This window comes from Apodemus sylvaticus, chromosome 2 (assembly GCF_947179515.1).
Source record: "Apodemus sylvaticus chromosome 2, mApoSyl1.1, whole genome shotgun sequence".
Taxonomy (NCBI): Eukaryota; Metazoa; Chordata; class Mammalia; order Rodentia; family Muridae; genus Apodemus; species Apodemus sylvaticus.
The window spans coordinates 83,746,176-83,878,243 of record NC_067473.1 but is presented as its reverse complement, the minus strand read 5'-3'; the positions used below and the strand labels follow the sequence as shown (position 1 = coordinate 83,878,243).

General features: G+C 38.9%; 1 protein-coding gene across 3 annotated transcripts; it reads left to right on the top strand.

The window, feature by feature from the left end:
- Positions 1–45,578: 45,578 nt before the first annotated feature.
- Positions 45,579–120,805, top strand: Herc6 (HECT and RLD domain containing E3 ubiquitin protein ligase family member 6). Of its 3 annotated transcripts, XM_052173816.1 has the most exons (23): positions 45,580–45,838; positions 47,523–47,682; positions 48,860–48,936; positions 56,069–56,296; positions 59,556–59,650; positions 62,731–62,855; positions 65,467–65,603; positions 66,062–66,135; positions 70,817–70,935; positions 71,776–71,835; positions 77,100–77,193; positions 78,131–78,320; positions 80,787–80,941; positions 106,008–106,112; positions 107,509–107,616; positions 110,002–110,136; positions 112,462–112,605; positions 114,313–114,479; positions 115,980–116,043; positions 116,346–116,416; positions 118,827–119,010; positions 119,099–119,201; positions 119,446–120,805. In XM_052173816.1, exons 1-23 carry the CDS (start codon positions 45,649–45,651, stop codon positions 119,652–119,654), a joined length of 2,994 nt encoding a protein of 997 aa, XP_052029776.1. In that variant the 5' UTR covers positions 45,580–45,648; the 3' UTR covers positions 119,655–120,805. The 3 variants fall into 3 exon arrangements, with proteins under 3 accessions (XP_052029778.1, XP_052029776.1, XP_052029777.1); XM_052173817.1 differs by lacking the exon at positions 71,776–71,835; XM_052173818.1 differs by lacking the exons at positions 62,731–62,855; positions 65,467–65,603; positions 66,062–66,135 and having other exon boundaries at positions 45,579–45,838.
- Positions 120,806–132,068: the final 11,263 nt, after the last annotated feature.

Sequence of the window (132,068 nt, the reverse complement as noted above, 5' to 3'; positions counted from 1 at the left end):
GAACAGGACAGCCACACTTTGCTTGTGTATAGCACTTGTACTTCATCCAGTGCTCTTGCTCGTTCTTTGACAAATCACAAAGCTGTATTCTTCGGACTGCACTAACAGGCATCTTAGGATGGCTCGCAACTATCCTGCATGTCATAAAGATTTCCATCTTTTGAAAGAAGCATTGCCTAGGATCTGAGGGTCCAAACTGACACAAATAATCAGATAACTGCCTTTAGAATCTTCTGTCTAATAAGGAAAAAGAGGACGCAAACCAACAGATAAACAGTATAAGATAAATCACGTCAAGAGAGGGAACGGCTGAGGTGTGGATGGAGAACGCTGGACAGCAGATTTTACCCAGGGCGCTGAGTCCCATTGGAACTAATCAAGGAAGGATCTGTGCTGAAGGCAACAGATGTCTTTCAGGCTGTAAAAACACACTCCTGGTTAGGTTCCACGCACAGGAGTATTGGTCCTCACGAAATTGACTCCGTGTTTTTTGTGAGTGCCTGTTTTGGTTTTGTTTTGATACCTTTTAGTCTTAAGTGGGTTGTTTTTGTTTTGATTTTTTTTTTTTTTTTGGTTTTTGTTTGAGGCAGAGAGAGAACATGCATGAACTTGGGTGAGTAAGGAAGTGGGGAGAGTCTGAAAGGAATTGTGGGAGGGGAAAGAATTGCTCAAATTATACATATGGAATAAGTTTTAATTAAAAATATTCTTAAAATTAGTAAATAAGTTGTGTTGTCTAGTTGCACCTCCTGGTCTAAGAGCATCTGGAGATCCAGTGCATTTAATAATAATATAATTTAGACATCGATATTTGTGTTGATGACTCACTAACTCTAACAATGACTTACGTAGAGTAGAGAGTTAATTTTCATAAAGCTCCTGAAATTGTTATTGGATCTAGGATACAGAGAGAAAAGTGTGCATATTGAGTGTGGCTCAAGATCTTCACAACATGCAGGCTGACTTTATATCTAGCACCCGATCAAGTAACAATGTTTTTCACCCCCAGGCACCCTTCATCCTGCCAGCCCATCACTGCTTTCTTCCAGGGGCAGCCTCCACGCTGACTTTCCTCTTCTTTCTTTTGTTTAAGATTTATTTATTTTATGTATATGATACATTGTTTTATCTTCAGACACAACAGAAGAGGTCATCAGATCCCATTATGGAAGGTCGTGAGCCACCATGTGGTTGCTGAGAATTGAACTCAGGACCTCTGGAAGAGCAAGCAGTCAGTTCTCTTAACCACTGAGCCATCTCTCCAGCCCTCCATGCGACTTTTAACACAGTAGATTAATTTTGTCTTTACACTTGATATCTTGATATATATTAAACCATAACCTATGCACTCTTTTTGTTTGTTTGGCTTCTCTGGTTCAACAATGTATCTGCAAAGTTTTGTTTTGGTTTTGTTTTTTGTTTTGCTATACAGTTTTAGATCTTAATACTTTTCCATTTTGCAATTATATCCTAACATGCATTTATTTTTATGACAGACGCTGAAGTAGTTTCCAGTTTGAAGCTATTATAGTTGGTGCATAGCATGCTCAGTGCCTTGAGTTTTATCCCCAGTACCACAAAAACAGAAAGAGGGCTGAAGACGGCTCAGCACTGAAGAGCACATACTACTCTTCCAGAATACTGTAGTTTGATTCCCAGTGCACGTGTAGGGCAGCTTATAACCTATAACTCAGGAGGTTCAATGCATCTGGCTTCCAAGGGCACCAGCCCTCATAGGCACATACCTTCACACAGACCACACCCGTAGACATAATTAAAAATAATAAATCTTTTTTTAAAAAGAAAAATAATAGTTCCTATCATTTGTATTTGTAGCTAAGGAAACTTGGATGAAGAGGCTGAGGACGTGAGCAGAGGCACTTAGTTTGCAAGCGGTTGAACTGGGACGTAAGCAGGCTATGTCTCTCTTCACAGCCAGGCCCTCAACTTCTTTCTCATAAGAAGTATCAAGATACTGACCACATATCCACTGTGCACTGCTACCCAGCGCCTGCCTTTCTCTCTAAAGCGTCTTTGATGTCTTTCCTACTGAAAGGATAGAAAATAATACAGCCTAACTCTAATGACCCCAAGAAGTAAGAAGTTTAAAATGCTATCTTGCTTTGTTAGAAACAAGGTAAAAGATCACATTCCAGAGCACACACCCCCCCCTTTGTTTAGATCTAGCAGAAAGGCCTTGAATAGGTGATTCTGGCCCCACAAGGTAACTGGAAATGGGCTAAGCTTATCTTGCTTCTGTAAACTGCTTACGCCATTACCCCTATGCAGGAGTTCACACAGCTATAGATATTCAAGAAAATAGGAAACTAATTGGTCCACTGAGTGTGGGCTCCTATAATTTAAACTGATTGGCCTAAAAACTATGGAGTGGTACAAATTAATTGCCTCACATTTCTTGGGCTCTCCATGCTAAGAAATGATTGGTTTGTGATTCATGGGCTTTGTCGTAAACTTATAAAAGCTGTCGCCATTCGGCACTTGTGGTCCACAGTCCTCTAGCCCTGTGTGGTGTACGGCTGTGGAACCCAGAATTCTGGAGTAAAGAAACCCTCATGTTATTGCATGGAGACCGTTTCTCCGAGAGTGATTTGAGTGTCGCCTTCTGGGGCTTGGGGTGCTGGGGCACCCTCAGTTTTGGGGGGTCTTACACTACATGCACTGAAGAAACAGCACAATCTAATTCTGAAGCATTTACACAACCGTGGGGTTTCTTTTATAGAGTTTCTGGTGAGACTCTTTGCCTGTTCTGACTTTAGGACTGACGATTGTGTGCAGTGTGAATGTGATCTTTGTCAGTCTGTGATCTCAGCAAATCTCTTTCTCTCTTGCAGATTGCTTTGACATTTTTCAACAGGAAAAGGAGAGGGAGAGAGTTTCTGTGAACAAAGGCATACTCCGGCTCTGATTCTTCAGTCATAGTAACTTCTAGACAGAGACTTTACGCTTCTAACTTACAAATCTTATCAGAATTTAGGAGGAGGAAGTAAAAGCTAGGTCACTATGACCCTTATCTACAGTAACCTCCCTGTATGCTCTGCCTGCTCCTGGGCTCCATTGGGAAACAGCCTTCTGGCAAAAGGCTTTCTGCATCAGTTACTTCAAACAGGCTAAAGGTAACTTTACCTAATTCCATGTTACAAGCAGAATTGCAAAGCCACCCATTTCTGGTTTGTATCTCCTTTTCTAAGGAAATTTGCCAGAAGGCAAATCTGGTGGAACTCATCTCACAGGCATGGTTATATTCTACTCTAATGGAAGTAAATTGGTTCTTTTCCCCATTCAGAGCTTCGGGAAGAGTAGGGCTCCGTCTCCTTGCTTTCACTAAACACAGCAGAGCCAGTAATTCTCAATCTTCCTAATATTGTGAACCTTTCATACAGTTCTTCATGTTGTGAACCCCCCCAAAATTATTTTTGTTGCCACTTTATAACTTTATTGTGCTACTGTTATGAATCACAATGTAAATATCTGTGTTTTATGATGATTTTAGGTGAGCCCTGTGAAAGGGTCATCTGACTCCCAAAGGGGTCACAACCCAAAGGTTGAGACTGCTGCAATGTGCAGGTCCACCCTCACATCTACCCCTCCTCTTCTCCTGCTGAGTCCATCATGGCTTTGGTGGAGGTATAATGACTTAGCTCCCGGGACAGGGCTGACAGGGCCTCGGCCTCCACAAGTGTGGATGGCTGTGGAGCCTGTACAATAATGTGCATATTTTACATTCCTCCTTCAAGGAATGTCGTCCTTGTTAAAGCTAATGACTCCATGCTAATCAGAGATAGTCCAGGAGGAGAAGGTGTGGCTGATGTCTCAGCAAAATGTTCAGGACAGCTTGTAAGGCTACAGAAAAGAACTCTAAAAACATGGGTTCGAAAACAGAATTTCTCAAAAATGTAAGGACGCAATATGAATTAGATGAAGGGCTTCATGAATCTAAAGAAATAAAAGCAGCTGCACTGTAAGCCAACTTATCAGAAAGACACTAAGGAAGGAGATAAAGAGTTTTAGAGACTGTTGATCACTGGAGATTTTTTGGCTTGCAAAGATTCCAGAGTTCAAGATTAGCCTGGAATGGAGGGAGTTCAGGTCCAGACCCCGGAGTGGTAGAAATGGTAAATTCAGGGTGGGGACACACCCAACTAAGGTTATCATCTGTGTTTAACAGGAGCAGGCAGATCTCTAAATTTATTTGTAATGTTAAAAAAAAGTGCTTGCTGTGGAGGTTGTGCTGATTCACAGGATAATCAAAGGGTAACCTGGTATAAATGACTGGATTGATATGTAAAATAAAAGAGACTGGGCTTCAGAGAGAGAGAGAGAGAGAGAGAGAGAGAGAGAGAGAGAGAGAGAGAGAGAGAGAGAGATGCTGTCTGGAGATCTCCAGAGAAAGCAGAGCAGCAGAACAGAGAGATCTAGAGATCTGTCTTAACCAGCTTGGGCCCATGCTTTGACCAAGCCAAGCCTGGTCCTTGGCATTCTCCTCCATTCTTTACATTCTATATTTTTTCCCACAGGCATAAAGTGGCCAAAAACTTATGCTCTATATGATGTATCTTATGTAAGGGACACAACATAACAGAAAAACAACTTTGTCCAAACTACTTCAAGATCTATAAGACAAAATATTAGCAGGAATATCTTTACAGTATTGAGCATCAGTAACCATGAATAGAGAGGCAGAAGAAATGGGCTTTGTAGACTGGGCCGGGATTCAAATCCTCTGTTTCACAACAAGGCCTCAAACAAATCATTTACTTCTTACTCTATCAAAAGTCTCCTCATCTGGAAAATCAAGATAACACTGACTGTTCCAAGAGCTATTGTGCAAAGTGTAAAAGTTGACACAATATATAATAACAATAATATATGCATTATTGGGGCAAGGATGTTTATAAGAATAATTAAAACACAAAGTGCTAATGAGTTCAGTTTTCATCTTTTTGAAAAGGGAATAGTACAATATTTAAAAGTCGGTCTGAATGTTACGGTACTATCTATGAACAGTATGATCTCAAGCAAGGTGCTTAACCTTTCTGTGCCCTGTCTGTTAAAATGAGGTTGACAGTAATGAGACTACGTCATAGGCCTGTAGCTGCTGCATTTGATCACAGAGGGTAGTCTGGAGCAGTTGGTCCGTGAGGGAGAAGATACTTGTAAGGCAGGCTCCTGGGGCCAATCTCGAGGGCTGTGGTAAGATTCTGGCAGACAGTATATCCAAAGCTCCATCTTCAGGACCATTTTATGAGCAAAGAAGCTGAAGGAGTGTAGAGAGGAATGCTAGAGGACACTGCAGTTATCCCAGAGTAGAATGAACATTTCCAGAAAAGTCTCACAAAGGAGCAGTCCATTTGAGATTGGCCTGGATAGCCATGGGCCCAGGGTGTTGCGGGATATTTGATCATACTGTGAACCCTGAGATTGTGTTATTTACTGGGTAAACCTGTTTTTAGTTGTGTTGCAGCTCAGCCCTAACACACCCTTTTAATCCAAGAGCTTTCTGTTTATTGTAAATAAAGTCAAGTCAGAGCTAGCTAGCAACCAGTTGACAGGGAGTGAATGTAGGAAAAAAACATAAAGTTAGAAGAAGTCACGGGGACAGATAGAGATATGCAGAGGAAGTAGAAGGGGTTCAGTTTGAAGCTTTTTGTTTCATTTTGTTTTTTTGTTTTTGTTTTTCACACAATGTGGGGAAGGAGAGCTTCCTTTTGGGATGTTGGCTAATGAGGAAGGTCAGCTAGGTGCTTGCTCTGCCTCTCTGAGCTAGCAGGCTTTCACACTAGCGTGTGACCACTAAGTCTTCATTGATAAAACTGAACGATTGAGATTTTACTAAAAACCACGTTCAGGCACACTGACAGCTGTTGAAGTGGATAGACTCAGTGTGAGGCACTCCCAGATCCTTTCTACACAGAGGGGAAGAAGAAATTTAACCATCACTTGGTTTTTAGATTCAAACAACAGTGGGTCTATTGATCTCAGTGGCAGCTAAGCTCTATGATGTTCAATTGATCGAAGATCCTGACGTCTTATCATACCACACAGTCGGTGCCTTTCTGACCAAGAAGAAAATCATTAATGAGAGATGGCTATGTAAGATCTCCTATGGTTTTAAGCCTACTGTCCAGAGAGTGTGAACCATTAAAGAAAAACAGTAGTCATTTTATTCTTTAGTTATACTTTCCTCTGAGGTGTTTAAGGCCATGGTGGTAGCTGAAATTAGTCACTTTTATTTAATTTAACTTTTGTTCCTTTTTTTGCTGTCATAACCTTTAAAGATTTGTTCTCGGGGATCACTGAAAGGAACCTCTGGCTCCTCCCACCTTCCATTTGCCAGTTTCTCGTCTGTGTGAGAGTAATTCAGAGGTCTTTAATCAAAGTGGCTTCACTTGGAATCATGGAATTTTTCCTCTGTGTTGACCCTGTTTGTAGACTGGATACTGGTCAGAGCACACCAGGTAGTGTGTCCATAGATTCCCTGAAAAAGAGAAAAGATGAGTCCCCACAGTAACCATGTTTGAAGAGATGCCTCACAGTCCCCTGGAACCCTCTTGAACATGGCTAGTGAAGGGGAAATATTTTCTCTTTTAATCCTTCAGAGTATATTAACATAGCCTCCAAGTATAGATATCAAGCACACATAAGTAAGGTCAGTTTTACCATTCTGGTACTTTTACTTTTAACTACTGTGTAATATTTAGAAAAAACTTAAACAAAAACAAAGCATTTAAGTTTTGATCAGACAAACATTTTTGTTCTTTAATCTGGGCCTTATAGCTATTATGAAGAGTGGACCAAGAACTCTATTGATTTAAGCAGTGGTTTCATATCAGTGTACTGACCTTTTACCTTCTACATACCTTATATAACTTTCTCAGACCCTTATTACTTGTTTTATAGCTTTCTTGTTCATCTTGGAAAAATATCCATCAATCTTAGGAAACATGATAACATTAATGCCATCTTAATAAAAGAAAGTTGAATCCAACCGAATATAAGAAATTCATATTATCTGTGTATTCACTGTTAAACTGTAACTCTATGAAACTGAATCTAGTGAAGTTAACTGAATAGGAGACTCACCATTGTGTCTAGAACTGGCTGGACTCACAAAGCATCTATCCTCCTTATAAATATATGTAGTTGCCCAGATGAATTCTTATCTATTGCTCCAAGCATTGGAAACAAGATTTTTCAAGCTTGCCTTTAGACTCTAAACATTATAAATTCATGGGTACCTTGTGGCAGGGAGGACTCACCATCAAGGGGGATCACAGTATCTGTTACCGAGTGATACATGCCAAAGCAGTGCTCTTAGGATAGAACTAAAATAGAACCAAGTTCCCTCCTGTGTAATCCTCATAAGCAGGATTCAGAAAAATGCTTTTTTTGTCAGGGCAATGAAGTAAAGGAATGAATCATTATTTCTATGTAAACATAACAATAGAAAAGTACAAATAGTATTAAGAAAAACTTCTCTTGTTTTGAAATCTAGAGTGCTAGAAGCCTGTGGGTTTATAACTTACTGAGAATGACAACTAGTTTTTTAAACTCACTATTCTATTCTGGGTCTCTGTTCTGGGTCTCGTGCAAATTACCCTTTGTAATCTGAAGGTAACAGTATAAGAGATGATGAAAGGCATGTTTGTGGCTGGTTGTCAAGCAACCAAAGGCAGAAGTTACTGGCATGTACTCCTTTATTTTGTACATAGAGTGGGTGTAGGTGTTTAACTGTGTTTCTATTGGTTACATTCTCTTCCAATAGCAGAAAAGAAAGTGTTATTTTCCCCAGCTAATTAGCATACTCTGGGAAAGAAACCAACTATGTTTCATTCTCTGCTAGTGTCAAATATAGACATAAAAACAAGGTTTTTAAGGACTCTGGGTTCAAAAGGACACCAGGAAAAGAAGTTTTTAAAGTCTAAAAAATGCTTGAAGACAGCTACAGTATACTTACATATAATAAATAAATTTTTAAAAAAAGTTTAAATAAGTGAATGGCACCCAATGTTGTATATGTTCTACTATGAGAAGTATGCAAGTTCCCTCCCTCCCTCCCTCCTTCGCTCCCTCCCTCCTACCTCCCTCCTTCCCTCCCTCCCTCCCTCGCTGTGTTTATAGTAGCCTAGTCTGTCCTTAAAATTCAGACCTTGCCTCAAGCCCCTCTTTCTATCCACCTTCTGGAATTACAGGTGTATGCCATAAAGGTGGCAAGAGATCTATTTCCTGAAGATGCCTTAATGTAAAGAAAATTAGGATCCTCAGGCATACTTCTATAGTGAAACTAGACAACACTTAGCTAGATTCAAAGGACAATTGCATGGTTGCTCCGTGACTCTGCCTTCCTTGGAGTAGGCAATATAGGAAGACACAAGAAGCTGCAACCTGGTAGGAAGGCAGAGTTCTATGACAGTAGAAGGAAGGAGGCAACATGGTTATCAGCTTGCCATCATTGGGAACTTATCCTGAAATGTATTTCAGTGTAAATGGCAAAGAAATGTATTCCTTTTCTGGCAGTGAATGGCATATTCCCTCTTTCTCTGTCCTCTCTTTCCGTGGTTTCCCCCTCTGCTACCAACAATTAATTCTGAACTCACTGTCTTATTTTTTACCTCACAACATTACCTTACAAAACTTCCAAGTCTCCTTTGCCAAAAGGAAAAAATAATTCTCAACTACTAAGGCTGGTCTTGCTGCCAGGCCTAGGAGACTCCACTGTCCACTTCCCCTTAAACAAGAAGACAGAAATCCGCAGGAGAAGTGGGGCTTTTGTGTGTGCTGCTGTGGATCAAACCTGGGACCTTGTGCATGTGTCCGCTGAGTCATGTACACCCCTAGACGAAGCAGCAGATTTTTATTCAAGTCCCGTCCCAAGTAAGTCAGGAAGTTTTGAAATGTCTACTCCATTTTTTTTTCAAACCTTTCCATGGGCAGATCCTGGCCCTCACCAATCTTTGGTCTCACTACTTCTCTAAATGGATCCTTTCTCTATTCAAAATTTTTTATCTCCAAACCTGCCAGGAAGTTCTCGCCTCTTTGTTACCTTTCTAGGAAACAATCCGAATTTTCTGGTTAGGTTTTTTTTTTTTCCTATCATAAGACTTGAGAGGATTAAATTGAAGGTTACTGGCTCCTTGTGCTTTTAAAATAGAACCAGGATATTACTGTAGTATAATATGAACAACAGTTTGTAGTTGGCTGTTAGTAAGACTAACTATCTTACTTGAATTTCTCAAGAAAAATAAAAAGAGATTAAAGGATTAATAGAAGACACATCTATAAACTTAGCACCTGGGAGGCTGAATTAAGAAAATCTCAAACTTGAGACCAGCCTTGGCTACATGGCAAGACCTTATCTCAAATATGGGAGAGGGGTTAATGATTAACAGGGTTGGTAATTACAAACTCTATAGGGAAGAGCAGTATCCACCTGGGCATGTTCAACCTCCTAGTGGCTCCATCCTTAGGAAAAGTCTGGATTTCCCTCCTACAGAAGCTCTACTGTCCATAGTTCCTCAGTTAGGGGTGGGAGCTCATCTTCCTCCCCCCACCCCTACCTCCATTCCAGAATGTTGGCTGATCGGCTGATCTTGTGCAGAACTTTCCAGGCAGCCAAAGATGCTGTGAGTTCATGTGTGCAGTAGTCTTGTCATGTCTAGAAAACTGTTTCCCTCTAGTCTTCCCTGGCCTCCAAATCTTGTAATATCTATATGCTCTCTTTTGAGATAGTCCCTGATCCTTGGGTTGGAAGGCTATATAGGTATCCTATTTTGGGCAGAGCATCTAATGAATACCTTTTCTCTGCACTTTGATCAGTTATGAGTTTCTGCATTAACTCGTCTACTACACAAGAAGATTCTCTAATAAGATAACAAAAAAAAAGTTGTACTGATCTATGAAGTGTGAAGATATGAGTTTAGAGGAACACTTTTATACTATGTTATTTTAGCAAATTAGTGATAGTAGCTTTCACCCCTGGGATCTTGGACGATCCCCAGTTGTGGATTTTGGCCAAGTTTATAGTAATAGACATACGTTTCCTCCTAAGAAGTGGGCCTTAAGTCCACTTAAGAAAGTGATTGGTTACTTCCATAGTACTTGTGCCACTATTGCACTCATGGGCATGTATCTAGCCACAGTAATCATTATGAAGGGCCAGATGACCTTCATCAAAAAGGTCCAGAAAATATCCCTTTAAAACATTTCCCTGTAACACTCATTAGTTTTGAGATGAGAGCCATTTTTCATCTTTCTTTGATGATATGGACCAGATAAACTCGTGTGTTTGAATGCTTGGCCAATAGGGAGTGGCCTTATTGGAATATGTGTGGTCTTATGGGAGGAAGTGTGTCATTGTGGAGGTGGGCTTTGAAGTCCCATATGCTCATGCTAGGTCTAGTGTGGCAGTCAATTCCTTCTGCCTGCCAATCTGGTTGTAGAACTCTCAGGTTCTCTCTAGCACCATGCCTGCCTGCATGCCACCAGTGATGTTTCCAACCATAATGACAAGGACTACACCTCTGAATCAACCTCAGTTAAATGTTTTTCTTTATAAGAGTTGTAGTGGTACCAGGCAGTGGTGGTACATGCCTTAATCCCAGTACTTGGGAAGCAGAGACAGGCAGGTTTCTGAGTTTGAGGCCAGCCTGGTCTACAGAGTGAGTTCCAGGACAGCCAGGGCTATCCTGTCTCAAATAGAAACCCCGTCTCAAAAAACAAAAAAAAACCAAAACCACAAAAACAAAACAAAACAAAACAAAACATAAAAACTATGGACAGTTATAGTGATCACGGGATCTCCTCCGAGCAATAAAATCCTAACTAAAACAATCAGTATGGTTCTGGCCTTTGCAGAAGAAATCCTCTTTCTCCTCTACAATGATAGTCAGACCCAAGATCAGAGTAACACCATTCACTGCCTACAGAGAGGCATGAGGTTTCTGATTTTATGCTGAAATGATGGTATATTTTGAAGCCACCAGAAACTTGAAGTCTCATTAAAAGAATGATTACATGATTACACTGCCAATGAAAATCCCAACTGATCTATATGTAGATCAACAACCAAGTTTTCCAGCATATGACATATGAATGACATGGAGGTAGGATGGAATGAGGAACATGAAGCTAGAGTATGACATTCAGACACCCTGCAAGGCATGACAGCTTTCTGATCCAAACTGAATTTTAAAGGATGTTGGGAAAATCTTGATCCACCCGGTAGCTCCATTGTGTACCGAAGAAGTACTTCTTCCTGCTCGAAATTCATAAATACAAAAGGTTCCATTTACCATTTTCATTGTTGAACATTTTCTGTGTTATTACAGCATGGCCCAGAGAAACAGCTGAAGGAGCTCTGCCAGCACTTTCCTTTCCAGCTTGCCCAAAGTCTGCAGACCTTAGCAGGTTCTGCAGCTGTCCAAGCAGGCCTTCTCTCAACAATTCTGCCCTGCTTAGGCCCAAAACTCACGCCCCAGACCCTACAGTGAACTCTGATAATCCCCCAAATCCTCTGTCCATACTTAAACTTCCAACACCTTAAAGATGGGTAGATGGGCAAGACATGATGGCACTTACTCTTAAACCTCAGCACTTAGAGGGGAGAAGCAGGAGGCAAACTATAAAAGGAAGCATTTGATTAAGATCTTACAGTTTCAGAGGTCCAGAGTCCAAGACTCAGAGCAAAGGCATGGTTGCAGAAATAGCTGAGGGCTTATACCTTAATCTGCAAAAGGAGGCCAAGAGGGAGTGAGCCCAGGGAATGGTACAAGTGCTTGGAATACTCAAAGCTCGCTTCCCCTCCCTCCCCCTATAACTTGTTTCTTGGAATAAAATCATACCTCCCATCCAAACAGTTTTAACAAATAGGGACCAACTATTCTAACATGAACATAGGGGACCATTTCATTCAAACTACCATAATATATATGCATAATATATGAATAAAGCTTGTGATATATGATTTCAAGGATAATCAGTCTGCGTTGAATAACAACTTAGATGATTATCCCTGGGAGAGGCTAATCTTCCTTTCTCAGTAGTCATTAGTTGCTGGTGGTTGTTCTTTGTCTAGGCGTAGGTCCCCAAGACATTTTCCCTTTGCTCATTAGCATGTCTATTGATATTATCATTGTTCAGGTCTTGTTTAGGACAGCCTAAACAAACAAGAGATGCTATGGACATTACTTCCTTGTCATTTTTAGGACATATAATTTCACAGCAAACCTCTTAGTAGTCCGGCTCTTAGTAACTTTCCACTCTCTCTGCTGTGATGTTCTCTGAGCCATAGATTCAGGAGTTGTGACATTGATGTATCTATTTAGGCTAGATTCCACACAATTTGGTGACCTCTGCCTTATGGCCTATTGTTGTAGTGGTTTCAATGACAATGGCCCTCATAGGTTTATGTATTTAAATATTTTGTCCCTACGGGGTGGAACTGCTTTGGAGAGTATTAGAAGATGTAGTCTTGTTGGAGGAGGTATGGGAGCTTTGGTCCCATGGTAGGCCCAGTGTCTCTCTCTGCTTCCAACTTGTGGATTGGTGTGTTAGCTATTGTTCCAGAGTCATGTCTGTCTTCCTGCTGCTTGTGATGGTCATGGTTTCACACTCTGAAACTACAAGAAAGCTCCCAGTTAAATACTTTCTTTTACAGGTTGTCTTAGTTGTGGTGTCTCTTCAAAGCAATAAACAGTGTTTTTCATGGTCTTGTTTGCTATAAAGATAAACCTCTTTGATGAAGGGTGAGAGCCACACTCATCATTGGGTATAATGAAGTCCAGTCTTAGAGTGCAGCCAGGAATTATAGTAGTCTAGTGAAGTGATGGCAGTGAGTTCTCTTCTAACTCAGGACCTCACCAGCCTTAGGAAGTTGGCTAGGTTTTTCTTTTCTTTTTTCTTTTCTTTTTATTTATTCTTTTCTCATATATTACATCCCAGCCATAATTTCCCTCTCTCCTCCCCTTTCAGTGTCTTCCATCTTCTTTTTCTCCCCCTCTTCTCCACCTCTATTTTCTTTCAGAAAATGGAAGACCTCTCAGGGATATCAACTAAATGTGGCATATCAAGTTGCAGGAAGAAGAGGCACCTCCCTTCATATTAAAATTAGTCAAGGCAACCCAGGAGGAGTAAAACAGGACTCAAAAAGGTAGTCAAAAGAGTTAGAGATAGTTCCCATCCTCACTGTTAGGAGTTCCACAAAAAGACCAAGACATACAACTATAACATAAATGCAGAAGGCCTAGGTTAGACCTGCGCATGATCCCTGACTGTTGGTTCAGTCTCTGTGAGCACTTATGGGCCCAGATTTATTCTATGGGTTTTCTTGTGGTATTCTTGACCCTACTGGCTCCTGCAATCCTTCCCTCTTCTGCAGGATTTTCTAAGCTCTGAGTTGGCTGGATTTTAGTATTGTAATCATGATTTCCCTCCTATGGAGTGGGCTTTAGTTTAGTACTACTATTTCATATTAGAAATATATTTCTATGCAGGTAATCATTAATTCACTGGCATTACAGAAAGATTAGGCTGCTGATTGCTTCCCTCCTTGTCAGCCTACACAGTACTTTTTTAAAATCTATAAATGATAACCTTCAGTTGGGTATGGTGGCACATTTAATCTCAGCACTTGGGAGGAAAAGGCAAGTTGATCTCTGTGAGTTCAAGCCTTGACTGGTCTACAGACCAGGTCTACAGACCAAGTTTTTAGGACAGCCAGGATTATTACATAAAGAATATGCCTCAGAAGAGAAAAAGAAAAAAAAAAGACAAGCTAATCTTCACGAAACTTTCAGGTTAGATAAGATAAAATTTTATTGCTCCTGTGTCCAAAGTGTGTGATATCTTTAGCAATAGAGACTTACCTTCAATTTTTGTGAGGTAACCAAGGGTAAAAGCAACTACATTTATTGTTCTGGGAGTCACTTAGACTCAAAGGGCTCAAAGAGAAGTTTCTCATGTCTGGTACTGAGTTTTTCTTATATTATTTATAGCTCTTGTGAGGAGCATTGTCAGCCCAAGTCACATAACTTCACTTAAGATACACACACACACACACACACACACACACATACACACTCCTATACTGTCTGATCTGATTTCATACACATCCCCATTTTTCATCTCAACACTGCTCTTCTCAGTCTGTTTCCGTCTTGCCTTCTCTTTTTTCTCATTTGCCCCATTATTCTGTTCTTATTTAAATACAAAGACTGATTTTAATGTAATTAACAGATACTGTATTTTTGTGTTCCTTCTGTTTTCTCCTCACATGGTAAACTTCTTCACTCAGTTAACCTGAATAAATATTAGTAGAATCACTACTGTGCTAGATATTGACAAGGCCTTGGAAACACTGACACCTTAGGGACAGTTTCTCCTTCTGATATTTCATCACGCTACCAATATCTATCCACACATTTGTGTCATGATTGCAAACTTCTTAAAGCTTCCCTGTGGGCTAAAAGAGTTTGTATATTGTTCATTATATGAGTTTTACACTGGCCTGAAGAGTTTGTCTGGAGTCTTTGTTTTCTCTTCTGCCTTGTCTATATCCTGGGTTGTGGTTACACATGCTCCATTTTTGACATTTAATCTCTCTAAGAACAACATTATAATTAAGTAGATTTTAATTGGCATGAACTTCAATTTTTTAAATCAGGTAATGCTTTATTTAATAAAACAGAATGAATATTGAGTGAACCAAACTGAAGAGGTTGTTTTGTAGACAGATAAAGGCTGAAAAAAAAAGAAACAAAGAACAAAGAGCTAATTGATCAAAGTTACTTTCCTTGTGAAATGTGGAGCCAGAAAAGAGGAACAGAACAATAGACAAATAACTGAGGTTACTTCAGGTTGTTATATAAAGCCTAAGTTAGACTGAACTTCTTAATCATGCCAACTAAAACTGATTTCCTTGGGAAAATTGCTCATCTCTCTCCCGATTCTGATGACAACTTGATATCAATTTGACGACATGCTTCAATAGCCTAGGTGACTCCATTTTGACTTTTTGACTATTAGACTACAAACAATGGCATAATAACAAAGCCAAGTTAGGAGGAGTTTGCTCAACAAAACAGAGTTGGATTTTTTTTTGTTCTTCTCCATCTGTGGAGATTGAAAATATTGAGGAAAAAGGTGTATTTGTACTGAATATGTAAAGGTCTTTTTTTTTTAAAAAAAATCATCATTGCCAAACCAACATATTATAAAAATCAAATAGCATTTACAAGGTATTTGAATATTTAATTGAGGTGATTTAAGTACATGAAAAATACATAAATTTATAGGTAAGCACTGTGCTATTGTATATAAGGGATGTGAACATTCACAGATTTTGGTATCTCTTGGGGGATATTGTCTTTGTAAATCATGTTTCTGAAAAGGAACTTATATTCATCATATGAGTATATATATTCATATATACTCATATATATATATATATATATATATATATATATATATATATATATATGAATTTTACACTCATGAAGGCTCAATAAAGGTCCAGTGTGGGGAAATTGAGTGGGGATCGTGAGAGTGGGTTGGGTGGAGGGGCATATTCTTGGAGGCAGGGTGTGAGAGGATGTGTTGGGCGTTTTTGGGGAGTGGGGAAACCGGGAAGGTGTATGTATATATATATTCATCTCAGCAATTAAACTACAATTATCCAGTTTAGAAATGAGTAAAGGTTCTAAATAGGTCTTCAGATTGAGATAAAGAAGTTTCCAACAAGCATATAAAAGATACTCCACAGTATTCTCATTAGAGAAATTCAAATACAATTTATCTCCACTAATGCCTACTTGAATGGCTACAATAATAAAAACAGCAAAGTTGGCCTGGGGAGAGCAGTAGAAACACCAAGGGAAGTGGTACTCCTCATGTATTTTGGATCCACGGGGTCAGAAGAGGATGGCGTGGAGTGCAGAGGCCTTACAAAATTACTGTAAAAAAGACTTAAAACTGCCTCTTCCTCAATGGGCAGAACTGAACAGAACCTGGGGCTGCACTCACCCCTCCTCCAACAGCAGTAACTGGAGCCTGCTAGAGCCAGAGTAAGTCTTAGAGCATCTCATTTCTACTCAGGGCATCAGTGGCAGTAAATTACTCCATTAGTATTCTTTTTATCTCTTATGTTGAATTATTTAGTCCCCACTCTTATATGTTTGTCACAGGATGTTTTTGCTTTTGTTTGTATATTTCTTAGTTAGATTTTTAGGATTACTGTATATGTTTCTATATTTAATCTATTGCAAAGCATTTTTAAAAGTTACTATTATTATCATTATTATTTATGTGTGTGTACAGATGCCCAATGATCAAAAGAGTGCATCAGATTGCCTGTTGCTGGACTTAGAGGCAGATGTGAGTGATCTGATGTAGAAGCTGGGAACCAAACTCCAGACCTCTGAGGATCAGAAAACTGCTCTGGAAATCAGTCTGTCATTTCCTCAGAAAATTGACCATAGTACTACCTGAGGACCCAGCAATACCACTCCTGGGCATATACCCAGAAGATGCTCCAACATGTAATAAGGACGCATGCTCTACTATGTTCATAGCAGCTTTATTTATAATAGCCAGAAGCTGGAAAGAACCCAGATGTCCTTCAGTAGAGGAATGGATACAGAAACTGTGATATATATACAAAATGGAGTACCATTCAGCTATTAAAAACAGTGAATTCATGAAATTCTTAGGTGAATGGATGGAACTAGAAAGTGTCATCTTGAGTGAGGTAACCCACTCAAAAGAATACACATGGTATGAACTCACTGATAAGTGGATATTAGCCTAAAAGCTCAAAATAAACATGTTAGAATTCACAGACCACAGGAAGCTCAAGAAGAAGGAAGACCAAAGTGGGGATGCTGTGATTCCTCTGAGAAAGAGAACAAAATATTCACCGGAACAACTATGGAGGCAAAGTGTGGAGCAGAAACTGAAGGAAAGGCCAACTAGAGACTGTCCTGCCTGGGGATTCATCCTATAGACAGTCACCAAACCCCTAAACCACTATGGATGACATGAATCGGGTACGGAAAGGTGCCTGTTATGCTTGTCTTTTGGAGGGGCCACGCAAGAGCCGTACAGATACAAAGGTGAATACTAGCAGCCAACCACTGGACTGAGCACGGGGTTCACAATGGAGGAGTTAGAGGGCAGACTAGAGGAGTGGGGGGGTTGCACCCCCATGGGAAGTTGATGTCGGCCAACCAGATGCCCCAGGGCTCCGGCTCCCAGGGAATAAGCCATCAGCCAAGGGGTTCACATGGTTCCAGCCAAAGGAGTGGCAGAGGAATGCCTTGTTCCGGGCATCAGTGGGAGGAGAGGTCCTTGGTCCTATGAAGGCTCAATAGAGGCTTCAGTGTGGGGAAATCGAGTGGTGGTCATGGGAATGGGTTGGGTGGAGGGGCATATTCTTGGAGACAGGGTGTGGGAGGATATGTTGGGAGTTTTCAGGTAGGGGGGAAACCAGGAAGGTATATAACCTTTGAAATGTAAATGAAAAATAAATTCAATTAAAAAAAAAAGAAAAGAAAGAAAAAAAGAAAAAAAAAAAGAAAATAGGCCACTACAATCAACAGTTAAATGGAACGTGGTGAAACTGAAAAGCTCCTGTAAGGCAAAGAACACTGTTAATCAAACAAAGAAGCAGCCTACAGAATGGAAAAGATTTTTCTTTTTTTAAACCAATGTCACATTCACTAGAGGTGTACTATCCAAAATCCACAAAGAACTCAAGAAAATGGATATTAAAAAATCTAAAATAATCCAGTTAAAACAAAAGAGTACAGATCTAAACAAAGAATTCTCAATAGAGTAATCTGAAATGGCTGAGAAGTTAAAGCTATTCAACATCCTAAGCAGTCAGGGAAATGCAAACCAAAACTACTTTAAAATTCCATCTTACATTTGTCACAACGGCTAAGATCAATAACATGAATAATAGCATATGCTGGTAAAGATGTTGAACAAGAGAAACTTGAAGGAGTCTCCATTGCTGGTGGGTGTGCACACACTTGTACAGTGACTATGGAAATCAATATGATTTCTTAGAAAATCAGGAATCGATCTACTTCAAGACTCAGCTATACCACTATTGGGCATATAACCACAGATTGTTCCATTCTACTACAAGGACACTTGCTAAATAATGTTTATATGGCTTTCTTCATAATTGCCAGAAACTAGAAACAATCAAACAACCTAGAAGTCTCTCATCAAAAGAATGGAGTAAAAAGAAGTGGTACCTTACTCATCATTTTGTGTCAAAAAAAAAAAAAAAAGACAACATGATATTTGTAGGCAAATGGATAGAACTAGAAAAAATCATGATGAATGAGGTGACCCAGACCCAGAAAGATAAATACAGTTTGTAGTCACTTATAGGTGAATATTAGCTATTAAATAAATGATAATCCAGCTACAATCCACAAACCCAGAGAGGTTGGGGGGGAAAGGAGCTCTGGGGAGGGGTGGTGCATGGACAGGGAAATAAAATAAGCTTTTCAGGTAGACTTGGAACAGGTAGGATGGAAGCAAGAGGGGTCAGATAGGGTGGAAGGAATGGAGGGAGAGAGTGTGGAGAGATACAGCTGGAACTGAGGAGCAATGGTGGAGTGTGAAAATCTAGTGCACTGGAAATTTCCCTAGACTCTTTGAAAGTGCCCCTAGTGAATACTCCCAGTAATGTGGGATACAGAGTCTGAACTGGCCAACTTCTCTTGCCAGGTAAAGTTTCCACTGGTGAGATTGAGTTGCGTTCAGTTGAGTCGTTGGCCAAGGGGTTCCTGTTGAGAACTCTAAACAACCTAGGATGATGTTAGGACTGGAAGTCACTCTCTAAAAACCTACATCTGGGTCCCACTGCTGAGGATAATATCCACACAGCTAATTGAATGTAGAAAGGTTGACCTGGTGTCTTCATGGTATCTTCATCCCTATGGTCTAGTCTCTTTGATGCAAGAAGATACTCTGTAGGCTATAAAAAGAGAAACCTGGGCACCAATCCAGCCACAAAATCCTCCACCTACAATCTGTTCTTCCTGCAAGATGTGCTGGAGCAATGGTGGTGGAGAACTTGTGGGAGGGGTCAACCAATATTAGGTTTAGCTTGAGAGGGAGCCTATGCTCTATACTCGTGGATGGTCTAGAACCAGAGACTATGTGTCCCTGAGGCTAAGGGTAGAACCAAACATGACTGGCAAAAAAAAATTAATGAAATGATTTCCAATGATATTCTGCTATACTCATAGATCTGTGCCTTGTCTGGTAGTCATCAGAGAGGCTTCTTCCAGCAGCAGATGGGACTGCATGCAAAGACCCACAGCCAGACATTATGCTGAGAGAGAGTCTAAATTGGAAATCTCCATCAGGTTTCCTGCCTACAGAAAGTCTCTGCAGTAGAATGGGCCAAGGAAAGAATATAATATCTGAAGACAGAGTGGAGGAGCTGGAACTGTCAAACAAGAACAGAGATAAAATACTAAGAAGGTAATGGGGAAATTCCAAAATTTCCAAAATACTCTGAAAATATCAAATGTACAGAAATTAGGTGCTGAAGGAGAAAAATCTTGTTTAATGTCACAGAAATCATTTTCAGAAGAATTATAATGGGGATTTTCACAGAGTAATAGAAACAGAAACAAATTCAGATACACAAAGCTTCATGACACCAAGCAGACAAGGCCAGAAAAAGACCTTCCATCATCAGACTGCAATTAAAACATTAAATACAAAGAAACAAATATTAAGAACAAAGAAAGCATGTTGAAAGTAAGAAAGACAAAACACCAAGTCACATAGAAAGATAAGCCATCAGAATAACAGAAGACTTGCCAGTGGAAACTTTAAAAGCCAGGAGGCTCTGAAATTGTTCCTAGTTCTAAAGATACAACTACTTATATTGACTACTATATACAGCAGAACTATTCGTCATGATTGAATGAGAAACCAAAACTTTTCGCAATAAGAATAAACTAAAGAAATTTCTGACAACTCAGCAAGCCATCATTACAGATCTTTAAAGGAATTCTTCAGACTGAAAATAACAAATTCATCATGAAGGCTTAGGAAAGAACAAACCACAGAAAAATAATAGTGTATCAAGAAAGGAAGGGGAGAAGGGAACAATACAAAACTAACAAAACAACAGAAATCAATTCACATCTTCCAATAAAAACTATGAATACTAATGTTCTTGGTTCTACCAAAGGACACAGACTAGGTGAACCAGAAAACAGTACTCATCTAATTGTTGTCTCCAAGAAATGTACCTCACCATAAAAGATGGATAGTAACTTAGGGTTAAAAAAAAATGGAAATATGGGTCAGGCAAGATACCGCATGCCTTTAATGCCAGTAGGAGGCAAAGGCAGGCAGATTTCTGTGAGTCTGAGGCCAGCCTGGTCTGCAAGGTGAGTTTCAAAGATAATCAGGACTATTATACAGAGAAACTCTGTCTCGTGGGAAAAAAAGAAGGGAAGGAATGGAGGAAGGAAAGAAGAAAGGAAGAAAGGAAGGAAGGAAGGAAGGAAGGAAGGAAGGAAGGAAGGAAGGAAGGAAGGAAGGAAGGAAGGAAGGAAGGAAGAAAAAGGAAGAATATGTATTCTAATCAAATTGACCTAAGAAACAAAGAGGAATCACTCTTCTAATATCTTTTAAATAATCAAACTTCAAACCAAATCTGGTCAGGAAGGATAGAGAAGGTAACTTTCTACTGATCAATTCATTAAGAGGACATTAAGACTCTAAACACATACGCCCAGAACAGAGGTGCACTCAATTTTATAACAAATATATTACTAGATGTAAAATCACAGATTAATTCTGTGGAAAAATATTAGTGGGTGACATTAACATTCTGGGCTCACCAATTGACTGTTCATCCCAACAAAAAGTAAACAAAAATATCAAATTACTTTATAGACTAAATGGACTTAACAGACATCTACAGACCATCATATCCAAACACCACAGAACATACATTCTTCTCAGGAGCCCATGTGACTTTCTATAAGGTAGATCATATATTAGAACACATGAGAGTCCCAATAAATATAGGAAAATTGGAATAACGTAATGAATTATGTATGATCATAATGGAATAAGACTGAAATCAACAGAAAGAGAAACCTGGAGCATAGGCAAACTCAAACCAGCTCACTGCTACATGAGGAATGGCTCCTTGAAGAAATCAAGAATGATTTTTAAAGAATTCCTAGAATCAAATAAAGCCACCATAGACCAAAACCTTTGGGGCACAATAAAAGCAATCTTTATAGGTTTATAATTGTGTCTATTTTAAGACCTCAGGGAAATCTCAGATAAATAACTTGATTTGCCTTGGTGTTGTGGCAAAGGTAGACATAAATCAACCTAAAACCAGTAGATAGAAATCATTAAGATTAGGGTAGACTTCTGGGCAATGGTAAAAGGAGCAAAAGTTAGTGCAATGGAAACCACAATAGCAGAAACAAAAATGCAAAGATCAGTAAAACAGAGTTGGTTATTTGAAGAGATAAACAAGATGAACAAATCCTTAGCTGAAGCAAACGAAATACGGAGAGTGAAGACCGAAATTAATCTAATTCAAATAAAAATGAAGCCATTACAACACATAGCAATGAAGTTCAGAAAATCATTAGGTTTTCCCTTAAAAACCTATATCTACTAAATTAAGTCTAACAAAAATGGATATGAATTTCTAAATGCCTAGGGCTTGCCAAAATTAAGTCAAAATGAGATGAATATTTTAAACATGTATGTAATGAGCAGGAAGCTTGAAGCAATATTAAGAAAATCTCTGCACTACCATCAAAAACAGCTCAGGCCCAGAAGGACTCACTGATGGAGTTTACCAGATCTGCAAAGAACTACCACCAATATTTCTCAAAGTATTTTATAAAGTACTAAGGAACATTACCAAATTCAGTGAAGCTAGTATTATACTAATACAAAATCTAATAAAGATGAAATAGAATTTAAATACAAAATTAATCATCTTTCTATATATCAATGAAAAAATATATTGAGAAGAAAAATCAAGAAAATAACTTGCCCTTGACACAAGCTACGGTGTCTGGGAAGAGAGAAGGTCAGTTGAGGAATTAATTGGATGTAAGTCTGTGAAGGCATTTCCTTGATCAATGATTACTGAGGATGAATGTGGGCGAGCCCAGTCTAAGCATAAAAGAACATTGCTGGAGATATCAGCATACTTGATTTCAAGTTGTACTACAGAGCCACAGTAATGAATAAAAACAGGGTGTGCTGGCACAACGACAGGCATATTGATCAATATTATGAAATGGAGAATCCAGACACAAAGCCGTGCATTGTCAAACCCCAGGTTTGGTAAAGAGGTCACCAGCACACATCAGGGAAAAGACAGTATTGTCAACAAATGGCGCTGGGAAAATCGGGACTCTGTGTGGGTAGCATTTGATCCTTATCTCTCAGGCTGCACAAACATCAACTCTAAATGGGTCAAGAGCCTCAACATGAGGCCTGAAACTGCGACCATTACAGAAAAAAGGAGGAAGTAACTTTAAAATACAGGCACAGGTAAGGCCAATCTGAATAGGCCTCTGTCACTTAGGAAATAAATCTAATAATGAACAAACAGGACATTAGAAATTAAAAGACAGATAAAGAAACTTAATTCAGAGGAAAGGAAGCCTCCAGAAAGTAAGAACTGGAATCTGCTAGCAAATACTTTTCAACATGTTCACCATTGTCAGCCATCTAAGAAATGCAAATTAAAACTGTTTCAAGATTCCTTTCACCTTAACCAAAATGATTAGAATCAAGATAACAAGTGTCAATAAATGCTTGTAAGAATGTAAGAGTACACTTATTCACTGTTAGGATCATGGAAATCACTGTGGCAGTATCTTACAAAGCTAAAAATAGAAATACCATTTGACTTAGCTGTATCACCCCAGGGCGTATACTGAAAGCATACCATATCCTACTACAGAGATACCTGTATATCCATGTTCACTGTGGCTCCATTCATAACAACTAGAAAATGAAAGCAGTTTGGACATTCAATGGCAGATAATGAATAATGAACTATGCTATCCAGACACAATAAGATTTTATCAGTTTAAAGAAAAAAATGACATTATAAAATAGGATGCAAGATCATCTTGTCTAGAAACAATAACTGTTGTTCTTGGTTGTCAGTCATAACTATACATTGTCCTATTGCTGAAAACAAAATGTGTTTCAGTGATAAGATACAGAGAAATCAAACTGGAATTGGCCTGGAAACTTACTGCTAGCTACCTTTCGCAGTGTCAGAAAACTGCTCTGGGAGAGAATAACTTTTAATGATATTAAGCAGTGGTGCATGCCATAGTTCTGATTTGCCAGGTTATGTGCCTTGGTGCAACCGTGACATGACTGTGGTGTGGCTAATCATTCACATTTTGATTGTATTTCAGATTTGCTCCACGGGAGGGAATTTTTGCCTGATACTGTAATCCTGGCCAAAAGTCATAGTTTAGAAGTCATAGGTGGTGGTGGAGGTGGTGGTGGGGAATTTAACCACTGTTATTTTGCTAAATGGATATTTCAAACTGTCTTTGAAATCTTTCTGTTTATACCCATGGTACTGATCTCACCTTTAGTTAGAAAAGTTTTTGTTGTTATTGTTGTGAACAGCAATCAATGTGGAAATTCATAAAAGAAGGTCAATGTGCCGAGGATAGTAACTATCTGGTGCTTATCCTTAAACAGGTCAGCAATCTCAACCTCCCCCAGGGCTCAGGGAACATTGTTGAAGAGGAAACAGAAGGCAGGTAACACCTGGGGGATGAGACCATGTGCTGAGATGCTATCTTCTGGGTATGACATGACCACTGCACCCACTAACTCATAGCAACTTTGGTAATGTATACTATATCAAAATTGTTAGCATTCCACCTTGGACAGGGGAGAGGCACATGAGGTCCTTCCCCTAGAAGAGGAACTATTGACAGTTAATGGCTGTTGAGAGAAGGAAGTTACTTTTCTTCTGGGGTGTGTCTACTGGTTGCTCATACTGGGTGGATTGCCCCACACCCATGTGCACAGTGACTTCATTAATTGGACTCAGCTGGGTATTTTTAAAAAAGTGAAGGTGAGGATGGGAAGGTGGGTAGACTGTGTTGGTGAGTCTTAGGGTGTTGGAGTGGGGAGTTGGTAGTGCATCGACCAACATACATTATTTAAAATGTTCTTCTAAAAGATATATGTTTATGAGTTGTAGTATAATATGAAATTTTCATGTGAATGGGATTATATGAAACTGGATTCCTGAATTCATCATGTTTCAAGGTTTACTAACATTAAATTATATATCAGAATATTTTCCCTCATTGTTTAATAATGTTTAATTGTATGACTATATTAACTTTACTTTTCTCATTCATCAGTTAACAGGTCACATTTCTGTTTTCGTTTTTGAGACAGTGTCTATGTAACCTTACCTGGCCTGAAACTTACCAAATAGACCAGTTGGCCTCAAACTCATGGGTAATCTTCCTGCTTCTGCTTACTAAATGCCTGTTAGGATTACAAGTGTGTGCACCACTCCTGGCTCTGTCTGTCTTTCTGTCTGTCTGTCTGTCTGTCTGTCTGTCTGTCTACCTATTTATTTATGACACAGGATCCCATGTAGTCTAGATTACCATCAAATTTAATATATAGCACATGTTATCCTTGAATATTTTATCCTTCTGCCTCTAGTTTCCAAATGCCGAAGTCATAGGCATCACCAGACAGACACATGTGACAGGGTCAGAGCCCCTGAAGAAACCAAGAGAGGCTATAAATGAAGATGAGGTTTCAGTTTCAGTGGAGACCACAGAAATTTCAAGATTCTGGGACTGTAGCTTGTTCTCCAAGAACAGTGACGGGTATGGAATGGGGTCTGCCTGAGCTGTTAGACAGTCTGTGCATCTTTCAGATGATCAGTGACAGGTATGGAATGGGGCTTGCCTGAGCTGTTAGACAGTCTGTGCATCTTTCAGATGGTCAAGCTAGAGAGGTAGTCATACCCAAGTCCCCTGGAGCCCTAAGGACACTGAGCCATTTACACTATTGGATTTTGGTGGGGTTTTTTTTAATCTGATTGTAACTGCCCTGGCATTCTCCCCTTGAAATAAGTATAAAAGTTGCTTTTGATTTTACAGGAGCCCATAGGTAAGAAACTTTAAATTCTTAAAGATAACTTGGACTTCAAATTGTTGGTATTTTTGAAACACTGGGGTGCATCTTCTCTGATTGAACACAGACCTGGCAGGCCTCTGCTGCATGTATGTTGGGGGGCCTCATATCAGCTGGCGTATGCTGCCTGTTTGGTGGCCCAGTGTTTGAGAGATCCCAGGGGTCCAGATTAATTGAGACTGTTGGTCCTCCTACAGGGTCGCCCTTCTCCTCAGTTCCTTTCAGTCTTCCCTAATTCAACAAAAGGGGTCAGCTGCTTCTGTCCATTGGTTGGGTACAAATATCTGACTCATTGGGTCTTCTGGAATGAGGTCATGCTAGGTCCCTTTTTGTGAGCTCTCCATATCCTCAGTAATAATGTCAGGCCTTGGGACCTCCCCTTGAGCTGGATCCCACTTTGGGCCTGTCACTGGCCCATAAAGTGAAAATATAGGGCTTATTTAGAACTTCTCTTTTCCTTCTGTTGTGACTTATTCTGGGAGTAGGATATGAACAAGGGCTTAGTCACCAAAGATGACACACTGTCAATAGATACAGAAAGAGAGGAAAGAGAGAGAGAGAGAGAGAGAGAGAGAGCAAAATCCAAAACTTATCTTTGTGAATCAGTGAATTCATTGGTATTACTTACAGGAATAGGGCTCAGAGGCTAACCTATAGGAGCATGAGTAACTCAAAGGCAGAAAAGAATCTTGAGCGATACTCACAAAAGCTGCATCACTGAACTCCACACACACCTTGCAGGCACCTCTTCCAAGTCTCATCTCCACAGAACTTGCCATTGATTTTACAACCCTGTGGAGGACCTGGTGACCCTCATAACTTTCCGAGAAGTAGCTTCTGTCAGCACAGAAGCACAGACCTTACCTCACAGAGGCTAAAAGCTAGTTTATTCTGGAGCCAAATAGGAATGGCCGTGGCTGAGACCCACAAATGTAGATTACTCCAAATTTCACGTTTCAACACAGAAGCAGTCTCATAAAGTTTTTATAGTTTTACAAAACAAAACAAAAGAGTCACAAATCAAATTTATGAAAACTTTTCAAATATGTTAGTGGGAACAAAGCCCAATGAAGAGATCTCTGCTATAGGCCCCAGATGCTGAAACCACTGTTAGTGCTTTGATGAGTTGAAAACTGGATTTTGTCAAATTAATACATTACAGAAGGTTTGTATCTGTCTGTTAGTCACAGGGTGTTAGGTTTGACACAGCTGTGCAAAATAAGGCTATTTATTGGATAAAGACAACCCTACACAAATTGCAATTAGGTTCTGAAAAGGCAACATTCTAATCTCCACTGATGTTCACAGTTAAGCCTCACAGACAGCTTCTTTCCAGGAATTCTATTTCACAGCACCCCCTGCTGACCAGGCATCACATTGTGAGTATAGGAAGGCACTTAATTGTTACCCCAGGGCTAGGATTCTAGTCTAGACGAGGTCAAGTAGTGGGCAGGAGAGCAGTCTTCAGCAGAGAGGATTAGCTGGTAAAACCATTAAAACAATAAAAACATTTCCCAAATAAAATCAAAGTATTAGCCAACATGGTCTGGATTAGACTTCTTTTGTGTCCTTTGCATTTGACATAACATTTATATTTCAAATATAAGATTATTACTTAAAATTAAAATGAAAAAGCTAGGCTTGCTTCTACCTGTATTTATAGTTATTTTTATTCTATGAACCACCTACATTTGAGATATTTAAACAAATTCTTTTTTCTTCTCCTCCTCCTCTTCTCTTTCCTTCTCTATTTCCTCCTCCTCTTTGACTTCCTCTCCTTCTCCTCCTCCTTCCTCCTCCTCCTCTTCCTTGTTCTTCTCTTTCCTTCTCCTCCTTCTCCCCCCCCTTCCTCTCCTTCCCTCCCTCCCCCACTAAGGGATTTTGTTTGGTTTGATATTATAATTTAATTTCATGTGGCACAATTAGATGTAACTTTAGAAAAGACTGAGCTTCAATATTTAAATTATTATCCCTTCTATGTGAATACTGATTTGCTCTATTTTATTAATGTATTAATATGGGTAGAAACAAGAAGTTAGACCATGCTAGAAGCCAGAATTTTGTCATCCTTACAGGTATAACCAAACATTACCTTTTATTTTAACAGTTAGAAATACAATGAAATTCTACAAGGAATCATTGCAGTATTGCTTATTTCCTTTTTATTAGCAAAGTACAAGTATTGTTTGATTTCTTTTTTCAAAATCCTGGTTGAAAAAAGGACTTCAGGACATCTTAGACACCAATTGAATCAAGAAACACCAGTGCTTATGGTATAAAACATCATAAATATTCTTGATTTTAAAGATTGATATCTTTTGTATAATTTGATAAAAAGAATTAACGTGAATCTTTGGGTATCTCTAGCTACAATAAATCGAATTAATGTTTGTTAAAGGACAGTATAGAGCCTTTTACAATATTTAATTTGTTATATATTCATAATGATAAAATTGGTCAGACCCAGTATACACACACACACACACACACACACACACACACACACACACACTTTAATAAGTTATTTTTATTTTATGTTCATTGGTGTTTCACCTGTAGCTGTGTGACAGTGTCAGATCCTGGAGTCACAGACAGTTGTGAGCTGCCATGTACTATACTGAGAACTGAGCCCAGGGCCTCTGGAAAGTCAGTCAGGCTCTTAACTACTGAGCTATCTCTCCAGCCTTCATACAGAACAGTTTAAATAGGAACAAATTTATTTCCTTGGCTGTAAAATTTGAGTTTAAGATACAGGTACCCCAATTGGAATTTCCTTTTCAAGATTCAAAGTAAGAGTTTATAAGATTAAAAACTACTAATTCTTGTCATGTCCAAATGAAATTTGAAAACCAGAGCCTGTGACTATGATTTTTAATAAAGGAGGTTTAGCAGTCAGTGCTTTTATTGTAACTGTTACTAAGGCAAGGCTAGCGTCAAAGCTCTGTTTATTAAGGTTAAACCTTGATTTGCATTTTCCTAATGACTAAAGAAGTTGAGCATTTTTTAAGATGCTTCTCAGCCATCTGAAGTTCTTCGGGTGAAAATTCTTTATTTAGCTCTGTACCCCATTTTTAATAGGGTTATTTGGCTTTCTGGGGTCTAATTTCTTGAGTTCTTTGTATATATTGGTTATTAGCCCTCTAACTGATGTATGGTTGGTGAAGATCTTTTTCCAATTTATTGGTTTCTGATTTGTACTTTTGATAGTGTCCTTTGCCTTACAGAAACTTTGTAATTTTATGAGGTCCCATTTGTCAATTCTTGATCTTAGAGCAGAAGCAATTGGTGCTCTGTTCAGGAACTTTCCCCCTGTGCCCATGTGCTCAAGGGTTTTCCCCAGTTTCTTTTCTATTAGTTTCAGAGTGTCTGGCTTTATGTGGAGGTTCTTGATCCATTTGGAGTTGAGCTTAGTACAAGGAGATAAGGATGGATCAATTCACATTCTGAAACCCTGAGATTTTACCTTACACCAGTCAGAATGGCTAAGATTAAAAATTCAGGAGACAGCAGGTGTTGGCGAGGATGTGGAGAAAGAGGAACATTCCTCCACCATGTAATAAGGATACATGCTCTACTATGTTCATAGCAGCCCTATTTATAATTGCCAGATGCTGGAAAGAACCCAGGTATCCCTCAACAGAAGAGTGGATGCAAAAAATGTGGTATATCTACACAATGGAGTAGTATTCAGCCATTAGAAACAATGAATTCATGAAATTCTTAGGCAAATGGATGGAGCTAGAGAACATCATACTAAGTGAGGTAACCCAGACTCAAAAGGTGACTCATGGTATGCACTCACTAATAAGTGGATATTAACCTAGAAAACTGGAATACCCAAAACATAATCCACACATCAAATGAGGTAAAAGAAGAAAGGAGGAGTGGCCCCTTGTTCTGGAAAGACTCAGTGAAGCAGTATTTGGCAAAACTAGAGCGGGGAAGTGGGAAGGGGTGGGTGGGAGGACAGGGGGGAGAGAATGGGGCTTAAGGGACTTTCGGGGAGTGGGGGGCTAGAAAAGGGGAAATAATTTGAAATGTAAATAAAAATATATCAAATAAAAAAATATATTGAATAAAAAAAAGGTTAAACCTTGAACTTTGAAGTCTTAACCTCACAAGTAAAATGTTAGGCATCATCTTTTATTACACACCTTAGATCACTAAGACAGCAGCACGGCAGTTGGACTTCGCCTTTACATTTAGACCTGTTTTGTGGGGTGTTTTTTTTTTCAGCGTGTAGCTTGCTAGCATGTTTACTGTGAGCAAGGTTATTCAGGTTTGTCTGTGAGTGTTTCTTTCTTGAGGGAAGACCTTGTAGCTCTAGGCAAATAGAGGCCTGAGTTTTACATACAAAACCCATTTAGACTGGTAGGTAATTGAACCCCACCTCAAAGCCATTTTTTTTAATTTTAAGAGAATCACATAATTTATATGTTTTAAAAGTGTTTTTAAATTTATATCATCAAGTAATATGTTTATCTTTTGTACACAGGAGAATGGTTAAACCAAAAATTTTAAGGTTTTAAGGTTAAAACAGACTTTTTAGCTATGAATGGACTGACCTGGCAGTGTAGCTGATGCTTGCTTGGGGCTGCTAAACTCTGCAAAACCTAGGTAATAGTTTTCTTCGATAACATGATAAGCCAATTCAAGCCAAATTGGAAATATAAAAACAGGTTTGTTGGTGGCAGCTCTTAGGAGGTTTACCCATCTTAGAGAACAGGCTGGAGGAGTCCGGTTCGGGCTATGGTAGTTTTTATGGATTGTAGGTGAAGGAAAATGCCACGTCTTCCACAAGCGAGGCTGATACCCAAGTATGGTCACTTAGGCAGGGATGGCAGCTGAAGGGGTGGCGAGGACCACAGTGTAGGGTCGTTTGCACTGAGGCTCTAGAGACTTAGGAGATAACTACTTGATGTGTACTAGTTCCCTTAGTGGGAGAGTTGGGGTGGGTTCAGGAGCAGTTGGGTCCCGCCAGCATGGTGGCGGGAAGCTAGTTGTCAGCATGAGAACAGATAAAAGATCAGTGGAGGGATGAGTAGGGTAAGCTCTTGGCCAGCAGAGGGTTCTGGGCTGAGTTCTGGATGAGGAGGAAAGGCCTCCCATACAGGAGTCCGAAAGGGCTTGGATCTATAGGAGAGTGGGGTACCTTAGAGGCGGGTAAGGGCAATAGGGACAAGGAAAAGCCAAGATAACCTGAGTTCAAGAGAGAGCTTGGTGAGCTCTTGTTGATGAGTCCATTGACTCTCTCATCCTTTCTTGAGGATTGAGCATGGAGGAGATGTGGAGTTTCTAGGAGATGTTGAGAGTTTCAGACACAAGCTCAATGACTCTGATGGGGAAGGCTGGATCATTGTCTGTTTGGATGGTCTGTAGCACATCGATCTGAGGAATGATGTGTTCAAGGAGCACCTGAGCCACCACATCTGTCATTTACCTGGACAGAGGAATGCCTTCATCCATTCTGTAAATATTAGCAAGTATTAGGAGACAATGGAGCTTATTATGAGCGGGCCAGTCTTCCCTGTTGGTGTCCTCAGAGCTAGTGCAGGAGCTGGTGTATCTGAAGAACTTCCAGCAGGTTGGCCTTTGCACATGTCTGGCAGAAAGTGTAGACCTGAAAGATGTGGGCCCAGAGTCCTTGGGTATGTGTGGGGGTGGGGAAGTTGTCAAAGAAAGAGTCTAAAAAGTAGATGTGAGCCTTGGTGTCAATGTGTAGAGTCAAGATGATGGAGGACAACCAATTCTGCGGAAGGATAAGGCAGTTGTTCAAATAGAACCATCCATCCTATGTCTGTGTGGTCCTTTTATTGAGGAGTGAGTCTCCCTCCTCCTGTTGATATTCAGGCCAATAGGAGGGTTCCAGAAAGTGGTTATGTCTCGTGGATCTGGTGGAGCTAAAGGCCAGCTCCTGGGGCACTGTGTCAGCTCTGGGATTGCCCAAGGTCACTAGATCCAAGGAGATCTGATGCCCCTGGCTGTGGATTATGGTTACCTCTACCAGGAGTTTGAAGGCCTCCAAGAGTTTGGCTATAAGGGGGCTGTTGACAAGGTGTGTACCCTTGGCACTAAGGAAGCCCCTTTACTTCCAAATAATAGAGTGGGTATGAGCTATTAAAAAGACATTTTTAGAGTTGGTATAGATGTTATCTCATTGGCCTTTGGCTGTTTGGAGAACCCTATGTAACATGACTAACTTGATCTTTTTTGAAGAGGTCATATGATGGTTTGAATATGCTTGGCCCAGGAAGTGGCACTATTTGGAGGTATAGCCTTGTTGGAGTAGGTGTGTCACTGTGGGCATGGACTTTAAGACTCTCGTCCTAGTTGCCTGAAGCCAGTCTTCTAGTGGCCTTCAGACGTACAATAAGAAAAATTACAAGAATTTTCAGGTAAAATTATATTCACAATATTCAGTCCATTTGTATTTGGCATTCTTTGGAGAAAGAACTGTTTTCTATCCCATCTAATCTTCAAAAACTCGAGAGACTCACAGAAGATGGCATTGAAAGATGTTTTTATTAATTTAAGGTGCTTTTGACATTTAGACTTATCAGCCATTGGCAGCACCCCATTTGACGTGGAAGATGATGATGTGACTCAAAGGACCTCCATTTGGAGATGGGTTTAATTGTGACAAGCTAGCCACTGGGCAAAGAGTGCTTTCCAGAAAGAGCAAATAGATGTAGGCAAGTTGACTGCCAAGCTCCACCAACACAGGGTTAGCAAGTCCTTCATAATTTCTGTTTCACAAAAGATATGCCAGATATTCTGGGCTACAAGGCTGAAGATGATGCTCCAATATTTTAGAGAATTTTGGGTACTGTCTAAGCAGTCTGGACATCCTGCCTCTCTCATTTCTATAGTTTTTGGAAGATGCATAGTCTTACTATAATCTTAAGTTGTGAAGGATCTAAGAAAATATTTTAGGGTCCAAGGAAATGTTTTAAGGATGATGAATGAAGGTTAGAGGGTCCAGAAAATGCCTTATGAAGGTTGGAAGAAATTATAAACAGGTGTTTGTAGGTTGGTAATGAAAGTTAGGATAGAAACTTAGTTAGATACAAAATTTTGAACCCATCAAGATATGATAAATGATAGAATACTTTATCTAAGTTGCCAAATATAAATAAACTTGACTTTATGAATGTAACACTTACCTAATAATTTTCATAACTATTTCATTTCTGTTCCTATTGTATGTCATTTATTATTATAAAAGAAAAAGGCCGTTTTATTTAGACCAAAAAGAGGAAATATTGAGGCTTAGCCTGTTGCTATGTATTGTAATGCTAAATTCTGCGTATTAAGGTCTAGTTGCCTCAAGACCTGTGAATTCTCACATATGTTAGCTTTCACTGGGCAAACCTTGCTTCTTCATTTAAGTTGTTGGTTGAATAAAAATGTCTACAGCCAGTAGCTGGGCAAGAAAAAGGCAGGTGGGTCATGAGTTCTCAGCTTGGGGTCTAAGGCAGAGAGGAGAGAGGAAGAAGAAGGCTGGCCAGTAGGTAAAGCATGTTGCAGTGTAAGAGGGAGAGGGTTGGGTGTAAAGGGAAGACGGGATGGGTAGAGGCGGGAGGTCTGGCCACTGGGTAAAGTACATGGCAGTGTAGAGTGTTCAGGGGAGTAGGTAGGGATTCAGGAAGCAGCAGAGAGAGACCAATGACTCAGGCAGCTCAGTTATGGCAGATGGCTCAGGGTCCAAGTCCTCAGATGAAAGGGTGTCTGGAGGTGCTGTAGACCTGGCCAACAAGACCTGGGCCACTGAGCATTGGCTATAGAGGGATGGGCAGGAATTCAGTTCCCCAAAAACTTGGACATAAGGGGATTCAGCTGACTTGTCCATAAGCCAACAGAAAATTTCAAGATCATAGTGGATGTGAAAATTTAGAGTACCCTCTGGTAGCTATTTAGATTAGCTATCAACAATGTATGGAAGCAAAGCCACAAAACAAACAAACAAAAAAGAAAACAAAGGAAAATCAGACTTTTTGGGTGCAATGTCTGAGACAATCCCAGTTTGGCTAAAAATTGCAGAAGACATCTAAGGATTGGCTTTAGGCTCGGCATTTCCCCAGCCTGTGCTAGGACCAAAACCTACGGCATAACATCCCAACAGATAGTTTGGGGTTGAACAGTGGGTAATGGGGTAGCCTTGGTAGAGACTTCTCTCAATTCCATGAGGCTCCCAAGAACAGAGACAGTCTCTGTTCATAAACGGCTTGCCCTGGTGCAACCACACCTCTTGGCAGGGAGCCCGATAGATCCTGGAACCTGAAGAAGTCTTAGTTCGCTACTGGGAAGGGAAGCATCCCTCAAGTTAAAATTTAGTCACCTCAAGAAGAGAGAAAAAGAGAGGGAGAGGAGCCTGGCCCACCTGACTAGGGGCTCAACTCCTCTCTTTTGGCACCAAGATAATAGGTTTCTCTGCAATGAATGGGTATGTGGTGGAGGTGTGAGCTAGAAGCTCCAACTGAACACTAGGGCCCTTCATATAATCACAGAAATATGAGGATAAATTTGAACAGAAAGTATAGATCAAATGACCTCTGTATCACTTAAAATGAAAGAAACTTACTCACTTCCTGGACAATGAGCTTGCTATCCTCTGTGGTGATCTCCAGAGCTTTCTTGGGGGCCAGAGATTATCAGTCTTTGGCCTCCACACAGGATAGTGTTAAGTCTTCCAGCTGCAGACAGGGCAACATCAGTAGTCTGGCCACCAGACCCAGAAGATCTGAGATGCTTTTTCTTTTTTTTTTTTAACATAGAGGAGGAACGTGGGGAACTGGCCTACCCTGGCAAGGCAGAATAGTACAGTCAAGCCAGCTGTCTCCAGAGTTTTCACAGGGCCCTGGGGTGGGAGAGGCATGAAGTACTTCTTTGCCACACTTGAAGCAAATCCAAGGGGAGCCACAATACTGCTAGGAGTTACTATTTTTGGCAATTAGGGTTAAACTTTTCTTTAAACATCTTAAATGCCACATGCATCAGATCTCTCTGAGGGGTTTGAGGGCCATCATCTAATTTACTAAGTATGCCTGGTTTTAAACACACTTTACTTGTTTTTAGTTACTTGTTTCATGCTTAACCTTGAAAGTATATTCAGAAGGCCGAAGCTCGTCTCTGTGAGCTATTTGCATCTGTACTTAATATGATCACAAGCACAGCTCTGAACACATTAAAGAATTTGATCATTTATAAACTGATCATATAACTTGTATGTCTTAAGTATATTTAACAGTTTGCAAGTTAGTACCTTTTATAAGGTTATGATTTAACAATTTTATTCCTGTAAAATTCGAGCCTTAAATATTTTGAGTTGAAGATCGGTCACTCCTGCCATTCATGAAAAACAAAACAAAACAAAACAAACAAACAAACAAAAACAAATTCATGGTTGTCCAAGACTCAAGAAAACTGTTTTAACTAACACTAGACTTCTCATCCTGCAAGACATGTTTTCTGTTTTGGTCTTACTTCAACCTCTGAGGTATCTGTTCTGGCATTGGTCTTTCAGATCCTATAGCAACAAAATAAAAGTTTAAACCATAAATGTAGTCCATAGAGAGTCTAGGAACTATATTTTCCTGACCCTATGGACTATCACAATTTCAATAGATAATGTTTTAGTATCAAAACAAAACTTTATAAGTGCAGTCCACAGAGAGACTGAGAACTTAATCTTCCTAATTCCTTCATAGTGTACCTATACAGAATACCACTGTTTCTTGTATGACTCATTTTATCCAAATCATTAATGTTTAAGAAAGGTTGGGTGGCAGTGGCACACGCCTTTAATCCCAGCACTTGGGAGGCAGAGGCAGGTGGGTTTCTGAGTTCGAGGTCAGCCTGGTCTACAGAGTGAGTTCCAGGAAACAAAACAAAGTCTCGGAAACAAAACAAAACAAGCGAACATTTTAACATAAACTAAGATAAGCATATTATACTGGGTCTAAGACAAAGACCAACTTGGTGAGGCCCCAGCTCCCATATCCTACATTTTAAAGCCCCTTACCAAGACGGTACCAAAACTGAGTTCCATGTGGTGCCCATTCTGAGTCCAGGTGGTGCCAACTGCCTCCTGAATGACTAACAGGCAACTGAACAAGGATCTGGAAAATAGCCAGATCTTGCTTGACACATCATTCTTCTACTTGCCTGGGACTATAAAAAAACCCTCCTTCTTGGGTCTGCATTCAACATTCCCAGCCTGGTATCTTGGGCCTGGTGAGCTGCTGGCCTGTGTCCAGACACCATTTTGTACCAGGACCACTGGAAGGAATGACGCTTAGCTGGGCAGGTGGGTTCCATAGGACATAGGCTGGTGACAAGTACAGCGAGAAACAGCCTTCTTTGACATGTATTTTTAGTGAAACAGCTCTGTTTGTTAGGGGTGAATAAGGCATATATAAACTTTAGGACATGGGTAAGAATTTGGGAGGTGGGTGAGTGTACATCATCAACTGGGGCTAAGGTGCTGGAAATGCTTCATTTCCCTGAAGTGGAATTCTATGTGCTAGCTAGACATGTCCTTATAGGGAAAGAGAAAGTTAAAACTGTAATGTGGCCATCAGGCTATGCGACTATCTCAAGAGTGGCAGAAGTACATGCAGGCCCAGAGCAAGGGGGAAACAGTCCTAATTTTTGTTGGTCTCAGGACAAGATTTTGGGGGATTGGACATGTCGACCTCCCTCTTGCTCCAGACTGGCTCCCCTAGTCACATTGCTTTCTGGTCACACAGTGAACCTTGCCAGAGAGATGGACCAATAAACCGGAGATTGTTGCCAATTCTGTCTGATCTGGTCACTTCATGACACCTACGAGTCTCTCTCTCTCTCTCTCTCTCTCTCTCTCTCTCTCTCTCTCTCTCTCTCTCTCTCTCTTTGTATTGTCTAAAGTATTTTTTTTTTATTCGATGTATTCTTTATTTACATTTCAAATGATTTTCCCTTTTCTGGGTCCCCACTCCCCACAAGTCCCATAAGCCCTCTTCCCTCCCCCTGTTCCTCCATCTACTCCTTCCCACTTCCCTGTTCTGGTATTCCCCTATACTGTTGCACTGAGTCTTTACAGAACCAGAGGCCACTCTTCCATTCTTTTTGGACCTCATTTAATATGTGGATTATGTCTTGGGTATTCCAAAACATCAACCAACAGATTGGGAAAGGATCTTCACCAACCCTAAATCTGACAGAGGGCTAATATCTAATAAATACAAAGAACTCAAGAAGGTAGAACCCAGAGAACCAAATAACCCCATTAAAAAGTGGGGTACCGAGCTTAACAAAGAATTTTCACATGAAGAACTTCGAAGGGCTGAGAAACACCTTAAGATAAATGTTCAACATCATTAATCATTAGGGAAATGCAAATCAAAACAACCCTGAGATTTCACCTCCCACCAGTCAGAATGGCTAAGGTCAAAAACTCAGGAGACAGCAGGTGCTGGTGAGGATGTGGAGAAAGAGAAACACTCTTCCACTGCTGGTGGGATTGTAAGATGGTACAACCACTTTAGAAATCAGTCTGGAGGTTCCTCAGAAAACTGGGCATGACACTTCCAGAGGACCCCGCTATACCACTCCTGGGCATATACCCAGAGGATTCCCGGCATGCAATAAGGACACATGCTCCACTATGTTCGTAGCAGCCCTATTTGTAGTAGCCAGAAGCTGGAAAGAACCTCAACGGAGGAGTGGATATTAAAAAATATGGTATATTTACACAATGGAGTACTATTCAGCCATTAGAAACAATGAATTCATGAAATTCCTAGACAAATGGATGGAGCTGGAGAACATCATACTAAGTGAGGTAACCCAGTCTCACAACATTAATCATGGTATGCACTCACTGATAAGTGGATATTAACCTAGAAACTTACAAGTCTCTTAAAGCAATTTTCTGGATGGAGGGATTCTGAGAAAGCAGGCAGTTTAACAGAAGTTATGATCAGCTAGATAGGGCATGGTGCCCTTGGGATTCTAGATAATGTTGGGTAATTTTTCAAGAGGCCTTTCGTCAAAGAGACAAAATTCTAATCAAGCCTAAAGATGGCCTAAGAAGATCAAATTCTAGTCAAGCCCAAGGATCAAGGAACATCTGCACTATCTTGCTCTGTCACACTAACATGCTGTAGAAAATTAAGATTACCAATGAATAGAATTTTAACTATTAATTCAATTTTGTCAGTGGTAGTAGCCAGCAGAAACAAATGATCCATCATTAAATGGGTCAAATTAGTAGCTTGGTTCAGTTAGGAGAGGCCATGTCCCTTGAAGAAGGGCATTTTTGATCTTTCCAGGTCTATAGCACCAGGTGTATGCAGGGTGCAGTGGCAATTATGAAATAACCAAAATGACCATTCCAGTAGGTCAGAGGTTTTTACTATGAGTAAGAGAGAGAAAATATCCAGAAGCATCTGGAAGAGTCCAGGACAGAGAAGAAATAGAATCAGACTGGACATGGCCAGAGCTAGGGAAGCAGGAATAGCAAGAGTGGGCATTGCATGTAGTTTTATGCTCTACCCACCATTAGCTTGGGAAAGTGACCGTGCTACCAGCCCCGCCCAGATTCCCTTGCATCCTTAGATAAAAAACACAGACACATAGTTGTTCAATTTCAACTTGTCTTCTTGGCACAATTGCTGGGTACTCCTATCTCCCACCTAGAAAAGCATGCCCTTATCAGTTTCGTATCTCTGTCTCTCTCACCTGCCCTAAACTTCAGCTGCTAAACTCCCCTGGCCTGTAGTAACAGCCTGTGTAGCCAGAGATCTCATATGGTTGCCTGGTTCTCCTCCCTCCAAAGCATGATGAACTCTGTTTTCCTTCCTTGTGTCCCTCTGCCTTTTCCCAGGGATTTGGAAGTCCTGCCTCTCCCTTCCACCCAGCAATTGGCCCATGGCTTTCTTTACTGACCGATCAAGAACCAATTGGGTATCAGGACCTTAGCATCAGAACTGCCCCCTCCAAGTGGAGATAGTAGAGAATAACCTGTTATACAGAGGATGAATGAATAACTGAGAGGCAGGAAGCCTGTGAGCTGGAACAAACAGGAGTTTAGGATAGGGGAGGAGGTGAGAAGGGCTAGGATGACAGTGTGGAGGTCTTGAAAATGTAAAATAGGTGCTTGTGATTAGGGACTGTAGGAGCCTGGAGCTATATGTCCCTTTTTTCAAAGTCAAGGAAGTTGTTTTCTTTGGCAGACAAAAAACCATTAAACCATTTCACCAGTTCACGAGGAATGCTAGGTTTAACCTAACTGGCAGAAATCGTTCTATATTCTGCTTGAGCTGAAACAAGACTGTCATTTCTGAACATATGTTTCTGCCTTTTGGAGTTTGGTGAGCTGGAGTTTTCTTTGGACCTCACCATTTTTAAAACCCAAATGATGCTGAGTAATGAGAAAAAATTTAATAGATACAACAACAAAACTTTCATTTAAACATGAAAACTAGGCTTATGTAAGATGGGAATTTGGGATACGCAAACATAACAGGTAAGATGATTATGAAAAGATACAATGTCTTAGTCATGGTTTATATTTCTGCGTAAAACATCATGACCATGAAGCAGGTTGGAGAAGAAAGGATTTATTTAGCTTATACTTCCACATTGCTGTTCATCACCAAAGGAATTCAGGACAGGAGCTTACACAGGGCAGGAACTTGGAGGCAGGAGCTGATGCAGAGGCCATGGAGGGGTGCTGCTTACTGGATTGCTTCCCCTGGCTTTTTTCAGCTTGCTTTCTTATCAAACTCAGGACTACCAGCTGAGGAACGGCACCACCCAAAATCAGCTGGGCCCTCCCTGCTTAATCACTATTGAGAAAGTGCCTTACAGATAAATCGTATGGAGGCATTTTCTCAAGGGCAGCTACTTTCTCTGTGATAACTCCAGCTTGTGTCAAGTTGACACACAAAACCATCCAGTACACACAATTTGATTAAATTTGTAATTTCCTTAAACCCAAGATTAGCATTATTTAATATGTTAAGAATATATCAAGTGCTTTGATCCTCCAGATCCAATCCTCCAGTCTCATACCCAGGTCTTCAATAAAACACTCATGACAGCCTTTCCCTCATTCCCTGCTTCCATACTGTGTGGATCTTCCCCTTCTAACTTTCCTTACCTCACTCTTGCTTTGTCGTAGATCTCAGCCTCAGTAGGCACCCTCTGCTAACCAAAGGGCCGCTTCTCCCAGGGCAACAAGTAGGCTGAGGCCAGACTCACAACTCTCCTATCATTCTTGAAATCCAGTCCTTCCTATCTCATTCCCAGTTCTGAGGCAGGAAACCTGCCAGTCTCCCTTTCCTTTCTGACCCCCTCCCCAGTAGATCACAAAGATCTTCTCCTTAACCTTTCTTCCTCCAACTCAGCCCATATCATAAATTCTAATACTAGCAAGCCTTCACTGGGAACAATTCAGTTGAGCAGGCCAGAAAAAAACAGACATATTCTCATCATCATACTCTCCAAAGACAGGAAACAAAAGGCAAGGAACAAAACACTCAGTGAACAAACACAGACCCAGAAATCAGTACCTAGAATTATTGGCATCCCAAACCCGGATGCCTAAGTGTGCCAGTGTGAGAACACAAGCAGTAACAGCCAGAGCACTAGAGCCCACTCTCCCACTCAGCAGTGCCAGACTATTCCAACACATTAGAAAAAGACCTTCAAACTAACAATATGAAGATGATAGAGGTCCTTAAAGAGGAAATGAATAAATACCTTCAAGAAATCTAGGAAAATAAAGAAAAACAGTATAAGAAAATAAAACTGCTGAAGACCTGATTTTTTAAAAAATAGAATCAATTAAAAAAAAAAAACCCAAACTGAGAAAGTTTTGGAAATAAAAAAGTTAGGAATTCAAACAAGAACTATAGAGGCAGGTTTCACCAACAAAAAACAAGAAGATAGGTAAGAAAGAATCTCAGGTGTGGAAGATATAATAGAAGAAATGGATACATTGGCCAACAAAAACCTTAAATCAGAAAACTTATGCTATAAAACATTCAGAAAATCTGGGACACTTTGAAAAGACACGCCTAAGAATAATAGGTATAGAGGAAGAAGAAACTCAGCTCAAAGGACCAGAAAAATGTTTTCAACAAAACTATAGAAAAAAACATTCCCAACCTAAAGGAGGAGATGCCTATAAAGGTAGAAGAAGCATACCAAACATCAAATAGATTGAACCAGAAAAGAAAGTCCCCTTACCACTTAATAATCAAACACTAAACACACCGAACAAAGCAATAATATTAAAAGCTATAAGATAAAAAAGAGTGGTAACATATACAATTGCATCCAACCTCTCAATGGAGACTCTAAAATCAAGAAGGGCCTGGACAGATGTTAGATCTGCAGATTTTAAGACACCGCAGATGCCAGTCTAGATTTCCACACATAGAAAAACTTTAAATTACCATAGATAGAGAAAATAAGATATTTCATGATAATACCAAATTTGAATGATATCTAGCTACAAACACAGCCATACAGAAAGTTCTAGAAGGAAAACTCCAACTTAAAGTGGTTTACTACCACTGTGAACATCAACAATAGACATTAACTCAGCCTAAAAGGTTAGAAAAAGATATACGAAGCAAGTGTACCTAGGAAACAAGCTGGTGTAACCATTTTAATATCTAACAAAATACACTTCCATCCAAAACTAATCAGAAGGGATAGTTACATGCTCACCAAAGGAAAAATGTACCAATAGGATATTGCGATCCTTAGTATTTATGCCCCAGACACAAAGACTAACTATACTCTACTTTCACCCATAGACAGGTCATCTAGACAAAAACTAAACAGAGAAATTTAAACCTAACTGACAGTATAAAACAAATGGTCCTAGAAGTTATTTATAGAACATTTCATTGAAACACAGAATATACCTTCTTTTCTGTACCTCATGAAACTTTCTTCAAAACTGGTCACATACTTGGATAAAAAGTCTCAGCAGATACAAGAAAACTGAATAACTCTGTATTCTATCAGCAGTTCAAGGTCATCTTCAGTTGCATAGGGAGTCAGAGACTAGATGAACCTATATGAGACCCTCTCTCATTCTCTTTCCCTTAAAATACTTAAGTCCCCCCTCCAAACCCAACCCACACCAAAGAAAGACAATGATGCAGAGAGTTACTGAATTTGGAGTAAAGCTAAATATTGGCTGTAGAAATGACAAAAACCTATAAACTTATAGGAACTGAACAGCTCTTTACTGAATGACTACTAGGTCAACACAGAAATCACAAAAGAAATTAAAGACTCTCTAAAGTTAAATGAAAATAGACACACATCATATCCAAGCTTATGGGACACAAGGAAAGTGGTTCTAAGAGGCAAGTTCATAGCTCTAAGTGCCTACATTGAAAAAAGAAAAAAAAAGGGAGGGGGAAGAGAGATTCCATACTATCAATGTAATTGCACACTTGAAGGCTCTAGGAAAAAAAAGTAGAAATCACACCTGAGAGGAATAGGTGGGAAAAAATTCATAAAACAGAAACATTAATTAAATTATGAAATTAATAAAACAGAAACAAAGAGAATGATACAAAGAATCAATGAAACAAAGGGTTAGGTTTTTGAGAATATCAATAGGACAGACAAACCCTTATCCAAATTAACTAAAAGACAAAGAGAGAATATCCAAATTAACAAGATCAGAAGTGAAAGGGGGGACATACCAAGCTACACCAAGGAACGCCAAAGAATCATTAGGTCTTACTTTGAAAACCTGTACTCCACAAAATTGAAAAATCTAAAAGAATTGGATAATTTTCTCAGTTGATACTACCTACCAAAATTAAATCAAAATCAGAAAAAGAATTAAAATAGGTTTATAGCCCCTAGTGAAATAGAAGCACTCATTAACAGTCTTCCAACCAAAAAAAATTTAAACCCAATAACCCCAAAACAGCAGCAGCAACAGCCGCAGCAGCAGCAGCAGCAGCAACAACAACAACAACAACAACATCAACAACAACCACCCAGGGCTATATGGTTTTAACACAAAAGTCTATCAGACTTTCAGAGAAGAGTTAACACCAATATGCTTCAATTTATTCCACAAACTAGAAACAGAAGAAACGTTGTCTAATTCATTTTATGAGTCCACAGTTACCCTTAAGCACATAGATACAAAAAGTACTCAATAAAATCCCTTCAAACTGAATACACGAATGCATAAAAGTAATCCACATGATCAAGCAGGCTTTATCCTAGAGATGTAGTGGTTGTTCAGTACATTAAAATCAATAAATGTAACCCACCATATAAACAGAGAAAAGTTACATGATCATCTCATTAGATGAACAAAAGGCCTTTGACAAAACCTAACATGCTTTTGGGGGGGGAAAGTGATGGAGATATTAGGGTGACAAGGAACACACCTCAATATAATAAAGGCAGTTTACAGCTAGCCTATACTGAATGTCATATTAAATGGAGAAAAACTCAAAACAATTCTACTAAAATCAGGAACAAGGCAAGGCTGTATACTTTCTTCATATCTACTCAATATAGCCTTTGAAGTCTTAGAACAATAAGACAACTAAATAGATCAAAGGTATACAATTTGGAAAGAAGTCAAAATATTGCTATTTGCAGATGATACATAAATGACCCTAAAAATTCAGCCAGAGAATTCCTACAACTGATAAACAATTTCAACAAAGTAGATGGAAACAAAATTAAATTACAAAAACGTCAGTAATCTCCCTATATAGAAAGGACAAACAGACTGAGAAAGAAAACCAAGAAACTGTACCCATCATAATAGTCTTAAATAATATAAAGTATCTTCGGGTAAGTCTAACCAAACAACTGAAAAGCTTGTATGACAGAACTTCAAGTCTCCGAAGAAAGAAACTGAAGAAGACATCAGACAATGGAAAGTTCTTTTATATTCATGGATCAGTAGAATTGGCATAGTAAAAATGGCCATCCTACCAAAGGCAATATAAGATTCAATACATTCCCTATTAAAATTCCAGCACAATTCTTCTAAGACCTTGAAAGGGCAATAGAATTCTACTTTATATCAGAACACACACACACAAAATCAATGGAGCTAAAATAATCCTACACAAAGAACTGTTGGAGGTCTCAAGTTATACTACAAAGCAAGAAAAGTAGTATAACATTGTCATAAAAGCAGGAATGTTGATTAATGGAATAGAATTGAACACTCAGAAATAAATCCACACACCTGTAGACGTGTGATTTTTGAGAAAGAAGCTAGAAATACACACTAGAAAATAGAATCTTCAAAAAACATTGGTGCTGGTCAAACTGGATGACTACATGTTAAAGAATACTACGAGTAATTTCTTTTCTGGTCTTGTTTTCTATTTGGTATTCTGTATATTTTGTATCTTTTTAACCCAAAGAGGTTAGGCATAGAGGAGAGGACTAGGAGGACACATGGATTTTTCTGGGATGGGAAAATGGAATGGATTTTATTGGTAGAGGCGGGGAAGGCATGGGAATGGGAGGTTCTGGTGGGAAGGAAGCAGAAGAAATGTAATTTAGAGAGGAAATGATGGGAGGGGCACCTAGCATTGAAGCCCATTTGAAGGACATGGAAATCTAATGTAGTCGGAACTTTATACAATATATGAAGGTGATCTTAATGAAATCTCTAGATAACGAAGGAGATGGAGCCCCCTACTGGCCATCTCCTGTCTAGCTTTCAGTCTGGGACTGAGTTTTATCCAATTGAGTTATTGGCTGAAAGGGTTCCTATGAAATCCCCAAATAATCTAAGCTGTTGCCAAGAAAATAGGTTGCCCTCAACAAACGGACAGCAAGTCTTCACTGCTGAAGTCGACACTCACACAATGCATTAAATGTGGAGAGGTAGCGCTAGTGCCTACCTAGAACCTTTATCCCCATCTTCTAATGTCTGTGACCTGCAAAGGGACTCGGCAGGCTGCAAAAGAGAAAAGTAAACCAATCCAACCGCAGAATCCTTGATCTACAACCTATACTGCTTGCAAAATATGCTAGGGCACACGGAGTAAGCAACTGATTTGAATTAAGGCTGACACCATGAGATGGAACCCATACCTGAAACTGCTTAGGGGAATAAGAACCAGAATGTGGATAACCCAGAGGCCTAGGACAAAACTAAATACTACTGCAGAGTAAGGGCAGGGTCCAATTGCAGAGAAGTGAAAACCTTCCCACCAAAGTACAAAAAGTAATAACATGACTTATATATTCTGCTATAATAATATTCTGCTATACTCATATGTCTGCTTCTTATTCAGCCACCATTAGAGAGGCTTCAACCTGCAGCAGATGGGAACAAATACAGCGACCCACAGCCATTTCAGAGCTGTATTTGTTTTCAGAGAGACAGAGAGAGAGAGAGAGAGAGAGAGAGAGAGAGAGAGAGAGAGAGAGAGAGAGAGAGAGAAGAAGAAGAAGAAGAAGAAGAAGAAGAAGAAGAAGAAGAAGAAGAAGAAGAAGAAGAAGAAGAAGAAGAAGAAGAAGAAGAAGAAGAAGAAGAAGAAGAAGAAGAAGGGAGGGAGAGGGAGAGGGAGAGAGAGAGAGAGAGAGACAGATCTTCCTTTGAACAAACAGCTCTAAAGGAGATGTCTCCATCAAATTCTTCCCTCCAGAGCTCAACAAGCCCGGCAAATGAGGGCTCTCTAGGACTTTTTCATTTTTCTGTTGACTTGTAGAACTTTGGTGGGAAGGTTTTCACTTCTCTGCAATTGGACCCTGCCCTTACTCTGCAGTTGGCTTCAGTTGAACAACAGCTTCTCCCTTGCAATTTGGCTGCGGTTTGTTATTAATCACATCCCTACGAGCTTTCCAGATTTGGCTTTCTAGGTCTCTTTGAAACTTTTTAAAAAGTTCTTTAACCCCCTGTACACACTCCATAATCTAGTTATTATACATATAGATTTACGGTGTGATGCTTAATGTGTGATCTGAAAATTAATAATCAAGACTGGAATAAAAGAACCCCAGTTAGAACTGTCAAGGAGAGCAGATTCCCTGGGAACTGGCTGCCACTGAAATTGCTACAACTTGTGAATATTGTCATTTAATAAATAGTTCACAGACCTAGCAATTTGCCCAGAGCAGCAGGACGCACAAGTGACTTTCTTATGATGGAGATACTTTCTTCTTCCCTGTCTTCTCAGATACTCAGTTGAAATTCAAGTCAGGTTTTAAAATGACCTGAGAAGGAAGCCCGCAGCCTGCGGAAAAGCTGTTAATGGCATGGGACCGAGCAGGCACTTACTCGAAAGAACTATGACGTAAGGGACTGGGCAGTGCTCTTGGGAGGCGTTAGAGAAGCTAGGTCACTTGCATTTGGGAATCCATCTGACACACCAGAGCCGCGGGTGGCTGGGCACCGCAGGGATGTACTTCAGCTGGGCTGCAGGAAGGCAGCCTCAGCTCCAGAAGGCAGGAACCCGCAATAAACTCTTGAAGGCGGCCAGCGGGGAACGCCACTCGCTGCTACTGTTCAGCAACCACAGGGTGTATTCCTGCGGGGACAACAGCTGGGGCCAGCTGGGCCAGAGGAGAGAGCAGAGTACCGAACAGCCAGGTGAGCTGAGCTCCTGAGCAGGTGCTCAGGACACGAAGTGGGAGCCTCGGGTCGCGGGACCAGGGGACCAGGGAAGGGTATCAGGGATACCGGGTGGCTGGACCAGGGATACCTGGTGGCTGGAGTAGGGATATTTAGAGGCAGGAACCCTGTTTTAAGCAGTTTAAGTCAGCAGGTCAACTGATTCTCGATTCGCAGAGCTCTGGAGTTTGTATTTGTTTCGGTTTCCAGTTCCTCTTCACTGAGAAACTGAAAGCAAAAAAGTGGTTCCTCTGAATAGAAAAAAGCCCCTCCTCCTTACCAAGCTAAGACTTGGAGAACTTTCTGGGGGAAGTCTGTCTTCCAAACCGAGTAGTTTCCAAGACTCTAACTAGCTTTGCAATACCTTGGGGGCATCTTTTCTCTTAAGTTTTTTTTTTTGTTGTTGTTGTTTTGTTTTGTTTTAAGTATAATAGCATTTTTGGGCATCAAGACTCGTGTAGGAACTTACTAAAGAAGCCACCTGTAGCGTCTGGAGAGATGAGATGGCTCAGTAGTTAAGGGTAGTTAAGTTCCTGGCAATTATGGGACACTTTACAACCACCTATAATTCCAGCTCCAGAGGATCCGATACCTCTATGGGTATCAACACACACATATATGCACACAGTGATGCACACAGTGATGCACACAGTGATGCACACACACACACACACACACACACACACACACACACACACAAATATTTTTTCAAAAAAGCCACTTGTAATCACACACAAAAACAGCTCTAAGGCCATTGCAGTTCCCCCTTGTCTTATTTTATGCTTATATATTTAATCCTTATAGAAATTCTTGTCATTATAAATTATTGTAATTGTAGCTACATAACAAGTTGTGTTTTTAACCAAAACATTAATCCAATAGGGGATTTTATATATGATATTGATTCACTTGTAAGTATGGATCTAACTAAAGTTCTAGTTTGTTTTTCTGTTTTTTGTTTGTTTGTTTTTTTGCCACTTTATATGCTAACCACTGGACTATTCTACATTCCCATTGACTATATTTGATTATGTGCGTAGAATAACTTGAAGAACCAGGTAGAAGATGAAAACTATTTCTCTGTCCCTTTTGATTCAGTTTCTGAAAGCTGTAAAATTAACTTGAAACAATGAATAGGCAAAAACCAGCATGGGATTTTATTAGTCTTTTGCCTAGACTTGTGTGTATATAGGAATTAACAGAAAGTAAATGAAAAGAAGTGCTTAGATCCAGGAGTTTGTGTACTGTATTTAACAAATGAAAAGAGGTTGGGTAATAAATAGCAGGAATCATCTAAGAAATAATGATAAAGTCCTTGCCAGACATGAATGGGTGCCTTTCAGTTTCGCTTTCCCAGGTTGAGAACATCATTCGAGCTGGGTTTCAGTTTGCTCATATAGGAACTCAAGGTGCTCAAACCTTGCCAGCCACGTTGTGTTCAGGTAGTCTATACAACACAGCTGTTTTTCCACACATGTATAAACATACTGGGTTTGTTTTTTTCATGATGTGAAGTCGAAAGTAAGGACTTTAGACTTGATTTAACAGACATTGAGGGAGACAAAGAATCAGGGTAACTCCTCCCGTTTCTTCTAAGGCAATTACTGTCTTCTAGACGTTTATAATCTTATGGGTATTTTTTTTTTTGTTTCTGTTTCCAAAGAACCAATTACGGCACTGGATTCTCTGCAGATTGAACTGGTGAGCTGTGGGAAGGAGCACTCTGTGGCTGTCTGCCACAGAGGAAGGGTCTTCACATGGGGAGCCGGTTCTGAAGGGCAGCTGGGCATTGGAGAATTTAAGGAAATAAGTTTTATGCCTACGTAAGTATTTCAATTTACTAATTTCCAATGTTTTTAAGTGGTTGGTATTCAAATGTCAGGGCACAAAGATTACTAGTGTCAATGGTTAAAATGTGGTGAGAAACGTGGTCAGGAAATCACGTGTAGAATTGGTTGATTAAATAGAGGGCCACGAAGGATAAAATGATATGTGATTCTTAAGTCCTGATATTACTTATTATAATAAAAGTTTGGGAACCCACTTGGACTTCCACAATAATAAATAAATAAATAAATAAATACACAAATATTTAAAGTACAAACCATCAAGATACTAAGGATTGAGAAAGTAATCTTACGTGATTATCTTGTATCTGACTAAAGCAGCGCTTCTCACATTAACTTATTGTATATTTCCCAAACATTCAAGCTCCTATGTGGGAGACTGTTCACTACCATCACGATGGAAAAGGCTAATGGGACATGCCATACTCTTCCACTGAAGCTCTAAAATGCATAGACCTTTGTGAGACACAGACAGGAGCATCAGAAGAAGCCCAAGGTCATCCTCAGTTGCATAGAGTCAGAGACCAGCCAGACCTATGTGAAACCCTTTCTTACCCTTCACCCCTTAAAAACTCTAAGTCCTACAAACAAACACAAACAAACAAAAAACACAACCAACTCCAAAGAAAGACAATGGATGCGGCATTATTTTGGCTGTGTGCTGTGTGCAGAAGTGAAGATATTGGATTAAGGAGTGGTCAGCAGGAACTCATGGTCCTTGTCAGACAGATGATGCAGTGGCTAGATGAATGACATTCCTGCTGTTTCCGAACACCACAGCCCATGAAATTACAGCCATGAGAGTGGCAGTAGGAGGGTCAGTGTGGGAAGACTCTTTGGTCCTTTGCAAAGATCTGGGAGGCGCAGAACAAGTGGGAAAACCCAATGCTACTGTCGTCACAGAGGAACAGAGGTTGTCTGCAGTTCTTGGAAGCTGGGAGTGAAACCCTTCCCCTAACTAGCAAAAATCATAAAAAAGCAGGAAAGAAACAAATTGACACTTTGGGATAGTGGCATTCCAGTAGCACAGAATAAAACTGTTCTCTGAGATCTGATGTCTTATCTAAAATACTTTTAAATGTCTGTAATTTCTTGGATAACTCATCCTAAAGAAGGTTCAACAGATTTTTGTGACTCTTTTTTTTTATTACAGGAAAATAAAAGCTCTGGCTGGCATAAAAATAATTCAAGTTTCCTGTGGACACTACCACTCCTTGGCATTATCAGAAGGTAAAGAATACTTTGGGGACCTCTGTCATTAGGAAATATTTTAAAATAATGTTGTGACAATTTTGATTAGGACTGTCCTGAATCTGTTAATTGCTTTAGGTAGTATTATTCCTGTTCAGGAGTGTGGAAGGGTTTTTCATTTTCTAATGTTTCCAACTCTCTTCATTCAGAGATTTCAAGTTTTCATTGTAGAGGTCTTTATCACCTCCTTGCTTACCTTTCTTCCTAGATATTTATTTGCTTTGAGGCTTTTGTGAATGGGTGTGGGTCCATTACTTCTTTTTCAGATTGTTTATTGAATGATGGCCTTTAGAAAGGCTACTGATTTTCACAAGTTGATTTTCATATAATGTCATTTTGTTAAAAGTATTGGTTCTTTCTAGAAGTTTTCTGATAGAATATGATGTCTAATATCATGTCATCTGAAAATAAGGATAATTTTACTTTTTTTATTTTTGGCTCTTAAATTTCCTCGGATGCTTTCTGCTCCAGATAGTGCTTCAAGCACTATATTGAAAAAGAAAGGACAATAGACAGTTTCTCCACCTTCCTGGTTTTAATGGGAGTGATTCAAGTTTTTCTCTATTTAGGATAATGTTTCTCATATATTAATTCTTAATTTAAAATTTAATTTTATTAATTATTAATTTGAGTTATGTTCTCTCTAGTCCTACTCTCTCTAGGACTTTTATTTTGAAAGTACGTTGGATTTTCTCAAAGGCATTTGCATTTATTGTGATATTCATCATATCTTTAAGTCTATTTATATTAGCTGGAGCTTTTTTATTATTGTTTCAATCTCATTTGTTGTGAGTCTGTTTAGGGTGTTAATTTCTTGTTGGCTCGACTTTGGTGCTTTGAATAAATCTAAATATTTGTACAGTTCTTTTAGATTTTGCAACTTAATAGAGTACAAGTTTCCTTTTAAAAAATAATTCCCTTATAATATTCTCAATTTCTTTGGCATGCATTGTAATATTTCAATATTAATTTCTGATTCTGTTAATCTGGACATGTCTTTCTTTCTGCTGATTAGTTAGGCTAAGGGTCTGTCAATTTTGTTTATCTCACAAACAAACATCACGTAATTAGTTAATAGTACAGTTCCTTTTGCTCAGGATCATTATGGCTTTCCAAGGTCTTCTATAGTTTCAAAATGAATTTTAGAATTTTTTTTTCTGTTTCTGTCAAGAATGCTGTGGAGATTTTGTTTGGAATTTTGTTGAATCTGTAAGTGGTTTTTGATAAAACATTTCTTTTCACAATATTAATTCTGTCCATCCATGTCCCCCATGAAAGGGCTACCTATTGTCTTGTGTCTTCCTCAGTCTTTTTCGTCAGGGATTTAAATTTTTCATCATCAATGTCTTTCACTGCCTTGGTTAGGCTTATTAGTCCTAGACCTTTTATTTTCATTGAGACAGTTGTGAGTGGGAGTGTGTCAATGATCTTTCTCAGCAAATGCATTGTTGTTATATAGGAAGGCTGCTGAGTTTTCTAAGTTGATTATCTATCTCACCAATTTGCTGAAATTGTTGGTCATTTCTAAAAGTCTTTCTGTACAATTTTTGTGATCTTGTATGTATAATATCCTATCATCTGCAAATAAAAACTTCTTTTCCTATTTGTGTCCCTTTCAGTTTTGTTCTTGTCTTACTGCTCTAGCTAGTATGAGAGTACTAAGACCTATATAGAAAAAGAGTGGGGATTGTGGGCCCCCTGTCTCTTTCCTAATTTTAATATGATTGCTTTAAGCTTTTCTCCATTTAGGATAATGTTATCCATGGATTTGTCATATTCCATCTTTATTATGTTGAGGTATGTGTCCTCCAGTCCTCCTATCTCTAGAACTTTTAATGAGGGAACATATTGGATTTTGTCAAAGGCTTTTTCTGTATCTATGATGTGATTTTTTCCCCATAAGCCTAATTATATTATTTATTGAGTTATATATTTTGATACATCCTGTATCTAGAATATAGTCAATTTTGATGATCTTTTGACTGCGTAGTTTGAAAGCATTTTATTGAGCATCTTTGAATTGATGTTCATAAGGGATATTGGCTGTAGTTTAGGTTTATTTGTTGTATCCTTTTTGTCGGTATAGTGTGGCATTAGCTTCATAAAAGAGTTGGGAAGTATTTTTTCTGTTTCTTCCTTTTTGAATGACTTAAGAAATATTTGTTGTAAATCTTCTCTGAAAGTCTGGTAGAATTTGCTGTGCATTCTTCTGGGCCTGGTATTGTTTTGGTTGATGAGGTTTTTATTACAATTTCCATTTCCTTATTTCTTATGTGTTTATTTAGGTTGTTGATGACTTCATGAGTTAACTTTGGTGGTTTGGATGAATCATAAAATTTATCCACTTCATTTAGGTTTTCTAACTTAGTGGATTACAAGTTTTTCAAGTGTTCCCTTATAATATTCTGAATTTCTTTGGTATGTGTTATAATGTTCCTATGTTTGTTTTTGATTCTGTTCATGTGGAATAAGTCTTTTTTCTTTTGATTTGTTGGTAAATACTATGTCTATCTTATTTATCTTCTCAAAGAACCAGCCTTAAGAACCCTGTATTGTTTTGTTTGTTTCTGTTCATTGATTTCTGTACTAATATTTATTATAGCTTGCCATCTACTAGATTTGGGATTTCTTTGTTCTTATTTTTCTAAATCCTTCAGTTGCATCATGAAGTCATTTATTTGTAATTTTTCTAGATTTTAATGTAGGAGCTTAGAGCTATACATTTTCCTCTAAGCCTAACATTTATTGTGTATCAGAGGTTTATGTACTGTGGTTTTATTTTAATTTATTTCCAAAAATTAAAAAAAATATTTTCTTGATTTATTCTGTGACCATTCATCATCAACTAATGAATTATTTAATCTCAGTGAGTTTGTATATTGATAGAGGTTTGTTTGCTGACAATTTTGTTTTATTTCATTAAGATGAGGTGGAATTCTGGGATATTTGGATTTTTAAAAATTTGTTCAGGAATTTTTTTGTGTCCCAGTGTGTGGTGTATTTTAGAGGAACTTCCATGGACTGCTCAGTGGAATGTAGATTCTTTGGCATTTCAGTGAAAGTTCTGAAGATATTTGTTAGGTTCTCCAGATGACTAATCTGTTGGAGAAAAGGTATCAACACTGTCTGATATTAAGTTGGTGTTAATCTGTCTTTAATTCAAGCCCTGTAGTAACTATGAAGTTGTGCACACTAGACTTTAGGTTTTTTTTTTAGTGTGGTTGTTTATTTTTTTTTTAGACTTTAGTTTAAAATCCTCTTTTCTCCCCTTCTATAGTCCCTTTGCTATGCACATTCCTATCTCCAGTATTGTTTACTGTAGGCTTTGCATGTCTGATTTTGTAGACACAAACTGTTTTAGCATGTCTGTATCATAAAATGTTCTTCTTTCTGCTTCATATGTAGCTGATATTTTTACTTGGTGTAGACATATAGCTTTGCACTTATGTCGTTTTAGGAGTTAGCTGCATTTCCCCAAGCTCTTCTGGCTTTCAGAGTTTCTATTGAAAAACCAGTAGTTATTATGAAGGGTTGTCCATTATGTCATTTTTGTTCCTTTTACAACTGGCAATACACCTTCCTTCTTTACATTTTAATGATTTAACCATTGTATGCCTAAACTAATTTTTTTCTGATCTTGTTTATTTGGTATTCTCTGTGTTTCTTACATCTTTCTGGGTATATCTTTCCTTAGTTTGAGGTTGTTTTCTTCTGTGATCATACTGAAGTTCCGGTCTATAATAATCATCTGGGACTGGTCCCCTTTATCTATTCTTCAGTTCCAAAGTTTGGACGTTCATTCTTTTTCATAATTCGCACATGTCCTGCCCTAGACATGCCTGTTCCTTTCCTGCTTTTTAAAAAATGTTTTGCATTCTTTGCTTATGTAGTTTAATTCTTCTATTTTTATCCTTGATATTCCAACTTTAACTTGATCAATTTATTTGGAAGCTGCCTTCTGAGGATTTCAAATGGGATATTGAGAATTTTTTAAAATTCTATTTTCATTTCAGCTTGAGTACTCTCAATATTTTATCATTATCTTTTTATTAAATTTGGATCTCAAATTTTGTACTTTCTTTTTCATTTCACTCATGTTTGGTTTTAATTGAGCATCAATAAGACATTTATTCTCCAAGTTCAATAAATAGTGTCCTGTTTTTTTTTTTTTAAAAAAGTGATATTCTTTGTTTACATTCCAAATGCTTTCCTCTTTCCCAGTTCCCCACTCCCCATAAGTCCCATAAGCCCTGCTCCCTCTGCCCATTCCCCAATCACCCCCTCCCATTTCTCTGCCCTGGTATTCCCCTACAATGCTGGATCAAGCTTTTCCAGGACCAGGGCCCTCTCCTTCCTTCTTCTTGGGAGTCATTTGATATGTTAATTGTGTCTTGAGTACTCAGAGATTCTGGGGTAATTAATATCCACTTATCAGTGACTGCATTCCATGTGTGTTCTTTTGTGATAGGGTTACCTCACTTAGGATGATATTTTCCAGTTCTAACCATTTACCTAAAAAAATTCATGAATTCATTGTTTTTAATTGCTGAGTAGTATTCTGTTGTATAAATATACTACATTTTCTGTATCCATTCCTCCACTGAGGGACATCTGGGTTCTTTCCAGCTTCTGGCTATTATAAATAAGGCTGCTATGAATATAGTGGAGCATGTGTCCTTATTGCACGCTGGGGAATCCTTTGGGTATATGCCCAGGAGTGGTATAGCAGGGTCCTCTGGAAATGCCATGCCCAGTTTTCTGAGGAACCGCCAGACTGATTTCCAGAGTGATTGTATCAGCTTACAATCCCACTAGCAGTGGAGGAGTGTTCCTCTTTCTCCACATCCTCCCCAACACCTGCTGTCTCCTGAGGTTTTTTTTTTTTTTTTTTTTTTTTTAGTCTCCTGAGTTTTTAACTTTAGCCATTTTGACTGGTGTGAGGTGAAATCTCAGAGTTGTTTTGATTTGCATTTCCATAATGATTAATGATGTTGAACATTTCTTAAGGTGCTTCTCAGCCATTCAAAATTCTTTGTTTAGCTCTGTACCCCATTTTAATAGGGTTATTTGGCTCTCTGGAGTCTACCTTCTGGAGTTCTTTGTATATATTGAATATTAGCCCTCTGTCAGATGTAGGGTTGGTGAAGATCTTTTCCCAATTTGTTGGTTGCCATTTTGTTCTTTTGACAGTGTCCTTTGCCTTTTAGAAACTTTGTAATTTTATGAGGTCCCATTTGTCAATTCTTGATCTTAGAGGATAAGCTATTGGTGTTCTGTTCAGGAACTTTTCCCCTGTGCCCATGTCCTCAAGGGTCTTCCCCAGTTTCTTTTCTATTAGTTTCAGTGTGTCTGGTTTTATGTGGAGGTCCTTGATCCACTTGGAGTTGAGCTTAGTACAAGGAGATAAGAATGGATCAATTTGCTTTCTTTTGCATGCTGACCTCCAGTTGAACAAGCACCATTTGTTGAAAAGGCTATCTTTTCTCCAGTGTATGGTTTTAGCTCCTTTTTTGAAGATCAAGTGGCCATAGGTGTGTGGTCTATTTCTGGGTCTTCAGTTCTATTCCATTGATCTACTTGCCTGTCACTACACCAATACCATAGAGTTTATGGTTGGTCTTTTTAAGGTCTGTGCCTCGGTGTCCATCTAGGTAATTCTCACTGAAGAATGTTTCTATAACACTGGTTGATTTGGGGGTGTATATATTGTCTTGATCTTTGAAATTGTTTTTGCAAGATGTTAGGGGAATTGGGACTTTTCTATTGGCTGTTTCTGATGTAGGTGCAGCAGAATTGGAGGCTGGGTTCTTGGACAAGATGTATGTGCTGGGCTTGGCTTGGAGAATGGATCTATCCCAATCTTCATGGGGTGATCAGAGTCAGGAAGGATCATGCAGTTGGGTTACCTGTGTTTTTTGAGAGCATTGTCCGGCTAGAAGGTCCTTGTTAGAAAGGAGCCTGTTTTCTGGCGAGTCCTAAAGAGAAGAAGAGGAACTGAGGGATGTAGCTGCAGGGTGACCTGAGTTGGGGACTGAACTTAATTTTTTTTAAAGATTAAGTTGGCCACTCTTGACAGAAAAGACTGTTGAAAGCAAGGGAGGCATGCAGGAAGCCAGTCTGGGGCTACTATAAAGAGGTAACTATTAAACGTGGAAAGGTTGAACTCTGCATCGTTTTGACAGTGGGGGAATGGGGATTTAGGATTTTCTAGCTTGAAGCATACAGAAAGCAAGTCAAGGACAACTCCAAGTATCTGGTGGCAGAAAAGCTGTAAGAACACAGCTGCCTTTGCAAGGGAGAAGAATGGACATTATTTTGAAGGGGATCTTGAATATGCCTTGCCTTTTGATCAAAAATTTTAGCCCTATTCTCTCTTTTATTTTGGTTTTATCTTTTGAAGGTTTGTAAGAACTAAATCTAGTACAAAAAATAGGAGAATCCTGCATTTGCAGCTTTAGGATAAGTAACTTACATCAAATGTAAAAAAGACAAATACTACTTAATTCACCTACACATAAACTCAAAGAACACTGGACTCAGAAACAGAATAGAGTGGCTATTGCCAGGAACATGCAGATAGGGGGAAGGAGGAAGTGTTGAAAGGCTACAAACTCATAGGATGAAGGAATCTGAAAGCCATTGTCCCATGATGTGAATATTATTAATAATAATGCATTGTATACTTGAAATTTGCTAAGAGAGAAAGTTTTGCTTTGCTTCACTTTCCTGCTTGCTTATTTTCTTGGACCTCGCCATTGAGCCCAAGATCTCACTTAGTCTGAGCACACTATAGAGCTACAGCCCTAGTCCTACAAGTAGAATTTGGCAAAATAAAACAAAACAACAAAACCACCTGTGTGAGGCAATTTATTTAGCTAATTTTGGCATCTATTTTACAGTGTCTATGTATATCATAATATCATAATATTTCAAATATGTATAAGCTTCCTTTGTCAATGATACCTCTGTAAAACCAGTGTGTGTGTGTGTGTGTGTGTGTGTGTGTGTGTGTGTGTGTGTGGTGTATGTGTATGTATAATTGAGGTGATACATTTTACTGTTTTGGGAATCCAGTAGGTGTACAGTTCTTAAGTGTTCTTCATTTTTGTAGATGGCCACGTGTTTTCATGGGGAAGTAACAGTCAAGGACAGCTGGGCCTGGGGAGGAATTCCTGTTCCCAAGCTATCCCACAGAAGGTGAAGTCTCTGGAGGGGATCCCTCTGGCTCAGGTTGCTGCAGGTGGCACACACAGTTTTGCTCTGTCTCTCACTGGAACATCATTTGGCTGGGGGAACAACAGATCTGGGCAGCTGGCTCTCAGTGGGAACACAATTAAAGGTGAGAAAATAGTTTTATCCTTATAACAGGTTGTTATTCCTTTGTAGTTAGAAGAGTGGTCTGCCACAGTGTACCTCACAATGGTTCCCAAACTCACTCTGGCATTACCAGGAAAGCTGTATCAGCTTTCTCTTGTTTCTGGAATAAAATTTAACAGCACAAAATTTAGCAACTTAAACTAATGCATTTTTTTTTTAAATGGAGACTCAGAGAAGTCTGTTACTTGGTCTCAGCCAGCAGGGTTGCCTTGTTTTCTGAAGGTTCTGAATGAGGATCCCCATTTTCTTGTCATTTCTAGCTTCTATATAGGACTCTAGCATTAATAGGATTATTTCCTGCTTCTCCATACCCTGTGGTATTGGATTAAATCTTTTTAAAATCATACTATGATCGCACTGGCTCTGTTGCCTCTAGTTTCCTTACTTAAAGGAAGAAAAAAAACGATCCCACCTGGATTGTTTAGACTAATCTCTATTTTAATGTCAAGTGGTTAGAGTTTTAACATTCCACTGGCTTCCTTATTAGCCGTTTGCCAGGTAAACTATCATATTTACAAGCTCTGGCCTTGGGGTGTAAACCATTTGTCTACCATGGGATGCCTTTAAAGTTCTTGATGTCCAGGTTAAGTAGCATTCAAATTAGACCAGAATGTCTGTGAATGAAGGTCAGGCTTCAGCCATTGTTGTGGATACCCATGGATTCTAATAGGCAAGCTTTGGGAATCAATGATTAGACTGATCCTGTTAGAAAAAAATGACTAGCTTGTGTGTTTGAAAAAAAAGTCTGTGCAACTGTACCTCTAACATACAATTCATTAAGACATCTTTTCTAAGAATTTCTTCATTCTCTTCTGTTCATTCTTTGCATTCTTGCTGATATATATCAGCATGTACTATGTGCCAGTACTGTGAAGAGCACTCACATCCCATTTAATCCTTTTATGGTAGGTTCTCTAGTTCTCAGTGTCACTAATACATACATTGTGGCACCTACTATGTATCAGAAATGAATACAAACCATGAAAAAATAATTGGTACTGATGCTTGCTACTGAAGCTGTTCTAGAAGGTTAAAGGTTTCCAGAAATAAATAGTAGAGTGCATATTTTTTCCCATCAAAGCATAATTTTCCTTTTAAACACTTCTGCACATTCACTTTTAAAATTATGTTGAGTCAGCAAATCAGTGGCCTTCCTATACTCAAAGGATAAGCAGGCTGAGAAAGAAATTAGGGAAATGACCCCCTTCACAATAGCCACAAACAGTATAAAGTATCTTGGGGTGACTCTTACCAAACATGCGAAAGATCTGTATGGCAAGAACTTCAAGACTCTGAAGAAGGAAATGGAAGAAGACCTCAAAAAATGGGAAAACCTCCCATGCTCATGGATCGGTAGAATCAATATAGTTAAAATGGCCATTTTGCCTAAAGCACTATACAGATTCAATGCAATACCCATCAAAATCCCAACTCAATTCTTCACAGAGTTAGAAAGAGCAATTATCAAATTCATCTGGAACAACAAAAAACCCAGGATAGCTAAAACTATTCTCAGCAACAAAAGAAAATCTGGGGGAATCAGTATCCCTGACCTCAAGCAATACTACAGAGCAATAGTGTTAAAAACTGCATGGTATTGGTACAGTGACAGGCAGGAGGATCAATGGAACAGGATTGAAGATCCAGAAATGAACCCACACACCTATGGCCACTTGATCCTCGACAAAGAGGCTGAAAACATCCAATGGAAAAAAGATAGCCTTTTCAACAAATGGTGCTGGTTCAACTGGAGGTCAGCATGCAGAAGAATGCGAATTGATCCATCCTTGTCTCCTTGTACTAAGCTCAAATCCAAATGGATCAAGGACCTCCACATAAAGCCAGACACTCTGAAGCTAATAGAAAAGAAACTGGGGAAGACCCTTGAGGACATCGGTACAGGGAGAAAGTTTCTGAACAGAACACCAATAGCGTATGCTCTAAGAGCAAGAATTGACAAATGGGACCTCATAAGGTTACAGAGTTTCTGTAAGGCAAAGGACACCGTCAAGAGGACAGATCGGCAACCAACAAATTGGGAAAAGATCTTCACCAATCCTACATCAGATAGAGGGCTAATATCCAATATATATAAAGAACTCAAGAAGTTAGACTCCAGAAAACCGAACAACCCTATTAAAAAATGGGGTACAGAGTTAAACAAAGAATTCTCACCTGAAGAACTTCGGATGGCGGAGAAGCATCTTAAAAAATGCTCCACTTCATTAGTCATTAGGGAAATGCAAATCAAAACAACCCTAAGATTTCATCTTACACCAGTCAGAATGGCTAAGATTAAAAATTCAGGAGACAGCAGGTGTTGGAGAGGGTGCGGAGAAAGAGGAACACTCCTCCACTGCTGGTGGGGTTGCAAATTGGTACAACCACTCTGGAAAGCAGTCTGGCGGTTCCTCCGAAAACTGGGCACCTCACTTCCAGAAGATCCTGCTATACCACTCCTGGGCATATACCCAGAGGATTCCCCACCATGTAATAAGGATACATGCTCTACTATGTTCATAGCAGCCCTATTTATAATTGCCAGATGCTGGAAAGAACCCAGGTATCCCTCAACAGAAGAGTGGATACAAAAAATGTGGTATATCTACACAATGGAGTACTATTCAGCCATTAGAAACAATGAATTCATGAAATTCTTAGGCAAATGGATGGAGCTAGAGAACATCATACTAAGTGAGGTAACCCAGACTCAAAAGGTGAATCATGGTATGCACTCATTAATAAGTGGTTATTAACCTAGAAAACTGGAATACCCAAAACATAATCCACACATCAAATGAGATACAAGAAGAAAGCAGGAGTGGTCCCTGTTTCTGGAAAGACTCAGTGAAACAGTATTTGGCAAAACCAGAACGGGGAACTGGGAAGGGGTGGGAGGGAGGACAGGGGAAGAGAAGGGGGCTTACGGGACTTTCGGGGAGTGGGGGGGGGGCTAGAAAAGGGGAAATCATTTGAAATGTAAATAAATTATATCAAATAAAAAAAAAAAAAAAAAAAGAAAAAAAAAAAAAATTATGTTGAGTCATAAGACATAAATGAAGAGATTATAAAAGTTATTAAAATATGAAGATAAGAAATTCTTAGGCTATCTCCCACATGCACTCTAGAGCCTCACTTTGTAGCCTAAGCTGCTCTCAAACTTTCAAACCTGTTTGTCAGTCTTTTTCCTATATTCTAGAAAGTCTTCTTTCTTTCAACAGAGCAAATCTACAAGCCTTATTCAATTGGTGCCCTGAAGAATCTGAATGTGGTTTATATTAGCTGTGGCTATGAGCACACTGCAGTGCTTACCGAGGTAATTCCAAATGTGCTCCTTTTTAGGTATCGGAGAATTATTAAAAATATATATGTGCTGTTTATTACTGAAAGCAAGTGATCTTACTCTGTCCAGGTTACTGTAACAAAAGCCTACCAACTGTGCAGCTTAGAGACACCAGAGGTATGGCTTCTTGTAGCTCTAAAGGCTGAGACATCCAAGAGGTGCCAGCAGGTTTACAAGTAATGATGGGTGACTTTCTGATTCCCAGATGACAGTTTTACTCTGTTCTCCTGCAGTAGAAGGTGTCAGGGTATTCTGCTTGAGTTTTCTTTTATAAAGAAAATAACGACATTTATGAAGGCTTTGTCCTCATGACTTGATCATCTAACAAAGGACTGATTCCATTTCCTAACAGTGCTGTACTAGAAATTGGATTTTGTTTTAAAGATTTATTTTGTGGATAGAAGTGTATTGTGTCCATGTATTTCTGAACACCACGGAGACCAGAAGTGGGGCCGGATCTTCTGGCACTGGCGTTACAGAGCTATTAGGTTCCTTATGGGTGTCAGGAAGAGACCTTAGACCATCTGTCGGAGCAACAATGTTCTTAACTGCTGATCCATCTCTTCAGACCCCAGAAGTAAGGATTTTCATAAACAAATTTTAAAAGAACATAAATGCTCAGATATGACACAAAATGAATTTCAATATCTAAACCTACCTATATCTAAAGTGGAAAACATAACTAAATATAAAGCAGTAGATGTTTCAAGATACTGTAATAGAAGCTAATGTAGGAGCTAATCTTTTAGGCAGTTATTCATTGGCAATGTAGATCTACAGAAAAATTTGTCTTATCACTTTCAACAACCCACTCCACAGACCAGAACATACTTTGTTACATTCCTTAATAGCTATTATAACAGCCAGTTTTGTTAGTTTTTCTTCTGCCTCTTATCCTGGCTGTCCAATTTATTTGAATGGGATGGAATCTTCCCATCATCATTAGAAACAGACTTGAGAACAGTTTCTATAATTCAGATGTTTGTTGAAAAACTGAAATCTGCAGGGCCAGGTCGTGTATCTAGGATAGAACATTTACCTGAGTATTAGAGTTTATTCTCAGCACAAAAAAATCTGCATCAAATGGTTTTTAAAATTTATTATTAATTTGAAATAATTATTTTCAATAAATAAAATACAATACCTTAGGGATGCTAGATAAGTGTTCCACCACTGAGCAACATCCCTAGTCCACCAAACTCTGTTAATTTTTAATTTTATTATTTTTATTACTTGTTTTAAAACCATGACTTAAGTCAGGGAAAATCAGTTGTTTGAATTATATAAGTCAGTTGTTTGAATTATATTAATCTTAGTTGTCAAGAGAAAGGTAGACCTGTGTATGTGTCTGTGTCTCTTCTGTGTCTGTGCATGTGCTTGTGGAGACCAGAAGATAACATTCTAGTATTTTGGTATTGCACCTCAGGAGCTATCCACTTTGTTTATTGAGGCAGGGTCTCTCTCATTTGCCTGCAGCTCATTGTTAACCCAACAGACCAGGGAGCCCCAGGGGATCCTTTATTTCTATTGCTGGCACTGAGATTAAAAGTGCACATTGCAATTCCTTGCTTTTGATATGAATTCAGGGCATTAATTTTAACTCCCCATGCTTATGTGACCAACATTTACCAACTACGTTATTCCCCCCAAGCTCCTAGACTTGTTTTAATTAATCACCTTTAAATTTTTTTTTATATTTTTAAATCATTTTTTTGAAAAAAGATTTGTTTTACATGCATTGGTGTTTTTCCTGTGCATATGTCTGTGTAAGGGTGTCAGATCCCCTGGAACTGGAGTTGCAGATAGTTATGAGCTGGCATGTGGGTGCTAGGAATAGAACCCCAGATATCTGAAAGAACAGTCAGTACTCTTAGCTTTTCTGCCACCTCTCCAGCCCCTAAGAATCATTGTTTGAGGAAAGATTATTTTCAGGAAATGCCCAAAGAACTAAAGCAGCCAACCCAATACTTAAATGTTGATGGTAGAGTTTAAGCAGTTAAGTTGTCATTGATTCCATCTGTGAACACCAATTAAGTATCTAGTTCTTATGCCCCGGCAGGGGTCGGGGGAGGGCACCTGCTCAAAGGTGAGTGGGAAAGGGGATAGAAGGAAGAACTCTATGAAGGGGCCTGGGAGGAAGGGCAACCATTTGGGATGAAAATAAATAAAATAATTAATTAATAAAAAGTATCTAGTTCTTTTTCTAGCCTTATTGGAATACAATTCACAAATTAAAGATATGCCTAGTGTGTGTGTGTGTGTGTGTGTGTGTGTGTATAAAATATGTATGGGAAAAGTATCTTTCTCTTCCTTATATAATAGAGAGGGAGAGGGAGAGGAAAAAGAAGAAGGAGAAAAAGAAGGAGGAGAAAGAGAAGAGAGAATTATTTTTAACTTTTTCTCTCTCCACCTGTGTGTGTGTGTGTGTGTGTGTGTGTGTACATGAGTGCAAGAAGATTCAGATTCCCTGGAGCTGGAGTTACAGGTTGTGGCAAGCTGTCTGATATAGATGTATGGAATTAAACTCTGGCTCTCTCAAAGCAGTACATGCTCTTAAATGCTGAGCCTTCTTTCCAGTCCCTTTCTTAACAAATTTAAGCATGTAATACATTCTTAACATATTCAAAGCACATACTTTTAAAGGAAATTCAATAAATAAATTTGTAAATAAATTTTGGAACAATAATAAAAATGTTTTTGAATAAGTCATAAAAATGTATAAATATATAATAGATATAATTCTAATGTAAGCAGTTAGATACATATTTAAAATGCCCTCATAAGTTGATTATCTAAAACCCTGAAGATGTGCTAATAGTCATCATGTTCTACATGCATGAGGTTAATTAGTCTCATCAACTTATATTAAAAATAATATGTAAATATGTAAATAAATAATATATACATAAATAATTTTGGAATACATTTATGAAAATTTATAAATCAAATCATAAAAGATACAAAAAATTTCATGTATTACTTTCATACTAACATCTTGTGATAGTTAACCTTTTAAAACATGAAATTAATCTAGTTCCTACTTTCTTAAACAGGATGGACAAGTGTTTACATTTGGAGGCAATAGCTCTGGACAACTACAGCACAGCCCCAGGAGTAGAAGAGGCCCACAACGTATAGAAGGGATTGGTGGCCCTGTTTCCCAGATAGAGTGTGGAAGGTATCAGGCCTTTTTAAAATGTTTGAATAAAATATATTATGCTTATTACTTAGACACCCCAAAACACATGGTTCTGCTTTTAAGAAAGATTTTTTTTGTTGAAAATGTACTTCTTTAAGATACATTTTAATTTAAAATTTTCATTTCTATTAATAATTATGTAACAAATAATTATTAGAAACTTACTCCACACAGACTGCCTTGCTCTGAGTAGAAGGTAGGAGAGAATTAAACAGCAAAGGTGGGGTTCTTTGCCTGTTTAAGTTGATGAAACGAATTAATCTCATACATTCAGGGGCATGATGATTAGCATATATTCAGGGTTTTAAATAACCTAATTATGAGGGCAATTTGAGTATGTATGTATCTAGCTCATTGCATTAAAAAATGGAAGTTGACCATTTAGAATAAATAGAAGAAAATATGGGACCCAGAAATAAATTTACACAGTATTTACATAGTATTTGATTGGGAAAGAAAACAAAACAAAACAAATCCCTCCCTATTCAACAAATGGTTCTAGTAAAACTCAATATCCACCTGAATAAAAATGAAACTAGATTCATATCTCTCATTCTGCAAAAGTTGACTCAAAGTTAGCCTGGAAGATACTCTGATTAGGTGCTCTCAGCACAAGCATTAGGACCAGAGATTGCATCCCCAGGACCCAAGCCAATGGCAGTGGGTGTGACAGTCCACCTGTAATTCCAGCCTTGGAAGGAGACGAGCAGGGGCATCCTCGAGAGACTAGTCATGTCTGCAGTCTTTGACTGGATTCATCAATAGACCTTACCTTAATGAAGAAGGAATATGAGGCACTGGAAGAAGGTTATTGACATGAGCCCAGGGACCCAACAGGCTCACACATACATTTGCCCACACTCATGTGTATGCATACTTATATGCACAGACACCATACATGCACAGACACCACACACATGGGCATCATACATATACAGATACTTGAAAAAAAAACAACTCAAATGGATTAGAACCTTAATTTGAAAGCCAAAGCTCTGAAAATGCTAGAGGCAGACAGGAGGAAAATCCTTCAAGATGCAGACGGACATAGTAGAACTTTATGAAGGACTCCAGGGGAATAGGAATAGCTCTAAGAACTAACAGTTGACTTGAATGGAATTTAGAGGCTTAAACAAAGCCAGGAAGTCTATCAGCAGAGTTAATAGACAGGAAATCCTTGCCAACTACTTTAAACAGAAGGCTAAAATCTAGAACATATAAACAAACCCAAACTGCTAAAAGATGGGCCATAAATTGAGCTGAGGGTCTCACAATAAGTGGCACACATAAACATGAACATTTTAAGGCATGTTTAACAGCCCTAGTCTTCAGGAAATGCATATGGAAACTAATTAGAGATTCCACCTCACTCAGCCAACCCTCACCCATGTCAGACCAGCTGTCACCAAGGAAAAAAAAGCAAAAGGAATCCTGGTGAGGGAGAGAAAAATTCAGTGCAGTTGGGTGTGTAAACTGGTACAGTCACCATGGAAATCAGGGGGGAGATTCCTCAAGCTATTAGAAGTAGAGTTAGCAGTTGATTCAGCTGTACCAGTTCTGGGCATCCACCCAAAGGACTCTGTTATCTTACCACCGAGATACTTTCACACTGTTCACAAAAGCCAGCAAATAGAATCAGCCTAGGTGTCTCTTGATAGATGGATAGGTCATGAAAACATGATATACATATTCGATGAAATTTTCTTCAGCTATCAAGAAAGAAATTGAATATACAGTGTCCAGGAAAATGTATAAATCAAGAAATTACTATTTAAGAGAGATGACTCAGGCTCAGAAAGGCAAATGCATGTACTGTCTCATGCAGATCTTGGCTTTTACTGTTTGTCTGTATGTACATGTGTGGGTGAGAGCGTGATAGGTCGCAAAACTATAAACGGGACCAAAGAGGGAGAAAAGAAGTGTTGAGGAAGCCAGGCAATGGAAAACGTGTGACAGGAAAGCAGAAAGGATGCCACAGGGGTGGAGGGATAAAGGAGCAGGAACACAGAGAGGTATGGACGGATATAGCAGAGCAGACCAATAAAAACAAGGGTTTGACAGCGTCGTGATGGAGCCTGATATTTTGTATGCTGTCTTTAAAATTAAGAATAAACAAATAAATACATGATATGTAACATAACTGGTGGAGTGACTCCTGGTATAGATCCCTAGAACCACATATACTGTGTCTCAGCTGTAGTGATGGTGGTGGTGGTGGTAAGCTATGCTTCTAATCCCAGCACTAAGGAGGTCAAGGCAAAAGGATCAAAATGTCAAGGTTATCCTTGGCTACATGAATATATGGTGGCAAGCCTGGTCTATATAAGATTCTTTCTCAACACAAAACCAAAAGAGCCACATGATAGGAACCATAGTAAATCCCCCATCACAAATAGTATCTTTATACTAGTAAGTTAGTACCACCTCTTCAGGGGTTGAGGGAGGCCTAGTACTCTGCAACACTAATACTGTAATGAGACAGCCGGGTGCATGGTGAAGGTAAATCTGTCATTTCACTGTCTTTTTAAACTCAGGGGTGTCTAGTTCTTTGAACTATCATAGTGACACTGTATTGTATTTTATATTGTAGTTATCACACCATTGCATATGTCGGCACCACTGGTCAGGTGGTATCTTTAGGCCATGCACCAAGTCACACAAGCAACCCAAATCATCAGGAGGCTCCCGCAGAGAACTCTGGCATTACCTACTTGCTATCTGCAGAGGGTATGAATACTTCCACTAACTCATGACTCATTGACTGAAGGAGACATCCCATTCCGCCTTTGTTCACAGGATTCCACTGAACTATGATTATGATTCTTACAACCTTAATTTTAAACAGCTGGATTTTTTTCCTGGAGTAATAGATAATCATTTCTAAAGATTTAAGTGATTCAAAAGACATCAAATTAGTTAATTATATTAACAACATGGTTTGATATTTTCAAGCAAATACCTAAGCAAGTCAACCCTGATTCATCATGCAAGGGCCTAGACAACTATAAATGTTTATTGAGTGAATAAATAACATCTGATCTGGTCAAAATTAATTCTTATTTTGTAGTCAAAATTTACAAGAATATAAATTTCTAAGAAATGAATAAATTTGACTTAGTTACGAATAGGTTTATTTTTGCCCAGTAAAATTTTGAACATGGCTCTCTTGATTTTTTTTTTTTTAGACCTTGTGGATATTAAAGTCAAAGACATTTTTGCTGGAGCACACGCCAACTTTGTGACAACTCGTCAGTTATCAGTACGTGTTATTCCTTTTAAGGCTTATTTTGTCCTCTAGATTTCAGAAATTCTTTCTTTCTCTGATGCTGTGGAACCAAATGCAGAGCCTCATATATGCTAGGCAAGCATTTTCTCCTGAGCTGTATCCACCTTTCCCTAAATTTCAGACTGATGTTTCAGACAGTATATTATTATTTTTGGATCTCTTCCTAATGTGTTCCTCTGTTAAAATGGTGGACATGTTAACAAGACCTTGTCTCCAAAAAAAATGAACAGAGGGCTGGGGATGTGGCTCAGTGGAAGATTGCTTGCCCTTCATGCAAAAGCAAGAGTATACTTACTCTTGCTTGAATTTGGTCCCCAAATTGGGATGGCAGGAGAAAGATGTGGACAATGAGGGGCAGGCTTAAGACAAAAGAAGAGAGGGAAGATGGGGCAGGGGAGATGCCTGAGACAGGGGGGAAGAAGAGGTACAACATCAGGCTGCCGGGCACAGTGGGACAGCAGAGGAGGAAACAAATAAGAAGAGAAGAAAGAATGGTTTCTTACTTGGGAGCCAGGAGGCAGCTTTTCCAGAGATGCAACTGTGCAGGAACGTCAAGACAGACAAGCACAGACTTTAATTCTAACAGAGGGCGATAAACCTGCCCAGGGTGGGGCCAGCATAAGAAGAGGAGAGGAAGCTGAAAGAAGAATGTTGACAACAGAGAAATTTAGACAGGAAAGTAAAATTAGAAGATAATGGGATGGCTTCTCACAAGTGGCAGAAGAATGTCCCGGAGCAGGAGAGAAGAAACAGAGTCCAGTGCTGTATCAGTTCTTCTCACTGTGGCTGTGATAAAACACTGTGACCAAAAGCAAACTGGAGATGAAAGGGTTGAACTGGCTTACAGCTTACTAGACCATCATGAAGGGAAGTCAGGGTGGGATCTCAGGACAGGAACCTGGAGGCAGGGACTGAAGTAGAGACCCTGGAGCAACACTACCTTCTCTCTTGCTGTGGCTTGTTCTGTTACTTTTCTTATATTGATTGCCCAGGCTCATCTGCACAAGGATGGCTAGGCCCTCACAGATCAATCATTCATCAAGAAAATGCTCTAGAGCCAAAAAACTGTAGGCCAATCTGATAGAGTCAGTTTTATTGAGATCCCTAAGCTTTGCATCAAGTTGGCAAAACGTTAAGTATAGAATTGAGATGTCTAAGGAAAGAAATATGCCATTGTGGCTGCAGATGAGGGTGAGTTGGTGAGTAGTTACTGCTTGAAGACCCAAGCTGATGTGAGAGTGAGAGCAGCAGAGGAATGTGAGGAAAGGCAAAGAGAGATGAGCAGTAGTTGTCTTGGAGTACAAGAAAGCAACTGTCTTTGGAGGTGCCCATTTGAAATTTGTGATTGGAGATTGAGTGTGGTTGGCCAGCACCATGGGCAGTTGTCTTCAGTGGTGTTAGGCATTGGGAATGGACTATGGAGTAATCCAGACTTGAGTATAAAGACAGATGGAGCTTTGCAATCCAGTAAGAGAGGCATAAAGGCTTTGTGGAAGTGATTAGAAGAAGGAGGCACAGAAGCTAAGCTAATTCCGGAGTAAGGAGATGATCCCAGAGTGACAGCTGATGCCATGGTCAGAGAGACTGTTCTGAACGGACGCTTAAAAATGGAGCAATTGTTGATGTAAAAGTCCAGTTTAGGCCCTAGATTTAGATTAGAGCTTTTAAAGTAGAGGTGATTTTGCATTCTAGCAATCATTTGGTTGTGTCTGTAGACATTTTAGGTTGGCATGCTGACAGTGACTGACTTCTAGTGGGTAAGGGCTAAGTACTAACTATCTTACTATGTGTAGGATCCTTCAAAACAAAGAATTATCTAATCCCAGCAGTCCATTGCTTCAGTCCAGAAACCTTCTCCCTGTCAGGAGTAGCTAAAATGAGGAGAGAAAGGAGTGGAGATGAGATTGGGAGATGAGACGCTGAAGCAGGAGATAGACTGCTATCATTAACTTTGAAGTTACCAAGAATAAGGGCAGGGAGCATGAGGACCGGAGCAGTGGTAAGCACACAAATGACAAGGTGCTTGTGAAGTTGTCAAAGAGAAGCCAGGGACTTTGAGGAGGAAAATACATAACTGCCAGTGGGGGTGGCGGTGGGGTTGGCGGTTGGGGTGCAGATCATTGTACTGAGATGCTTAGATGCAAGAGAAAATAACCCCTTGTGACTGATCAATTTCCAAACCACTGGGATTTAAATTAAAGTGCTCAGGAAGGAGCTGGAAGTGTGGCTCTGTATGAGCAAAATCCTGCCACAGAGCCATCACCAGCACAGTGGGTGGAGGACACTTGAAACATTCTGTTTACACATATTTTCCCAGAAGATTTTATGTGATTGAAGAAAAGTGCTCTCTCTCTCTCTCTCTCTCTCTCTCTCTCTCTCTCTCTGTGTGTGTGTGTGTGTGTGTGTGTGTGTGTGTGTGTGTGTGTAACAAGTGTCACTCTTAGCTATATAGTGAGACCCTATCCCAAACTACATATAAGATTGTATATGTGGCATTTTAAACACATTGCCTACAATTTTCTGTAGCATTAGTTGCATTCCTAATACCATCAAGTATCACCACTGTTTCCCAAACACCAATCACCCCGGATAGACACCTGATACCCATTAAACAACAATTCCTCATTCCATGACCTTCTTAGTCCTAGGTAATTTCTCCTTTGTTTCTATAAGTTCGACATACTTTATATAAGTGGAATCACAAAATGTATCCTATTTTTTGTTTGATTTATTTCCACTAGAATACAACCAGTTATATTAGAGTATCATTTTCAATGCTTAGTAATAGTTCCATATTATATTATCACATTGAAAATGCCTGTTAAAAATATCTGTCTGTTGATATTTTCATCTTATGGCCATGTGAATGATGGGAAGATGAATTTTGATTTATTTATTTTTATTAGATATATTCTTTATTTACATTTCAAATGATTTCCCCTTTCCTGGATCCCCCCTCTCTGAAAGTCCCATAGGCCCTCTTCCCTTCCCTGTTCCCCAATCAACCCCTTCCCACTTCCCTGTCCTGGTATTCCCCTATACTGATATATTGAGCCTTTCCAGGACCAGGGACCTCTCCTTCCTTCTTCTTGGACATCATTTGATATGTGAATTGTTTCTTGGGTATTCCGCGAGCTTCTGGGCTAATATCCGCTTATTAGTAAGTGCATACTATGTATGTTCTTTTGTGATTGGGTCACGTCACTCAGTATGACATTCTACAGTTCCACCCACTTGCTTAAGAATTTCATGAATTCATTGTTTTTAATAGCTGAGTAGTATTCCATAGTGTAAATATACCACATTTTTGGTATCCATTCCTCCGTTGAATGACATCTGGGTTCTTTCTAGCTTCTGGCTATTATAAATAGGGCTGCTATGAACATAGTGGAGCATGTGTCCTTATTACATCCTGGGGAATCCTTTGGATATATGCCCAGGAGTGGTATAACGGGGTCCTCCAGTAGTAGTGTGCCCAGTTTTCTGAGGAACTGCCAGAGTGATTTCCAAAGTGGTTGTACCAGCTTGCAACCCCACCAGCAGTGGAGGAGTGTTCCTCTTTCTCCACATCCTCGCCAGCACCTGCTGTCTTCTGAGTTTTTCATTTTAGCCATTCTGACTGGTGTGAGGTGAAATCTCAGGGTTGTTTTGATTTGCATTTCCCTGATGACTAAGGATGTTGAACATTTCTTTAGGTACCTCTCAGCCATTCGATATTCCTCAGGTGAAAATTCTTTGTTTAGCTGTGTACTCCATTTTTAATAGGGTTATTTGGCTCTCTGGAGTCTACCTTCTTGAGTTCTTTGTATATATTGGATATTAGCCCTCTGTCAAATGTAGGGTTAGAAATAGCAATTCTCAAATTCATCTGGAATAACAAAAAACCCAGGATAGCTAAAACAATTCTCAACAGTAAAAGAACTTCTGGGGGAAATCAGTATCCCAGACATCAAGCAGTACTACAGAGCAATAGTGTTAAAAACTGCATGATATTGGTACAGTAACAGGCAGGTAGATCAATGGAATAGAATTGAAGACCAAGAAATGAACCCACACACCTATAATCACTTGATCTTTGACAAAGGAGCTACAACCATCCAGTGGAAAAAAGCCTTTTCAACAAATGGTGCTGGTTCAACTGGAGGTCAGCATGCGAAAGAATGCAAATCTATTCATTCATTCTTATCTCCTTGTACTAAGCTCAATTCCGAGTGGATCAAGGACTTCCACATAAAATCAGATACACTAATAGAAAAGAAACTGGGGAAGAGCCTTGAACACATGGGCACAGGGGAAATTTTCCTGAACAAAATACAAATAGCTTATGCTCTAAGATCAAGAATTGACAAATGGGACCTCATAAAATTACAAAGTTTCTGTAAGGCAAAGGACACTTTCAAAAGAATTTTGATTTATAAGTACTTATTTCCCTATTTTAACGCTTTCTTGCATTATTACACTTTTAAAAATGCAGAGCAAGCAAAATGGCCCAAGTTAGGAAACAGAATGTTCAGGCCAGCCCTGATGCAAAAACTCAACCCACCAGAGACCTTCTCAAGAGGTGGGCCTTGTGTGGGCCTGGCACTTTACTGATTGTTACTCAACATGTGTGTGCATTTCCTGGTCATTTTTGCCTTTATTTTCTTCTTTAAAGCATACTAGGTCCACAAGTGTTTCCAAGAAAATCCTGCCAGAAATGATCCGAATCAACAAGTCTCTGGTAAATAAATGGAGAGCAGCAAAGAAAGGAAAGGATCGGGAAGACGCCAAAAGGTGCCTTAGAGCCCCTTCTGTGTTTCTGGAGTCCTTATCACTTTCCTCTAGCTGTGAGAAAGAAGGTTTAGCTTTGTTCTAACAGAATTTACATTTTGGATATGAGTCTCTTTTACTACCTTTTGGTTGGGTTGATCATTTATGTGCACAGTAATTATTTATTTAATGTAAGAGCTACAGGGAGAATGTATATGATGCGTACCTTTCTAAGTAAGGGAGACATATGAATGAGTCTTAGCAGTAAGTTGTACTGCTTTCAGGTCTTCATAGTTGATTCACTAGCATTTCAGAATTTAGGCCTTCAGAGTGACTGGTTGCAAATGCACAGAAAATCAAATATAAACAGCTTTGGTGAGACACAGTGGTAACATCTACGTGTTGTGTGCTCATAATGTGGATATTAATAATGAGTCTAGAGCTCTATTATTTATTCATATATAAAATAAAGGAGGCTATAGGTAATTCAAACCTGCAGCCCACAGGTTACATGAATCCTAGGCTACCTATAAGTATTGTTCAATACATTTGTATATGACAGTGGTTCTCAACCTTCCTAATGCTGTGACCTTTAATACAGTCCCTCATGTGTGGTAATCTCTAATCAGAGATTATTTTTTCTTTTGGTACTTCATAATTAATTTTGCTACCATTACAAATCATAATGTAAGTATCTGGTATTTCCAGTGGTCTTAGGCAACTGTTATGAAATGGTCATTTGATCCCACAAAGAGGTTGCAATTCACAGGTTGAGAAGCACTGGCATATGACAGTGTCACCTCACAATGTCAAAAGGCTAGACACTACCCAAATGTGACTTTGCCCATGTTATTATGTTTGCAGAAAAATCAGCTTGATATTTTCATCTTCTGCTTGTTTGACTGCAAGCTTTTTGAAGAAAAGGTAATGCTTCAGTGGAAATTACCTTTATTTAAAATGCTGGGGGCTATGCAAAAGGAAACTTATAGAACCAAGTTGAGCATGAATTTTATCAGCATACAGATTTCAACATAGAGAATTCTCTGGTTGATAAAGGATTCTTTCATGCTATAAACTAACTCCTCCATATTCCTTCCTCTGGTGTTTAACTGGAGGGAATGGCCCTTCAGTCAGGCTCTTTATTTCTACAGATAAACAGCTGTGCCCAAACATCCTTTACTATTTCAAAACAAGGACTCTCATGTATCCCAGCTGGCCTTGATCTCGCTGTGTAGATGAGGAGGACCCTGCACATCTGACCCTCCTGTCCTCATTTCCTAAGTGCTGACATTACCTAGTTTAAATAATATCTCTCTCTCTCTCTCTCTCTCTCTCTCTCTCTCTCACACACACACACACACACACACACACACACACACATCCATATGCCCAGCTATTCCATCAGGTCTTTTTCTTCCTTTGCATGTGTCTTAATTAGTGTTACTATTGCTGTAATGGAAGAACATGACTAAAAGCAATTTGGAGAGAAAAGGGTTTTTTTTGACTTATTCTTACAAATCACTGTTCGTTATTGAAGGAATTTAGGATAGGAACTAAAGCAGTGCAGGAACCTGGAGGCAGAGACCATGGAGGGGTGCTTCTTATTGGCTTGCTCTTCGGGACTTGCTCAACTTTCTATCTTACAGAGCTCAAGACCACCATCCCAGGGGTGGCCCAACCCAACATGGGCTGGTCCTTCCCTAATCAATCACCAATGAAGAAAGTATTGTTCTACAGCCCGATTTTATGGAAACATTTTCACAGTTGAAGCTCCCTCCTATCTGATAATTCTAGCTTGTTTCAAATTGTTATAAGACTAGCCATCTCAGTGTGTGTGTGTGTGTGTGTGTGTGTGTGCAATGATTGTGTAAATACTAGTGAAAGCCATCAAAGGATGTTAGGTGTCTCTTGCTGTGTACCTTATATTTCATTATATTTTTTATTCGATATATTTTTATTTACATTTCAAATGATTTCCCTTTTCTGCCCCCCCTCCACTCCCCGAAAGTCACATAAGCCCCCTTTCCTCCCCCTGTTCTCCCATCCACCCCTTCCCACTTCCCTGTTCTGGTTTTGCCCTATACTGCTACACTGAGTCTTTCCAGAACCAGGGGCCACTCCTCCATTCTTCTTGTACCTCATTTGATTTAAGCAGAGTAAGCCACCACTAGAACTAGTTGGTAAGATTCTGTTGGTGAAGACCACATGCCTTGGTTGGATGATATTGAGAAATCAAGTTGGAATTGAGCTATAAGATTCCTCCCTGAATTGAGCTATAAGATTCCTCCCTGGTGACTAGTTTTAGTCTCAGAAGGGCACTGTAGGCTTCTAAGGAAGAAAAGATAAAGAACTGTCTACCCAACAAGTACAACACCAATCTGTTTTGCAAGGTATGCCCATTTATTCAGTAGAGCCCTACTGTTCATGGTGTAACTAGTTGCTCTCTTGATTGGATGTGAGACCCACTCCATAGAGGCAAAACCATAGCTAGTATTGTGAAGCTAGTCAAAAACACAGGCTGGGGGATACAATAGACCCTATGAAGGAACTAAAACTATTGTTTAACTAGAGTGGAATAACATCAAACTGCCTTTTGAATATAATTATATGCAGAAACAAATGCTATTGTCAGCCTTAACAAAAGTTGTTTTTTCCCCCCAAAGTGATTGCTGGTAAATGCAGAAACTCATGGCTGCACAAAGTCCCTAGAATAAGTGATGGATGAGTGCTCAGTTTTAAAGAAGACATTCATACCATTCCCTATAAGCTCCTGGAACATCACATAATATGGGGGCAAAAAATATTCATGGGTGAAAACATCTGGGAAATACTATGTCCTGGGAAAGACACAACTGTTATGACAACAAACTCCACAGTGCTGTGGCTGCCTGAACTGGGTCTGGGTGAGAACTGGCCCATCTGCACTCAGGCGTAGGAGGAGGATAGACTCGGGAAGGTCTCTCCCTTGTTGATGAACTCTTTGCTGCTGACTGATTCAGTGGACGTCAGTGCCTTCAGCTGTAAACCCATGGGTGTTTACAGTTGTAACCTCATACTCACATGGATGTCAGGAGACAGGGTCAGAAACAAACAACAAAAAAAAAATAAAACGCCCAAACATCATGAATCTGGGAAAGGGACTAATAGGGATGAAAGGAGAGGATGGGGAAAGAGTAACTGGAAAACATCATATAACTGTATGAAACCATCAGAGAACAAAATTAAGTGGTAAAAACAGTAGAAATAAAGGTAAACAAATCAGGTTTGTTGAGAGGCGGTGCAATAGTTCCCTACAGCAGTGGAGGGACTCACAGTTTCCATTGCCCTTAGTTTTTAAGACAAGAGCTGAGCCCTGAACCGTATGTTTGCTTCCGTGACTAGGCTTGATGGTCAGCATGACCCGGGTACCCAGTTAGGCACACAGGCACACAGGCAACAAGGTTGTGCACTGTTTTATGTGGGTGCTAGAGAACCCAGGTTCTCTTGCTTTCACAAATACACTCTCCCTTCCTGAACCATCTCCCAGCCCTATTTTGAGTCTCTGCAGCTACCACTGGCCACTGTAAAAGGAAGTTTCTCTGGCCAAGGCTGACACTGGCACTGTTTATGGGCATAATCATCATTATTCAGAAGGAAACATGGTTCATGTTCATTTAGCAAATCAAGAGCATTAGCTTCCCTATTAAGGTCTGTGTATTCCCTCCAGTGTAGGAGACCTCAAGTTCAATAAGAAAGTGGTTGGTAGCTATTAGAAATTTGCACTTTTTCTACATGTGAGCATATCATGCTTGGCCAGTCAGTACTGTTAAATGCGAGGTGCACAGCTGGTAAGACTCTTAAGGACAATTCTCCCCAAGCAGCTTTAAAAGTACTTTCTGGCAATTAGAGGACTAGCGAGAGTAAAGAACTAGAGAAGCTCAGAAAATTTAAGTGCCATGGCTTCTGGCTGATAGTTTAGTAGACTGTATCTTTTCAGAGTCTGCAAAACATCTGTGTGTCTATAAAGGCCCCAGTCAAAGGCAGACCTGAAATCTGGACATTGTATGCCTTGCCCTCTGCCATCTCTCCATTTTCTCTTTCTTGTTTGAAAGGAAAAGATTATCCAGGATACAATATTACCTTTTTTCTTCAGACTCATGCTTATTGCATGTAGGGGAATTTTTATACTAATTTTTAGAAGTTAATGCTATATCAGCTCAAAATATGTTCAAACTGGTATATTGCTTATTTCCAGCATGATAACAACAGAACAGATTAACCAGATTATCTGACCTGTTTTGTTTTTTTTTGTTTTGTTTGTTTTTCTTTTTTTCTTTTTAATCCAACATGTGTTCACTGGGAAAGTTCCTACTCATCTTGAATTAGGGGTTTTCAGTGCTCCTTCTCCCTAAGGAACATCCTTCTTTCAGCCTTGTTTTTCCTCCTGTAGGCACAGAGGACAGTGGAGCAGGCAACATACAAGTTCATGCATGGCTAAAGACAGTGGTGATTTTATAGCATCTTGGCCATTTCACATCCTTAAAGTAGGAATTTGGACTCTGCCCCAGGCACTTTTTCTTGTGTTTCCTCTTCTCCTCTGGAGAGGGATGAAGGAGACCTTTTGCAAGGCATCTTCTCATAGGGAGTTTGTCACCACCAGGAACATTTGTTTGTTTTTCTACATGTAGCAAGCAATAAATAGTTAAGGGCTGAGGGAAAGGAGAGAATGGTAAGTGGAGTTGTGAAGAACCTCCATGGATACTCCTCACCGGAGTAGCCTTTTAGCCCCCTCCCCACACACACACCTCCCCTACTTACTTCTTAAGAGTTATTATCTTAGCCTACTCACCCATTTATCTTATTCTTTCAGGAATATATTGTTCTTTGTTTAGAAAGTATAAAACATCATGTTTTGTCATTTCTTTGGATTTTTCTTGTTCCTGTGTACATATAATTTTAATAAAACTTTTATCTCTTTTTCATGATAATCTTTTCTTATGCTTATTGCATGTAGGAGAATCCTTTATACTTACTGAGTTCCTAGGCCGACCTAAAGATTCCACAGGGTTAGGAGCAAGGCAGATGTGATCTCTTCCACTTTTACAATACTGTCTTTTTAAAGAAGAAAAATATATATGACCACTTTTTGGGAGTTTTAAACTTCCAGGTGATAGCTGCATAGGAGAAAGAATTTTGTAGAAATACAGTTTTAACTTGTATAAATTCTAGTTCTAATATCAATAGTGATACTTAATTCAGCAAGCCCAAAATAAGTGTTGATTAATTTTTTAAAGCTGTTAGACTTGCTGGATTCTGGTCATGAAATATGACTGAATCAACCTGCTAACTAGACAGTATCTGGGCAGTATTTTAATGTAAAAATGGGTCATGGTTGAGAAGAATTGGGTAAATATGCAAGGATCTTGGACTGGTGGAAATATCAAGAACAGGATTTTGAGGTAAGAGATTCAAAGACTCATTGCACAAACTGTGTTTTAATATTTTCCATTAATGAGTTAATGTGTGTTTCAAAAAATTTCTAAAATGAACTATCATACCTCTGTGCTGACAAGGTCTCTGGCAATAGGTAAACCACTATTATTTCATCACTCCTAGCAGAAATGGTGGCTAGACACAGTGGTGCACTCCAGTAATCCTAGTACTTGGAAGCTGAGGCAGGAAGATCACAAGTTCAAGACCAGCCTGGGCATACTAAGACTTCATTTCAAAAAGTAATCAATGATAAATAAATGAGTCTACAAATAAATAATTAAACAGATATGGCACCATATGTGGAGAGTAAAGAATTCTAGTCTGTGGAATAGACTGACTGTCAGCATTGATAGCTCTTAGACTTACTTTATAGAATCTTTCTAGGAATCAGCTTGTAACTTTGTGATAGAGTATCAGAGGCCCTGGCCTCAATCCTAGTACCATAAAATTAAATTAAATTTAAAAGGTAAAATCCTGCTAAAATTTCAGCCCACTCTTGATGTTACTGTTTCAGGGATAACAAGTTGTGGTTTATTTCTTTTTAACAAGAATACATCTATACACTTCTGTGTTGCTCTAGTCTATTATTTTGAAAAGAGGTGATCTTTGAAATTAATATTTTGTGTGTGCTAAGACAAAGCGATAATATCATATGGAGTTTTAAAATGCTCTATTCTCATCTGTTTGTGTGTTTTTAATGCTTATTATGTTCATAGAGATGCTGGAGAGAATAATTTCATTGATGTGGACTTAAAACTGGCAAGGGACATCTTCAAGAAGTTAACAGCAGAGAAATGGATTTCTTCCTTGGTAACAGACACTATTTATTTCACTTACCTGAGATAACATGCAATCACACTTCTTTATAGAAATAAGTATAACAACAACTTAGTTTTGGTGGGGGGTGGGTAGAGGACCTGTGCATGGGACTGAACATAAGGCTAGTCACTTTATATAAAGGTACTTTAGCCCAGACATTGTTATAGATGGTGGCATTTACTTTTTTATTAAACCATTACATGCACAATAGATATAATCTTTTGTATTTTCGCTATGAAGAGTAATACTGAGACATGGAGCTTCTTTCTGGCAAGGCACATGGAAAGAACATGGGTTTGGGAGGTAGGATACCCTCTCTGGTGAATGCTCAAAAAGTTCAGTGTCTGTTTTGAGGTGAGTCTTGGGTGCAGCCTTCTGACTCTTCATGCACACCACTGCAACTAGCTTACAGAATTGTTTCTGGAGAACTTTGCATTAGTTTCAAACTGATTACTCACTGTGACTGTCCATCTACATGTGATTTCACTTTATTTCCTTCATGTCCTATAATATAAAATGGGCAGATATCAACTGGGCAGTGGTGGCACACACCTTTAATCCCAGCACTTGAGAGGCAGAGGCAGGCGGATTTCTGTGTTGAGGCCAGCCTGGTCTACAGAGTGACTTCCAGGACTGCCAGGGCTACACAGAGAAACCCTGTCTCAAAAACAAACAAACAAACAAAAAAACCCACACAAACAAACAAATAAAAACCAAAACAAAAAAGGGCAGATATCTCACTCAAGGACTTCCTCCAGGGTATGTGAATGAAAAGACTGACCATGGTTTATCAATAGGCTCCAGAAGGACTAAGTGAACTTTCTAATTGGAAGATGGTGGAATGAAACCTGCAGCTACAACTTGTAGTCATTCACAATACTGTACCTTCTGTAACTCGGTCTTGCTCTTTGTCTCCTTTTGACCACAGATAACCACATGTCTTGAGGAGGATCTGCTCAGCAGTCTTCCATATAGATCTTCACATCAAGAAGCTCTATTGGTTTTTCTTTTGCTCCCAGAATGTTCCATTATGCAGGACCCTAAGAACGGGAAGACCCTGGCACTTGAATTTGCAAAAGCTATTCATAAAATGAATGGAGCGCCATTAGCATTCCTGAGTAAGGTTTATAACATTTTACAAATAATATCCTGTAAAATCACTTTTGAAGTAGAAATCACTGGAGAGATTTCATAAAGGGTATGTGAAGATTTGTGTAGATGAACCCAAAACTACTATATCTGCTACACTGCTCACCGCACAAAGCAAGTGTTGTTCTTAGATTTGGATAGGACTTTGGCATTAGACTTTGTTGACCATACAGTGCCAGTCAAGATATATCATACTTTATAATTTTTTATTACTATTTGGAAACTTCAAACATTTGACCAAGAGTGATAAAAAGCAGTGTTAAACTTCTTACCACTGTTCTTTTATGCAAATTATGGAATTTTCATAATTTTAAGTGAATGTTGAAGCTTTAATACTTAAAAATACAATATATGTATATGTATGCATATATATGCATATATATATGAACTATAAATTATTCCTGTACCATCTTAGAAAGAGTTACAGATTGTAAGTTTTATGTGTAACCATGAAAGCCTCCTTTTATGGTAGTTTTGAAATTGTCTAAGTGGGTAAATGTGCCTGTTCCAAGCTCAGCACCCACATGGAAAGCTCGCCTGGGGTGTGTACCTGTAAACCCAGAAGTTCAAGGAAAAGAGAAAGGAGAAGAGCTGAGGCTTGCTGGCTACCACACTAGGTCTACATTCAGTGAAAAACCATCTCTCAAGGGAACAAGGCATAGAATGATAAATCAAGACACTGGACATCTGGCTATGTCCTTGGTACATGCACCCACAATGAACACACACATGTGCATATACCACACAGTCTCTCTCTCTCTCTCTCTCTCTCTCTCTCTCTCTCTCTCTCTCTCTCTCTCAAAGCAACCCTCTCTCAAGAACTACCAAGTGTTGCTTAAGGTTAAACCATCTCTTAAAGTTCCCACCACTTTAGCATTTCCAATGCATAGGCCTGGAGGAACAAACTCTAGCTGGTCCAGAACATGGAATGTGCTATGAAGAGTTGCTTCTGTTCTTCTGCTGCTATAGTTGTAGTAACATGTATTACTTTGATGTATATAAACTTACACATGTAAGAAAAATGCAAGGAAGTACAATTACAGGATTAAATTACTAAGTTGCATGAGCATCTTTATTGAGGGAACAAGCAGTATGTTTTAAAATTAAATATAAAAATTTTATGTTGTGTACTTAAGTGAATTTATGTGCACTGCATGTGCGTCAGAGCTGGTGGAGTGCAAAAGAAAGTATCATATGTTTTAGAACTGGAGTTACAGACACTTGTGAGCCATGTGTGGGTGCTGGGAATGGAACCTGGTTCTCTGCAAGAGCAGCAAGTGCTTTTAACCATAGAGCCATCACTCCAGCCCTGTATTTGCATTTTTAAAAAGAGATGCTTTCTGGGTGTGGGGGTGAACATCTGTAATTCCAGCCCCTGGGATGTAGAGGAAGTGGCCCAGGAGCACAATGCCAACCTTGGCAACATAATGAGTCAAAAGCAGCCTGGACTACATAGGACATTGTCTCAAAAAAAGAAAGCACTTTTCTTTTCTTGATAGAGAAGTCACATTTCAAAAGTCCCTGCCCACTTGTAAAATAAATAAATAAATAAATAAATAAATAAATAAATAAATAAAATCCCATGTTCCTACAATCTCCTCTTTAAAGTACCAAAATCCAATGTAATCTTAATAATATTAAGAGTGAGGTGTAAGCTATTTAAAATAAGTATATCCATCTGTGACAGCTGTTCATGTAATCTGAAAATAGGCATTACTTAATTTTTAGGTAGAAGTGTCAGTAATATTGCATGGCATTCATCTGTATATTTTTAGATTTTTGTAGCTGTTTGACAAAATTGCTAGTTTGAAAGTAATGAAGTCAGTACATGATCATAACCTCAGCACCTAGATGATGAGGTAGGAAGCTTCGTAGAAGTTCAGGGCCAGCCTGGGCTACATATTAAGGGATACATAAAAATATTTTATCTGGGGCTGGAGAGATGGCTCAGTGGTTAAGAGCACTGACTGCTCTTCCAAAGGTCCTGAGTTTAATTTGCAGCACCCATATAGTGGCTCACAACTATCTGTAAACATATATGATGCCCTCTTCTTCTGTGTCTGGAAACAGCTACAGTGTACTCACATAGATAAAATAAATCTTTAAAAAAATGTCTTATCTCAGAAACATCAAATCCAATACAAGCAAATAAAATAAAAGAAGCAAATAAAATCATGGCCAATCAGTTAATCATAATCATTAACAATTTTCTTCAAATTCTGAATTTGAGTTTCTTTTACTAGATTAAAGCTTTGCCCTATACCTGTTGAATAGTGTGTGTTGTTTGTGATAATATTCATAGAATTGTTTTATGGTTATGATGGTAGCTATGAGAAACATTGTCTATTTCTTGTCTTAAACCTCCCAGAAGAAACTCGGGTAGTTAAGGGCTGGGAAGGGAATAAATTTATCATGCTTGATTTTCACACCCTCAGGAAAGTGTTGGGCATCTTTGGAAGTTTCTTCTCTGAACATACTGGTCCAAATGCTAAAGAACGCCATTGTTTCTCAACTGCCTGGTGAAGTTCCAACAATGCAGCATAAGTCTAATATGAAAGTTCTTTTAGAAGTGATAAAAGAAGTTCATAAGGTAAAATCTCCTCTTAAGGAATGTATATATAAATTTATTAAATAATAATTCCTTAGTTCTCAGCCAGTTAAATTTTAAAAATACTTTAAATTAAAGTATAATTATTTAATTTCCCCTCCTCTTTCTTCCCTGAAACCCCTTCCATGTCTCCCTAACTTTCTCTCAAATTCATGGGCTCATTTTTCTTATATATATGTATATATATGTATGTATGTATGTATGTATGTATGTATGTATATGTATAAACACATATATGTATGACTACAACCTATTGAGTTCAATTAGTGTTGCTTCTATGTATATGATTTCAGAGCTGGCCACTTTTGGCCAATCCCCAATTGGGGGATTATCCCTGGAGATAACTAATTTCCCTTTCAGCAGTCCTTGGGTTGACGTATTGTAGGGGTGGGGCCCTGGGACTGTTCTGCCTTCCGCAGTAGCATATCTGTAGGTATTGTCATTGCTCTACCCTCATTTTGGCAACCTCAGTATTAAGGTATTATGAGTGTAGCTTCCCTTTCATTTCTAGGAAATGTTATCATACACCAGACTTTCTGGTCCTCTACCTTTTATAATCTTTTCACCTCCTCCTTCTCAGTGTTCTCTGGAATTTGACTATTGTAGATGGACTGAATATTGAAGTTGTAGATGTATCCATTGAGTCTGGGCAATACATGATCAGCCATTCTCTGCATTTTGACCAGTTGTAGTTTTCAGTAATGGTCTACATTTGTTACAAAGAGAAACATCTTTGATGAGGGTTAAAAGCTACGATTATCTGTGGATATGCGGATAGTTGTTTAGAACGCAGTTAGGAATTATGCTGATCTAGTAAAGTGGGCAGTAGTAGGCTCTTCCCTAAGACTATGTCCTCACTAGCTCTGGGTAATTGGCTAGATTTCCAGTGTCAGGCATGATTTCCCTCCTGTTAAGTAAGCCTTACATGCAATTTGAGAGCTGTTGGCAACTGCCAGGATTTGAGTACCACCTTTAGAGATATCTTGCCTACTGGTCATGCTGTGGAACATAGGCATCATGGCTGCTGAGGGAAGCAAGCATAGCCTTGCCTGGTTGCTTCTATAGTATGTTCTGAGACTTCTGAGACTATAAAAATTAGACCCCAGGGAGGGGTCTTTCAGGTCAGACCCACATCTAATGCTGTTAGTCCCGTGTCTGAAGTGTATGGTGTCTTCACCCTCTGGGAAGCAAAGCCTGTATTTGTTTTGGGAGTCTCTTGAGCTATCCTGACCAAAATTCTAAAGGGAGTTTCTTATGCATAGCACTGGAGTTTTTGTTAGATAGTCTATAGCCCTTGTGGGAAGCATTCTGAGTCCAAGTGACATAACTTCATCACACACACACACACACACACACACACACACACACACAACGTCATGCACGCACACAGATGTGAGACTGTAGTGTGTGTGTAATAGTACATGTGTGTAATTGTAGGTTAATATAAAAATAAAATGATTCCTTATGGCTTTTTCAAACATCCTTAATGTCATTTTCTCTGCTCTGGCCCATCCTTTTCTCTATTGACCCCCTGTCCCTTTCCTAATTAAAGTCTCTCAGGATTTCACATTTCCCCTTTCATATCACTTGTATCTGATTATTCCCCTTTCAAGCATTTCTTCTCTTTCACTCTATCCCCATAGTCCCATTTTACTATCCTGGTTTCTGTAGTTTCTCTATGTTCTATGCTCACACCCAAAGATTTGGGCCAGGATATGGTAAGATAAAACATGTGACATTGCCTTTCTGGGTCTGGATTACCTCACTCATCATAATCATTTATAGCTCTATTTACATGAAAATGTCATTTATTTAGAATTGAATGATATTCAGTAGAGATATGCACCACATTGCATTTTCCATTCATAAATTGAAGGACATTTAGGTTGTTTCCATTTTCTAGCTATTGTAGACAGTATGGCAATGAAAATTGCTAAGGAAATCTCTGTTGAGTAGGGTATTGTGATATTTTGGATGAGAATGGCCCCTCAGGCTTATATGTCTAAATACTTGTCCTCCAGCTAGTGGCTGTTTAGGGAGGATTATAAGATATGGTCTTTCTGGAGAAGTATGTTACTTGGAGAAGTATGCCTCTGAGGGCAGGCTTTGAGGTTTCAAAGATTCATGCTATTTTAGATTGCCTTTCTCTACTTACTATCTGTGATCAAGATGTGTGAATAAATAAATAAATACGCACGCACACACACACACACATATACATACATACATACATACACACATACATAAATACATACAGATATGTGCTCTATTCCTCTTGCCATGGCTTTACAGACTCCAACCTTCTGAAACAATAATCATAATTAAATGCTTTCTTTTATGTTTTTTTTATCATGATGTTTTGTCCTTTGGGCATATACCAGCAGTTCTCAACCTGTCAGTCACAGCCTATCTGGGGTTTCCAATAACCATTTCACAGGGCTCACTGAACAGCATTAGAAAACAGAGATATTTACATTATGATTCCCAACAATAGCAAAATTATAGTTATGATGTAGCAACAAAAATAATTTTATGGAATTTGGTGAATTAATGTGTAGTTTAATTGTTCTGTTAAGTCCACTTGCATTCACAATTCTGAGAAGTGTTGGCTTTTGTGAGTGATTTTGTTTTTCATCCTGGATGGTTTCTTGTAAATTCCTTTCCTTCCATATTGGTAGTATTGGATTTTCCTGGAGAAAAGTAAAAAATACATGGAGGTTAATAAAAAAGTTATTAAGAATTGTTCCAGTGCTGATGTAAAGAATAATTTTATGGTTGTGGGTCACCACAACATGAGGAACTGTATTTAGGGGTGACAGCACTAGGTAGGTTGAGAACCACTGGCCTATATCAAGGAATGGTATAGCTGGGTTATGTGGTGGAATTATTTTTGGCTTTTTGAGGATTTTCCACTCTGATTTCCAGAGTGGTTATACCAATTTGCAATTCCACTACAGTGAACGACTGTTCCCCTCTCTTCACATCTCTCTGGTATCTGTTGTCACCTGATTTAATGATTTTAGCCATGTGACTAGGGTAAGATTAAAACCTCAAAATGGTTTTGATTGCATTTCTCTAAGTCTTAAGGATGATGAACATTTTTTGAGATGTTTCTTAGCCACTTTTATTTATTCTCCTGGGAACCCTTCTTTCAGACCCACAGCTCGTTTTAAAAAAATATTTATACATGTGTATTCCATCCATTGCCCCTCCTTCAGGACCCTCCTCTCACAGTTCCTTATCCTCCTCCTCCTCACCTCCAAGGGGGTGCTTCCTTTCCTCCAAGGCATCCCTCTTCCTTGGGGCCTCAAGTATCTCAAGGATTAGGTGCATCTTCCCCCACTGAGGCCAGACCAGGCAGTCCTTTGCTATATATGTGCCAGGGTCCTCACATCAGCCTGTGTGTGCTGCCTGGTTGGTGGCTCAGTGTCTGGGAGCTCCCAGGGGTCTGGGTTAGTTGAGACTGCTTGTCTTCCTGGAGTTACTTTCCCCTTCAGCTTCATCAATCCTTCCCTAATTCAACCATAGGAGTCCCAGATTTCAGTGGAATGGTTGGGTGTAAGTATCTGTGTCTGTCTCAGTCAGCTACTGGTTGGGCCTCTCAGAGGACAGCCATGCTAGGCTCCTGTATGTAAGCACATCAAGCATCAGTAATAGTGTCAGACATTAGTGTCCTCCCATGAGATGGATCATAAGTTGGACTGCTCACTGGACCACCTCTCCTTCAGCCTCTTCTCCATTTTTGTTCCTGCAGTTCTTTTAGACAGGAACAATTCTGAGTCAGAAATTTTGACTGTGACTTGGTAACTCCATCAATGGGATTACTACAAGTCATTTTTAAAATAGAATATTTGTTTTCTTAACATTGACTTTTAAAGATCTTTATGTATTCTAGATATTAATCTTCTGTTCGATATATATGGTAGCAAAGACTCTTTGCCACTCCATGGGATTCCTCTTCACTTTACTGATTATTTCCTTAAATGAAAAAGTTTTTAAATTTCTTCTTCTTCTTCTTCTTCTTCTTCTTCTTCTTCTTCTTCTTCTTCTTCTTCTTCTTCTTCTTCTTCTTCTTCCTCTTCTTCTTCCTCCTCCTCCTCTTCTTCCTCCTCTTCTTCCTTCTCTTCCTCTTCATCCTCTTCTTCTTCCTCTTCTTCCTCTTCCACTTCTTTTTCCTCTTCCTCTTCTTCCTCTTCTTCTTTCTCTTCCTCTTCTTCTTTTTCCTCTTCCTCTTTTTCCTCCTCTTCTTCCTCTTCCTCTTCTTCTTTCTTTCTCTTCTTCCTCTTCTTCTTCCTCTTCCTCTTTTTCCTCTTCCTCTTCTTCCTCCTCTTCTTCCTCTTCTTCTTCCTCTTCCTCCTCTTCTTCATCTTCTTCTTCCTCTTCCTCCTCTTCTTCCTCCTCTTCTTCCTCTTCTTCCTCTTCCTCCTCTTCTTTTTCCTCTTCCTCTTCTTCCTCCTCTTCTTCCTCTTCTTCTTTCTCCTCTTCCTCTTCTTCCTCCTCCTCCTCCTCCTCCTCCTCCTCCTCCTCCTCCTCCTCCTCCTTCTTCTTCTTCTTCTTTCTCCTCCTCCTCCTTTTCTTCCTCCTCTTCTTCCTCTTCTTCCTCTTCCTCTTCTTCCTCTTCTTCCTCCTCTTCTTTCTCTTCTTTTGAGTATCTTTGTAAAATATCACATGGCTGTAATTATGTGAATTTATGTTTGAGTCTTTTATTTTTCATTGGTCTACATGTTTTACATGTTTGTTATTGTGCCAACACCAGACTTTTCTTTTGCCCTCTTTCTTCTTTTTTTCCCCTATGGCTTTGCAATATATTTTGAGATCTGGAATGGCAATCCCTCCAGCATTTTGTGCAGGATTGCTTTGGCTATATGGAGTCTTTTCTGGATCCATATGAATTTTAGAACATTTTTTTTCTATTTTTGTTGAGAATATCGTGGATATCTTGATTGGGATTATATTAACAACAGTACTAATTTTTTATTGATTATAGCATTAATTAATCATGGTATTAATTTTGCCACTCAACAAGCATTGGGCATCTTTCAATTTTCTACTATCTTTATCTCTTATTTCGAGATTTAAAGTTTTCATTGTAGAGGTCCTTTACTTCCTTGGTTAGGTTTATTACTAGATGATTTATTTTTCAAGTTTTATTAATGTATATAATGAGTATGTATATGATCTTGTAATCAGCATGTTTACTGTTGCTGTATAGAAAGAATAAGTGTTACATCTCTGAGGGGAAAGGTATCCTGGCAGTTGGGAACTGAGGAATACTGCACAACAAATTTCACACAAGAGATTTCTTGAGAGGGAAAATCCCAGAAGAATAGCTGCCTCTGCTCAGGGTGAGAAGCATCAGAGACTTCTACAGAGTTTCTTGGCGAGTGAAACTTTCCATGGTGAGGAACTTGGTGGCCTGGAATTATTGGAGGAATTATGTGGCCTGGTCTTGGGGCAAGCTCAGGGATTGGTAAGATTTTTTTTTTTTTTTTTTTTTTTTTTACTGTGGAGAGTAGGGCCTGGCAACTTTTCTACCTCAAGGGCATCTGAAACTTCTCAGGAGCTCGGCCCAGCAATTGGAGCTCCTCAAGACTCAGGGATGGGGTGTCCTCTCTTGCTTGCAGGTAGGGGTCAGGTCTTTCAGCCAGAGGTCTCCAAGGGTGGGGCCTATAAGTGGAATTTCTGTGTTTGGCCTGGAAAGCCACCCTGCTGCCTGAGTCACTACACAACAAACCTTATACAAAAAAGATTCATTGGGAAAAAACACAGGAAGGTGGTTGGGTGGCCTCTGCTTGCCAGACTTAATATAGGGTTTCCTGGGGGTGGCCTGGGATTAGTGGCATTTTATGGCCTGATCTGGGCCAGTAGGGCCAGTTTTACTCTGCAGGTGAGAGTGTGGCCACTTCCAATTTGAGGGGCTGGATCCAGTCATTATAGCTGGTAGTGTTCTCTTAGTGGTGCCTGGTGGGTTCAGGGTCCTGGGGGTAGAACCTGGCTACTCCTGTGCCTCCAAGGCTTATAGAAAGGTTAATGAGTTTTTTAAGTTTACTTTATACATTGCCACTTTTCTGAAGTTTTAGAAGTATTCTGATCGAATTTTTGGTATCTTTTATACATATTGTATCATCTGCAAATAGGGTTAATTTTACTTATTGTTGTTTTCATCCCTCACTAATAGAGGAAAATCCTTGACTTATTGTTCTAGTTAGTGATTCAGCTTAGGCATTTATGTATTTCTTTTAGGTTTTTTTTCAGTTTAATGGTGGACAGGTTTTTCCACATATTTCCTTATAATGTTCTGAATTTCTTTTGCATCAGTTGTAATGTCTTTATTAATTTCTGATTGTGTTAGTTTGTGTCATTTCTTTGTTTTATGTTTTGTTTATTTTTCTCAAAGAACTGGGTCTTAGATAAGTTGATACTTTGTGTTGTTTAGTTGTTTCTATTTATTTTATTTCCCTCTGAGAACTCCTTCTAATGTGTTCAGATATCAGGTGTTGTGCTTTATCTTTATCTCCAGAATTTAAAAAAATTCTTAATTTCTTTTTGAGCAATTTATCATCTATTTAATTTCCATGAATTTGTGTACTTACTAGAGAGTAACTTAATGATGAGACTATAACAATCTAGTCTTCAACTCAATCAGAGCCTTGAGAAGGAATAAATATTACCTGAGTAAGCAGGTAGTACAGGCAAGCAACTTCCAAAACTATAGAAATGACAGAGAAAGCTGGCTGCCTGGATAGTCTCACACATATAATGTTGGAGCATCCACTTTTAGCCTTTTGGCTCAGAATATCTGATAAATTCTTCTGTAAAGCAGGAATTATGAAAGACTGCTTACCTTGTCTTGACAAAGCTTAGCAGTTGACTTCCCTGCTTCCCATTTGTCCATCTTGGACAGCATGTTGTCTGCAGTTGAAGCAGTTTCTTGCCGAGTGGCTATCTTGCTGTATATGAAGCAAGCTCCATGTGGAGTTCTTCAATGCTCGTCATTGTCTTGAAGTAGAATGGGGGAACTGCAAGGATCAGACCTGTCCCACAGACATCTGATTCATAAAAGGCCTTTTATCAACAAGATGTCTTTAAATGCCATATTCTGTAGTCTCTGAGGTTTTTGAAGAACATCTATTAGTCTGTCTGTGTAGGTAAATGTTTATTTCCATTTACTATCTGTTCAACTTTAGAAACATATTTCTGTAATAAACTAGACATGTTTCTAGCATGACCATGAGTTTGACTGACTATTAACTGACATTATCTTTCTTATCAAAACAGTTTGTAATAGTAACTTTCAAAAAGGCTGGAAGTTAATATTGCATTTTTAAGATTTACATAGGTACAATAGCTTAAAAGGAGTTTATACATAGTATGTTGTAATATACTTAAATATAACCTTAATTTTATATCAATATGTAAATATCTGTATGTAAAAGTTTTGGCTAGTAGTGGCTTTATTATTTAAGAGTAGATCCAATAATCAACCCATTATTCTTATTATTCCTATATCCTACCTCTTTCTTTTCATCCCTTCTCCATCCTCCCCTTAACATTAGATAGGAAAGAAAGAAGGATAGAGGAAAGAAAAAGAAATAGAAAAATATCTGAGTCTAACCTCCCTTAATTTGTTTCATAAGTCTTGAGGAATCTATAGCCAACATGACTTATGGCTACACATAGCTGAAGTTTTAGATTGAAACATTTCATGTCTCAGCCAGTCTCAGAACTGTGCCCATGTAGAAGGGTCAGTGAAACACGTTACCTGTTCAGTTGGTTTTCATGTTTTTGTTTGTTTGTTTGTTTGTTTTTTGCCACAATCTTCAGGGATCTGAAGTCAAATCTGTCAGATCTGATTTTTATCAGTTTGGAAGGAATGCATAGCTTTTCTTTTCCTATGGAAATAAACACAAAATCTCTCCTCCAAAGTATCACATTTCCTTCCTTCCATTCTGAGGTTAGGACATCCTTAATATAAGCAGGCTGATTTAGTTCAGCATTTTATCCATAATTCAAAGTATTTTAGCATTTATGTTATCTGTCTCATTGAGGAAACAGAATTGAGGAGAATTGAGGCAGTCTGAGGTAGGATCAGGCAGAATGCTGGAATAAATATATCATAATGTCTCAGCATCCTTTAAAATTATACACACACACACACACACACACACACACACACACACACACACACATAGACCAAATTTCAGACTTAAAATATTAATGTCGATAAACCATTATATAAACTCTCTTTGTAAGATTTCGTATTCCCATTTTGTTCTATGAGCATTATCTTTAAAGTCTTGCTAGATCTCTGCACAATTACTAGTGTTGAAGGATTGTAAGTTTTGCCTATAACAGGTTTAATGCCATAAAAAATAAAAAATTGTTGTATTCTAATGTATGATACCTGAGCATAAATAGCTTCAATCTTCAAATGCTTCTCTAAGGTCACCACCATCTATAATAAATGTGCAATCTCAGAATCAGCCTTTTTAGAACTTAAGGCAGAAGCCCATTGGGATTTGAATCTGCACACAGACATCAACTGTGTGATGTCTTATCATATATGTATATTTTCAATTTTCAAACTCTGACATTATGTATTAATGTCTATTAACTGACATTATCTTACTTATCCTAAACAGTTTGTAATAGCAACTTTCAAAAAGGCTAGAAGTTAACATTGCATTTTTAAGATTTACACAGGTACAATAGCTTAAAAGGAGTTTAAATACACAAGCTTTTGCTTGTCCTTACTCTCGGGCGCCCTCATTAAGCCCTGTGTCTCGATGCGCTGCCATTCTAATGCTTGAAGCATTTGTGAGTTTCTTTTTCATCTGGAACTACAGTTTTTGTTGTTATTGTAGGTTCCAGATTAAATTCTTTTGAAAGTTCTTTACTCTGATTTAAAGAATACCCTACCCCCTGTTCTATGGCCTTGAACCTAGCAATCTTTCTTTCAGTTCTCTACTTACCTAAGTTTGTTTATTCTCATCTTTCTTAAAGAGGATATACAAAATTTTAATTGTTATAGAAAAAATATTCGGATGCTGATAAGCAAGACGAAGTCATATGAGATCCAGATGCCTTGTGTTATTGTGTTTCTCTGCATTTTTAACACAGAAAATATTTTTCCTTTTAACCTCTAATGCTTTACTTTCTTCAGAGACTTTCTCCCTATATTCTTTTTATATTCAATTTCTTTTTTTCCCCCTTTAGCACTTAAAACACATTTTCAAGCATACTGTACCTGTTTTAGAGGTTTGCATCTGAGCTTGGATTTTTTTTTTCTGTCTGCTGCCTCTGTAGCCAGCTTGTGTTGTCTTTCAGCTTAGCATCTGGCAGTTGGAGTGACTCTGACCCCTGAGGGCTGGTGCCTATAGCAGGCTCCCTCTGTGTGTTTGGGCTGGAGCAGATGTTTTCCCTCTGACATCTGGGCTGTGGCATACCAACCATCTCTCTTTGGCTCTGGGCCATTTTATGTGTGTGGACCCGAATTGTGTCACAGTTTTTCTGCGGGCTCTCTCAAAGATATTTAGCTTCCTAAATTTCCTCCAGCCAGGAACTTGCGTCTGGCTCAGGACCTGCTTTTCCTGCAAGGCTGTGCCGGGGAGTCTCTAGTTTTCCTGCTCCACTTGCAGCTCACAGGCTTCCAGCCTTCCTCTAGAAAACTGCCTTCCTTCCCAGCCAGGAGTTTACTTTCTTTTTGTTTTTCTTTTTTTTTTTTTCTTTAGGGAGAAGAGATTTATTTTAGTATATACTTCCAAGGTACAGTCTATCTTAGCAATGAAGTCACAGTGGCGCTACCTAAAAGTAGCTAGTCACACTCACATCCACAATCAGGGATAAAGAGAGACTGAATGTATATATTCACTGATTTCCTTGTGCTCAGCTCAGTTTTTCTGTTCTTTTAGAGTCCGATACCCCTTGGTGGAATAGTGCCACCAATGGTAGGCTGGATCATCTTACATCAATTAACGTAATATAATCCACCATTGACATGATTATAAGGCAAACAAATATAGGCAACCTAGAAAATCCCTCATGTCACTCATTTCCCAAGAGATTCTAGGTTATGTTAAGTTGACAATTAAAGTGAACTGATAAAGGCAAGTGTTTATATTTTATTTACTTTATTCAGTGGTAGTTTCCCCTGGATATTCATTAGAATAATACTTTTTAAGTGAAATTCATATATTGGTACTCCCTATTCCTACAAAAAAGATTCTATGTAAAACACATAATAGTTATTTCAATATTTAAAAGTGGGTATTTTTAATAAGACATGACTTTAGTAGTCAAAATTTAAAATCTAAGTGTATACTATTTTCCTAATTTGTGGGATTCCAATTGTTTGTTACCATCACTGTACATTCCTAATCTTTCAAAACAATATCTCAGATATAAAAGTCAAATTTAATTACAATATTATTACAAATGAATTACAAAATCAAATTGAGTTATCTAGCACTAGGCCTACATATGAACACCACAAATTTTGAAATTTAGCCTTGGCTTAGGACCCAAAAAAACCAAAACCAAAACCAAAATCAAAAACAAAATAAATCAACAAAAAACCCAGATAAGTAAATAAACTGCTTTTATCTTCATTAACTACCTGTAATTAACCAAAAAAATTTACAGAGTATTATTATAGACATTATTTAAAAAAACTCAGCAGAATCATTACATCCAATTAATACACATTTTCTGACTGTGTTTCTTTAAAAATAACAGATTCACAATACTGGTTACAATTTTCTAAAAATTTGCCTCAAAAGTATATATTATTAGCACTCCTAATGAATTTTTGTTCTTCAATGATTATTTTTATTTTAATAATAATTATGAAAATAGTAGCTTGATTACTAGCTTGATTATAATCAATTTCATCAGAAAGCAAATCCTAAGCATCAACATGATTGGCTCAGAACTTCTCAGAAATCTTATGCCTTCATACCTTATAGCCATGTACCAGGTCTGTAAAATTGCTATTCTCATTTAACTATGATGTATAACTCAAACTAAAGGAGAATATAACATACTGAAATACTTAGTAATATTGTCTAAGGTGGTAGTTGGCAAACGTTTTTTCTGAAAAGAATATAGTGCATATCCTCTCATTCCTGCCAACCTGATACTTTTTTTTAAAAAAAAATTTATTTAATATATTTTTTATTTACATTTCAAATGATTTCCCCTTTTCTAGACCCCCACTCCCCGAAAGTCCCATCAGCCCCCTTCCCTCCCCCTGTTTTCCCACCCAACCTTTCCCACTTCCCTGTTCTGGTTTTGCCCTATAGTGCTTCACTGAGTCTTTCCAGAACAAGGGGCCACTCCTCCGTTCTTCTTGTACCTCATTTGATGAGTGGAGTATGTTTTGTGTATTCCAGTTTTCTAGGTTAATATCCACTTATTAGTGAGTGCATACCATGATTCATCTTTTGAGTCTGGGTTACCTCACTTAGTATGATGTTCTCCAGTTCCATCCATTTGCCTAAAAATGTCAAGAATTCATTATTTCTAATGGCTGAATAGTACTCCATTGTATAGATATACCATATTTTTTGCATCCACTCTTCTGTTGAGGGATGCATGGGTTCTTTCCAGCTTCTGGCAATTATAAATAGGGCTGCTATGAACATAGTGGAACATGTATCCTTATTACATGCTGGGGAATCTTCTGGGTATGTACCCAGGAGTGGTATAGCAGGATCTTCTGAAAGTGAGGTGCTCAGCTTTCTGAGGAACCGCCAGACTGATTTCCAAAGTGGTTGTACCAATTTGCAACTCCACCAGCAGTGGAGGAGTGTTCCTCTTTCTCCACATCCTCGCCAACATCTGCTGTCTCCTGAATTTTTTTTTTTTTTTTGGTTTCTTTCTTTTTTTTTTTTTTTGCATTTTTTTATTCGATATAATTTATTTACATTTCAAATGATTTCCCCTTTTCTAGCCCCCCCACTCCCCGATAGTCCCGTAAGCCCCCTTCTCTTCCCCTGTCCTCCCTCCCACCCCTTCCCACTTCCCCGTTCTGGTTTTGCCGAATACTGTTTCACTGAGTCTTTCCAGAACCAGGGGCCACTCCTCCTTTCTTCTTGTACCTCATTTGATGTGTGGATTATGTTTTGGGTATTCCAGTTTTCTAGGTTAATAACCACTTATTAGTGAGTGTATACCATGATTCACCTTTTGAGTCTGGGTTACCTCACTTAGTATGATGTTCTCTAGCTCCATCCATTTGCCTAAGAATTTCATGAATTCATTGTTTCTAATGGCTTTTTAATAGGGTTATTTGGTTTTCTGGAGTCTAACTTCTTGAGTTCTTTATATATATATTGGATATTAGCCCTCTATCTGATGTAGGGTTGGTGAAGATCTTTTCCCAATTTGTTGGTTGCCAATTTGCCATTTTGATGGTGTCCTTTGCCTTACAGAAACTTTGTAATTTTATGAGGTCCCATTTGTCAATTCTTGATCTTAGAGCATAAGCTATTGGTGATCTGTTCAGAAACTTTTTCCCTGTACCGATGTCCTCAAGGGTTTTCCCCAGTTTCTTTTCTATTAGCTTCAGAGTGTCTGGCTTTATGTGGAGGTCCTTGATCCATTTGGAGTTGAGCTTATTACAAGGAGACAAGGATGGATCAATTCGTATTCTTCTGCATGCTGACCTCCAGTTAAACCAGCACCATTTGTTGAAAAGGCTATCTTTTTTCCATTGGCTGTTTTCAGCCCCTTTGTCGAGGATCAAGTGGCCATAGGTGTGAGGATTTCTGGATCTTCAATCCTGTTCCATTGATGCGCCTGCCTGTCACTGTACCAATACCATGCAGTTTTTAACACTATTACTCTGTAGTATTGCTTGAGGTCAGGGATACTGATACCCCCAGAATTTCCTTTATTGTTGAGAATAGTTTTAGATATCCTGGGTTTTTTGTTATTCCAGATGAATTTGAGGATTGCTCTTTCTAACTCTGTGAAGCCAGGACTTTTCGAGGCTTGGATTTTATGCCCAGTCGTTGTCACCGTCTGTAGTCAGTGCATCTGTAAAGCGTGTTTATCCACTGGCCTCTTTACTCCCTGGAATAATAACTCTGAGACTTCTTACGTATGAATAAATGCCTAATTGATAGCTTTGGCTTGTTCCCGAGTAGTTTATAATTTAATTACCCATTCTATTATCTATTCTATTCTAAGTCATGCCAATGGCTGGTTACCTGGTCTTCAGTTTCATGTGACTGTCTTCCTCTGTCTGTGGGGCAAATCTCCTGTGTTTCCCCACAGTGCTCTCTCTCTCTCTCTCTCTCTCTCTCTCTCTCTCTCTCTCTCTCTCTCTCTCTCTCCTTCCACCTCCCCCTTTCCCCTCCCCACTGCCAGATGTCCCACCATCTAATTCTGCCTCAGATCCATCATGATCTGTTTATTAGTCTGAGATTTTGCTTTGGCCTCTTTGGTTGAATGGATAAATAGAAATCTAGTTCATTAATGTGACTCTGCATGGTAACACGTGTTGCATGGTAACTTTATGCATGTGTCCTGAGATCTAAACTTTATCTAGTTGTGCTATTTGCTTTCTTCTTTTCTGATACATAGAGGGAGTGATAGAAAGACACTGCTTCTTTTTTTTTTCATTTTTTTTTGAGACACAATTTCTCTGTCTAACAGCCTTGGCACTCACTGTAGACTAGGGTGGCCTTGAACTCAGAGATCTACATTCTTCTGCACACTAAGTGCTGGAATAAAAGGTATGCGCCACTACCACTCTGTGAAAGATATTGCTTATAAAATCTAACCTTTCCCTTATAGCTTAATTTACTGCTTAATAAACTACATCTCTCCTTGGTGATGTTTAGTACTGTTTGTAGATAATCAGATGCTCTAAATCTATCTAACTTTGTAGATGAACATCGAAAATGTTTAATTACTTATTCATTTATTTAATACTTATTCTTCACTTGGGAGAAAACTTCTAGTAAACACATTATAGTTAAAATATATAAAAATAAACAAGGAAATAGGAAAAAAAAAGAAAATCAGATGCTCACTAGTCAGATGCACCTGTTTATTTACCCTCTACAAATATCAAACTGTCCTATCCAGGTTTAGTGCTCTGTCCTATAATTTCTGCAACTGTTAGTAGAGGAAGAAGAAACCAGAAGTTTCAGCTTATCCTTAGCTATTTATATATAGGCAGAGATATTGTGTGTGTGTGTCTATATGTGCATGTGTGTTTATATGTATTTCATTGTGTGTATATGTACATTTATATGCACATATCTTTCAATTTTGAGGTCAGTCTAAGCTACATGAGATTCTGCCACAAACCTACAAAGCAAAATAGAAAAATTATCCATATATTATATATATGCACATATATATGTATATATACATACATACAAATATTGATATGTAGTAGAATAGGCCAAGACTTTTTTTTTCTTTTCTTTTTTTTTTAATTTTTTTTATTCGATATAATTTATTTACATTTCAAATGATTTCCCCTTTTCTAGCCCCCCCACTCCCCGAAAGTCCCGTAAGCCCCCTTCTCTTCCCCTGTCCTCCCACCCACCCCTTCCCACTTCCCCGTTCTGGTTTTGCTGAATACTGTTTCACTGAGTCTTTCCAGAACCAGGGGCCACTCCTCCTTTCTTCTTGTACCTCATTTGATGTGTGGATTATGTTTTGGGTATTCCAGTTTTCTAGGTTAATATCCACTTATTAGTGAGTGCATACCATGATTCACCTTTTGAGTCTGGGTTACCTCACTGAGTATGATATTCTCTAGCTCCATCCATTTGCCTAAGAATTTCATGAATTCATTGTTTCTAATGGCTGAATAGTACTCCATTGTGTAGATATACCACATTTTTTGCATCCACTCTTCTGTTGAGGGATACCTGGGTTCTTTCCAACATCTGGCAATTATAAATAGGGCTGCTATGAACATAGTAGAACATGTATCCTTATTATATGGTGGGGAGTCTTCTGGGTATATGCCCAGGAGTGGTATAGCAGGATCTTCTGGAAGTGAGGTGCCCAGTTTTCGGAGGAACCGCCAGACTGATTTCCAGAGTGGTTGTACCAATTTGCAACCCCACCAGCAGTGGAGGAGTGTTCCTCTTTCTCCACACCCTCTCCAACACCTGCTGTCTCCTGAATTTTTAATCTTAGCCATTCTGACTGGTGTAAGATGAAATCTTAGTGTTTTTTTGATTTGCATTTCCCTAATGACTAATGAAGTTGAACATTTTTTAAGATGCTTCTCCGCCATCCGAAGTTCTTCAGGTGAGAATTCTTTGTTTAACTCTGTACCCCATTTTTTAATAGGGTTGTTTGGTTTTCTGGAGTCTAACTTCTTGAGTTCTTTATATATATTGGATATTAGCCCTCTATCTGATGTAGGATTGGTGAAGATCTTTTCCCAATTTGTTGGTTGACGATCTGTCCTCTTGATGGTGTCCTTTGCCTTACAGAAACTCTGTAACCTTATGAGGTCCCATTTGTCAATTCTTGCTCTTAGAGCATACGCTATTGGTGTTCTGTTCAGAAACTTTCTCCCTGTACCGATGTCCTCAAGGGTCTTCCCCAGTTTCTTTTCTATTAGCTTCAGAGTGTCTGGCTTTATGTGGAGGTCCTTGATCCATTTGGATTTGAGCTTAGTACAAGGAGACAAGGATGGATCAATTCGCATTCTTCTGCATGCTGACCTCCAGTTGAACCAGCACCATTTGTTGAAAAGGCTATCTTTTTTCCATTGGATGTTTTCAGCCTCTTTGTCGAGGATCAAGTGGCCATAGGTGTGTGGGTTCATTTCTGGATCTTCAATCCTGTTCCATTGATCCTCCTGTCTGTCACTGTACCAATACCATGCAGTTTTTAACACTATTGCTCTGTAGTATTGCTTGAGGTCAGGGATACTGATTCCCCCAGATTTTCTTTTGTTGCTGAGAATAGTTTTAGCTATCCTGGGTTTTTTGTTGTTCCAGATGAATTTGATAATTGCTCTTTCTAACTCTGTGAAGAATTGAGTTGGGATTTTGATGGGTATTGCATTGAATCTGTATAGTGCTTTAGGCAAAATGGCCATTTTAACTATATTGATTCTACCGATCCATGAGCATGGGAGGTTTTCCCATTTTTTGAGGTCTTCTTCCATTTCCTTCTTCAGAGTCTTGAAGTTCTTGTCATACAGATCTTTCACATGTTTGGTAAGAGTCTCCCCAAGATACTTTATACTGTTTGAGGCTATTGTGAAGGGGGTCATTTCCCTAATTTCTTTCTCAGCCTGCTTATCCTTTGAGTATAGGAAGGCCACTGATTTGCTTGAGTAGATTTTATAACCTGCCACTTTGCTGAAGTTGTTTATCAGCTGTAGGAGCTCTCTAGTGGAGTTCTTTGGGTCACTTAGGTAGACGATCATGTCGTCTGCAAATAATGATAGTTTGACTTCTTCCTTTCCAATTTGTATCCCTTTGACCTCCTTATGTTGTCGAATTGCCCGAGCTAGTACCTCAAGTACAATATTGAAAAGATAAGGAGAAAGGGGGCAGCCTTGTCTGGTCCCTGATTTCAGTGGGATTGCTTCAAGTTTCTCTCCATTTAGTTTGATGCTGGCTACCGGTTTGCTGTATATTGCTTTTACTATGTTTAGGTATGGGCCTTGAATTCCTGTTCTCTCCAAGACTTTAAGCATGAAGGGATGCTGAATTTTGTCAAATGCTTTTTCAGCATCCAATGAAATGACCATGTGGTTTTGTTCTTTGAGTTTGTTTATGTAGTGGATTGTATTGATGGATTTCCGTATATTGAACCAACCCTGCATTCCCGGGATAAAGCCTACTTGATCATGGTGGATGATCGTTTTGATGTGTTCTTGGATTCGGGTGGCAAGAATTTTATTGAGTATTTTTGCATCGATGTTCATTAGGGAAATTGGTCTGAAGTTCTCTTTCTTTGTTGGATCTTTGTGTGGCTTTGGTATCAGCGTAATTGTGGCTTCATAGAAGGAATTGGGTAGTGTTCCTTCTGTTTCTATTTTGTGGAATAGTTTGAAGAGTATTGGTGTTAACTCTTCTTTGAAGATCTGGTAGAATTCTGCACTGAAGCCATCTGGTCCTGTGCTTTTTTTGGTTGGAAGACTTTCTATGACTCCTTCTATTTCTTTAGGCATTATGGGACTGTTTAGATGGTCTAGTTGGTCCTGATTTAATTTTGGTATTTGGTATCTGTCAAGGAAATTGTCCATTTCCTCCAGATTCTCCAGTTGTGTTGAGTACAGGCTTTTGTAGTAGGATCTGATGATTTTTTGGATTTCCTCAGTTTCCGTTGTTATATCTCCCTTTTCATTTCTAAGTTTGTTAATTTGGATACTTTCTCTGTGCCCTTTGGTCAGTCTGGCTAAGGGTTTATCTATCTTGTTGATTTTCTCAAAGAACCAGCTCCTGGTTTTGTTGATTTTTTGTATGGTTCTCTTTGTTTCTACTTGATTGATTTCGGCCCTGAGTTTGATGATTTCCTGCCTTCTACTCCTCCTGGGCGAAGTAGCTTCTTTTTGTTCTAGGGCTTTCAGGTGTGTCATTAAGCTGGTAATGTATGCTCTCTCCATTTTCATTTTGGAGGCACTCAGGGCTATGAGTTTTCCTCTTAGCACTGCTTTCATTGTGTCCCATAGATTTGGGTATGTTGTGTTTTCATTTTCATTGTGTTCTAAAAAGTCTTTAATTTCTTTCTTTATTTCTTCCTTGACCAAGGTATCATTGAGTAGAGTATTGTTAAGTTTCCACGTGTATGTGGGTTTTCTGTTGTTTCTGTTGCTATTGAAGACCACTTTTACTCCATAATGATCAGATAGGAGGCATGGGATTAGTTCTATCTTCTTATATTTGTTGAGGTCTGTCTTGTGACCAATTATATGGTCGATTTTGGAGAAGGTACCATGAGGTGCTGAGAAAAAGGTATATTCTTTTGTTTTAGGATAGAATGTTCTATATATATCTGTTAAATCTAATTGGTCCAAAGCTTCAATTAGTTTCATTGTGTCCCTGTTTAGTTTCTGTTTTCCTGATCGGTCCATTGAGGAAAGTGCCATGTTGAAGTCACCCACAATTATTGTGTTAGGTGCAATGTGTGCTTTTAGTTTTAATAAAGTTTCTTTTACGAAAGAGGGTGCCCTTGCATTTGGGGCATAGATGTTCAGGATTGACAGTTCTTCTTTTTGTATTTTTCCTTTGACCAGCAAGAAGTGTCCCTCAGGGTCTCTTTTGATGACTTTGGGTTGAAAGTCAATTTTATCTGATATTAAAATGGCTACTCCAGCTTGTTTCCTGAGACCATTTGCTTGTAAAATTGTCTTCCAGCCTTTTACTCTAAGGTAGTGTTTGTCTTTGACCCTGAGGTGTGTTTCCTGTAAGCAGCAAAATGTAGGGTCCTGTTTATGTATCCATTCAGTTAGTCTGTGTCTTTTTATTGGGGCATTGAGTCCATTGATGTTAAGAGATATTAAGGAATAGTGATTGTTACTTCCTATCATTTTTGACGTTATTTTTTAAATTTGAATGCTTAACTTCTTTTGGGTTTGATGAAAGGTTACTATCTTGCTTTTTCCAGGGTGAAGTTTCCCTCCTTGTATTGGTGTTGTCCTCCTATTATCCTTTTTAGGGCCGGGCTTGTGGATAGATATTGGGTAAACTTGGTTTTGTCATGAAATATCTTAGTTTCTCCATCTATGGTGATTGAGAGTTTTGCTGGATATAGTAGTTTTGGTTGGCATTTGTGTTCTCTTAGAGTCTGCATGAGATCTGCCCAGGACCTTCTAGCCTTCATAGTCTCAGGTGAAAAGTCTGCTGTGATTCTGATAGGTCTTCCTTTATATGTTACTTGGCCTTTTTCTCTTACTGCCTTTAGTATTCTTTCTTTGTTTAGAACATTTGGTGTTTTGATTATTATGTGACGGGAAGTATTTCTGTTCTGGTCCAGTCTGTTTGGAGTTCTGTAGGCTTCTTGTATATTCATGGGCATCTCTCTCTTTAGGTTAGGGAAGTTTTCTTCCATAATTTTATTGAAGATATTTGCTGGCCCTTTAAGTTGTAAATCTTCACTCTCATGTATGCCTATAATCCTTAGGTTTGGTCTTCTCATTGTGTCCTGGATTTCCTGGATATTTTGGGTTACAAGCTTTTTGCATTTTGCATTTTCTTTAACTGTTGAGTCCATGGTTTCTATGGAATCTTCAGCATCTGAGATTCTTTCTTCTATCTCTTGTATTCTGTTGTTGATATTTGTATCTCTGTCCCCTGATTTCTTCCCAAGGCTTTCTATCTCCAAAGTTGTCTCCCTTTGAGTTTTCTTAGTTGTTTCTACTTCTGATTTTAGATCCTGGATGGTTTTGCTTAGCTCCTTCACTTGCATGTTTGTGTTTTCCTGTAATTCTTTCAGAGATTTTTGTGTTTCGTCTTTCATGACCTCAGCCTGTTGACCAAAGTTCTCCTGTATTTCTTTAAGAGATTTTTGTGTTTCGTCTTTCATGACCTCAGCCTGTTGATCAAAGTTCTCCTGTATTTCTTTAAGTGTTTTTTGCATTTCCTCCTTGTTGGCTTTTGTATTCTCCTGGATTTCTTTCAATGATTTTTGTGTTTCCCTTGCAAGGGCATCTAACTTTTGATCCATTTTCTCCTGAATTTCTTTAAGTGTGTCCTTCATGTGTTCCTGTACCAGCATCATGACCAGTGATTTTAAATCCAAATCTTGTTTTACTGGTGTGATGGGGTATCCAGGACATGTTGGTAGCGGAGAATTGGGTTCAGATGTTGCCATATTGCCTTGATTTCTGTTAGTGACGTTCCTGCGTTTGCCTTTTGCCATCTAGTTCTCACTGGTGTTAGTTTTTCTTGTCAGTGCTGGACTCACCAGTGCAAGCTGCCCCTTCCCAGTTGGCCTCTGGTGCACAGCTTACCTCCTGCGCTGCTTGTAGACAGGGTGCTGCTGCCCAGGCTGTTCAGATCCCAAAGCAGGCACCCGAAGGCTCCCGCTGGGGCCCGCTGGATTCACTGGAGCACACTGACTTCTCCCAGCTGGCTGCCCGGAAACCCAGCTAGCCACTTGCAGGACTTGGATATGTGGTGCTGCTGCCCAGGCTGATCTGGGCAGCAGAACTCCCAACCGGGTTGGTGCACACAAGGCTAGCCTAGCTGCTCAGGCCCTGAGTCTTGGCAAAAGCCTGGCAGGCCAATGTTGGTGCAAAGCTCCCCTCAGCTGTGGGTGTTAATTGGGTGTGTCAGGTGGCTAGGATGGTGGCATGCGCGAGTTCCCTGAGAGTGCTGGGAGAGTCTGCTGGGCTAACAACCTCCTGGCTGGGTCAGCACACAGATGGCCCAACGAGCAGCCCAGGGCCTGGGGGCAGTCCAGGGCCTGACCGTCTGAGACCCCTGCTATGTCCGCCTTGGGCTATGCCTGTTAGCTGGTTTGGTTTTGTCTGCTAGTCTCTCTGGCTTCCCGTAGGCAAAATGGCGGCGGTGCGCGCCGGCCCGGGCAAACAAGCTCCTGCCTGGGTCGGCACACAGATGGCCCACCGAGCAGCCCAGGACCTGGGGGCAGTCCAGGGCCTGACCGTCTGAGACCCCTGCTATGTCCGCCTCGGGCTATGCCTGTTAGCTGGTTTGGTTTTGCCTGCTAGGTCTCTCTGGCTTCCCGTAGGCAAAATGGCGGTGGTACGCAAACGGCCCCGATAAACAACCTCCTAGCTGGGTCGGCACACAGATGGCCCACCGAGCAGTCCTGGGCCTGGGGGCAGTCCAGGGCCTGACCGTCTGAGACCCCTGCTATGTCCGCCTTGGGCTATGCCTGTTAGCTGGTTTGGTTTTGCCTGCTAGGTCTCTCTGGCTTCCCGTAGGCAAAATGGCAGCGGTGCGCGCCAGCCCAGGCAAACAAGCTCCTGGCTGGGTTGGCACACAGATGGCCCGCCGAGCAGCCCAGGACCTGGGGGCAGTCCGGGGCCTGACCGTCTGAGACCCCTGCTATGTCCGCCTCGAGCTATGCCTGTTAGCCGGTTTGGTTTTGCCTGCTAGGTCTCCCTGGCTTCCCTTAGGCTAAATGGTGGTGGTGCGCGCGCCGGCCCGGGAGGAAAAAAACCTCCTGGCCGGGTTTGCACCCCGGTGGACCCCCGATCAGCCCAGGGCCTGGGTGCAGGCCAACGCCCGTCGGGCTTAGACCCCCGCGATGTTGGTCTCGGGTTATATTTGCGTACCTCAGTCTGATTTCTCTGGCGACCGAGAACCAATATGGAGCCCTGGTAACTGACTGGCGGGAGGCAGAGTTCTGATAGGCCAAGACTTTTATTCTTAGGATTTTTAGACTTAATATAGTATTTAAATCTACTTTTTTATTTCCAAATTCTGTTTATTAGAGTTTTTGTTTTGTCTCATTTCTGATTTATGGTAGAAAGGGGTTCTTTGTGTTCTCAGGCCAACCACCACCTCAGTACCCCAAGTGTTCAACCCAAGTGTGCTGGGTTGTTGACCATGTTTCTGACTTCACATTGATTTGTGTGAGTGTATAGACTAATTATAAAGAGAATAGATGATTTCACAAACTTGAAGTCTGCTCATCTGCATCTCGTCATTTACTCAAATCTTCTTTAAGTCCTTACATTATTACAGGGTCAGTAAATCTCTTCCATTCACTGTCTAAACATGCCATACTTTTAACCTTTCAGCAACTGATGGATATTTGGGTTATTTACATGTCCTGGTTATTGGCATCTGTGTATAGGTTTTTGTATAAATCATTGTTTTAATTTCTTTTGAGCAAACAGCTTGGAGTAGAATTGCTGAGCCATATGGAAGCTCGGTTGTGTGAGGCACTCCTAGCTTATTTCCTAAAGACCAGCACAATTTTGTCTTCCTGTCAAGAAAGTGTGAACATTACATTTTCATATTCTTCTCAGCTACTTATTACTTGCTATTTTGATTATATTCCTATAATGGGTAACATTTTCCTGTCATCTAATACTTAATAAGTTTGAACATCCTTTTATGTAGTTATTGACTAATACACCTTATTTGAAGATGTTTTTGATTACTTTAAAATTATTTTATCTTTGTTTTTATTATTGACTTATAATTATATATGTATGTATATGTGCATATAGTTAGTATATACAGATTCTTTATATGATTTTATTATACTTTTGCTTTACTCTATGCATCTATTTCACTTTCTCAATGGTGTCCTTTGAAGCATGAAAATATTGTTATGTCCCTCCCTCCTTTCCTCACTCCCTCCTTCCTTCCCTCCCTCCCTCCCTCCTTCCCTCACTCCCTCCCTCCCTCCCTCCTTCCCTCCTTCCCTCCCTCCTTCCCTCCATCCCTCCCTCCCTCCCTCCTTCCCTTCCCTCCCTCCCTCCTTCCCTCCTTCCCTCCCTCCCTCCTTCCCTTCCCTCCCTCCCTCCTTCCCTCCTTCCCTCCTTTCCTTCCCTCCCTCCCTCCTTCCCTTCCCTCCCTCCTTCCCTTCCTCCCTCCTTCCCTTCCCTCCCTCCTTCCCTTCCTCCCTCCTTCCCCCCTCCCTCCTTCCCTTCCTTCCTTCCCTTCTTCTTTTCTACTTCTTTTTATCTTTTGTGGTGCTGGAAATGTAACCTACAGCTTCCCAGATGCTAGGGAAGCACTCCGCACAGAACTAAGCTACATCCCACACAGCCCTTTTGTTGACGTTGTTTTTGTGTCAAGGCCAGGGTTTTGCTAGTAAGTTATAGCTTGCTCAGAACACTTGGTCTTCCTGCCTTAGCATCCAAAGTGCTAAGATTTTCCTGATGCTCATCTTAGTTTTTAATTTTGGTAAAATATCTCCATGACTCTGTGTGTATCGTCCTAGCACTGTCTCTCTCTTTCTCTACCAGGGCCTCATGTACTCTTGACTACCTCAAGTCCACTATATAATTGAAAATAACCTTGACCCTCTGGTGCTCCTCTCTCTGTCTCCCAATAGCTGATATTATAGACTTATTTGCATCTGGATTTGTATGAGGTGCTGAGAACTGACACTTGAGCTTTGTTCTTGCTAGGCACAAATTAATAACTAAACTATATCCCTCCCTGAGCCTAAATTTCTCTTCTGAAAGTTAAATCTCAAACCATTTGCCATTATTTTGTAGAAATCTTGCTAGATTTACCCATTAATACTAAATTGTGGTTCCACCTTTGAGTTTCTGTGCATGTAATCCTATAATTTAGAAATAATACCATTTTCTTTTATCTTTTTTTCCTATAGTACATATAAATTGTGGTTGCATGCTTACTGAAATAATTGATTTCTGAGCATTGTTTCTTCTGGGACCCCTTATTATACCCCTTACATACATAGTTAATGAGAAACTATATTCTAGATGTGTGGCTACTTTCTGATTACTTACACGTGGGCAATCCATATCCTGTTTTTTTTTCAAATAAATCTTTATTTTTAATTTATATGTATGGGTGTTTGTCTTGCATGTATGTCTGTGCACCACTTGTATACAAGTATCTGTGGAGGGCAGAAGAGGGTGCAGGATCCCTTCGAACTGGAGTTGTGCTGGGATTTGAACTCAGGTCCTCTAGAAGAGCAGCAAGTGTTCTTCACTGCTGAGCTGTCTCTCCAGCCTTCTGCAGACAAACTCTTAACATTGCACATACTCATTGGCTTGCCCTGAGTGATACCGAATATCCAGGCTGAATAGCTTTGGTAAACAATGTGGGCCCAAACACAAAATATTACTCTCTGTATTTAGGATGATGTTTGCTGGTTACTGTCTGTATAGTAAGCCATAGATAGGACAGAATTATTATTTTTAAAACATTTCTTTGGCTAAGGTGGCAGTAATTTATTCTCAAGGTCATAGGCGTCTTGGTTTAATGCCTAGTAGGAATTTGGCCTGAGGTCAGAGCAGGCTCTGCTGAGGCTATGTCTCAGGAGCTCTTATGTCTCTCCTCTCCTGGAAGATGTAGTTTTAAGTTGTTCTTCTGTTACCATACATGTCTTAGAGTACATGTGTCACTTTCTTTGTGGCCTGTCCCTAATTTTAAAGGACTCCTTACCCCAGTGTTCCTACCATGACCTCCATGACCTCCATTCTTACTCTGACATGAAATGATATCTTCCCCCAAGATAGTTTTAAAATTTTTTTGATTAAATTTATTGAGAAGATCCTTGTAAAATGACTATGAGTGCCTTACATGGATTGTATTTTGGGATATACACAGTGCTTCCTCGAGTATCAAAAATACCTACGCATGAAATTAAAAAAGCAAGACAACACACAACACACATACAAAGTGACATAGGACTAGCATTTGTATTTGTAAGTAAAGGGAAAAACCCAACTGTCCTGTAAATGCACAGAGAGATTGGCACTAGAAAATATACCATGGAGAAGCCTGATTTTTTTTTTTCGAGACAGGGTTTCTCTGTACAGCCCTGGCTGTCCTGGAACTCACTCTATAGACCAGGCTGGCCTCAAACTCAGAAATCTACCTCCAAAGTACAAGAATTAAAGGCCTGCTTCTGCCTCCAAAGTGCTAGAATTAAAGGTGCGCACCACCACTGCCCAGCCAGAATTTTTTTAAATGACTGATAGATACCATGAGGATGGACAATTCTTTTTTGTTGTTGTTTTTGTTTATTTTGTTTGTTTGAGTTCTGTTTGTTTGTTCCTTTTTTTTGAGACAGTTTCTCTGTAAAGCCTTGACTGCCCTGGAACTCTCCCTGTAGTCCAGGTTGGCCTCTCAGAAATCCATCTGTCTCTGCCTACTGAGTGCTTGGATTAAAGATGTACACCACCACCACCTGGCAGATGGAAAATTGGATTAAAGATGTATACCACCACCACCTTGCAGATGGAAAATTCATGAGTGACAGAATTTGATTTTTCAGTGAAATATGTGGAGTGAAGTTTATCCCATCGAATTCAATTAGTCTAAAACACACTTACTCAGTCACTGACAAATGTATATATGCATATGAATCTAGGTTTTACACATTACATAATTTATTAATAGAAAATGAAATTTGAGGTCATGTTCTCTTTAAGGCTAACTGTCAACTTGCAGAAAATGCCTTCATCATACCTGAGCTTTCTGGCATCTTTAACTTCTATACTGAGGAAGTAAGAATGTTCATACGGCATAACAATGTGGTAAGTATAACACATCACCTTGTAAGAATGTTCATGACTTAAAGCAGGACATGCTAGCAACTATGTCATCCCTACATCAGAAAATGTACTTATTGCAATACTAAATTTGCTAAGTTGCATGCCATTGAAAACTTAAACATTTTGCTCATAAAACAAATTTATTTCCTTATAAAATTATCTCTGATTTTAGTGGGATTGCTTCAAGTTTCTCTCCATTTAGTTTGATGTTGGCTACTGGTTTGCTTTTAATATGTTTAGGTATGGGCCTTGAATTCCTGTTCTTTCCAAGACCTTTAACATAAAAGGATGCTGAATTTTATCAAATGCTTTTTCAGCATCTAATGAAATGACCATGCATTTTTTTCTTTGAGTTTGTATATGTATTGGATTACATTGATGGATTTCTGTATATTGAACTATCTCTGCATCCCTGGGATGAAGCCTACTAAGGAAGGAGTGGCCCGTGGTCCTGGAAAGGCTCAGTGCTGGAGTGTAGAGGAATACCAGGACAGGGAAGCGGGAAGGGGTGGATTGGGGAGCAGGGGAGGGAAGAGGGCTTATGGGACTTTCGGAGAGGAGGGATCTAGGAAAGGGAAAATCACTTGAAATGTAAATAAAGAATATATCGAATAAAAAAAAGAAAGATGAAAAAAAGATGATACTATTGGGGGAAATTATATAAAACATATTACAGGATTTCCTTTATATTGTTTTATAGTCTTAAATAAACCTGTAATTGTTTCAAAATAAATGTTTAGTACCAAAAAAATATCTCTAAGGGCTAGATATGTAGCTCATTTGGTAGAGTATTGGCTTAGAACAAATGGAAGCTTGAGTTCTTGATAAGCTGCATAACCAGGTATGGCAGTGAGTGTAATCTTTATACTTTGGTAGAAGATAGAGGATCAGAAGTGCAAGGTCAGGGCTGGAAAGATGGTTCTATGGTTAAAAGACCTGAATGTTCTTCCAGGGAACCTGGTTCCATCCCCAGAACCCATTTAGTAGTTCACAACTGTCTGCAACTCTAGTTCGAGGACATATCAACTCTAGTTCTCAGATATCATCTTCTGGCATCTTTGGACATTGCATACAGTACATGCATGTCAAAGACAAACACGCATGCAACAATAAAACCCATACACTTAAAATAATAAAATAAATTAAAATTTTAAAAATAATTTAAAAAAGAGGTGCAAGATCATTCTCTGGGACATAGTTTGAGGTTAACCTAGAATATATGACATTTTGTCTCAAAAACAAAGAAGGAAAGACAGACAGACAGAAGGAAGAGGAGGTGCTTTATTGTAATAGCAATAAATATAGTGGTGATATTAGGAAAGGAATGAATGTTATTTTTTCATAGTCAAAACTGTTTGCTTCTTTTTTCTTTTTTCAGTTATCTAAAGAATCCTTTGATATCGTTGTTTTCAGTGATTTTTTATTTATCTTTGATTTGCCATCCAAAATTTTATTAATGAACTGTGACTCAAATGTAAAACTGCAGGTATGTATGTTTTCTTTTACTATGCCAAAATAACTTAGGCTATATCCTTTAAAAAGAGATTTATTTAACTCAAATGTTCACTGACGTGATGTAGGAATCCTGCCTGATAGGTGTTCTTATTTTGTCACTACCCTGTCTCCCACCACCAGCATTAAAACATGAGGAGAAACACAGCAGGACGTTGCTATGTGTCATATAGGCCAGCTGCATTGGATGGCCTCACTTTGTAACAACCTGTTCTGACAGGAAATAACCCACTCTGTGAGGCTCATAGTAATCCCCTCCAAGGGTAGTGCCCCATGATCTAAGTATCTCCTTGGAGGTCCAATAAAAGCTAATTATGGCCACACTAGAGACAAAGTTTCACATGAATCTTTGGAAAGCAGTTAAATGATCTTCAAGCCAATATGGCTAACAATTTTTTGTTTGTGTGTGTGTGTGTGATGAAAAATTTAAAACATTTAAAGTAAAAATAGTGGTACCCTTTTCCAAGACCCTCAGGTATAAACATTTTATCACATGTGTTGGTCTACCACTTTTGTTAATTTTGCAGTTACTACTAGTTCTTTCTTCTGAAGTAATTTAAGGCAAATGCTAGCTCAAATTTCTTTTCAGGATTCAATCCTTTAATCTGCTAATTTTGGTCACCTCATTCCTCTGTGGGTTGGTCATCTCATACTGCTTCCAGTTTAACATTTTTTCAGTTATTATTTTTTATTAAATGTTTTAATTTAATTTTTAATAAATTATTTATTTACTTAATTCCAAAAATTGCCCCTTCCTAATCCCTCTCCCCAAGTTCTTCACCCCATCCCCCTACTCCCTGCCCCCGCCCCTGAGAGGGTATGCCCCCACCTGCCCAGTTTCTCAGAGCTTGACTTATAAGCACAAATATATTTGAATACTATTTTGCTAATTCTTTGAGAATTTCATATAATGGATTTTGATCATATTAGCTTCTCATCAAGCTCCTTCCACAGCCACCCTCACCCTTCTACCTTCCTAATTTAATTTTTTTCTCTCCATTCCACCTGTTTTTAATCCCCAGTCCAATTACTCTTGCCCATCCACCACTCCTGAATTTACAGTCTTACCACCCCGTCTTCTGTGAAGGTCCCTGAGCCTGCAGGGACAGGGTATGATATAGGTCCTACCATCAAAGACACTGAAAACTTGACTCATAGAACATAATGGAAATCAAGCAGGTACTGACTTGGAAGCTTCATTCCCATTGGCTAACTTTTATGGTCCTCAAAGGTTCTATGCACACTACCACAGGAGAAAAGAATAATCATCAATCTGACCTAGAGATGAATCGTTCAAGATAATGACTGTCCTGGCCAACTGCTGCAATAGTAGTAGCATAAGTGTATGGAAATAACCAACTATTTTTCTGGTTCAATTTAAAGCTTATTCTATGAGATTACACTTTGAAAGTGAATGCTTATTATTTTCTCGGAGAATGTCTTTCTATTTATCCTCTTCCTGTTGGCATCAGTTTTCCTCATCTGCCCCATAGCCCTTAGAATCATTTCTGAGGTTTACATGGAACACTGGACTTCTGGAGGTTGGTAGAAGATTGTTCTCTTAGCAGGTTTGATATCAACATTATGATTACTATAGTAAGAGATTGTAGACATTTTTAACTACTTAACTGTTCATGGCTGGTAACTCAGTTATGCACATGAACGCTAGGTGCTACAACTTGTTTGATCCTATAATTGTATTATCTTACAATTTAATAACACCTTTCTTAAATTATAAGTACATAGAGTGGTGGCAGCAAGATACAAAAGATATTTTTTATTAAAACTATTTTATCTAAGTCAAGTCTGATGCACTGTGCCTGTATTCCAGCACTCACAAGGTTGAATGGGTGGGGGCAAGGGCGGGGGTGGGGATGGGCATGGCACTTTTTGCAATAGCAAAAACAAAAGAACAAACAATAAAGAAGTACTTAAAAAATTTTTAGGAATTTTTTTTTTTTTTTTGTAAAAAAGGTAGGATACCATGTAGCCTGGGCCAGCCTTGAATTTGAGCCGTGTATATATACCCAAGATGGCCTTGAATTTCTTTTTAAAAATATTTTTATGTTCATGTCCTATACAAGTATGTGCTGCCATCTACATATGGAGTTCAGAGGACAGCTTCCTTGAGTCAGTTCTCACCCTCTCCAGCATGGAGGTTCCAGAGAGGTAACTGAGGTTAGGAGGCTGGGCAGCAAGTTCCTTTGCCCACTAAGCCATCTCACCAGCCCCAGATTTTCAATCCTCCAGCCTCCATCCCAGGGATTGTAGGCCTGCTCCACCATTTACACTTTTATCCCTGATAGTATTAAAGGTACAAAAGAGAACCAACTAAAAAAAAAAATTCTTTTTCTAAAAGTCTGAAGCCATGGCATCTCCAGAAAAGATAAAATTCCCATTCTTTATACTGAGAGTCAGACGAAGTCACCTGGTAGAAGACACCTTGCGTCAATTAAGACAAGAAGAAGACTTTAACCTCAAGAAGCCACTATCGGTAAAAAAAAAAAAAAAAAAAAAAAAATCCCCCTGGGTTCTCTCTCCCTCTCTCTGTCTCTCTGTGTTTCTTTGTCTCTCTGTCTCTCTCTGTCTCTCTGTCTCTCTGTCTCTCTCTGTCTCTTTCTTTCTTTCTTTCTTTCTTTCTTTCTTTCTTTCTTTCTTTCTTTCTTTCTTTTTTCTTTTGTGGGAAGGAACCTTCATAATTAAGGAGCTGCATGTACAACACTGATTTCCAGAAATTCCCACTTTCCCTTGAGACAATAGAATGTTTAATTACATATTTAGTTGCAGGTTAACTCACTTATTGATGATTATAATGAATCATTACAACATTTAATGTCATAAAATAACAATTTATTTTAAAATCTTCTAGTCCAGATGAATTTCTGGGTGTTTTTGTTTTATGAATATGTGTTTGTGTGTATGAAGCTAGGAATAAAACCAGTTTCCATGCATGCTAAGAATGTGCTTTACCATGAGCTACATTCCCAGCCATACAAATTTTTGCTTGAGTTTGTTCACATATTCAAAAGTGAGGCAGGGATTGGCTATGCTATGCTATTACTGGCTGAGGACATTGGGTTATACTTTAATGTCCTTCTTCCTCTTGGGACCAGCAAGCATGTTCTCAGAGCAGTGCTGGAAATGCAGCTAATAATCATTAATTATTATTTGAGCCAAAAGAGACTCATGGATGAACCCAAGCCAAAGGCTGGGAAAATATACTAACCTCTTTATAGAAGATGTTGCAAAATCATATTGCAAAGAATTCAATCAAGAAATAGTGAAGAACTGGGACTGTCCATGCCCCCCAACAAATAGTTAAGTGTAACAGGTACATTTCCCCATGTTGTAGGTCTAGGCTCTGCAATACTGGAAGTGGTTTCGATTCCAACCACTCTTTTTTAAAACTTTGTGGATACCTGGTAGAGTGGTTACTGTGTAGCACCTCAGGCCTTATTACATACAGAACAGAATACTAACAAATGCTGTGGGTAAGAGCTGGAGCCTGGAGCTCCAAAGGGAGTGGATTTTCCTGATACCAGCTGAGAGTGTAAGTGAACAATTCCCAAAGAATTCAGATTCTGGAAGAGTGCACTCAAAGCAGAAAGGTCTATTTCCCAGCATGTGATTCAAACAGAAATTAAAGAGTCAAGTTTGTTTTAGAAACTAGACTCCCTTGGTATTTAGTTTTCTTATACTTTGTCTATGAGTATAGCAGTAGAAAATGCTTTCCTCTGTAGGAAATGACTTTCCTTTAAGGGAGATGTTAACTTGAAGACTTATACAAAATAGACTGAGCATGACAAAACTATCTTTTCTAACCCTTGGCATCACTGTGAGTCCTGAGCAGGCCAAAGCATTTGAACAAACACTAGCAGTAGCTCTCTCAGACAGACGAGAAGAGAAAACCTGGGAAAATGAAGCTTGAGGATACTTGTATTCAAAATACAAGGTCTGGGAGTGATATAGTGCTTGCCTAACATGTCTGAGGGCCCGACATAATCCCTAGCACCAAAAATCAGATATTTAAATTAATGAAAGTAATTAAGTTAGCAAGAAAAGAAATTGTCAGAATTAGCAAAGTAAAATCATCTCAACACATGGCCATCAAATCCAGAGACCTGGAGAACTGTTAAAAAGAGAATCTTATGTATGTATGTGTGTGTGTGTGTGTGTGTGTGTGTGTGTTCTCTTTTTAGAAAGATGTATACACATTATATATATATATATACATATTTTATATATATGCATATCTTATACATATATACACATATACACATGTACATATATACATATATACATATATACATATGCATGTATGTATATATATATATATATATGTACACACACACACACACACACATATATATATATATATATATATATATACTTAGCCCACGCTCACTAGAAGTACTTTGAGTAGGGACTGGAGAACACAAATAGCTGTTCATTAGAGTCAAGGCTGCTTGGTCTGAAAGCTAGTATTAAGACAGACAAGGTGGAATAACCTGAGAATTTCATGGCTCATAGGTTTAAGGCATATCACATTTTATATCAAGATAGTGTTCCTTCTTCCAGTGATAAGTGTGTCAATCTAAAGGATCCACTCACTGACTTACCAACCTGAGAATAAATAGGGTCCTGGCTTTCACTGCTTGGCAGCAAACTGAGGGAAGACAGGGTGTGAGAAAGAAAAGAGCTGTGTGGATCTAGCCATTCTAGTGAGCTCCAGAAAGTCAGAACAGGCTGAAGACTTTTCCATAAAGAGCAAAGAGCTATACTTTAAATAAGAATCTTGAAATAAATTTTCTTTTTTTAGGTTGAATTTATTAGAGAAATTCGTCCTGAAGGTTATGGAGTGAGTTCAGAGTTCTTCCACTGTATATTTGAAGAGATGACAAGCCCCCAATACGGAATGTTCATGTATCCTGAAGAGGGTTCCAACATGTGGTTTCCAGCCACTGTAAGTTCTGTCTTTCTACTGAAATGCATCACATGCTGCAATATGCAAAGGATAGTGTAAACTCTGGACTGTACAACCTGGCATCTACATTTTTGAGTAGAACCACATCATCCACAGGGCAGCATCTTTGCTACAGTATGATCAGGCTGTTTATAGAAAGCTGTGTCCTGGCACGTGTCCTCAATTTTAGAGTTATAACACAGAATGTTTCAAATTAGTAGAGAGAAACTGTTGTTGAACTAGTAGAGATAGGTATTAATTCTGAAATATTGGTTGATTCCTTTGACTATAATGCTTTTTTCTTCATTTTTATCTTTTTATAAGTTGCCTTATTCAGTGTCTTACTATATATTTCCAAGCTAGCCTTGAACTCACAATTCTCCTGCCTCCACCTTCTAAAAGCTTGAGTTGTAGGAGTGCACCATGCACAGCAAAGCCCTTGCTTTTAAGCACATTCATACAGTTCAGTGCAGTAGAAAACAGACTGTGCACACACACACACATGCACACACACACAGTTTTATTTTAATTTATATATGGCTTGATAAAACAGCAAAATCAAGTTGAACCAGAGTACATATTACAAATTATGGGATAGAAACCTGACAGCGAGAGGCCTTTGCAGATTGTTTGTGCTGTTCTTTAATCTCATTTGAGATCTGGGAGAACACAGATCTTGTGAATCACTGAACCTCTGAACCTGCTAACAGGCAGAAAGGCACTGGAGCGGGGATCCTGTCACCTAGGAAAGCTTCCTCCCTGGGCTGCTTGTTGTTTGGCCTGGAAAGTTTTTGTCCATTTTGGTTTGGTTTCTCTCAAGAGGACGACAGAATGCAGAGAAGAAAAGGGAGGGCAGCTGCATTGGTCTGTTTTGGTTGGTGTTGTTTTAGTACCCGAGTACCTTGTTAAGGAGCTCAGAGGTCGAAATCCAAGGGCATTGTGGTGACATAAGTCAGCTCTCAAGAGGTCTCGTGGCACAAGACATCTTGACAGGATCATTTGTAGGCAAAAAGTCTACATTGTAAGACAGTTTGCCAGAGTGAGAACTCAGCCCCATGAAGTCCGCTCCAGTGGAGAGGCCCATGTGGGGCTGCATTGACAAATGGAGCCACCATTCCTGGAATACTCCTCTGCCGTTCATTCTGCTAAATTGAAAATTTCTGAATTGTTCTGCAGAACAACTGTCCTTCCTCATTGACTTCATGAATGGGATGGTCCGGACCTCAAAATTCCAAAGGGAAACTTTGTAATTCTACCAGAGCATGTTTCTATGTTTCAGAAATAATATCAGTAACCAAAAATTCATTTACTTAATGTTCTGTATTGCTAATTTATATTGAAAATAATGCAAGAAGCTGGGCATGGCAGCACGAGGCTGTAATTCCTCAGTTAGGAGATATAGGCAGAGGAGCTCAAGGTCACCCTCAGCTATACAGTTAGTTTTGAGAACTATCAAAAGAAAGTTTGTTCAGTATGTCTCAAGCAAACAAACAAAGAATAAAAGGAACATTATAGAAGAAATTTAAATTGCATTATAACTTATAAAAGAGTCTGATTTTTTTTATTCTTTTGAAACCCAGTTTTTGTCTAACTTGTGATGTTAATTAGAAAAGGGAGCTAAAATTTATTTTTTTTTGGTCTAATTGTGCCTTTGTATAACTGATTATTTATAATAGCTTAGGAACTTTTTTCAAATGTATTTTCCAGCCCAAGTTTGAGAAGAGCAGCTATTTCCTATTTGGGATCTTATGTGGACTCTCCCTACGTAATTTAAAGGTTATCAACCTTCCTTTCCCACTTGCTTTATATAAAAAACTTTTGGACCAAAAACCATCGTTGGAAGACTTAAAAGAACTTAGTCCTCTCTTGGGGAGGTAAGTGCTTTATAAAAGCAGCATTAAGTCTCATCATTTTAAGTATAAATAATGTCACACATGACAAAGGTAAAGTCTTCAATTTTAATATTGTGTGCCCTGTAGATGGGCTTCCGTTAGCATGACTTGCAGTAAATAGAGTAAGCCTTCAGAAATGAAGAAAAGTCAGATGTTTCCCTGATTAAAAAAAACTAGTATAATAGAGTTTGGACCTGGGCTCTTTAGCAAGGTGGAAAGTACTTAGGGAAATTCTCAGGATGAACATGGGTCATCCTTCTTATCCTATAAATATATATGATGCTATAAGTGCATATACATATATAGATATGGCTTACAAATGTATGCAATGTATAAATGTATATATATGTAGCTTATAAACAGATGCAGTGCTATACTTATAAATATATGTAATGTGGTTTATAAGTAAATTAGTGTTATAAGTGCATATATGTATAGATAGATATGATTTATAAATACAGTATTATAGGTTCATATATACATATGGTTTATAATAAATATAGCATGATAAGTACATATACATAGATGTGGTTTATAAATGGATATAGTGATATAAGTATGTATATATACAGAGATATGGCTTATAAATACAGTGTGATAAGATGGTATAGATAGATGTGATTTGTAAAAATATAATACTATGACTGATTATACAGAGATATAATTTATAAATGGATACAGTATTATGAGTACATGTATGTAGATATGATTTATTAATATGGTGCTATAGTGAATTTATATGCTTTATAAATTGATTTATTACCATAAGTGCTTATGCATGTGGTTTATGAAGATATAGTGCCATAAGTAAATAGGTATATGGTTTATCCAAAAAATAAAAGTATGTACAGGTTCACTGGAACTAAGTGTATAAAATGTCCTTTTTCTGACACAAATTTTTCTTAAAGTGTTGATAGCAAATTGAATGAAATGAATCTTTTTTTCCCCTAGTGGTCCATTAGTGGTAGGTTTTTTATTAAAGAAGAGTTTCTCAAGAGTGACACTTTTGACATTTTTGCCTTTTCTGTTTTGAATGTTTTGATTGGGAATCTAACTCCGGGCCTCCTCCCTCTCAAACAAGATCATCTACTGAGCCATAACCACAGACATCTGGTTGTTTAAATTCTCTTTGTGGCAGGTTGTTCAGGGCATGTGATGTATTTAATAGTGTCTGGGGTCACTATCCACTAGATGACAACCTTTAACTGTGACAACCAAAGACGCCCGACTTTGCAAAATAAACCCTCTCTGCTTTAGAATCTTGTCTGCATAATCATTTTCACAATACACAGCACTATCAATGAGGTAGAGTAGACTAACCAAATTCTAAATCAAGATTATTCTAAGATGAGTGGGAAGGAATAGGAGACAAAATGTATACTGAATTTTGTGCAAGTCTATATTATTTAATTTTCCCCATTGAATGATTACTTTGAAATTTTGTGGTATCAAATATATTATTTTAAATCAATTTTTCAATAGGAATTTGCAAGAAGTTCTAAATTGCGGGGCTGATGATATTGAAGAACTTCACATGTATTTTTCTGTGAGTAGCAAGAAACCTAGATTATAGATTGGCTTTAATCAGTTTTGTTGTATGTATGTATGTATGTTTTAGTGTCACAAGGAGTTGCTGGAGATTGCACCTATGCCAATAAAGTATTGTACAATTAAGATATATTCCTAGTCATTATCTATTACTTTAAATACAATTTTATTATAGAGCCTTTAATATGAAATATCAGTATTTTTAAAGATTTTACTTTCTGTAAAATTTTAGAGAGGGTATATGGATAATAATGACAGATTCATATTCATGCTTATCAGTTGATTATATTTTTGTTACAGATATACTGGGATCAAGAAGATGTTCATTTGATTACAGATGGGAACTCTGTGCCTGTGAATGAAAACAACAAGTAAGTTTAGAGACCTAAAATATCTACTTTGAATAAGCACACAAATGTTTATATTGATACAATATAAAGTGTATTTGAGCTTCTTAGATGTCCGTTTTAGATGTTTTGTTTTTTAGAATGCTAAACACGTAGAAGAGAGGAAATGATTCAAGAATAAATATTTCTGTCCTCTAAGGTATCTTTTAAGTCCCTATTCTTTGCCACACGGTATTCTAGTTATTGGTGAGAGAAGCATGAAAAAGGCAAATATGTAACATATCCTAGTGGTCAGAAAGCTGATAGCTAAATAGACCATCATGTAATGTATCAAATGAAACAGCTGGTACCAGTTTATGGGATCTGACTGCAAAATTTTCATCACTGTTTATATTAGTCAGGGTTCTCTAGAGTCACAGAACATATGGGTAGTCTCTATATAGTTAGGAATTTTTCAATGACTTACAGCCTGTAGTCCAACTCCCCAACAATGGTCAGCAGCAGCTGTGGATAGAAGGCCAAGGATCTAGCAGTTGCTCAGTCCCACAAGGCAAGCAGGCAAGAAAGAGTAAGTCTTCCTTCTTCCAATGTCCTTATATAGGTCTCCAGCAGAGGGTGTAGCCCAGATTAAAGGCTGCAGGTCTCCAGCAGAGAGTGTAGCGCAGATTAAAGGCATGTACCACTGCACCTTTAATCACAGATGACCTTGAATTTGGAGATCTCCTTGTCTTAATCTTCTGGAATTCATAGTCACTATGCTTCAAGATCTCCATGCCAAGATTCAGGTCAGAAACTTGTATCTCTGAACCTTCAGATTAGGATCATAGGTGAGCCTTCCAATTCTTGATTGCAGTTCATTCCCGATATAGTCAAGTTGACAACCAGGAATAGTCACTACACTGTTCAAAGGTTATTATTTAAAGTATTAGTAACTTGAAGTCAGCCATGGCAGGAATGTTTAGACCATAAACATTGGAAAATGATACAAATGAGGTTTTCCTTCATGTCTTTTCTGTTTCCCCTCCCTATGCCCTCTTTATGTATTTCTCTTCCTTTGTGTCTTCTCACATTCCACCCTCTCCCTCCTTCCTTTTGGGAAACTGGTTGTTACACTGGGAGCACATGATTGGTTATAGGGAGGACAGAGAGAAGTGGTTCAAATAGGCTAGTTGTCAAAAGCTGTTTAAAGGGGTGGTGGGGTGGGTGTAGACATGTCTTTAATGGCTACCCCACTTAGTCCACTTTTATTACTATAATGAAATATCAAATACTGGGTAACTTTATAAGGAAAAGAGTTTTATGGCACAGTTCTGGAAATTCAAGGACCATATCTGTGGGTGGCCTTCTTGCTAGCCTCATCTTGAGTGTGAGAGGGCAGCACCTGACAGACAAAAAGAGTGTGGATGTGTGTCTCTTCTCATCTCCCTCCCTCACTTGGTAAGACTACCAGAGTTCAGTCATGGGGCTCTGGTGTGATGATTTCATGTAACTGTAATCACTCTCCAAAGGTCCCACCATGAACACCATAGTTAGATCAAATTTCTACCTTCTTAATATCCAACAATGGGAGAAGTAAATTTCACCACATATATGCTTGCTGACAGAGTCAAACCACATCTATACAGTATCACTTACCACTGGAAATCTATCATACTGTGGAAAATGCATCCTATAATGCAAAGACAGCCTTGCAGAACTTATTTTCACAAAGTAATCCACTGAAAGAGTGATGGGGGATGGAGGGAGAACAGAAGAGCCAGCCATGAGAATTTAATTTTCATAGGAAAATCTGATGATTGCATAGAAATTGCCCGGAAAGGGGAAGCATCACATGCTGGAGAGAATGCTTACTATGTGGTTTCTTGCAAATAAGAAGTAGCCAGACAAGGATCTCAGAAAGGAATGTATAGAGGCAAAGAAGCAAGGGTCAAATTGTTGGACTGATCCTCATAGTTTCCTGTGATGTGAAAGCATGACATTCCATAGTCGCCATACTCCATATACTTTAGATTTTTGACCATTCTTTAAGCTAGCTATATATGATACAATACTTTCTTCTGATGCTGGAGAACAGCTAGTGAGGGAAAATGGCTAAGTTACAATATTTAGTAGGTCAGGTGTGTTATAGTACATTATCCATGTACAATGAGCTCACTGAGACATGTCCCTGTTCAAAGTCAAATATTCAGATTGGATATACAATTGCTCCTTAGAATAATGGAAATGAGAATACCCTAAAGTCTGAATTATTCTCTTATATTCTCTAAGGACCTTTTTTCTAGTTAGCCAGGTTTTCATTTCCCTGTTTTGTATAGATTTGTGGGCTACACAGAAGATATAATTTTCTTTCTCAATAGAGTAAAAAGAGAAAAATAGATAGCATTGTGGTCCAGGATAAGGCATGTCATTGGTTTTTTATTTTCCTTCCCTCAAGGAGAGACTATGTGTATAAGTGTGTTGATCACATTTTTAACATCTCTATAAAAACGATTTATGAAGAATTTCGTAGAGGATTTTACAAAGTGTGTAACTGGGATATAATTAGGCAGTTCCAGCCTGAAGAACTAATGGAAGCAATAATTGGAAATGCTAGTTGTGACTGGAAACAATTTGAAAATGTAAGTAGTAAACCACGTACTCTCTAACTTTTCCAAATGACTGATGCATATCCCTCCTAAAACTTTCTTTTTTTCTCTTGTTCTCAAGAATTCAAAGTATGAAAATGGATATGAAAAATCACACCCAACTATTCTGCTGTTTTGGAAGGCTTTTCATGAACTAACTTTGGATGAAAAGAAAAAGTTCCTCTGTAAGTACTATAATAGATATCCATTATTCATGTAATAGATCCTTTTAATGGCAACACACATATATTTGTAGAGCACAAACCCCAAAAGCCATGACTTTTCTAGGCTTTCCCTGTCCCTGTTTCTGTGCAGTTTTTTTTGCATGAACAGTGTACCCAATATTTATTAAATGTGATTATTAATTCTTCTTATGTATCTTGAAAACTTCTAGAAAAAAATTCCTAACAAAATTGTATTCCTTTCTAGTGTTTCTTACAGGAAGTGATAGGCTACATGTGAAAGGCCTACAGTCTGAAGGGATAGTGTTCCGGTGTCCTGAAGCCTTCAGTGAAAATGATAACCCAAGATCATTGACATGTCACAGTATTCTAGACCTGCCTAAGTATTCCACAATGAGAAGGATGAAGGAAGCACTTCAGGTTGCAATCAACAATAACAAGGGATTTGTTGGATAGGAATGATGCAGAGACACTCACCTCCCAGCAGTTCACAGCTTCAAGAGTTAGGGTTTTCACTTTGGGATACTTCATTCTTTCCTTAATCTAAGTAGGGACAAGAGGTTAAAAGATTTTACTTTAGTTGCACAGTTTTTGAGATAAATAAGTTATAAATTAATATTTTTAGTGAGAAAAAATCTGTAAAATATTAGCTGCATTCTTAACCTTGCTATTTTGTAATGTTTGTCTTGGCTGAAATATTTTCTGAACAACAATATTCATTTAATAATATGCTAAATATTTAAAATGTTCAGTACTGGGAGCTAGAGAGAGCGCTCAGTGGTTAAGATCACTGACTGCTCTTCCAGAGGACCAGGGCTCAATTCCCAACACCGACACGGCTCACATCCCATCGGTAACTCCAGTCCTAGGGGATTTAACACTCTCCTTTGACCTCCAAGACACTCCAGGGATATGCTACACAGACTACATGCTGACAAACAATCATATACCTAAATTAAAATAAAAAATGAAATGAAATAGTATTTAAAGTGTTATTGTACTAATAATAAACTATTAGTTTGGAAGTGTTAAGAAACCAAGTTTTGAAAGCTTTCAACATGTTTTTGAAGCATATAGATGTATATTTTGTATTAAGGAATATATTTAGAGTTGTGATTTTAGAAAATGCTAAATAATTTATTTTCAATTTCTAAGTGTTGATGTTTATTACTCTTCAAAGACACTTATACTTAGTACAGTGCTCCAAATACATTCTAAATATAGATAGTGTTATTTTAGTAAAATACTGAAAACAATTAGGAGCTCATACATACTTGTGGTTGACAAAATGTGAATAAGTTGAAATATATCTTATTATGATGCTATAGAGTAAATTAATGAAGCAATATAACTGCTATGGGAAATAACCAATACATCTTATACACTAGTTCTACCTAACGCTAAAACTTAAATTGCATTATACAGCTTTGAAATGATTTCATAAACTCATATAATTTGTCTAAACAGTGACATATATGCTACTGTAACAATCACTCATTGTAAAAGTTTCATTTCTGTAAAGATGTTGTATCTTTATAGACTTATTAGACTTCACATGTGGTGTGTTTACTGGACTCCAAAGTAACCAAATAAACTAATTAAAAATAGATTGTTTAAAGATAATAAAATGATTGTCATCAATTGAAACAACAAAAGCAAATGAATCATTAGAAGAGGGAATACTCTTCAGTTAATTCTCGGATCCCAACATTGCTCTAGTACTAGGCAAAGATGTCACAGAGAAAGGAAGGCATAGATATCTTAAGTAAACAGACATCAGAATCCTTCACTACATTTTAATATACTTAGAACATCCAATAAAATGTAGAAGATGATGCCTCAAAACCAAGTAGGAATTAAGATACACTTAAAAATCAACTATATCTCAACAGATTAATAGGAAAGAATGCCCATATAATACCTCAGAATAGACAGAAAAGTACCTGAGAAAAATTTAGCACCTAGGTATGTATGAGAAAGCAAGCAAAGTCTAAAGGAAAGTGCCAATCTGATAAAACCTAGATATAGTTGACTTCTTAATGGCAAAAAACTAAACGCTGCCCACTGACAAGAAGACGGGAAGGCCTATCATGTACATGTGACATTGTATTCAGGATCTGAATTTATATTATAAATGGCAATAAAAGACATTAATTCAGAACCAAAGAACAAAACATAATATTTTTAGATTATATTAACTATGTAGAAGAGTCTGCTAAAAAGCACATTAAATAAATGTAGAAAGAGCCTCAGAACTCAAGATCACAAACACACAGTGAACTGGAAAAAGTCATCTACAATATAAAAAATAGGAAATAACAGAGGATAATTTTAATAAGTTTTTAAATATTTTATCACAAAAACTATATTGTTTAAAGAAACTAAAGGAGTCTTAAATTAATACCTATAGAAAGATCAGATTTACTGATAGCAGCATGCCATTTTTCTGAGGTTTGTGTGTATGTGTCTGTTTGTGTGAGTGGTATGTATTTGTATGTGTACCTTTGTCTGTCTGTGTATATGTGTGCATGTCTGTGTGTATATGGTATGTATTTGTGTGTATGTATCTTTGTGTATATATATGGTAGGTACATGTGCATGTCTGTGTCTCTGTATGTGTGTTTGTGTCTATATTTCTGTGTGCGTTGTATGTATGTCTGTGTGTGTATGTGTGTGGTGTGTCTAACTGTTTATGTCTGTGTATGAGACTTACTGTAATGCTTACTGTTTGGAGAGATTGTTTTGTCTTAGACCTAGAAAAGTTGAGCAACTGACTAGTACATGTTGTCAAATCATGATTGAATTTAATTTCAGCAATTTATTCTGTTGACATTGATACATGGATCCTAAAGTATATTATGCAAAAGGCTCAGAGTAGCTGAGGCATAATTTAAAATGAATGGTGAAAGGTGTGGTGGTTTGAATGAGAATGGTCCAATATGCTAAGATATTTAAATATTTGTTTCCCAGTTGGTGACCCTGTGTGGGTAGGTTTAGAAGGTGTGGCTTTGCTGGAGGAAGTGTGTCATTGGTGGTGGACTTTGGGGTTTCAAAAGCTATGCACCACTGCAAGTGTGCATGGTGTGCTCCATGCTTATAGATCAAGGTCCAAGCCTCCAGCTGCAGCCTCCATGCTTGCCTGCTCTTTAGCAACACTTCCCCACTGTGACTGTGATGGACTCTTACCCCTCTGGAACCATAGCTCCAAATAAATGTCCCTCCTATAAGATGCCTTGCTTATTATCATGCTTTATTATAGCAATAGAAGTAACTAATGCAGGGGGCTTACATATACTGATTTTGTGACTCACTTTGAGTATAAAGTGGAAAAGATGGTGTGAACTGGAAGTGAATGTGTGCAGGTCACTAGATCACTAGAACAGAACTGAAAAGTCAGAAATATGTCCAAGAACACGTGGCTAACCAAGATTTCCTTTCCTTGTATCTGGGAGTAGAACCTAGACCGTTGTACCTGCTAGCCAATTATTCTGAAGTATATAGCCTAACAGTTGGTAAGAGCACGGGCCTGAATTAGACCTTCCTTGCTTCCCCGCAGTTCACTCTGGGATACAGAGTTAACTTTCAGTCTGTACTGTGGCCCAACAGAAACTCCTCATTTATGGTCTTAGCCAGTATCTGGCTTCTCCATGCTTTTTTTTTTTATTACATACACTATACTAAAATAAACTTCATGGTGTCAAATTCCTGCTACCCCCTAAAAGATTATTAAAAAGTCAGATATTTTTTTCTTCTGCTGATTGAGCTGAGATGCTCCAAGAAGATTTTTTTTTCTGGGAAAGGTACCCACAAAGATGCTCTCTGAAGGCTTTCCTTTGGGCTCTCACATTATCCCTCTCATGTCCCTGCCCCAACCCCATTCCATTTGTTAATGACATTTCTCTCCAGCATTTTCCATCCTTTGACTTTATTTCTTTTTTGCCCAGGCTGGCTGTGGACTTTTGGGTTCAAGAGATCGTCTTACCATAGTGCTGGGTACTACAGGTGTGTGCTACCACACAGGGCTTCTTTTGAAATAACAAGTCTTTATTCTGGGACACTTTGGAAGTTTTCACCTTACATTTTAATTTTCTGGTAGTTTTACTATAATGCATTTTGGTTTTCTTTGTTTTTAATTCTAGCTTGATTATTTTAGGTTGTGAGAACAATTTGCCTCTTTCTAGTTTTCAAATGTAAGTGCGTGCCTGTTTTCACAGCTGACTCTGAGGTCGCCATCTAGGATCCTGGGGGCACGTGCTTTCTACAGCTAAGGGTTGTGTGTGCTCTTCTCATGTCCTAGCTTTGCTCCATGGAGTTTTCTGACCCCTCCCAGTTCTCCAGCCTCTTTACATCCATGAGGTTTTTTATGTTTTTAACTTTTGTTGTTATACTTTTTTTTATTCGATTTAATTTTTTATTTACATTTCAAATGATTTCCCCTTTTCTAGCCCCCCACTCCCCGAAAGTCCCATAAGCCCCCTTCTCTCCCCCTGTCCTCCCACCCACCCCTTTCTAGTTCCCCGTTCTGGTTTTGTGGAATACTGCTTCACTGAGTCTTTCCAGAACAAGGGGCCACTCCACTCCTCCTTTCTTCTTGCACCTCATTTGATGTGTGGATTATGTTTTGGGTATTCCAGTTTTCTAGGTTAATATCCACTTATTAGTGAGTGCATACCATGATTGATCTTTTGAGTCTGGGTTACCTCACTTAGTATGATGTTCTCTAGCTCCATCCATTTGCCTAAGAATTTCATGAATTCATTGTTTCTAATGGCTGAATAGTACTCCATTGTGTAGATATACCACATTTTTTGCATCCACTCTTCTGTTGAGGGATACCTGGGTTCTTTCCAGCCTCTGGCAATTATAAATAGGGCTGCTATGAACATAGTAGAGCATGTATCCTTATTACATGGTGGGGAATCCTCTGGGTATATGCCCAGGAGTGGTATAGCAGGATCTTCTGGAAGTGAGGTGCTCAGTTTTCGAAGGAACCACCAGACTGATTTCCAGAGTGGTTGTACCAATTTGCAACCCCACCAGCAGTGGAGGAGTGTTCCTCTTTCTCCACACCCTCTCCAACACCTGCTGTCTCCTGAATTTTTAATCTTAGCCATTCTGACTGGTGTAACTGGAGGTCAGCATGCAGAAGAATGCGAATTGATCCATCCTTGTCTCCTTGTACTAAGCTCAAATCCAAATGGATCAAGGACCTCCACATAAAGCCAGACACTCTGAAGCTAATAGAAAAGAAACTGGGGAAGACCCTTGAGGACATCGGTACAGGGAGAAAGTTTCTGAACAGAACACCAATAGCGTATGCTCTAAGATCAAGAATTGACAAATGGGACCTCATAAAGCTACAAAGTTTCTGTAAGGCAAAGGACACCATCAAGAGGACAAATCGGCAACCAACAAATTGGGAAAAGATCTTCACCAATCCTACATCAGATAGAGGGCTAATATCCAATATATATAAAGAACTCAAGAAGTTAGACTCCAGAAAACCAAACAACCCTATTAAAAATGGGGTACAGAGTTAAACAAAGAATTCTCACCCGAAGAAATTCGGATGGCGGAGAAGCATCTTTAAAAATGCTCAACTTCATTAGTCATTAGGGAAATGCAAATCAAAACAAACCTGAGATTTCATCTTACACCAGTCAGAATGGCTAAGGTTGTTATACTTTTTAAGGTGTAAAATTTTAGTTTTCTCATGAAATTTTTCCTATTGTAATTTTTGTCTGAGCTATTATTCTACTAAAAGAGCATAACTATAAAATGATTTCTAATAATATAGAGCTATATAAGCAGTGCCTCTTCTCAGTCCAGATCAGAGAAGCTTTTTCTTTCAGAAAATGGGAACTAACACAGAAACTCAAAACTGTGCACCAAGAAGAGAATGAGATTCTCTGGAGCACTGACTCCTAAATGGGAATACCTTCATCAAAGTCTTCCCTCAAGGCCCAGGGATCTATGCAGATGATAAGTGTATTGATTATACAAACCAGAGGGAATGGGTGACTCTAAGTTGAAACAGTGTCTTTAAGACACAGAAAGGTCTAATGATCATGTGAATTCCTGAGACTGTGGCAGTACACATAAAACCTGTAGAAGATACGCAGGGTCCTAGTATTGACAGAGAAAAGTAAGCACAAGTTACATCCACAACCCAGAAGCTATCTGTAATTCATATACAGTGGCAAAGGAAAAATCAGGTTTTATCCAAGGAATCTCATTGGGTATAGTAACCAAATTTAAGAGCAAGCCCATGCCCAACTCTAATTCAACATTATTTTTGAAGACTTTTATCCTTTTGCTTTGTTTGGGCACTTTTTGAGGGGGTCTTATTGGCCCTTTACTTGCTTGTTTAGATTTCTCTTTAGGTGTTTTTGAAGGTTTTTTAAAAAGCCAGTATTTTTATAGCATTGATTACATTACTCTTACGGTTTCTGATTCTCTTCTGTGTCTCTGTGAATTTAAGTCACCATCTGGTATCATTTGCTTGCTCTAATTACAGCTTTGTTCACATCTATTCCACCTACGCAGTTAATAGCAAGAGTGCTATGCTATAGCCTCCCAACGGAGTTATATATAGATTGCTACAGTTGCTCCACAAATCAGTTAGAGAAATACATGCATATATTATCTTTAATAATTACACAATTATTCTGGTGATCCTCCAAGAAGTTACTTTAACCCTTACCTGATAACTCTTAGGGAAGGAGTCCCAGGATCTTGGCTACATCTTCGGTAGTGGCCATTGCTCTGAACTGAGATGGGAAAAGAAAATTGTTGGTGGTCGAGGTAGTAACAGCTCACTGTTCTCGCTGAAATTTTCTTAAATGTTTCAAATGCAGAATGTTTATGGAACAATTTGTTTTATAATTTTAACTGTAGGCTTGTTTGCCTGGAGAACTGGTTTGTGGAGTTTCATATACTATCATGACAGGATTCAACACTATTTGTTTATTTATTTATTCATTTATTCATCTATTTAACGAGACAGAGTTTATACCAAACCCTGGCGATCCTGGAACTCACTATGGAGACCAGGCTGCCCTCCAGCTCACTAGCCTCTCCCTCCTGCATGCCAGAATTAAAGGTGTGTCCTACCACAATTAGCCCACTTATTTGCCATTATTTTTTATTGGATATTTTCTTTATTTAAATTTCAAATGTTACCCCCTTTCCTTGTTTCCCCTCCAAAAAAAAAAAAAAACCCTATCCCATTCCACCTCCCTCTGCTCACCAACCAACTGACCCCTACTTCCCTGCTTTGGCATTCCCCTACACTGGGGCATCAAGCCTACACAGGACCTTACCTCCCATTGGATGTCCAACAAGGCCATCCTCTGCTATGTATGAAACTGGAGCCATGGGTCCTCCAGGTGTACTCCTTATTGCTAGCTTAGTCCCTGGAAACTCTGGTGGTCTGGTTGGTTGATATTGTTGCTTTTCTTCTGGAGCTGCAACCCCCTTTAGCTCCATCCTTTCTCTAACTCCTCCACTGGGAACCTCATGCTCAGTCCAATGGTTGGCTGCAAGCATCTGCCTCTGTATTTGTCAGGTACTGGAAGAGCCTCTCAGGTGACAGCTATATCAGGCTCCTGTCAGCAAGCACTTGTTGGTATCCACAATAGTTCCTGGGTTTGGTAACTGTATATGGGATGGATCCCCAGGTGGGCAGTCTCTAGGTAGCCTTTCCTTCAGTCTCTGCTCCACACTTTGTATCTGTATCTCCTCCCATGGTTATTTTGCTCCTCATTCTGAAAAGGACCAAAGTATCCACACTTTGGTCTTCCTTCTTTTTGAGCTTCATGTGGTCTGTGAATTGTATCTTGGGTATTCCAAGCTTCTGGGCTAATACTATCCACTCATCAGTGAGTACATACCATGTGTGTTCTTTTGTGATTGTGTTACCTCACTCAGGATATTTTCCAGTTTCATCCATTTGCCTAAGAATTTCATGAATTCATTGTTTTTAATAGCTGAGTAGTACTCCATTATGTAAATGTATCACATTTTTTGAATCTCTTCCTCTGTTGAGGGACATCTGGGTTCTTTCCAGGTTCTGTCTATTATAAATAAGGCTGCTATGACCATAGTTGAGCATGTGTCCCTGTTTCATGTTGGAGTATCTTCTGGGTACATGCCCATGAGTTGCCACTTTATTTACATTTGAAATGTAAATAAAGAAAATATCCAATAAAAATAATGACAAATAAGTGGGCTAATCGTGGTAGGACACACCTTTAGTTGGGCCCTCAGGAAGTACTATGTCCAGTTTTCTGAGGAACCGCCAAACCGATTTCCAGAGTGGTTTTCCCAGCTTGCAACCCCACCAGAAGTGGAGGATTGTTCCTCTTTCTCCACATCCTTGCCAGCACCTATTTTCTCCTGAGTTTTTGATCTTAGCCATTCTGACTGGTGTGAAGTGGAATCTTAGGATTGTTTTGATTTGCAGTCCTCTGATGACTAAGGATGTTGAACATTTTTTTAGGTGCTTCTCAACCACTAGGCATTCCTCAGTTTAAAATTCTTTGGTTAACTCTATACCCCATTTTTTAATAGGGTTATTTGGTTCTCTGGAGTCTAACTTCTTTTTTTTATTTTATTAGATATTTACTTTATTTACATTTCAAATGATATCCCCCTTCCTTGTTACCCCTCCAAAACCCCCATCCCCTCCCCTCCCCCTGCTTACCAACCCTCTCCTCCTTTCCTGACCTCACATTTCCCTACACTGGGGCATTGAGCCTTCACAGGACCAATGGCTTCTCCTCTCACTGATGTCCACTGAAATGGCCATCCTCTGTTACATATGTAGTTGGAGCCATGGGTCCCTCCATGTGCACTCATTGGTTGGTGGCTTAGTCCCTGGGAGCTCTGAGGGTACCAGTTGGTATACATTCTTGCTTCTCCCATGGGGCTGCAAACCTCCTCAGCTCATTGGGTCCTTTCTCTAGCTGCTCCATTGAGGACCCTATGCTCAGTCCTCTGGCTGACCATGGGTATTTTGATCCACCTTCTAAGAAAGATCAGAGTATCCACACTTTGGTCTTCTTTCTTCTTGAGCTTCATGTAATCTGTGAGTTATATCTTGGGTATTCTGAGATTTTGGGCTAATATCCACTTCTCAGTGAGTGCATACCATGTGTGTTCTTTTGTGACCTCACTCAAGATGATATTTTCTAGCTCCATCCATTGACTTAAGTGTCTTAGTCAGGGTTTTTATTCCTGCACAAACATCATGACCAAGAAACAAATTGGGGAGGAAAGGGTTTACTGAGCTTATACTTCCACATTGCAGTTCATCACTAAAGGAAGTCAGGACTGGAACTCAAGCAGGTCAGGAAGCAGGAGCTGATACAGAGGCCATGGAGGGATGTTTCTTACTGGCTTGCTTCCCCTGGCTAGCTCAGCCTGCTCTCTTATAAAACCCAAGAGCACCAGCCCAAAGGTGGAACCACCCACAAGGGGCCCTCACCACTTGATCACTAATTGAGAAAATGCCCCACAGCTGGATCTCATGGAGGCACTTCCCCAACTGAAGCTCCTTTCTCTGTGATAACTCCAGCCTGTGCCAAGTTGACACACAAAACCAGCCAGTACACTAAGAATTTCATGAATTCATTGATTTTAATAGCTGAGTAGTACTCCATTGTGTAAATGTACCACATTTTCTGTATCCATTCCTCTATTGAAGGACATCTGGGTTCTTTCCTGCTTCTGGCTATTGTAAATAAGGCTGCTATGAACATAGTGGAGCATGTGTCCTTATTACATATTGCAGCATCTTCCCAGGGTATAATCCCAGGAGTTGTATTGCTGGATTCTCAAGTAATACTATGTCCAATTTTCTGAGCAACTGCCAAACTGATTTCCAGACCGGTTTTCCCATCTTGCAATGGAGGAGTGTTCCTTTTTCTCCACATCCTCGCCAGCATCTGCTGTCCCCTGAGTTTTTCATCTTAGCCATTCTGACTGTTATGAGGTAGAATCTCAGGGTTGTTTTGATTTGAATTTCCCTGATGATTAAAGATGTTGAAAATTTCTTTAGGTTTCTTTAGGTTGAACATTTTCTCAGCTATCCTTTATTCCTCAGTTGAGAATTCTTTGTTTAGCTCTATATTCCATTTTTTAATAGGGTTATTTGTTTCTCTGGAGTCTAACTTCTTGAGTTCTTTGTATATATCAGATATTAATCCTCTATCAGATGTAGGATTGGTAAAGATCTTTTCCCAATCTGTTGGTTGCTGTTTTGTCCTATTGACAGTGTCCTTTGCCTTACAGAAGCTTTGCAATTTTATGGGTCCCATTTGTCAATTCTTGATCTTAGAGCATAAACTATTGGTGTTCTGTTCAGAAACTTTTACCCTGTGCCCATGTGCTCCAGGTTCTTCCTCACTTTCTCTTCTCTTAGATTCAGTGTATCTGGTTTTCTGTGGAGGTTCTTGATCCATTTGGATGTGAGCTTTGTACAGGGAGATAAGTATGGCTCAATTTGCATCCTTCTACATGTTGTCTGCCAGTTGAGCTAACACCATTTGTTGAAAATGCTGTCTTTTTCCATTGGGTGGTTTTAGCTCCTTTGTCAAAGATCAAGTGACCATGGATGTGTGGGTTCATTTCTGGGTCTTCAATTCTATTCCATCGATCTATCTGTCTGTCATTGTATGAATACCATATAGTTTTTAGTACTTTTGCTCTGTAAAACAACTTGAGGTGAGGGATGTTGATTCCCTCAAAATTTCCATTATTGTTGAGAATAGTTTCCTGTTTTTTTTTTTTTTTGTTATTCCAGATAAATTTGGAAATTGCTATTTCTAACTCCATGAAGAGTTAAATTGGAATTTTGATGGGGATTACTTTGAATCTGTAGATTGCTTTTGACCATTTGTACAATATTAACCCTGCCAATACATGAGCATAGGAGATGTATCTATCTTCTGAGATATTCTTCAATTTCTTTCTTCAGAGACTTGAAGTTCTTGTCATGCAGATCTTTCACTTCCTTGGTTAGAGTCACACCAAAGTATTTTATATTATTTGGGACTATTGAGAAGGGTGTTGTTTCTCTACCTATTTATCCACCTATTTATTCTTTGAATATAAGAAGACTACAAATTTGTTTGAGTTAATTTTATATTCAGCTACTTTGCTGAAGTTGTTTATCAGGTTTAGGAGTTCTCTGGTGGAATTTTTGGCATCACTCAAGTATACTATCACATCATCTGCAAGTAGTGATAGTTTGACTTCTTCTTTTCAAGTTTATATCCTTTGATGTCCTTTTGTTGTCTAATTGCTTTGGCTAGGACTTTGAGTACCATATTGAACAGGTAGGTGGAATACCTTGTCTAGTCCCTTATTTTAGTGGGGTTGCTTTAAGTTTCTCTCCATTTAATTTGATGTTGGCTACTGGTTTGCTGTATATTACTTTTACTATTTCCATTTATGGGCCTTGAGTTCCAAGACTTTTATCATAAAGGTGTGTTGGATTTTTTTTTCTTTTTTTTATTGTTATTTTTTTTATTCGATATAATTTATTTACATTTCAAATGATTTCCCCTTTTCTAGCCCCCCCCTCCCCGAAAGTCCCGTAAGCCCCCTTCTCTTCCCCTGTCCTCCCTCCCACCCCTTCCCAGTTCCCCGTTCTGGTTTTGCCAAATACTGTTTCACTGAGTCTTTCCAGAACCAGGGACCACTCCTGCTTTCTTCTTGTATCTCATTTGATGTGTGGATTATGTTTTGGGTATTCCAGTTTTCTAGGTTAATAACCACTTATTAGTGAGTGCATACCATGATTCACCTTTTGAGTCTGGGTTACCTCACTTAGTATGATGTTCTCTAGCTCCATCCATTTGCCTAAGAATTTTCTAATGCTTTCTCAGTATCTAATGAAATGATCATGAGGGTTTTTTTTTTTTTTTTAGTTTGTTTATATACTGTAATACATTGATGGATTTCCTTATATTGAACCATCCCTGCAACCCTGGAAAAAGTCTACTTGATCATGATGGATGATTATTTTGATGTTTTCTTGGATTCAGTTTGTGAGAATTTTATTGAGTGTGTTTGCATCGATATTCATAAGGGAAATTGATCTGAAGTTCTATTTCTTTGTTGGGTCTTTGTGTGGTTTTGGTATCAGAGTAATTGTAGCTTCACAGAACGAATTAAATGGTGTTCCTTTTGTTTCTACTTTGTGGAATAGTTTGAAGAGTATAGGTATTAGGTCTTCTTTGAAGGTCTGATAGAACTCTGCACTAAACCCATCTGGTCCTGGGATTTTTTGGTTGGGAGACTATTAATTACTGCTTTTATTTTGTTAGGGGTTATGGGATTGTTTAGATGGTTTATCTGATCCTGATTTAACTTTGGTACCTGTTATCTGTCTAGAAAAGGGTCATTTTATGGAGATTTTCCAGTTTTGTTGAGTATAGGCTTTTGTTGTAGCAACTGATGATTTTTTGGATTTCCTCTGTTGATTTCTGTTGTTATGTCTCCCTTTTCATTTCTGATTTTGTTGATTTAGATACTGTCTCTGTGCCCTCTAGTTACTATGACTAAGTGTTTATCTATCTTGTTGATTTTCTCAAAGAACCAGCTCCTGGTTTGATAGATTTTTTGTATAGTTCTTTTTTTACTTGGCTGATTTCAATACTGAGTTTGATGATTTCTGATGTCTACCCCTCTTGGGTGTATTTGCTTCCTTTTGTTCTAGAGCTTTCAGATGTGCCATCAAGCTGCTAGTGTATGCTCTTTCCAGTTTTGTTTTGGAGGCACTCAGAGCTATGAATTTTCCTCTTAGCACTGCTTTCACTGTGTTTCATAAGTTTGGGTATGTTTTGTCTTCATTTTTATTAAATT

Bases quoted from the DNA above. Each gene is read 5' to 3' on its own strand.
- Herc6 (XM_052173816.1), top strand. From the start codon at position 45,649: ATGTACTTCAGCTGGGCTGCAGGAAGGCAGCCTCAGCTCCAGAAGGCA. The intron at 78,321-80,786 runs GTAAGGTTTATA...TCACACCCTCAG, and splicing joins AGCGCCATTAGCATTCCTGA to GAAAGTGTTGGGCATCTTTG. The intron at 110,137-112,461 runs GTAAAAAAAAAA...TTCTTTTTTTAG, and splicing joins ACCTCAAGAAGCCACTATCG to GTTGAATTTATTAGAGAAAT.